At 39.8% G+C, this 104,032-nt stretch overlaps 2 protein-coding genes and 1 long non-coding RNA gene across 8 annotated transcripts; 2 read left to right on the forward strand and 1 right to left on the reverse strand.

The window, feature by feature from the left end:
• Positions 1-5,908: 5,908 nt before the first annotated feature.
• LOC122667401 (uncharacterized WD repeat-containing protein C2A9.03-like) lies at positions 5,909-39,489 on the reverse strand. Of its 5 annotated transcripts, none has more exons than XM_043863666.1 (10): positions 39,447-39,489; positions 15,179-15,319; positions 14,921-15,088; positions 14,655-14,741; positions 11,610-11,744; positions 11,347-11,457; positions 7,235-7,326; positions 7,040-7,145; positions 6,833-6,919; positions 5,909-6,663 (listed from the first exon to the last, which is right to left on the reverse strand). In XM_043863666.1, the coding sequence occupies exons 1-10, from the start codon at positions 39,483-39,485 to the stop codon at positions 6,250-6,252; spliced, it is 1,380 nt and encodes a 459-aa protein (XP_043719601.1). In that variant the 5' UTR covers positions 39,486-39,489; the 3' UTR covers positions 5,909-6,249. The 5 variants fall into 5 exon arrangements, with proteins under 5 accessions (XP_043719601.1, XP_043719603.1, XP_043719602.1 ...); XM_043863668.1 differs by lacking the exon at positions 39,447-39,489 and adding an exon at positions 27,543-27,546; XM_043863667.1 differs by lacking the exon at positions 39,447-39,489 and adding an exon at positions 16,262-16,343.
• LOC122667403 lies at positions 10,915-34,256 on the forward strand. Its single transcript, XR_006333794.1, has 2 exons — positions 10,915-11,045; positions 34,060-34,256. It is a non-coding gene; the product is annotated as an uncharacterized LOC122667403 (long non-coding RNA).
• A 4,311-nt stretch (positions 39,490-43,800) lies between the features above and the next one.
• On the forward strand, positions 43,801-99,220 carry LOC122669829 (fanconi-associated nuclease 1 homolog). 2 transcript variants are annotated; one of them, XM_043866689.1, is made up of 15 exons: positions 43,801-43,971; positions 44,063-44,261; positions 67,180-67,685; positions 67,779-67,883; positions 68,834-69,098; positions 69,191-69,253; positions 70,713-70,787; positions 70,902-71,023; positions 87,993-88,069; positions 88,175-88,262; positions 88,368-88,508; positions 88,585-88,811; positions 96,350-96,623; positions 96,713-96,946; positions 98,700-99,220. In XM_043866689.1, the coding sequence occupies exons 1-15, from the start codon at positions 43,879-43,881 to the stop codon at positions 99,135-99,137; spliced, it is 2,907 nt and encodes a 968-aa protein (XP_043722624.1). In that variant the 5' UTR covers positions 43,801-43,878; the 3' UTR covers positions 99,138-99,220. The 2 variants fall into 2 exon arrangements, with proteins under 2 accessions (XP_043722624.1, XP_043722626.1); XM_043866691.1 differs by having other exon boundaries at positions 87,999-88,069.
• Positions 99,221-104,032: the final 4,812 nt, after the last annotated feature.

The following is a 104,032-nucleotide window of genomic DNA, read 5'->3' on the forward strand; positions in this document are numbered from 1 at the left end:
AATGGAGAGTGTTCAAATTTAGGTTCAATTTTCTTTCTTCTTCTTTTCTCTTCTTTCCAAACCAAAGATCAATAGGGAAATTAATAACGGAATTTCAGGAACTAACAGACAGAACTGCTAACCGCAATCTAGTAACAACCAAGCTATGCAACATTAACTGCATGTACGCTACGATGAAAAGAAATAAAAACGTAAGAAAAGCAACCAGATACATCCTAGGGTTTCTGCAATGTTACCAAATTAAAATTTTTTTATTCCATTGAAACCTCTCAATTCACTAAGGATTACACAGAATTCGTTGGGATGTCGCTCTGTAATCTTTTCAAGTCTGCCCCAACTCTGACCCAGCACGAAAACAGATACTGCAATAATTTTAGAAAAATAAAAATACAAAACTTATTCTCTAAAACTCAAACCTAAAAATTCCATAAACCCTAGCTTTTCAAGAAGTCACAATAACAGAACATCAAATAGATTGCCTGTAACAAAACCTAATAAAAAACAAACATTGTCGAAAAGATGGTAAAACAAAATTTTAAAAAAAAATTTACAATATGCACATCAAAAAAAGAAATTCTACCTTCGCAATGAAGATCTCTAAACCAAAATCAGCGCAAAACCTTCTCTTTGAATCTCATCTTTTCTTCTTCACTCTCTGTATTTCTAATTTGCTGAGGGAAAAATATATAATTGGGTCGAAAAAGACGTCTCCTTTATCGGAAGAAAATGATGGCAAGGAGAGCGTGTCTATAAATAATGAGCAAACTAACAATGCGCTTTAACTGATACTACTAAAAGAAGCTAAAGAATTATGAACCGTTCGATTCAGATAATCATTGAGTTAAAGGTTTGAAAGTAATCAGATTCGACGGCTGAGATCCCTAAAGTGATACGGTACGAGCCGAGCAGCACTTTCTGGGGTTCAGGGGGTGCGGCGGTCATTTCACATTCTCCTGTATCAGGGTGCGGCCCACGTAAGAGCGGTTTGTCTGGTGCAACTGGGTGGCGTTCTTTCTCCCCTTTTTTTGTATTTATAATTTATTTTTAAGTTATTTTTAGTTTGTTTCTTTTATTGTTTCAATTTCCAAATCAATTTAGGTTATCTTATTAGTTAAAGATTGCGTTAAGCCTTTTCTTCTAACATAATTTTGTATGAGAGACTAGCATTCTACACGAATTTAATAAAGAAATTGCAGCTTTTCCTTGTCTCTTCATGTTTGAAGATTTCTTGTGTTTAATAGGAACCCCTTGTGTACAATCAAGGTAGACTGGTGTTTAATCCAATCGAAACTACCTTGCAGTGTGAAACCCGAGTGTTATTTTTTATTATTTTTATTATTCCATCTTCTTCTCTATCATTAACTAGTAAATATTCTTTTATTTTCCTGCAACTAGAACCCTATTTTCTAGAAGATCATACGTAACGGGTTTGTTTTTTAGATTAAACAAATCAGCTATTGTATTTGGTCGAAATTTGGATTGAATCTTAAGAACCCTAACTTAAGAACTCGATTTAAATCTCACTCAATCCTGACCAGCCGCTTGACTATTTTAGTATGTTCCAAAATACTCGACTGATACTTATTCCCGTCATCTCCCGCACCTCGGTGAATGGGATCCCATTCACCGTGGGTGGAAGAAAACTAGGTCTTAAAAACTATTCTCCTCTCAATATTCTAGGAAAGACATCTCTCTATGTACTTGCATGGTATAAAAGATAGTCCTTTGTTAGCAAGGCCGATAAGGTCACAAGATATGAGTCTAATGGAGTCCATATTGGACCAGTTATAAAAGTCTCTTGTGTTTGACAATGCTAAAGCACAACAAATTTCGAAGACAAATGTAATCCTAATTCCTACATATGCATTAACATGTATCTTCTTTTTGTAGTCCATGTCTTCGGCCCTGCTTTCACAGAATGGAAGTGGAAGTGACATTGTAAGTGAAGTAAAACTAGAATAAACAAAATAGAAAGTTTTTAAATTTATTCTCAAGAATAATTGTATAAGTTTTGTGGTCCATGTTATGGGGCCTGTTTAGTTAGAATGGAATCTGAAGGTTTCGTTGCCATTAAGCTCGATATGTCCAAGGCTTATGATAGACTTGAATGGTCCTTTGTTAAAGCCATTTTTTATTTTCTAGGGTTCAATGAGGATTGGGGGCATCTCATTTTTGCCCTTATTTCTAATACTATTTTTTCCATTAAGTTAGATGGGAGTCCCTTTAGTCTTTTTTCGGCTTCCAAGGGCATTCGACAAGGATGCCCCTTAAGCCCTTATCTTTTCATCTCGGCTATGGAGGTGCTGTCCCGTCTACTTCATGCTTATAGGGATCTAAATTTATTTCATGGTATTAAGATTGCTAGAAATGCGCCTGAAGTTTCTCATCTTCTTTTCGCAGATGATACTTTCATCTTTTGCAAGGCCACATTGGAGGACCTACTCACAATCAAGGCAGTCTTGGACCTCTTTTCCGACTTGTCTGACCAAGAAATTAACTATGCGAAGAGTGGTTTGTGGTTTAGTAAAAATGTTCCACCAGTTGATAGACGTGCACTTTGCTCTGTCATTGGTATTAAGGAAATGGGTACTCAATCCACTTATCTAGGTGTTAATCTTTTTCATTTCAGATCTAAATCCAAAGATCTACAACTGGTTGTGAATCGTGTTCAACGTCGCCTTGCCTCCTGGAAGTCTAACTTTCTCTCTTTTGCAAGATAGCGCGTTATGATTCAGTCGGTTCTCACATCTACTCCGGTCTACCTTATGTCATGCTTCCTTTTCCCTAAGAATATCTGCAGGGCCCTCGACTCGGTCTGCATCAAGTTTTGGACGGGAGGATCATCCTCAACCAGGACTAACTCTATGATTGCTTGGGACAAGATCTACCTTCCGATTAAGTTTGGGGGTTTGGGTATCCACAGAGCTTCTGTAACCAACTCTGATTCAATTCTCAAACTTGCTTGGCGACTCCTATCCTAGCCTAACTCTCTTTGGGGCCAGGGTGCTTAAAGCAAAGTACTTTCCCTCTCAATCTCTTTTCCATCATTCTATCAGGAGAAGGCGAGGTTCGTGGACCTGGAACAGTATTGCTCAGCTAATACCTGTACTCAAGGGCTTTTGTTTCCGAGTTATTGGTAATGGGAATGATTCCTTCTTCTGGGATGATCCTTGGATCCCTTCTTTACCCACCCGCTCGCTACCTCTCTCCCTGAACCCTAATAGGATGAATGACAGGGTAAGTCAGTACTGCTCAGGGTATTGATGGAACACGGATTTACTCTTCTCTTATATTCCTCTTGAAATTTTACCTAAGGTTACTGGTATCCCCTTATCAGATCATGCTGACAGTTGGTGGTGCACTTTAGCACAGAATGGCAGGTTTACCTCGCGACGGGCAGCCCGCGTCCTTTCTCTCAACACCTCTCCTTCCTCCGTTCAGGCTGGAACTATCCGATGGTGGAGGTTCTTTTGGAAATTGCCATTATACCCTAAGTATAAAATATTTTTCTGGAGAGTTTTACATGTCGGTATCCCTACAAGAGCTATTTTAGCTAAATGGAGCCGGATTGACCCAAGCTGTTTGTTGTGTGAACACTCTACAGAGTCGATTTGGCACATTCTGATCTCTTGCCATTGGGCGAAGCACATTTGGGCGGCGGGGTGCTTAGGCCTGCGAACTGAGCATCTCGCACACCCCTCTATTCAAGATTTATGCATTTTCTTTCTCTCTAATTGTAATCTTGATCTAACATCCCTTAACTGGTTCTTTTCTGTTTTCATAATTACCTGTTATTTCATCTGGGATGCTAGGAACAAAGTTGTTGGTGGCAAAGCGAAGGCCGATCCTCTTAGGACCATGTCCTTGATAAACCTTTGGATTTCAGATCTTAATCTTTATTCCCCTTTACTTGGTAACTACGAACCTACACGATCATGCACACCTCACACTTCACCACACACTTCACCCTCTATTTCTGGTTTGTATCGCCCTAACATCGAATTACCAACTTTGTTTTGTACAGGATGGTTCCACTCGAGAATAGATTCCTCGGCTTGGGCTTTTTGTGTGCTGATCCAAGGACGTCTGTTTGCTGCTCATGTGGATTTTTTGACGGCTTATAGCCCTTTGGAATCGGAGGCATCAGCTGTTTTTTTTGGCCTTCGGTTTGCTTATGTTTTGGGTATTAAGGTACATGAGGTTCGGGTTTCAACAAAGGAACTTCTTCACCATATCCCACAGCCATCCAAATGGCAATGGCCGTTGGCGATGGTGCCTTTGTTGATGGACGTTAATGCTTTTTTGGATGGTCATATTATATTGGAAAATTGTGATATTGATATTATGACATGGCTAACCCGCTTTGCTTGGAAAGCAGTTGAGCATCACCAGATCTTTTTGTATAATCAGGATGATGTACATGTTATGTTTATTACTTAGTTTAACGAATTTCTTATTTTCATCAAAAAAAAAAAAAAAAACCTACAATAAACAAAGGGAGAGGGATGGGTATGCTAGCGGCATACCATAAGCTAGCATCCTATATGTCTATCTCTCTCTTTTCCCCTTTGACATTATTCCCTTACCCCTTAAAGGAAAGAAGAGAGAGATAGACACAGGGTGCTAGCTTACGGTATACCACTACTACACAGCCTTTACCCATAAACAAAATAGTAAATATCATGTTCAGCAGCTGAAGCTGAAGGAAAAGCAATTACATTTAGGGATTAAAGATGCAGTAAGGAAAGACATCAAGTATAGAGAAGTCTGGGTAGACTTTGTTCATATGGAATTGTGGTTACAGTCTGATCAAACCAAGAACTGGTCCTAAACTATGTTTGTCTTATTACTATTAGATATTCAACAACTTTTTAAATCCTCTTTCTCGGTAATTATGAAGAAAGAAAGTAAATAGATTACAAGCAAGTCTTAGCTCATAGTTTTGTACATTGACTGGGTCTTCTAAGGTTTCTAGTAGGGAGATAAAGCCAATAAACAATGTTTTTTTTTTTAATGAAAAAGAAAGAAAAAAGTTAATTAAAATTAACCTTACATTAAATAACTTTTGATAATCAAACAAAAGGCAAAAAACATAAAATTACAACTTCTTAATTCACGTACTTGCTCACAACTAGATGTACCCTTTCTATTAATGTTCCTCGTTGTTTTTGTTCAAGTTAGTAAAATTTCATTCTCAGTAAAAAAAAAAATTAAAAAGGTTCATACCCAATCTTATCCTGACTAAATGAAATCGACCTAACAAATTCTCAATTCAACAACTCCTCAATCTTATCCCAACTAAACGGATCAACTACAAGGATCCCAGAAGAAACATAATATTAATAATAAAAAGTAAAAGAAAGGATCACACAACACTAACACAAATTCTAAGGCATCAAGCCTACTTAGCTACAAACCACATCTTACCTGCTCAACTCACAAATTCTCAATAAATGCCTGAGACAAAACCCTATTTTGGGAAGTAGTTTTCTGTGCAGGAGTGTGGCCTATGCCAGCACTCCCATGTATCTATCTCTCTCCTCCTTAAAACAAAAAGGAAGAGATGTCTTTTCACATGAGGAGAGATAGACTGATGGGAGTGTTGGCGTAGGCCACACTCCCGAACAGAGATCTTTTTCCCAAAATTTTAGGTCAAATGCTTTTTGCTCCAGCTGCACCCAGATACATGAAGGGTGGGCAAAATAACCACCCTACTTCCCTGAATGGCAGAAATACCAACCCCATGTGTCTGGGTGCAGCCTTCACTGCGGCACAGATAACATCAGCCCTATGTTTTATTATGTTTAAGGTAAGTTTCTTTTTTTAACCCCAAAAAAAAAAATTAAAAATCAACGCCCCTCCGTAATGTCGAAAAAATTAAGAACTTTTGGGACGAACTTGGAACTCATAAAACAAGAAATCATGATTTGTTTATTTGCGAACTTAAACTTCAGAATACTTTACAAGAAAGATGAGAATGAACAACAGATCGGTCAAAAGTAACTTATAATGGCAACAAAACTACGCAGCCCGTTTCCCATTACAAACAATTAAACAGATTGAAGTGATTATATCTAGCCTGGGTAAAGACTGCTGTCCTCCTGTACATGTGATAATTCTTGTGCAACTCTGATTCTCTCTACAGCCATCTTGACCGGCCAGATCAACCACATTATATCAAAAACCCCAGCTGTACCTTTGTCTTGAGAGAACTGCTAACACACAGAACAAGTCTTTGTAAAAGATGAATCACACATAGGAATCTAAATAACCATAAGAATGTCCTTTGCTGTACTGAAGCAAGCTCGCGTATGTCCTGTCCCACACTCCTATGAAAAGAGACTCATCATCTGGACTCAACGATACACCAGAGATCTCCCCAAAGAAATCAATCTCTTGCCGCTTTTTATAATCCACTTTTGTGCTATAGATATGGACAAAATCTGCAGGTTCGGCGACTGCCATGAACTCCCCATCCGAGGAGAAATGGATTGAGCGGACAGCACCCAGGTTTCCCTTGAGGATTGCCACAGGTGTTGATAGTTTTCTAAGATCCCATACTCGGCATGTCTTATCCTGATTCCCAGTGGCAAAGGTGTGGCCATCTGGGTGCCATGCCGAAGCAAATGAGTAATCTAGATGACCAGCCAATGTTGCCACCGTCTGCATCATCAAAAAGATTTTTTGAAACAAAAAAATCAAACATTGTGAGATACATCCATTGTTTTCCACTATATACCACATGTTCTAAACTTGGCCATCACAAAAGGTTGGGGGGGGAGGCACAAAAAAGAACAAAAATGGAATAAACGTACTATAAGAACCAATATACCTTCCCATTTTGTGAATCGACAAGCAATGCATCAAGGTGATCTCCCACAACTGTGATAAGCTTACGATCTGGACTCATAGATGTGTGCTGCAACAAGTTTACACCATAAAAATGAACTATTCTAGTGACATTTCAGAAATCGAAATGATTACCAAACTCCTACTACTGAAACCTACTAATAATAATTAAAATGGGTAAAGGACTAACATTCACTGGCCAAGGGAAGCGGAAGTGGTTCAAAAGCTGAAACTTCTCCATGTCAAATTCTCGTATCCCACAATCATTATTTGATGCCATGAAATGGACTATACCACTGCAAGCAATTTCTAAATCAGATTTTAACTTTCCAAAAAAGATATACCTATTATATAAATTTAGAGAAACGGGGAAAGGAGAAAACACCTCAAGCTATCATATATGTCGATAGCATTTGTGATTGCATTGTCATCATATGTTGTCCGTGTACAGAAGCTAACTCCCCTTCGATCTAAACGCTGCAGAATAAGATCAAAGAGAAGGCATGGTATCATGAAGACGAACTTCAAGGAAATAAATACATAATAAATAGATATTTACATATTCCAGCAAAAATACAAATGGGCATTGTGGGTCTCCATAGAGGAAAATATCAGGCAGAGTGGCACACTTTGTTAACCAAATGGATGCAGACACCTTTTAACAGATGCACACAAAGGTCAAACACAGTGGTATTCATTTTATTATTCTGTCTTCAGCGTCACGGACACCCAGCTGGTTCAGACCAAGTTTGGCCAGAAATTCTCATAGGTGTGGTGGAGAGCAACTAATTTTAGACAAAGCAGATAAATTCTTTCAAAAAATTGACAATTTTTCTGTCACATCTTAGTGCTTGTAAGGAATCATTCTCAGGTTCTTCCCTGTTATAGTATTTCCCATCATGAAGTGGAAAACAATAATGTATTAAAATCAAATAATACTAATATGTAAATGGTTACTCAATATATCTAATAGATCTCAAGTAAATGGTTAGTCAAGATCTATGGCCTCCATATGGTCAAATACAAAAACAACGCACACATGAATGCCAAAATGGGTTGAAAAATCTACTTATAAGGGCCAACTATTGATGCAGATAAGTCACCTAATGGGCTTATTTTATTGAAAATATGCTTTGGGTTGGGTAATGTAGGTGTTGGGCTATTGATCCCATGGGTTTACTTTCTAATTGGCTATTTTAATGGGCCTAAAATATGGGTAGAAAGTAGGAAAACGGGAGTTATTGCATTAGTTTAGTTAGAGTCATGTTTTGAGGCAGTTTCTTTCATTATTTTAGTTTCCTAGTCAGTTTATGTTACCTTCTCAGTTAAGGATTTGATTAGGCCTTTCCTTTTTGGTGTGTTTGAATATGTTTTTTTGTCTTCTATATAAGTTTGTAAGGGGCTACAACCTTGTACTCGAATATGATTAATGAATTTGTGATTGTTTGCTCTGCAACATAACTAAGGGATTCAGGGGTGAGAAACCATCACAGACAGGTATTCTGGTCCGGATCAAAGGGTGGGAAACCTGGGTTTATCTTCTAGATCTCTGCCAGAGACAGCGCGGATTTTCATATTACTCACAAACCACTCATCGGATCATTCCCTTATTTTGAGTTCCTATCCTCCCTAAAAATTACTGTTTCCTAGAGTTTGATGTTATTTTGAGAAGCTCGAGTCAGTAAGTACTGTCTAGTTGAGAACATAGTTATCAAGGCGTCGCCTACTGTTTCCTAGAGTTTGATGTTATTTTGAAAAGCTCGAGTCAGTAAGTACTGTCTAGTTGAGAACATAGTTATCAAGGCGTCGCCGTCCAGACGGAAATATGGGCACATAGCGGTGGGGCCCCTTATGTTATGTACGAAAGGCAACCGCCTAGGCGACCAAGGCAGTTGCTTTTTTTTTGTTAAATTTATTTTATGTACTTACTTTTTTATTCTATTTCGTAACTTATTATTGGAAAGTGTATATGGAGTATCTACACTGAGATACATTGGATCAATACTATAAAAACCGCATTTATTTATTTTTATTATTTTATTCTATTTACTAACTTTTCATTGGCTGGTGTACGTGTATTATCTACACTGAGATACATGTTAGTAAGGGTGTAAAAGACTTTTGCTTCTTTTTCAACTAAAGTCCATAACTGAAAACCCTCGACTTTTCTTCTTTGTTATTTGGGTTTGGGAGAAAAACCTGCGGTGAAGGAACAACTCCAAGCCTCCAAGATTCCGGCGTTGACTCCGACGAAGCTTCCTCCGACTACCACGTCACCAACAAGGTAAGTTACCTTCTACTCTTCTTCTTCGCTTCTTTTTTTTTTTTATTTTTTTATTTTATTATGCTGCTGCTGCTCCTCCAGCCTCCACCCCCACTCCCACCAGCGACATCTCCAGTCTCCATCCCCACCGGCTATTCCTACCTTAGGGCCCATTGCCTAGGCCTACTGATAATTGATTTTTTTTTTCTCTTTCTTCTCATCCGCCTCCTCCTTCTCTACAATTTTTTTTTTCCTTCTTCTTCCCCGTGACGCACTATGCCCTTTTCTTTCTTTTCTTTTTTATTTTTCCGCCCTCATTTCTTTTGTCTATAATAAATTGAATGATATATCCTCATCCTTAGACCATCAGCAGAATGTAGACCTATGAATACATATCATAGACATCATTGTGTTATTTTGTCGAAATCATGATATGATAGTGTGGCTTCTCCACCCCCACCAGTAATTCTTATGCTGCTATTCCTACCTTAGGCCTTGCTGCCTAGGCACTCATTTTGGCATCATAGAGGTAAGTATAATAATTTACCAACTCTTTATTCTTTATATTTAATAATTCATAATGTTGTTTCATATTTATATGCTATATTGCTATAATAATATGAAGAACTTAGTTTGTTAATTTGTTTTTTTTTATGAATATATTGCATTGGTTTGACTCTTTAATATTTATTTAGCAAAGAAGTAGAATTATATAATTTTTAATATGCCAATTGTGTCAACTAAAATGGTTACATAAAAAAAAGAATACTAGAACGCCTTGTGGCCATCCTATCGCCAAGGCGCTTAGGAAGGTCCTCAAATGCCGTGGTCGCCTTACCGCCTTGATAACTATGGTTGGGAAAAACCTTAGATAGAGTCATTAAGTACTGTGTCTAGTTTAGATCTAAATAATGAATCTAAGGAACTTCTATCAAGTCTAACCTAGACTTTATCTTGCTCTAGTCTAAACCTGACTTTAACTAGTTCTGGATAATCTAAATCGGATGATAATGGAACAAGTAGAAAGAATTGGTTTTATGGTGCAGAATTCTGTGTCCTAGAAACAGATCAAGTCTATGACCGTTTCCAATCAATTAAAGATATAATTGAGCATTAGAAATCTCATTATGTCAAAGAACCTGATATAACCGAGCATACTAAACTTTTAACCATGATGCAAACTTTGTTCAGTGAACATGAAAAACTGTTAACAAAGTATGGTTATGAGTTCATCATCAGTCTTGAAGACACTAGCGATGATGATAATGATGAGGAAGAACAACATGCAACCAGCCTAGTTAGTTCTGATGAATCAGAAGAAAACATTTCTATACAATCCTCTTCGGATTCTGATTCTGAGTTTGATGATCCTTAACCTTCAAGTTCTAGGAAAAGAAAAGTGGTCGGAAACCAAAATCACTTAGAAAAGGATGCTGAAACTTGTCCATATGGGACAGCAAAGGAAGGTACTGATCTATCACGTTTCTTTTATTAAATTATCCTTTGCATACTTGGCATGAAATTCTGCACAAATGATTTGTTTGTTTCTTTATTTATGGCCGTACTTGTTGAGAATTTCTGTATGTATGGTGACATATATGAGTTGGATACCTTTCCCAGCCTTCCTACCTTCAGTTAGGATAATTTTTTAGGTTTCCCAAACCTGTCCTACACCATGGTAGCAGGGTCAGAGTCAAATTTTAAATCCCGCACACCACATTTAGCAGATATTCCCCACCCCCACCCCCCCCCCTTTTAATAAAAAGGAAAGCTTTTTCTACACTATTTTCCTTCGCACTTCTCTTTCTATATTTTAAAAGTTTGATGGAATTTTATTAAACCCTACTCTATCACTACCACTTAGCTACACAAGGATATCGCACGGAGAAACATGAATTTTATACTTTAATATTTCTAATTTAAGCGGAAGTAGGTTCTTAAATTTTTTCAAACTTGTAACAGGTTGGACTAATCATTGGGTTAACTATATGATTGGAGTAGGATTATGCAAACCACTCTGAAGCCATGAATTTCCATCCCCAACTATGAAAACACACACACACACACACATATATATATATATGGATGGTATCCTCAGGATACAATTGAGGGATATCCTTTTGAATATTTTTAGCTCAACTAAATACATCAAAAAGTCATCAGTGTAATATGAACTGGTAACTTTTTGTGCCACTTTGCTGCCCACATATGTAGCTGTGCAAAAATAGACTCACCTTACAAGTAAGTTCTCCTTGGAAACCCCCCGCAACCAGAAAATTGTCCTTGACTGCAAGTGTGCTAATCTGGGTCTGTGTAAAACCTTCTAATAAACTCCCTGCATATTTCTAGATAAACAAAACAAAAGAAGTTCTCAGCAAGCTGCATTAAGCATGCCCACAAAAAGAGAGGGGGGGGGGGGGGAGTATGGAACCAGAACAAGAAGATAAGATCAAAAGGAAAACAGGAACACCACAACATGGAAGTGGAAGAGTCAAACCTCAGCTGGAGCCACATGTCCCGAAAAGTTGAGGACCTCTGATGAGTTGCAAGATAGTGAGGACCAGTGAATAACTGAATAGTTTGACATTAGATATACATCATGTTTCGAAGTGGCCCAAACCAAGTTCCGGAGCTGCAAATAAAAAGGGCATTGTTGATCTAAATAGTGAAATTCAAGTATATAATCTAATGCAGAAATTAACTTAAGAGAGCAGGGAAATTTAGCTAATGTGTAACCAAGAAGAAAAAGGAGAAACAATCAAGTACTAAAACATTCTCAAATGCATCCCCTATAAAAATCTATGATGTATGGACACCTATACAGGTGTTACATAGGCGTCGTGTGACATGGACACAGCAGCTCCCAAAATCCAGATACGTGGACAGGTTTCTGCAAATTTAATTGGTCAGTTGCACTTGACATGTATTTGAATATTTCCATATGGGTAATCCAAGTTCCTTCCCAAAAGTGAAAGGCACCCTTGCATAAGCAATTACGCACCGTTTAACATGTAGATTATGGAATAGTACTTCTATTATCTGGTGCCCCTCCCCCACCTCAAACATTTTTTTTTTGTACAGGTAAGCTTGATTGATGAGAACCCAGACGAGTTATCCCTTTTTAGGTCGCTTATGGGGCCACTCAAACAATTAAAACCAAGTACTAAGGCAATAATGGCAGTTTGGTATATAACCAGAAAGTTTAAGGAGTTTCTTGGCTGCAAGGACACAAAGGGGTTAGCATTTATAGTATGAGGCTACACTTGGAAAGGTATGTAAAGTATGGACAAAATAGACTAAAGGAAAATAAGAGGGGCAGTTTAGAGAAAACAAGAGAAAAGTAATTGCATCAAAGAGGGGAAGAATGAAGTGAGATTATCTTCTTCCTCCAAACTCGATCCAGAAAACCAGTGGGAAGAAGAACTGGTTCCAGGCTGGAAACTACTACTCGCAGAATCCAATCAATGCGAAGTTTTAGGGATATGTTACTAACCTAATGGCCTCTTGATTCTTCTCAATATCTATCCCAATCAGCAAGTAAAGAAGAGGAATTTAAAGTGTGAAACTGAACCTGGCGGTAAACAGAGAAACAACTCTTTGTGATGCTTTGGTTCTCACCACTGGATAGGGTTTAAGGGGTGAGGCTCTTAAGGGTTTGTTTGCCCAGAGGTGGGTTGCCTTTGACTCAAATCTCAGAGCGAAAGAGTGAGAAGAAGTAGAGATCGATAGCAACAGTTCAGGTTTCTGGTATCACTGGAACAGGGACACCGGGAAGGAAAGAATAAAAGAAGAAGAAATTGAAAAAGTGAGCATTAGATCGCACAGAACAGATGTGGGGGGGGGGGGGGGGAGGGGAGACACACGCACTGACCACCAAGGCTCTCATAAAATCAAATCATTCCATTCTTTTCAATCCGCCTAATGAATTGGGTACAAGCATATATATAAAAAGCAATTAAGAGTTTCCTAATAGAAATCTAAAAGAGAAATAGCATTAAAAAATCTATCTCCTTGATACCTAACCCAATCAAAATGGAATTAAACTCTAAAATCAAAAGGAATGAAACCCCTAACGAAAAGATTACAAGATAAATCCCAACTAATAAAAACCCTAATAAATTAATTAATTAAATATCCTACTGAACCCAAAAAATTGGATCCAATTCTCGATCTGGATTCTCAAACGGGTTTGAACCAACACATAAAAGCGCCCCTGCATCATTGAGCCTTGCCCATTTGTACGTGAGATAAGACTATAGCTTAGGTGAAAAGGTAAGTAGACAGTACAACTAAAGGCAAAGCACGCAAGTATATGTATTAAGGTGTATTTTGATTCATGTTAGTAAAGCAATTTAAATGAAACAATCAACAAAAAATTTAAGATAGAAAGGAAACATCCATGTAAGACCATGTTGAGCCAGATTAAAGGCAAAACGCAAAGCGGGGTCTAAACAAGGTCTACTTGTGTCCATGCAAGTGCCCGACAGAACACATGTGTGGACACATGAGAAATCTATAAGGGAATTGTCCGAAAGATATGTTTCCTATGCACCTGAAGAACTTAGAGTTGATGGCTTGTCCTCCCCAATTGAGGCATCAATTGGAGTTGGATTGAGTGACGATCAATATAAAATCAAATGTAGTATGCATGGTGATTGTGTACATGATCTTCTTGAAGGGGTTGCTCATGGGAAGATCCTGGATTTGGATGGTGACACAATGGAGGTATCCTAGCTTACTCATTTATTGAAGTGTCAATTTTATCTGATGGCAATTCTTATTATTCATTTATAGTTTCTTCAATCAAGAAGGCGGGCCTTGGTGCAACGGTAAGGTTGCTCCATTGTGACCAAATGGTAACAGGTTCAAGTCTGGAAACAGCCTCTCTGTGAAAGCAGGGGTAAGGCTATGTACATTCTGACCCTCCCCATACCCCACAGTGACGGGAGCCTCGTACACTGGGTACGCCCTTTATTTTTTTTAACACGACAACTGACATGAACATGACAGTAAAATAGGCAAAACATATTTTTTATGGCAAACAAAATGCTTACAACAGGTTCTGCTATCCAGATGTGTTCCAGCAAAGATCAACAAGCAGAAGAAATTATGCAAAGTTAATCTATATAGAATTAGAATAGAAGAAAATATAATACTAAATTAAGAAAGAAATATTAGGGAGTCTTTGCTTTTTTATGACAGATAGATTTCAAGTTGATAGGACCTGATGTGATGAACGATTGAATTATTCTTTCAATATAACTAATCACACAAAATATAGCATTCTCAAAAAAAGGGAGCATGCCACCCAAACACAGACAGTTCCAACAAAAACATAAGTTTGATAACCTTGACATTGGGGACCAGCAAGAGAAAAAATGCACTCATGCATGCACAAATAACTGAATTCATGTAAGATACAACCCCCCCCCCCCCCAAAAAAAATTAATGACAAGTACAAAGCTTTGTAATTTTGAAGGAAGACACACACACACACACACGGATGCATACATTCACAATATCACTTGAAAAGGCAACTAACCTGGAAATGTAGAATTGTGGGCTTCACCAGCCTTGTATTGTGCTGGAATTCATAGTAGTTTCCACCCTTCTCCATGGGTTTACATGCCTAAATAAACCAATATTATCAATATTTCCTTGTCCACCACTCAAAAGTATTGAGAGCAAAAAAAGTAAAAAAAAAATTTTTTTTTTGGGGCGGGGGGTGGATGAGGTAAAGGATGAAGAACAGTTGAAAATAAAATAAAATAAATTATGCAAAAATATCTTTCAAAGAGTAAAAAGAACCTTGTCTATAACTTCCCCAGATGAAGGGATGTTCTCATAATTCTTGTACTGTTCCAACCTTGTTTGCCTGTATTTCTCCCTTGTAATATTCAATCTGTTCCATGGTATTCCTTGAATATCGGTTCCTTTCCGTGCTTGCGCAGATGATATGTCAATTGCCTTTGTAAGCTACAAAATTCAAGATATCACCAAATCATAAAGGAGAGATACAAAAAAGTATGCCAATAAATACAACAAAAGAATAGAAAAGAAACCAACCATATCATAGTCATCAAGCTCTGCTTCTCCATCATCTCTACCATAGTACTCTTCATCCATCTCATCCACAACATCGGCCATCTCTCCCTCGTCAACCATGTAATCAAAATCCGCCCTTCGATAATATGACATGCTATGTATCTGTAATTAAGCAAGGAACTCATTAGGATAAAATTTTCAAGACTTTTTCAGAATTCCATTTGTCACAACGGTAAAAACAACAATCTTTATGTTATAAAAGCCCAAAAAAAACTCTTTGAAAAATTCAAAACGGTAAAACACTACGGGATGAGGAAACAATATTTATACAAATCCTTGATAAAAAGTGATGTACAATCTGCCCCCATTCAAATGCTAACCTTGGGAAGTTAATGGCTTACACCAAGAGTTGTACTATATATCCAGTGGCTAACAATATGCATATATATACCCTTTTCTTAAGTTTTTGAAACCATTCTGTATCTACTCCAGGGATACTAACAAGCTAAGCATCCGATAGTACAGTAAATGGAACGGAGAGTGTTCAAATCAATTTTCTTTCTTCTTCTTTTCTCTTCTTTCCAAACCAAAGATCAATGGGGAAATTAATAACGGAGTTTCTGGAACTAACAGACAGAACAGCTAACCGCAATCTAGTAACAACCAAGCTATGCAACATTAACTGCATGTACGCTACAATGAAAATAAATAAAAAGTAAGAAAAGCAACCAGATACATCCTAGGGTTTCTGCAACGTTAAAGATTAAAATTTTTTATTCCACTGAAACCTCTCGATTCACTAAGGTTTACACAGAATTCGTTGGGATGTCGCTCTGTAATCTTTTCATGTCTGCCCCAACTCTAACCCACCAGGAAAAAACAGATACTGCAATAATTTTAGGTAATAAAAAATAAAAAACTTATTCCCTAAAACTCAAACCCAAAAATTCCATAAACCCTAGCTTTTCAAGAAGTCACAATAACAGAACATCAAATAGATTGCCTGTAACAAAACCTAATAAAAAACAAACATTATCGAAAAGATGGTAAAACAAAATTTTTTTTTAAAAATTACAATATGCACATCAAAAAAAGAAATTCTACCTTCGAAATGAAGATTTCTAAAACCAAAATCAGGGCAAAACCTTCTCTTTGAATCTCTCCTTTTCTTCTTCACTCTCTCTATTTCTCTCTCTCTCTCTCTCTCTCTCTCTCGTCGAAAAAGACGTCTCCTTTATCCGAAGAAAATGATGGCATGAAGAGCGTGTTTATAAATAATGAGCAAACTAACAATGCGCTTTAACTGATACTACTAAAAGAAGCTAAAGAATTATGAACCGTTCGATTCAGATAATCATGGAGTTAAAGTTTTGAAAGTAATCAGATTCGACGGCTGAGATCCCTAAAGTGATACGGTATGAACCGAGCTCGGTACTTCAGAGTTCAGACAATAAAGAAAAAAAAAAGGCTCCCATGCATGGATCCAAATATGCAACAGAGACACGTGTCACGTGGTCATGGACCCTATTGTTAATGAGCAGTACCAAACCTGTAAGGATTAGGATTGGGGGAAATTTGTGGTGTGTCGAGGATATATCCCTACCGTCAGAAACGAACGGTTTAGATGGGACCCATAAATGTCCAATCAGTTCCACTTTGTGAATACCACGTGTGACTGGGAATCTAAGATTTATCAAGTTGCAAAAAGGTCCACCCAAAAAAATCCAAAAGGAAAAGAAAGAGACTGATGCAAATTATGAAAAGAGTGAGAAAAGATTGTGATAAGAAGAGAAGGTGGGGATTGTGATGGTGATGATGGCTATGTAATAAGCACTTCACTACCATAGCTAGTTAAAATGGGAATGGTGAAAAAAAATTCAGAAAAAGATCTCTACTGGATAGTGTTTTCTATGCCTTTTCATAGGGTCCCGTGAGATGACGTCTCTGCCTCCTGGGTAGATACCTAAATGTACTCACCCATTGGCCTAAACGCTTGTGTAGAGATAAATACTTGGTCATCTAGCTCTTGCAACAGTGCGGGAGCCAATGAGAATACGTACATGGGCACGGGATTTTTTTATTTCAAGACAGGTTGGATGGTAATTTTGCACACTCTGATGTCTAGGCGCAAAAACCATGCTACCAAGCAGCATTTTTTTTCCCATAATATATATATTATGAAACAAATCATGTCTTATTAATTAAATATTAATATTTAATGTGTAAATCATAAGGTTTTTACCATTACATTAATTCTTCTAGAAATAAAAGATTTAAGTTTCTTTTTTTTTCTCTTAATGTTGCAGTTGGAACAATTAGATCCAACCTTAGAGATTCATTCCAATTTAACTGATATTTTTAATACTCTACATTGATTATTTCAAGTTGAAGAGACATTATGGTTCCAAAAGTCTCAGTCATTACTATGTCACTCAGGGTAATTGTAATACTAAGTATTATTATACTATGACTATAGTTAATAATCGAATTTGTTCCACTTTATTTTATTTTTTTTGGGTGAAAGAATTTGTTCCATTTAGTGCATCAAAAATTTTGAGGGCCATATGGTTTTTTAGCCCAATCGTATTGCAAAAGTTTTTCTTACCAGTTCAGTTCTATTTTTCAAACCTCAAATCCCATTGGATCTATCTTTGATGGAGTGTCTCTTTCCTTCTATTATAAGTCAGTCTGGTAATGATGTCTTTGTTACATTACCATCTTTGGATAAGATCACAGATGTTGTTTTCAATATTGGATCATACGAGGCCCCTAGTCACAATGGTATGTGTCTCTACAGTTTTTTATCACAAATGGTGGGATATTATTCATCTTATGTATTTACTTTTGTTCATTATCTATTTATTTATCGATGTTTCACTCCTACTTAGCACCAATCATACCCTTTTGACTCTTATTCCCAAAAAAAGAAAAAGGAAAAGAAAATGCCATCTTGTCAGAGGATTTTCGACTCATTAGTTTTTGTGCGATTGCGTATAAAACTATTTCAAAACTCCTAAAAATTATTTATGGGGTTTCTTGGAAAACATCATTTCTCCCTTCCAGATTGCCTTCATTAAAGGGAGACAATTTTGTGACAACATGATTGCGGCGCATGAGATTTTCCATTATATGCATCGATGCAAAGAGAAACAGGAATGGATAGCTATTAAGTTCGACATGTCCAAGGCTTACAACAGATTAGAGTGGAGTTTCATTAGAGCCATTTTTTGAATTTTTAGGCTTTTCATCTCATTAGTGTGTGCAAGTACCGCAGTCCTCAGGATGACGGTTCCTCAGCCTTATAGCGATAAGGATTAGCCTTTGATGAATAACGATGTATCATTCTGATACATCATCATGGGGATTGGGATCACGCTTCATAAAAAATGGAGTCGCCGCCTAGGATTAGAGCCTAGGATCCAGTGGGTGTAACCCCATCCGAGATTAGCAGAAAAGGTTACGTGATTCCATACGGTCTGGTCAGAGATTCAAGATAATTAGTCAGGTTACGAGAGTGGGAAGGTGTTAGGCACCCATCTCACCCGGGTAAACCGGTCTTTCTACTAGACGCTTATTTTTGAATATTTTCCCTTAACAATATATCATATACTAACATGCAAGACTAAATTATGATGCACTAATCATGACAAAGAAAGAAAAATCATTTACTATGTATACTAAAACGAGTTACTTTAATTATCTACATTATGCCAAAATAACAAAAAGGAAAGAGACAAATACCTATCAAGAAATGAAAAAAATGAAATAAAATACCAAATACGAAATATGCAATGTCCCCTGGCTCAAGTGGAGACGGATGATCAGCTTGCCTCTCTCTTGTCGGACAGAGTAAGGACTATATGAGATGGGTATCGTTACTCAGACTTCGGACAGAGTAATGGTTGTATAAGGGATTCTCGTTATCTGAATGCAGACAAAATAACGGCTGTGAGAGGTGGTTTTCGTTATCCATATGAGAATGGAATAACGGTTTGATTGGAATGGGAGCACTAGTCACTCAAGTGGGGTAATCGACGGATCTACCCATAGCTTAAGAAAACTACTCGAAATCACTCAAAGTGGCTTAAAAGAAGGCAAAAAGGCTAAGAAAACGAATTGAGAAAGTCTCCCTCACCCTCTTTTTCTATCCAAATGGGGGAGGGGGACCCTCCTATTAATAGGGGAGCCCCACAAATCACGACGCCTTGGATGACGTCACTTTGGTGACGTCTGTCCTTTTCCACAGCTTCGTGGTGGGTTACCACGGCGCCGTGCTCTGGGCATGACATCACCAAACAATTTTGGGTTTTTCTGGGCCAGTTTGGGCCTATTAGGCTTTTTTCTGGGTTTTTTCCTCCCTTTTGACTCTCCATAAAATTTTCTATCAGGGGGCTCCGCCTCCCTACACCCTCGCAAGGGGCTGCCTGCCCCCTAGACCCCCACAGCCCGCCGTAGTTGAGGAAGGTGAGCAGTACCTCCTTCAGCATTTAGTAAAATGGTGTTATAAGTCATTTTTAGGGATGTCAGGGTGATTTGGCTCAAATGTAGGGGCAAGAATCCTTCTTGAGAGAGATACCGATGTCTGTTTGTGTCCAGTTGTCATCATTGCTCGGGGTGACAAAATTCAATGTCTACAGTGTGATTTGATTATTTATTTAATTTTATCAATTTCTTATTTCATCAAATTAAAAGATTGTGCTTTTAAGTTTTTTGAACCCTCGAGATGTATCAAACAAGGGTGTCCTTTGATTCCTATCTTCTTATTTTAGCAATGGAAGGACTTTCTCATTTAGTTGAAGTCTATAGGGACCTCAAATTATTTAAAGGCATTCAGATAGCTCGTGAGGCCCCATAAGTTATCCATTTGTTTTCTACAGATGATACATTATTTAATTTTCGAGCTTCTCTACAAGTTATTGACACTATTAAAGTTGTTTTAAATCTTTTTGAACCCTAACAAGACTATGCATTAATAATAATTGTGTTTTTCAGTAAAAATACACCATCTCCTTTGAGAAGACATATTTATAAATATCTTGGGATGACTAAGATCTCTCTGTCCTCCACATACCTTGGGGTTCCTCTTTTTCTTAAAAGGGTCAAAAAGAATAATTTATATGCCTTTGTTCCATAAAGTGCACAATAAACTCACAACTTGAAACTCTTCTCTCCTTTCTCAAGTTGGATGTACTATCTTAACTAAATTAGTGTTGGGTTCCATGTCCACTTATTTAATGTTATGTTTTCTTATTCCCAGTATTATTTGCTCTTCTCTTGACTCTATTGATGCAAAGTTTTAGAGGGGGATCCAAAAAAGAAAGGCAACTGACCTTGATATCCTGACTCAAATGCGTAAACTAAAATCCTATAGTTGTCTAAGATTTCGATCGAGTCACATCCATAACCAAGCCTTGCTTGTGCCTCTGGGATGGAGACTAATTACTCAACTTTCAACCCTCTAGGCACAACTTTTGAAAACAAAATATTTCCCTACTCCTATCTGTTCTCTCCATTCTTAGGAATATTCTATGTTGGAAGGTAGGTGTAGAAAATTCTATAGATATCTGGAAAGACCCTTGGGTTTCCAAATTGGTCTCACAAACTCATTGGTGTTGTAACAATTCCTAAGCCTTTGTTTTGTTCTGTAACAAATTTGATTGTTGGACGATCTTGAAATATCTCTTTAATTCAATCTTTGTTATTGTTGATGTTGCAAGCCTTATAAGGAGAGAGCATTCAATATTCAGCATCTAAGATAGAAAGACCGTTTAACCGGGCAAGGTGGGGTGCTAATATCTTCCCACACTTGTAACCTGACCCTTTACCCATTTTCTTACCAGACCATATGGAATCACGTAGCCCACTTCCGCTCACCCCGGATAGGGTTGCACCTATTGGGTCCTAGGCCCTAATCCTAGGTGGCAATTCCATTTTTTTTTATGAAGCATGATCCCAATCCCCCATGATGATATATCGAAATGATACGACATGATCCATCAAAGATCATTTGTCACCATAGGTTACGAATCCCTGAAGGGGATGCCTCCCAATGAACATTCTCCTCGGTGAAACCGAAATCAGGACTGCGGTACTTACAATACCCTTGGTTGAGATAACCATTATCCTTACAATGTGTTTAATATCCACGATTCATACCCTTTTCATAATATGATTCACAATGTGTTTAGTGCCAAAGTCAAAGTCTCACGTAGTGACAATGGCATTGAATACATTGATGTGTCCTTTCTACGGTACATTGATTCTCATGGCATTCTTTCTCAAGCTTCCTATGCTCGGACCTTGAACAAAATGACATCTCGGAGCGAGAAAAGTCACCACCTTCTTGATGGTACTAGGGCACTGATGTTTACAAATCATGTCCCTAAGTTTTTATTGGAAAAATGCGGTTCTTATTGCTGTTTTACTTATAAATCGGGTTCCTTCTAGTGTCCTCCACTTCAAAACTCTGATTAGCCAACTTTCGGATCCATCTCTTGCCTCTCACCTTCCCCCCAAGGTATTCGATTGTGTCTGTTTTGTGCACAACTCTTCCCCTTCTCGTTCCAAACTGGATCCTCGGGCAATTCGTTGCATCTTCTTAGGGTACGCCACCTCCCAAAAGGGGTACCGGTGCTATCATCCTCCCACTCGGAAGATGTTTGTTACCATGGATGTCATTTTTCATAAGACCAAACCCTATTATCAGTCATCTCTTCAGAGGGGGAACATCAATTGGAGGAAGAGATTCCTTCTAGTACCCCTCTTGTGATTGATATTGTTCGTCTTCATGGAGAGAGGCCTATTCCAAGTGGCAAGGACATCATCACCTATATGTGAAAGAGAGAAAAGTAGCCTACCCTACCTGGCCCTATTTTACCATCTCCATATATGCCTCTTGAGTTAGATCTGCCACGTAGTCTCTCTCCAGGTAACATTTCCTCTCCTTCTTCTGATGACCTTCCCATTACTGTTAGGAAAAGTGTCAGATCATGTAACTTATACCCTATTTTCAATTTTGCGTCCTACAAGTCATTATCACCTTTCTATTGTGCCTTTGTTTCCTCATTGTCCTTTGTATCTATTCCACTGGACTAGAAAGAGACTATCTTAGACCCAAAATGAAAAGATGCTATAGTAGAAGAAATGCATGCCTTGAAGAAGAATGATACTTGGGAGCTGGTCCCTTGTTCTGATAGGGAAAAAAAAAACTAGTAGAATGCAAATGAGTATTTACCATCAAACAAAAGGCAGATGGTACTATTGAAAGGTACAAGGCCCGATTGGTAGCCAAGGGATTTACACAGACTTATGGTATTGATTACCAAGATACCTTTGCTCCTGTTGCCAAAATGAACTCCATTCGAGCAATACTTTCTTATGCTACAAACCTTATATGGAACCTTCAGCGACTGGATGTCAAGAATGCCTTTCTAAATGGGGATTTGGAAGAAGAAGTCTACATGGACATCCTACCTGGTTTCAGTTCAGACTCCACAACTGGTAAAGTATGTAGACTCTAAAAATCTAGTTATGGCCTCAAAAAATCTCATCTGGTTTGGTTTGGTCATTTCCAGAAGGCTATGCTGAAGTTTGGGTACAGACAGAGCCAGGCTGGCCACACTTTGTTTGTCAAACACAAGGAAAAAAAAATCACTGCCCTTATTGTTTATGTAGATGATGTAATCATAACGGGCAATGATGGTGCAGAAATCTCCTTATTGAAGATTTAGTTGGCAGCAGAATTTGAAACTAAGGATCTTGGACAACTTAGATACTTCTTAGGAATTGAAATTGCCTGCTCTACAAAAGGCATTTTCATCTCCCAAAGGAAGTATATCCTAGACTTTGTAGGAAGATTGATTTACCTATCTCACACTAGACCAGATTTTGCCTATGTTGTGAGAATTGTTAGCCGATTTCTTCATGACCCAAAGGCTCCACATCTTGAAGTTGAATACCGGATTCTTTGGTATTTAAAGTCCTCTCCCGAGAAAGGTCTATTCTCTAATAATAGCAGCTTGAAGTTAGAATCATTTACTGATGCTAATTGGACAGGGTCCATAGATGATCGGCGTTCCACCTCTAAATACTATACCTTCTTAAGAAGAAATTTGGTCACATGGCGTAGCAAGAAACAATTAGCTGTATCCAGGTCAAGTGCAAAAGCTAAATACCGAGCCATGGCACAAAGTTTGTGAACTGCTCTGGTTAAAGATCATTCTCAAAGATTTGGGTGTTACTTTTGAAGACCCCATGAGACTACTATGACAACAAGGCTGCAATCAACATCGCCCATAATCCAGTTCGACATGATCGAACTAAACATATTGAGCTGGATCGCCATTTCATCAAGGAAAAGCTTCAAGAAAGTCTGATATGCATTCCTTTTGTCACTACTGAATATTAATTGACTAATGTTTTCACCAAGAGTTTAACTTCAAAATCATTTCATCCTGTCGTATTCAAGTTGGGCATTCAAAATATCTATGCACCAACTTGAGGGGGAATGTTAACAGATGACCCATTGACCCGTGACCCGGACCCAGATACATTAGAGTGTCTCGATTCATTATGCACATGTTAATTATTTGTAATGATCTATGATTATAAATAAAGCGGTGACCTCTATCTATTTGATAAGCCAAAATTATTTTTTTCTCTCGTCTTTTTCAACTGATTGTGTCTTCTTCTTTTTTTAAGAGTTAATTCTTTTTATTGAAGGTCCATTTTACAAACTTGGTGTCTTGAAAGATGATGGATTTGGCTAATCTGGATTTGGACCCCCCACATTGATTACTGGTGGACATTAATTTTAATGCATTTTCTCAGCTTCATTGGGGATTCCATATATGTAAGAGTTTGTTTGCAGTAGAACTGCAAAAACAGTATTTGTCTCACTAATGAACTTCCCTTCTACTATTATTATTTTAGCATCAGATGAACTCAGGTAAAAATTTTCTAAGCAACTGGTTGCAGAGGCTGGTCTCTTAACAAAGGACATGAACTGTTACCTGAAATTCCATAATTACCTTCTTATACGAACATGCTTTGACTTATTTGTTCATGATTTTGTGTGAACTGAATATTCTTTACAATATTGGATATTCTAAATTTAAATTAGTTCATCTTGTGAATAGAAGGTGCAGCCAGCAGCCATGAGCACTTGGTCTTCTTCACTCTGAACTTTGGGTCCTATCATCCAACTTTGTATTTCCATCACTCGATTTGCTGTACTGAAGCAAGCTCGCGTATGTCCTGTCCCACACTCCTATGAAAAGAGACTCATCATCTGGACTCAACGATACACCAGAGATCTCCCCAAAGAAATCAATCTCTTGCCGCTTTTTATAATCCACTTTTGTGCTATAGATATGGACAAAATCCGCAGGTTCAGCGACTGCCATGAACTCCCCATCCGAGGAGAAATGGATTGACCGGACAGCACCCAGGTTTCCCTTGAGGATTGCCACAGGTGTTGATAGTTTTCTAAGATCCCATACTCGGCATGTCTTGTCCTGATTCCCAGTGGCAAAGGTGCGGCCATCCGGGTGCCATGCTGAAGCAAATGAGTAATCTAGATGACCAGCCAATGTTGCCACCGTCTGCATCATCAAAAAGATTTTTTTTAAAAAAAAACAAAAAACCATTATGAGATACATCCATTGTTTTCCACTACACCATGTGTTTCAAACTTGGCCACCACATAAGGGGGGAGGGAAAAAAGGAACGAAAATGGAATGATCGTACTACTAGAACCAATATACCTACCTTCCCATTTTGTGAATCGACAAGCAAAGCATCAAGGTGATCTCCCACAACTGTGATAAGCTTACGATCTGGACTCATGGATGTGTGCTGCAACAAGTTTACACCATAAAAATGAACTATTCTAGTGACATTTCAGAAACCGAAACGATTATCAAACTCCTACTACTGAAACCCACTAATAATAATTAAAATGGGTGAAGGACTAACATTCACTGGCCAAGGGAAGCGGAAGTGGTTCAAAAGCTGAAACTTCTCCATGTCAAATTCTCGTATGCCACAATCATTATTTGATGCCATGAAATGGACTATACCACTGCAAACAATTTCTAAATCAGATTTTGACTTTTCAAAAAAGATATACCTATTATATAAATTTAGAGAAACGGGGAAAGGAGACAACACCTCAAGCTATCATATATGTCGATAGCATTTGTGATTGCATTGTTGTCATCAGATGTTGTCCGTGTACAGAAGCTAACTCCCCTTTGATCTAAACGCTGCAGAATAAGATCAAAGAGAAGACATGGTACCATGAAGACGAACTTCAAGGAAATAAATACATAACAAATAGGTATTGACATATTCCAGCAAAACTATAAATGGGCATTGTGGGTCCTCATAGAGAAAAATATCAGGCAGACACTTTGTTAACCAAATGGATGCGGACACCTTTTAACAGATGCACGCAAATGTCAAACACAGCGGTATTCATTTTATTATTCTGTCTTCAGCATCATGGTCACCCAGCTGGTTCAGGCCAAGGTCGCCCAGAAATTCCCACAGGTGCGGTGGAGAGAAACTAATTTTAGACAAAGCAGATAAATTCTTTCAAAAAAGTGACAATTTTTTCTGCCAAATCTTAGTGCGCTTGTAAGGAAACATTCCCAGGTTCTTCCCTGTTGATGTAGATAAGTCACCTAAGGCTTATTTTAGTGGAAATAAGCTTTGGGTTGGGACATATATGCATTGGGACTTTGATCCCATGGGTTTATTTTGTAATTGGCCAATTTAAGGAGCCTAAAATAAGGGTAGAAAGTAGTAAAACGGGATTTACTTTATTAGTTTAGTTAGAGTCCTATATTGAGTCTGTTTTCTTTATTATTTCACCTTCCTTAGTCAATTTAGGTTACCTTATTAGTTAATGATAGGGTTAGGCCTTTCATTTTTTAGTGTCCAAGTCTATTTTTGAGTAATCAATATAAGTTTGTACGGGAGGCCAGCATTGAACACTAATTTGATCAATGAAATATTGGCTTTAGCCTTTGCTGAAATCCTGAGATAGGTTGGGTGAGACGTCCAGACTGAGATAGCTATCCCCTCCATTGGTTCTTGATTCCAAATCCTAATTGAGTTTAAGTGCTACAAGCTGCTGGGATTTCTTTCAACTGATTGTCACATTGATTTCTTGAAGATTATTACATCAAGATCAGCGTTGCTTCAACAAGTTACAAATTTGTAATTTTTTTTTTTATTTGTTACTTCAACCAAGGAAATTGTTCCCTCATTTGACTTTCCATTGTTCTCTTGTTTCCCTTATTTTTAGTTCCCATTGTTCTCTTGGTTCCCTCATATGATTTTAGTTTCCATTGCTCTCTTTTTTGTTCTCTGGAAATTTTCTATTTGATCCTGCCTGGGATTAGACCTATTCAGGTTCTAGTCTTACATTACATGGTCACTAAGGATGAAGATTGGCGCCGCAACAGTAACTTCTAGACCCGCGTGAAGTGTAATGTAGTCTTAAATTGGTAGAAGACTAATTAGGAGAAAGTAAACCAGGATCTATTATAAACAGGTGGATCAACTAGGTCAAAAATAGGGTTTTGGTGAAATTAGGGTTAGGGTTTGATGTATGGGTTATGTCAAGTTAAGGTAGGGGAGTCTATCAATGCAAGTCCTGAGATGTATTGATGGCTGGAAGTGAGTAAACTTGAATGGGCAGCAAGTTAGGGTTAGGGTTTTGGGTGGTTTTGGAAAAGAGGAAAAGATGGATTTCTAGGGTTTGGCTGGACAGAAGTTAACCAAACTTGCATGGTTTTCTTAGGAGGGTACGAGGGATAATCGGTCAGATATGTAGACTGTTATGACGGTTGGTTTGGGCTGGGCGGAAATTAGGGTTTTGGGTTTTGATTTGAGATGAGGGGGAATTAGTGTTTAGAGTGAGAGGATGGAGCTAGGGGCAGAGGTGGTAATTCAGTTCTGGTTTGGTGTGGTTTTAAAGGGTGGATTGGTCTGTGCAGGTTTTAGGTTATGGGAAAATTAAGAAACAAAAGGGGGAAAACTAGGGTTGGGGTTGTAGAGGATTAGAAGAAGAATAATGGGAATGGGGAATGTTTCAAACTCACTGTAGTTGCTGAATTATCTTGGCAGAAGCTTGTTTGTAGGAGAAACTTGAATAAAAATTAGATCTTGAACTTGAACTTGAATAAAAATCAGATTTTGAACTTGAACTTGAAGGAGATCTTCAAAGAATTGAAAAAAAACTTCAAAAGAACCACTCGGGCTTCACACCGCAAGGTGTCAATTGGATCAAACACCAATCCCACCAATGAACCACCCGCGCTTTCCACCGCAAGGTGTCAACCGGATCAAACACCAATCCCACCAGCCTTGATTAAACACAAGACAAAAAACTTCAATGGAGAAGAAGAGCAGCAAAAGCTTTTCATTGATATCAAAATTCGTGTCCAATACTTGCCCCCCCCCCCAACCTTATAACCTTATATAAAAGACTTAAAAATAGACTCCTACACTAAAAGGGAAAAGCCTAACCCAATCCTTAATCTATTAGATAACTTAAATTGACTAAGAAACTGAAATAGACTCAAAACAGAGTCCTAATCCAGCCCAACTAAACACTTAAAAGAAAACTAATAAAATCACTTAAATTCAACCATTAGTTGAACTGGTACAATTTATGAACAAAAACACACCAAAATAAAACTAAGTATGGAACTAAAACAACTAATCCCGTGTGCAACCTAATTACCCATATTTTAGGCCCATAAAAGTTGCCTATTACATAGAAAACCCATGGGATCAAAGGCCCAACATGTATACAACCTAACCCTAGACTTATTCTTAATAAAACGAGCTTATTTTGGTGATGGATCTGCATCAAAGTGCAATGGCCAATTATGTAGCATGGTGATAGATGGCAATAGTTGCACTAATGTCATCTCTGAAGATGTTGTTCGTATGCTTGGACTACAAATAACCACATCCAAATCTCTATAAAGTTATCGGGTGAACAACACCAATCTCAGGATTACTGATAGGTGCTTGCTCACATACTCTATTGGTGAGTTTGTGGATACAGTCAATGTGACGTACTCCGTCTGAAGGTGTGTCATATTCTTCTTGATCAACAGTGCCTATTTGATAAGAATGCTCAACAATGTGAGCATGTGAATAAGTACTCTTTCAAGCACAGCAACAAAGAAATGAAGTTTCTCCCTGCTTCTTTATTTATACATCGTAATCCATCAATGGAAAACAGAATTGAATAGAAAATTGTTTGGATGCAGCCCAATGTGAGTGAGGTGTGATTGTGAATGTCTGTCTCCTCTTTCCCCTACTATTCTGAGTTCTTTCTCAGCTTTCTCCCTCTTCTCTAACCGACTCCCCACCACGTGGTAACTGCCACAAAGACCACCACTTGTATCCCCATACTGAGCACAACTAATGTATACACTTATGGTACATCTAATGCTTTTACCTAGTAGAGTTGGTATGATCAAGAAATCACTCAAGAATTTAGGACTTATTAGAGGAGACACAACGAGGGCAGGCCTTGGTGCAACGGTAAGGTTGCTACATTGTGACTAAGTGGTCACAGGTTCGAGTCTGGAAACAGCTTCTTAGCGAAAGCAGGGGTAATTGTGTACATTATGACCATCCCCAGACCCCGCAATAGCGGGAGCCTCATGCACTAGGTATGCCCTTTTTTTAGAGGAGACATAGACACATGCATCCACATGGCCCAGATGTCACTTCATTATGGCTAGATGACCAGTCTTATGTGTAGTTCTTTTTATTATTTTGCTGTACTTTTATTTGGGGCCAGACTATTATCTTATTTTGTTGTTCTGTTGTTATTATGTTGTAGTGGGCTCGGCCCAGCCTGGCAGACCCGCCCGAGCCCGCCCGACACATTTAGTAACCGGGTGGTCCCGGTGTGGGGTCCCAGCCCGTCGAGCGCCCGACCAGACCGACCGAAGCCCGACCTTCTAGCCCCGTCTAAGCCCAACCCATTAGGATGCCATAAGCGTTTGATTTTTGTTTCTGTTCTCAGGATTAAAACTTTAAACTTACAATTTTAAAGTACACAAAAATTTTATTGGTTAAGTTCTACATAGCTATGGAGAAGATCCATCTCTAGTAGGAAAAAATTTTGAGTTTGAAAATAATGCATGAGAAAGCAGCTAAGAATGCTCCTGGTTAAGCACAACTCATAAAATAAAATCTCTTTAAAAAACTACCACAGATGTTGATTCAGATTTCTTGATAAATGGAAAGGCTACCATAGTTGGATATTTTTAAAGAGGACAAGCCCACAGTTACATTAAATTCCATACAAAAACTCCATGAGCAATGAACTCTGGTGCTCTAAATCTAATTTCATGCATGGGTAGTGATCAAGGTTTAAAATCTCGTTTCGTTTCGGTGTTTCGGTCTGACCGAAATTTCCGAGATACCAAAATTTCCGAAACGAGATGACCGAAATTTTCAAAATATTGCATTTTTCCAATTCAATGTTGCATTTCATTTCGACTCGACCGAGATTGTTATACCCGCACCCCGGAATATAATTAATTATTAATTCTTCCTTTTGACGTGTAGATACCGTTGCCATGTATGCGGGTGACCTGTTCTCCATGATGGTCAAACCCAGTTACAGAAACATTGACCACAGTACGGGCTTGCCTGTGGAGGAAAGATTCCTCAACCGTCAGTGGGGGAAATTCGTTGACGGTGACTTTGTTGATTTTCCTCCAAGTACTAGTCCGGGAAGTGAAGAGTTCCAGAGAGAGAATCCTGGACCGTCGCCTCAATTGGACACTTCGTTCAGTGATGAGCTTGGCATTGCTGTGGCGAAGCTATTCGGGGTCATGAGGGACAAACCATGACGGCTAAAAAGTAAGTTCTAGCCCTTAATTTTATTTATTTACCCTTTCTTTTGATGTTCTCGAAGTACGGGTCAAGGGTTGAACCGTCCGAACTATTTTATTGAGAAAGGAATATTTCATTGTGGGTCCCACTTACCTTGGGAAGCAATGGACTTATACCCATCTCATGTGGACCCATCTCTAATTAGATCCTATTTCCTAAATAGAACCACGGGTCGACCCATTTAGCTCTTGACCCATTTAACTTAAAGGACCCAAGGCTCATTTTCTATAAATAAGACTGAAGGGGGAGAGAGCATTCATTTCTCTTTACTTCTCCCATCTAACCTAAATCGTGGAGGAGAGAAAGAGGAGTGAAAGAGGAAGGAGAAAAGGAGGAGGAAGGTGGAGAAGCTTGGTTGGAGGTTGAGACCCCACTTCTTGGAGCCATAAACATGGAGCTCTCCTATTCTTGGGGTAAGTAAGCCATTAAATCCTACACCTCTTCCTCTATTTTGGGTTTTAAAGTTAGGGGAAATGGGAGAGACTTGACCTAGGGTTCTCTTGGAACCCAAGGAATCGATGGAACCTCTAAGCCTAGGCTATGGTGGAGTTATTTCACTCTATTACAAGCTCTAAGCCTAAGCAATCTCTTTCCATTTGAGAAATCTAGGGTTTCTACCCTATTGTGCCTTGGATTAGGTTCTTCTTGGGTTTCCTCTTGAATCCCGCGGATTGAATGGACCTAATGAGGCCTTAGAGCCCTAATGGGCATAGGAAGGAGCTTCCTTGGTGTTCCTATGCTTTTAAATTACTTGGAAATGGAACCCTTGGAAGGAGGTCCCTTGGATTTTGGACCTGCAGGTGTGAGGTTTTACATGTGGCTTAAGACCTGCAAGAAACCACCCTGAGAAGGCCCCTGGAAAGCTAGGATTTATGTGCAGTTTCACTTCCTGAGACAAACCACTTGTGCAACCGCACTTGACTAAGACTGTTCTGAGCCCCTGGTTTTCCAGGATTTACCTGTGGTTTCAGGAATTGGGCATGAGACCACCCCTGAAACCACCCTACCTCTGAAACCTTATGCTTAAGTAATTTGTGAGAGACCTTTTAGGGATCCTTTCCCTTTGCTTGTTTAACCTTATTTTTACTCCTTGCTTCGGTTTAATATATCCATCTTGTGGCTTATTGCTTGATCGAGGCAACAACTTATAACCTTGGTGCTTGGCATATATAGTGAGTGGGATTGGTTCTTGTTTGGGCTTGCTATTATCTACATGTATCATACTAGTAGAATAATTATTAAGCATGCTTGTGCATTTTGCATATTTATAATGATGTTGTGGTTGCTTTTCATTTCTTATCGGGTCACGGTGTCGGTGAATGCCGGTGCCGAACCCCGAAATAACTATCTATATTACCTCACTTGATTGTCATATTAGATTGCACGATAGGGCTTGCATGTAGTATACCTGCGGTTAGGACTTTTATTCCCCTATGCTACGACCCTTGCCAACAGGGGTTTAGGTGTTGGATAACCAAAGCCCGGATTCTGTGGTGTGAGAGAGAGCCAGTCATGGTAGTGATGGTTATATTAGGGTCTGCCACTGGGATGTTTTGGTGGCATTGTCCGGCGTAGGCTCCCGGGTGGCAATTGAGGATTCATTGTGGTGATGAATGAAGTGACCCACAGTGCTTCCTGAATTGTCACAGTAGCATATGCCTTGACTTAGTTGTTTGATAGGTGGAAAATTAATTTAACATATGCATGCACCATGGACTATGTGAATTGTGTGTTTGTGCATCCCCATCCCCTCACTGGCTCAGTGGAGCTAACCCCCCCGTGTATACACTTTTTAGACTATGATGCAGATGGTGGTTACTTCGCGGGACTCGAGGTTCAGTCCGCAGGGTATGATGACATTGGTGCCAAGGAGCCGGACGCTGTGTTTGAGGAACATGGCGACGGGTGTCCTTGCGATGATTGTGCCTACGGGCCTTGAGGATATTTGGGACTTGGTCCCTTTTTTATTACTTTTGGGGCTTAGGCCCATGTATAAACATTTACTGTTATACCTTTTGATAGTTATTAGATGGTCATTGGAAATGTAATTAACTACTGTATTATCATATAGCCTTTGAACATCTTGTAACTATTTGATTTTATACGCTTCCGCAATACTACTGATCTTTGGAATGTATTATTCCCTTTTTCCGCATTCTGATATTATATTGTGCTAATATTGGTTATGACTATGCGTTAGGATATTGTGTCAGTGATCCGGGCAGCTTAGTAAGATGACACGCGTCGTCCTACTCACCCTTCATATTGTATTATATTCCTTGACAGGAATAGGGGCGTGACAGAGATACTCGAAATTCTCGAAATCTCAACTGAGACGAAACGAGTTTTTGTACTATGGTAGTGATTCTGAAAACAGCTTGCTACTCTAGTTCACATCGGGTTTTTTTTTTTGTTTTTCTTTCTTTCTTTCTGATGGAGAGATAACATTCCGATGAATCTGTGGCTGCACTGTTTAGAGCCCAGTTACGGCCCGATCATGACCGAGCCTGTCCAGGCCCGGCCCGATTATATAAACGGGCGGTCAAGGGTGCAGGCTTTAAGCACCGTGAGGCCCGGCTAAGCCCGACCGAGCTCGACCGGTTGACACCCCTATGTTGTAGTTATATGGGTAATTATTTTAGGAAATAATTGTTTAGAGATATAAGATGTAGTTATATGGGTAATTATTTTAGGACATAAATGTTTTTTCTTTTGCAGGTGTAATGATATGAGGCCCTTTGTACTCATTATGAAAAGACAATTAATGAATGAGAGTATTTGGAACTCGTGAGATTACTCACTTTTTTCTGCAGTATGAGTGACTGAAATTCTTGAAGTGAATCCAAGATGGTGTGAAGCCAACATAGTTGTCATGGCGTCTAGGCGACCTAAGGTGCTGGAGTGGGTCCAAAATCAAGGCGACACCAACAAGGTGACCAAGGAGTCCAAAGCGCCCGTCTAGGCGACCAAGGCACCTAGACACCTAGACGACGCCTTGACAACTATGGAAGCCAAGATACAAATCTATCTTCTTCTTCTTCTATCCATATCAAACTCTATATCTAAAGCAAACCATCCTCTTCGATCCCCCAAATACATTGTTGTTTGTATCATAATATTTCTCCCAACCTCCACTTTCATTTCTCAAGAGCCTTCCATTTGTTCTTTCAACTAATCAACCCATAAACCCCTATAAATCATACTTTTTTGGCTGGAATAGGACTATTGTAATGAAAGATGTGGTACAAAATCCCTTGACCCTCCTAAGCCAAATCTCCAAGAAACCTAATTTTCCTTTATTGCCTAGACTTGAATATTGCTAAATTTCTTACCAGTTCTTGTATCAGTCCCAAATTTTCCAAATTTTTTTCTCAACTTCAGGCCCCCCAAATACCTTGGATATTCTTCTACTGACAACAAGGAGGTCTTGAGGGCATAATCTTAGGAGTTAGGTAGTGACTTGGCACTTATTCACACCATTCTAACCCATGGGACAGCAAAGGCAGGTACTGATCTATCATGTTTCTTTTATTAAATTTTCTTTCACATACTTGGCATGAAATTCTGCACATCTGATTTGTATTTTCTTTCTTTATGGCTGCAGTTGTTGAGAAGTTCTGCCTGTATGCTGAGATATATGAGTTGGATACCCATCCAAGCCTTCCTACCTTCAGACTTCAGTTAGGATAACTTTCTAGGTTTCCCAAACTTGTACTACACCATGGTAGCAGGGTCAGAGTCAAGATTTTAAATCTCGTGCACCACATTTAGCAGATATTCCCCCCTTGATCAAAGTAAAGGTTTTTTACTTTACTTTCCTTCACACTTCTCTTTTATATTTTAAAAGTTTGACGGGATTTTATTAAACCCTACTCTATCACACTACCGCTTAGCTACACTAAGGATATGGGCTTGGAGCAACATGAATTTTATACTTTTAATATTTCTAATTTAAGTGGAAGTAGGTTCTCAAATTTTTTCAAACTTGTAACAGGTTGGGCTGGCATTGGGTTAATTATATGATTGGAGTATGATTATGCAAACCACCCTGAAGCCATGAATTTCCATCCCCAACTATGAAAACAAACATATACATGGATGGAATCTTCACGATACAATTGAGGAATAGCCCTTTGAATATTCTTGGCTCAACTAAATAAATCAAAAAGTCATCAGTGTAACATGAACTCGCAACTCTTTGTGCAACTTTGCTGCCCACATATGTAGCTGTGCAAAAAAAGACTCACCTTACAAGTAAGTTCTCCTTGGAAACCCCCTGCAACCAGAAAATTGTCCTTGACTGAAAGTGTGCTAATCTGGGTCTGTGTAAAACCTTCTAATAAACTCCCTGGATATTTCTAGATAAACAAAACAAAAGAAGTCCTCAGCAAGCTGCATTAAGCATGCCCAAGGTGATGGAACCAGAACAAGAAGATAAGACCAAAAGGAAAACAAAAACATCACAAAGTGGAAGTGGAGGAGTCAAACCTCAGTTGGAGCCACATGTCCCGAAAAGTTGAGGACCTCTGATGAGTTGCAAGATAGAGAGGACCAGTGAATAACTGAATAGTTTGACATTAGATATACATCATGTTTCGAAGTGGCCCAAACCAAGTTCCTGAGCTGCAAATAAAAAAGGCATTGTTGATCTAAATAATGAAATTCAAGTATATAATCTAATGCAGAAATTAACTTAAGAGAACAGGGAAATTTAGCTTATGTGCAACCAAGCAGAAAAAGGAGAAACAATCAGTACTAAAACATTCTCAAATGCTGCCCCTATAAAAATCTATGATGTATGGACACCCATACAGGTGTTACATAGGTGTCGTGTGACATAGACACAGCAGCCCCCAAAATCCAGATACATGGACAGGGTTCTGCAAATTTAATTGGTCAGTTGCACTTGACATGTATTTGAATATTTCCATGTGGGTAATCCAAGTTCCTTCCCAAAAGTAAAAGGCACCCTCACATACGCACCGTTTGATATGTAGATTATGGAAGAGTACTTTCAATTATCTTGAGCCCCTCCCCCACCCCCAACCTCTTTTTTTTTGTACAGGTAAGCTTGAGTGATGCGAACCCAGGTCAAGTTATCCCTTATAGGGTCGATTATGGGGCCACCCAAACAATTAAAACCAAGTACTAAGGCAATAATGGAAGTTTGGTAAATAACCAGAAAGTTTAAGGAGTTTCTTGGTTGCCAGGACACAAAGGGGATTAGCATTTATAGCATGAGGGTACACTTGGAAAGGTATGTAAAGTATGGACAAAGTAGAATAAAGAAAAATAAGAGGGGCAGTTTAGGGAAAACAAGAGAAGTAATTGCATCAAAGAGGGGAAGAATGATGTGAGGTTATCTAAGGTGTATTTTGATTCATGTTAGTAAAGCAATTCAAATGAAACAATCAACAAAAAATTTAGGGAAATTTACGAAACACCCCCTGAAAATGACCCCCTCATATTTAAAATATCACCCCCTCTACACTAACGGTGTTAGTCTGCTGTTAGTTATTGGTGTAAAAGGACTATTGTACCCTTGTACTAAATCATTAGAATTAAATTTACAATACTACCTTTTCCTATTCTTCTCATCTTGTGTTTCTTCGAACCCTAGCCGACGCCCGACGGTGATACCCCTGCCCCATTGCTCAACGCCATCTCTGTCTCCGTTCACAGTGGCAGCCACCGGGTGGCCAGGGGGTGATTGCAGGTCCAAACCCTCACCCTTCACGGCTTCACCCCTACCCTAACTGCTGCATCTGCCGCCCCTTCTTCTTCTCGGCTGTAGATTTTCGTTTGTTTGTTCATGGCAAAATTGGAGTTGAGGCGGATCCAGATGTAACGGCGAAGGCATTTTCTTTTGATCCTCCGTTTCTTTTCTTCTCGATTTCTTTTTGTTTCTCCTGAAATCTCTCTTCTCTAAGAATGATCCTCTCTCTGATTTTTCTCACTCTCTCTTCCTGATTTTTCTCTTCTGAAACCCCTCCCCCAAAATCTCTCTTTCAGTTCTGTTTCAATCCATCAAATTGAGATGGCAATTGGGTTAATTTCATCATTCAGGTCAACCAAGCCAAAAAAAACAAATCTTGATTTTACTGTTTAAAGTTTAGGACTTTAAAGATTCAATTTTGGTTCCTGTTCTGTTTGATGGGGATAGATTGTAGATTAGATTATAGAATGGCCAAGTTCAAATTTTAGAAAACAGAGTAAGAGCCTTTGTTCACTGATCTTATAGAACTACTACTACTACTGTTCACTCAGATCAGTTGCAGAGATTGTTTTATAAATTGGAATCACTTTGTTCCACTGTTTAGTAAACAAAAAAAAAAAAAGAGAGACTCTTTTCTTGTTCTGAATTCAAATGGGTCATTTGAATCTGTGAAAACAATTCAGAGAAGAAGAAGACACAAAGATCCAAACGTACAACAAAACTGACAGTTTTCTAAAAAATCTTCCTTCTTCAAAAGCAGGGCCTCGAAACCTCAGTTCTGCAAAAGTAAGAAGCCCTTTAATTAGGTTTAAGGTGCAACTATAATATTTAGAAAAGAAAAAAAAAAAAGTTGAACAACTGTTGAAGAACAGTGGAAAAGTTGTGATAGATTTAAACAAATCAAGCAAGCAAAACTAAGGATTTTGCTATGAGGCGGAAGGAAGAGTAGATGAGAGAGAAGGCCTTGAACTCATACACTATTTGGAACATGAATTGCAGAGGTGGGGATTGAATCAGGGTAGTTCAAACCCTAACTCCATCCGGTTTAGCAATTTGGGGAAGAAGGAGAGGGAATATTCCCTCTCCAATTCCTTATTTTAATTAAGAAAAAAAAAAAAAAAAGAGTACATGTTGGGTTTTAAGATCTAAGGGTAAAATAGTAATTATACTCTTCTCAAGGGTAGTTTAGGGTTTTCAAAAAATTTAACTAGCTGACTTCATCAGTTAACTAACGGTAGGGTCTAATTTGAGTATAGGGCTCTAATGCAGGGGTTGATCTGAGTATCGGCCCATTTTCAGGGGGTGTTTCATACATTTCCCAAAATTTTAAGATAGAAAGGAAACATCCATGTAAAACTATGTTGAGCTAGATTAAAGGCAAAACACAAAGCAGGGTTCAAACAAGGTCCACTTGTGTCCATGCAAGTGCCCAACATAACTCGTGTGTGGACACACGAGAAATCTATAAAGGAATTGTCCGAAAGATCTTAGCTAAAAAGTTAAATCTTTAAACACGACAACTGACATGGACATGACAGTAAAATAGGCAAAACATATTTTTTTATGGAAAACAAAATGCCTACAACAGGTTCTGCTATCCAGATACAGATAGATTTCAAGTTGATATGACCTGATTTGATGAGCGGGTGAATTATTATTTGAATATAACTACACACAGAATATAAGTTTCTCAAAAAAAAGGGAGCATGCCACCCAAACACAGACAGTTTCAACAAAAGCATAAGTTTGATAACCTTGACATTGAGGACCAGCAAGAGCAAAAGATGCACTCATGCATGTACAAATAACTGAATTCATGTAAGACACAACCTCCCCCCCCCCCCCCAAAAAAAAAGTACAAAGCTTTGTAACTTCGAAGGAAGAACACACACAGCCGCATGCATTCACACCTACACTTGTGACACTTGAAAAACAACTAACCTGGAAATGTAGAATTGTGGGCTTCACCCGCCTAGTATTGTGCTGGAATTCATAGTAGTTTCCACCCTTCTCCATAGGTTTACATGCCTAAATAAACCAATATTATCAATATTACCTTGTCCACCCCTTGAAAGTCTTAAGAGATAATTTTTTTGGGGGGAGGGGGGGTGAGTAGTAAAAGAAGAACAATCGAAAATAAAATAAAATAAATTCTGCAAAAATAACTTTCAAAGAGTCAAAAGAACCTTCTCTATGACTTCCCCAGATGAAGGGATGTTCTCATAATTCTTGTACTGTTCCAACCTTGTTTGCCTGTATTTCTCCCTTGTAATATTCAATCTGTTCCATGGTATTCCTTGAATATCTGTTCCTTTCCGTGCTTGGTCCGAAGATATATCAATTGCCTTTGTAAGCTGCAATTCAAGATATCAGCAAATCATCATAGAGAAATACAAAACAGCATTCCAATAAATACAACAAATCACCTTAATAAATCAGTAAAACACTACTAAGAATATAAACTGCCAAGAATAGGACAGAAAACCAACCATATCATAGTCATCAAGCACTGCTTCTCCATCATCTCTACCATAGTGCTCTTCATCCATCTCACCCACGACATTGGCCATCTCTCCCTCGTCAAGCAGGTATTCAAAACCCGCCCTTCAATAATAGGACATGCTATGTATCTGTAATTAAGCAAGGAACTCATTAGGATAAAATTCAAGCCTCTTTCAGAATTCCATTTGTCACAATGGTAAAAACAACAATCTTTAGGTTATAAAAGCTCACAAACTCTTTGAAAAATTCAAAACGATAAAACATGAAAGGATGAGGAAACAATATTAAAACAAATCCTCGATAAAAAGTGGTGTACAATCTCCCCACATTCAAATATAACCTTGGGAAGTTAACGGCTTAGACTAAGCGTTGTACTATATATCCAGCGGCTAACAATATACATATACATACCCTTTTCTTAAGTTTTGGAACCATTCTGTATCTGTTCCGGGGATTCTAACAAGCTAAGCATCCAAGAATACAGCAAAATGAGTGAAGAAGGTTCAAATTTAGGTTCAATTTTCTTTCTTCTTTTCTCTTCTTTCCAAACCAAAGATCAATTCAGGAAATTAATAGCGGAATTTCAGGAACTAACAGACAGAACTGCTAACCACACTCTAGTAACAACCAAGCTATGCAACATTAACTGCATGTACACTGCAATTAAAAAAATAAGAAGTTAGAAAATCAACCAGATACATCCTAGGGTTTCTGCAAAGTTACAAAATTAAATATTTTTATTCCATTGAAACCTCCCCAGTCACTAAGGTTTACACGGAATTTGTTCGGATGTCGCTCTGTAATCTTTTCAAGTCTGCCCCAACTCTGACCCAGCAGGAAAAAAAAGATAGCAATAATTTTACAAAAATCAACTCTGACCCATCAGGAAAAACAGATACTGCAATAATTTTATTTTACAAAAATAAAAAATAAAAACTTATTCTCTACTACTCAAACTCAAAAATTCCATAAACCTAGCTTTTCAAGAAGTCACAGTAACAAAACATCAATTAGATTGCCTGCAACAAAACTTAATAAAAAACAAACATTGTTGAAAAGATGATAGAACAAAAAAAAAATTTTAAAAATTAAAATATGCATAACGAAAGAACGAAAGAAAAATGAAATTTCTACCCTCGAGATGAAGATCTCTAAAATCAAAATCAGGGCCATACCTTTTCTTCTTCACTCTTTCTTTCTCTCTCTCTCTATAATTTGCTGAGAAAAAAAATATATAATTGATCTATTTCATACCATGGCGCACCCAGCATTTGTTGACTGATCGTCATCTTCGCAAGTCTTTCTTTATTAGCTGATACCAATAAATAAGCCAAAAAATTATAAACCGTTCAATTCAGATAATCATTGAGTTAAAGGTTTGAAAGTAATCACGTTCGACAGCTGAGATCCCTTAAGTGATACGGTCCGAACCGACCTCGGTACTTCAGACAATAGGGCTCGTTTGTTTGGAGAAGCCGCTGGAGTACCCATTCGGAGAGACCCTGCTGCGAACCTCTCTTGGTCTAACGACGGCACAGAGACAACTCTATTTGACTCGTCGAATTTGATAGGGAGAGAAGAATTTGATTTTGATTTCAACATTACCTCTACCAGTCAGAATAGAAGTGATTTCGTAGGTTCTTCAACAGTTCTAAGCCTTCAATTCAAACCCTCGTCCCAGTGCACGCCGGCCGCACGGGCACGGGCACGGGCACGGGCACGGGCAGATTTATATGTTGGCAGTGAACTCTTCTTTCAGATCAATCCCTCCTCCTTATTGGTCTTCTTCTTGTAGTTCTTCCCGACATGAAACCATTGTAGAGCTCCTCCATCTGTCTCTCTAAAATCACAATCTTCGAAATGTTCTTCTTCTTCTTCTCTTTCATAGCTACTCGCCAATGTTTGAAACACTTTCTACCATGACCACAACCATCGAAATGTTGTTGTTAACTTTCATTGTCACTCGTCAAGAAACACTTTTTACCATAATTGGCATCTGGGTGGTTGTTGTAGAGGACATCATCTTTAAAGTTTGAAGTCGAAGTCGAAATCAATGGCCGAAGAGGTGTTGGGACTTGAGAGAAGGGATGTGGAAACTCAGAGAGTTCAGATGGTGCGTCTATCAGTGGAAGATCGGGGTGTCGTCTAAGGAGAATCTGCACCAATTCGGCTCTCCAACCGTGGCGGGAGTTGGAGGATCCAGCCCCCCAAAACAAGGGGTGTTTGGGTCATTTTATAGGCGGCTTCCCTCCCCCCATATAATGATCGGAACGGAAGACCCTATAGTTCCGTTTGGTTGTAAGGGGAATTAAAAATAAGGACAGGGAAAATTTTTAAATCTTCAAAAAAAAAAATTGTAGTAATTAACCCATGTGATTGAATAAACTACTTAAATTTTTTACCAAATTTAATAATGATACATTTTACATGAATCGATGAGAAAATATTATAAAGAGGGTGGTATGCTGAAAATTCTCTATCTTCAACTAAAAAACGGCTGAACTTTTTATCTTGAGCTGTACATCAACCATGGATGCAAGTATGGCTAATGTATCGGCAAATTTATTGTTATCCCTTAATATGTAATTAAATGAGATTTTCTTGAAGTATTGAGCTAAGTTTACAGTGTACTACTGATATGATATCAATTTTTCCGTCTTTGGTTTTCCATCTTTCTTGTATTTGTCAAGTTATTAATGAATAATCATTGTATGCTCCTACTTTTCTTACACCGATGGATAGTGCAACTTATAGACCGATAACACGAATTAAAATCCTCTACAGTACCTGCGGGGCAACAGTGCATATCTGATGGCACAGTAAAGGCCATGTGTGCCATCTGACCTCTGCTGTGCCATCGGATGTGCACTGCCGCCCCACCGGTACTGCAGAGGATCCTGGTCCCCGATAACACATACATCGTATTCAACCATTTTGTTAATACAATTGAACATTAGTTTGAATGCGAAGAGGACAAGGGAGCCGTTAGGTGTTACCAATATAATTCTTGCCCCGTATTCTTTTTTATTGGATGCTCCGATCCATCAAATAGTAACTGCTATTTGTCAACTACCACCTCGAAAATCATAACGTTTGCATCTGGAAAGACATCCATGAGAAATCTTGTTTCGATGGTTGGGTGGGCCAATAAGTGACCAATGATTGCTCTTCCCTTGATTGATTTTTGGGTGATATATTTGATGTCGAATTCCAATAAGAACAATAACCACCTTTGAGTCTCTTGGTTAAGGTAGGTTTTTGAAACAAGTACTTGACCAGATTCATTATTGAAATGAGAATTATAGGTCAAGGACCACATAATGCCCTAACCATCTAGTGACCCATGTCAATACTATGCATGTCTTTTCTATAGCTGATTACTTAGTCTCATAATTCACAAACTTTTTACTCATTTAGTGTTTAGCTTGCTCCGTTCATCCATCCGAGTAAAGTACTGTGCCAAGTTTGCCCCATAGACGTTTAATTTCCATCATTGATAGACACAACAACAAGGATTTCCCCTTGAATTGGGAGTGCCAGTGTAGGCGGATTGGTTAGCTATTATTTTATTTTATCGAAAGCATTTTGACATTGTTCATTCTAATCTTTTGGATTTTTTTTTTTTTTTTTTTATTGTTCAAAGAGGATTTAAATCCTCTCCAATTCCCCAATGGTGCAGTGCGGTACAATTCGGGGTGGAGAGGTCGACATCTGGTAGCTCGGATGTTCAACGGTCTGACCTCATTGACTTCGTTTTGTTTTTTTTCTTCTCAAGCTCAACATAGTTGGATGTTTGAGCTGCCGGGTTTCAACATCTCCACCTTGAACTGCACCACACTGCACTTTTAGGGAATTAGATAATTTTTTATTTTTCGTTTAAAGATGGGGTTGCATATCACTATTGCTGGTTGAACTATGAAATAAGTGATGTATTGGATTCCTTTTACCATTTCCTCAGTCATTGCTAGCATCCATTTTGGATTGGATAAGACCTCTGTGACATTTTTGGGAATGGAAGAAGACTCTAGGGCAGTGGAAAAAGCAATACCTATAGGAGAAATGGAGTCATAAGAAACAAATTGGGCTATGGGATTAGTATAGGCTCTCTTCCCTTTTCTCATGGCAATGGAAAGATCTAATTCAGAAGAAGGGGAATTACCTGACTGAGGAGGATGAGACTGAGGATGTGGATCCAAAGAGGGGTTTTGGCTAGGTTGCTTGTACCATGGTTGGTTCCCTTTTCCCTTCAACAAGCATTTACCTATTGTGAATACACCATCTTCTTTGAATCTTATTCCCTTGTATTTTTATTTTTTTTCTGCTAGCATCACCATCACTAATTTAACATCCCAATCCCTCTGAAATATAGAAATCGAGAAATCGAAATAAACATAAAAAAAACTAAGAAGAGAAGAAGCAGAGAGATTGAGGATACCTTGCAGCTGCATCTGGGGAAGGTAAATCAACTCCCATCCTCTGTTGCAATTGCGGCTGTGGCAGCTTCCGAAAACCAATAGGGGCTCCGTGATCTGATCGCTCATCGTCCGAGTAAACCCGACCGGAATTTTCACTAGCAACAGTGGTAGGGTTAACCGTAACAACTGGCCCCATTGCTGCAGCTGTGATGATGGCTGGAACATGTCGCGGAGAAGTCAGGGAAACAAAACCCTCCTCTTGCTTGTGCAGAGCAACGACACTCAGCTGCGAGAAATGTTCCTCTAGCCCAACCTTTTGATCATGCAAGCGAACACCATCCTCAACATGAACCCGAATCGGAGGCAAATTAGATATAGAAGGTGAAGAAGTTGTTGAACCAAAAGATGAATTGGTTTCCATCATTGGAGAATCCGACAGCGATTGAACATCTTGCCCAGATTTATTAACCTGCTTGTTACTGCCACCCAGGGAATCAGATTGAGCCTCCCCATCACGGTGGGATGGTGATGGTGTTGATGGTGGCGGTGGTGGTGGTGGTGGGTATGTAAAAGAAGATGATGATTTGGGGAAGATGAGGGCATTTTGGTCTTTTCTAATTTTAGCAAATAGGTCAGGGCAATTAGGTCTTTTCAAATTTTAGAAAAGATAGAAGAAAGGGTAATTTGGTCATCTTTAATACCTGGTGTGGATTTAAATGGCATTAAGGGGGGTAAAACAGGGGTGGAACGTGGAATATTGAGGGGTGGTACGTGGACTTATCAGAAACTTAGGGGGGTACGAGGAATATTGGGTGCATTATAGGGGGTATGTGTACTTTACCCAATTATTTAAGGTAATGTGAAAGAAAAGATTGGGTGGGTAATTTGTTAAACTCAAAACCATTTTTAGGTAATAAAAGAAACAAAAAAATAATATAGCAATCCAACCGTTCTAACGAGTTGACTCAACTAGGTAACATTTTCAACTCTTGAAACGGGCCTTTATAAGATTTGGCGGGACGAGGTAAGAGGAAGGCTGAGATTTGAGAGCCTGAGAGAGAGAGAGAGAGAGAGAGAGAGCGAGGAACAGAGCAGAGGTGAGGAAGAGCTGGGAACTGTCAAGTACTTATTAGGGCAAAGCGATCATATCTATGCTGACCGGAAGAGAGAGCTTGGTCAGGCTGATCGGAAAGCGGAGGAGGTTCCTTCCCAATTGTCAATCTCTTTTCCCTTCGTATTCCGCTGTAACACCTCTCTCTCTCTTTCTTCCGTCTTCTATGTTTTTTGTGTTTGGTGGGCTTTCGTGTTTAATTCGTATCCACTTGTCATCTTCAGGGCTCTTCGAATCCGCAAGAGGAAAATGGCGAAGTCCCCTCTTGCTCGGGCAAAGGACCATCAAAGTATGAAATGGACATCCGTGGAAATGGTGAAGCTGGAAGAAGCGGTGGTATGGTTAGCGATTTGGGTTGGGTTAATTGTCCTGTTTGCGGAGATAAACTGCGTGCCACGGATTACAACATAAACTCTCATCTGGGTATGATTCTCTAGTAACTCTCATCTGGGTATGATTCTCTATTAAATCCCATTTGCGAATAAGTATAAACAGATAGTTTTGATTCAAGTGTCAAAGATTCTGGTACGGTTGTTCTTTTTTGTTTCTGTTCATTCCCTGATTAATAATTCTCAAATGGATTGGGCCAGCATTCATGGATTAAGTCATAAACTCTCATCTGGGTCTGATTGTCTTCTTTCTTATTTTTTCTTCAAGTTGATTCTATACTTTTGGATTCTTATTTGCGAATATGTAGAATCATGCACTGGGTACTCCCTTTTTCATTTGCGAATAGGTAGAATTAAATACTTCGTTTTGCGTGCCAAGACTTTGTATGGTGGTGTACCTTTAGAGATTCAGTCCATGATAAATAGCTCCCAAATGGGTTAGTCAGCAGTTTGGTACTTGAGCACCCTTCCCTACAATTATGACATGATCCTTGAACTTTTTCTCTTCTCCAGTGGGAGTGTGGAAGAAGGTTTTTATTGTCCTTTTTATTTTCCAGAAGAGGCAATGGGTTGATGAATTGATCGGATTATTTGTTTGTTTGTTTAATTTTTACAGAATCAGTTAATAGAATGGCCGCTATGAGATTTATTGTCTATTTCTCAATGCCTGCAGGCTTGGGGCCAACAACATAATTGCCTTAAAAATGTTTCTTAAAGGCAACTTACTTGGGACATTTTAACTGGGAAATTAAGAGAATGATGCCTTGCTTTCACAATCAGAGTTTTCTGATCAAATTATTGCTTCTGTCTTGCTTAACATGTTTATTTTACTCTTTGTGGGAAGACTGTGGTCTCTAAATTTCAGCTGCCTCCAAACTGGAGGAAATTTTGAGGAAATTCCATTGATACTTGATGCCTAATTTTACAGTAAAGAGAGTTTTGGATTAACTGTATGTATAACATGAGTAGTTTAACTTTTTGAAGTTTGGAAGTCATGAGCCATGCTCAGCATCTCTATTGGGATTCATCTATTCTACAGGAATTGCAAGTCATGCCCATGCAAAATCCCAACTTTTTAAGTAATTTTATGGTAACTACCAGCTGTTGATTTAGAAAATGGGAGGACGTTGACCTGACTTGTGGTGTAGGTTGGTTAAACATGCTTGGATAAAAATTTATATCATATGTGTGGCTTATTAGTTGAGCGGAAAGGTTTGGCAGTTGTGTTTGGGTTTTATGGACACCATATTCCGGCTTTCTGGGAACTCTTGAATCTGATTTAATTACACCTATCTTTTTACTGTTGCTTTGAGTATGGTATCACTCTTCATAGAATATCCTTCATGTGGTTTTGTGTGTCTAATAAAATTCTTTAATGAAGTCAACTTTTTGAAATGGATATATAGCTTATGAAGGGTTTGTTTTTATTTATGAATAGAATGGAAATGAGGAGTTTACATTAATAAACGGCAAAAGTTTCATTATGGTGTGCCTATATATTTAGTCAATAATTTCTTCTGTCTAAACATATCAATTCTAGGTTGTATATTTTCATCGAGTTCATTTCCATTTCTCTAGACATGAGGTGCAAAGGCCTCTTGGTACCTGAGGCCCGAGCAATATGAGGCGAATTGTTTTTTTTGTAAAAAAATTAAACACTTTGTAGCACACACACACACACACGTATGTATGTATGAGTTGTGTTAAAGGCACGGAATGTATTTGCACAGTCACCATCTTCTAATAAAGTATTTTCTATATATATATATATCAAATAATTCACATGATTTATTAAAAAAGTTGGTATCAAATTAGAGCCTAAATACGTACATAGTTGCTGAAAGGCTAAGGAAGAACCTAAATACCTTACATTCTTGGTTTAAAAATCAAAGGTGAAAGGACACTTGTTTTTGATAAATAAGAAAAAAATTATTAGTAAAAAAAAGTGATGCAAGGGACAAAATTATGTAGGCTGGTATCCAACAATTCTCTGTTAGAGAATATTTGGATTTCAGTCTGCTCACAGGACCACAGACATATATGTGTATGTAAAGATTTGAAAATGATTCAATGAAGACAGAAAACTTATTTATAGGAGATATGGCAGATAAATATTTCTGATTTATCAACAGAATTAAGGTCTCAGGTTAATTTGCAAATCTGGAATCAAATGAAAAATAGATAAAAGAACTGATAATAGGATGTTGAAGGCAATTGATAGATCAGGGAATTAATAACCTATATAGATATATAGAACTGCTCCTGACCTGCAATGATGTAAATCGGCACCTGTCACAGTCCATAGAAAAAAAAGGAAAAAAAACAACTTAGCTGGTGCCTAGGGAAGAAAACAGATTGATGGAAGGGAGAGAATATTAAGAAAGAGAGAGAAGGAGACGAGAATAAAGAGAAGAGATACTGGCTGTTTTGGGATTATGGACAATATCGTGAACAGTACTTGAACAGTAACGTGAAGGAAAAAGAAGAGAGAGAAGAGAAGGATAGGGGAAGAGCTAACAGCCAACACAATTTCAAAAATAAACTTCTATTCAACTGTGCAATCTGATGGGGGGGGGGTTACGTCCCTGTAGGAAAACTCAAAAGTAGTGTTTCAGTAAACTTCAAACAAATTCCAACTGAATTAAATAACCACTAACACTGACTAGATTGACATTAACTCTTTATAAACCCTACAATTTGTCATTGTGTCTCACAAGAAAAGTTAAAATAAAATAAAACCCCTGGAATTCAAATGAAGTACAAGAATTCCCCAAACTAAATAAAAAACTATCTAATTACCACCTATGGGCCTTATTGGGACTCAAACTTGAGCCAAGGAATGGATTTGAACCTTTTGGGGTTTAGTTTCAGATGTCTATTGTATCTGTCTGCACTCTAATGCCTCTGCATCAAAAAGGCCATCCCGGAAAAGGGAAAATTTCCAAGATACAACAACAACAACAACAACAACAACAAAAGGCCAGAGGCCAAAACACCAACAGGAGGTACATAATGGGGTAAGGACAAGGGAAAAAGTACAGAGCTGCTCAAACATAGCTAGCCAAAGCTAGAGTCAAGTAAAAATTGGTTATGCTTTGTTTGTTCAAGTAGAGCAACCCAACAACTAAAGCACATAAAAATGCAAGGCACCCAAAAGGTGCATGGAGTCGCCCTCAATGACATAGTATAAGGTGCACAGGGTGCGCCTCTTGCCTGGCGTGTGAGGTGCACACCCGAGTTGTGTGCTTTAAATGACACTGCTTGTAGTTACAAACATAACCCTGAATTGTTGATTACTTGGTACATCAAGCTTCTAGGTGTACTTCGGGTTGAAAAATTATCTATCTGCCAACATCCTTCCCCCCATAAAAACGAAAAATGAAATCAAAAGGGAAAAGTTGTAAACAATCTCCCTCTGATATCTAGGGTCAATTCTTCTCACAGCCATAGAACTGCGTCATTATGGGCTTTCTTTTCCTAGCTATTGTTCATATGGTATTGATGCAGGTAGGTATAGAGATAATTTGTTTTTCTTTTTTGTCTTTTGTCTTTTCTTTTTTTTGGGGGTGAATAAAGTGTCAATAATAAAGGAAAAAGAAGAAGAAGAAGAAGAGAAATCGAGAGGAAGAAGAGGAGAGGAGATGTGCAACTTGGGAGTTACTCGATATGTGTAATCTCCCTCTAAACTTCAATATATAATCACTTAAGGGTATAACAAGAAACACAAAAATAAAAGAAACAAAATAACTTGACCTATCTACCCTTCTCACATGTCTCGGTATTAGCTATAGACGCTAATATCGAGACACATACAAATCACGATAACACTCCCCCTCAAGCTGGAGCATATATGTTAATCATGCCCAGCTTGTTATAAATATAATCCACTCTTGTACTCCCCAAAGATTTTGTGAACACATCTGCAAGTTGTTCTCCTGTACGAACATGATCAGGAGAAATCAATCCTTGTTGTAGCTTCTCTCGAACAAAATGACAGTCAACTTCAATGTGTTTCGTCCTTTCATGAAACACCAGATTTGAAGCAATATGGACAGTAGCTTGATTGTCACACCACAGTTTCATTGGAGAACCATCAACAAAGCCTAGTTCAGCCATTAACTGTTTCACCCACATCAGCTCACAGGTAACATGTGCCATAGCCTTGTACTCTGACTCTGCACTGGAACGAGCAACTACTGTCTGCTTCTTGCTCTTCCAGGACGCCAAATTTCCACCAACAAACACACAATAACCTGTAGTAGACCTCCTATCAACCGGAGACCCTGCCCAATCAGCATCTGAAAAACCCTTTATCCGCCCATGACCATGATCACTCTAAAGAAGACCACGTCCAAGAGCCTTTTTAAGATATCGTAAAATATGCATAACAGCCTCCCAATGAGATGTCCGAGGAGCAGACAAGAATTGACTCACCACACTAACAAGAAAGGCTGTATCAGGCCTAGTCACTGTTAGGCAATTCAATTTTCCAACAAGCCTCCGATACTTCTTTGGATCAGGCAAGACATCCCTACCATCTGTAAGAAGCTTCAAATTGGGACCCATAGGTAATGTAGTCCTAGAATAGGTGATAATCCTACTAGGAGCCAATTGGAATCAAGCTTTGGTCAAGCCTGCTATTTAGGGCTGATTAGGAGCTGTTTTAGGGCAAAATTAGGGTTTAGGATGGGAATTTGGGAATGGGGTTTATAGGGTTTTAATCTGCAGGTTTAGAGGGTCATTATGGTATAAAAATATCTGGATTTGGTTAGGTTTCAAAATTCTGCAGATTTAGGGTTAGGGTTCCGGGTTTTTAAAATTAGGAAAATAGCCAAAACTGGGGTTTACAGTAGGATTCAGGGGCAGGGCTTAAGGTCGAGTGTTAGAGGGACTAGGGGGAAGGTTCGGCTGCAGCAGGGAAGTTTTCTGATGGCTGAATATGTCCCAGCAGAAAATTAGGGTTTTTTTAGGGTTTAAAGGATAAGAGGGATTTTAGGGTTTGGCTGGACAGAATGGGCAGCAAGTCTGGTCGAGTGGGGGAGATGGTATGGGAAGGCTGTGCTCTGATTTTGGTGTAAAACAGAGGTAGGATGATGGCTGGATAATGCCTAGATGATCTAGGGTTTTGGAAATTCAAATAGAAAAACAAGAGGGATCGAATGGGGGAGGGAAGTAAACTAAAAACAGAAATTTAAATCTCAACTTACTATAGGATTCCACCGGCAGCAAGTTAAGGGATGAAGGATGAAATCACCTTCGCTCCCAGCCGTCACGGCGTAAGGAGTCGCAGGATTCCACCCACCCTTCCACCTTGATGTACCCACAAGGATGCAAACACTCTTGAAGAGCAAGGAGCAGCAGCAGCAGTCAGCCTAGCAGCGGAAAACAGTCTTTTAATTCAAATTTCAATTGTGGGGGAGCCTCCCACGATCTCTTATATTTATAATAAGGCCATAGGCCAATTCCTACTACAAATTAAATGCCTCTCCTTCACAAAAACGTGGAAGGGAGAGGTTTAAGTCTAATTAATTACTTAAAATAGTATAATGACTTAACTACCCCTACTAACTTAAAAATAAAAGAATCTAACTTAGAACAATTAACTTAAGTGAAGATTCCATACTAGCCAATAGGATATAAGAACCTATTAGCCAATAGGAACATTTCACTTAAATTAGACCAATTGAACCAATTGGATGCAACCAATTTAAGCCGGTTCAATCTAAAAAACAGAAAAATAACTAAGTATGGAAAAATAGAAATCCTAGCCTACGGCTCCCTATTTAAACCCTAAGTTTAGGGTTTCTTCTTCTTCTTCTTCCTTCTTGAAGCTGCATCAACTCTCCCCGTCTTGAAAACATTCATCCCCGATGAATGGCTGGAGATCACAGAATGGTCTTCCCAATCAGGGTCGAGTTGCTTGAGTTCATCTTCAGCGGATGGTGCAATTTTGTATGCGGACAGCAGCTCTTTGGAGGATGAAGAAGATTGCAAATATGGCTGGACAGCAGCCTCTTGACGAATTACATGAACACCTTGTAAATCTTCATCATCAAAATAATGTTCATCATCGTCAGGGGGAAGTGCATGAATGTGAATGCCGCCTTGGTCTTCATCTTCACCTTGAACTTCTTCTTTTTCAGCCACGTTGAGAGGCTTCTTCTTATGTGGGCAGTCCCTAGCGATATGTCCCTTGTCTTGACAATAATAGCAAGTAAAGGGGTCATTTCGGCCCATAGGAGTCTTGCCCTTGTCATCCACACGTGGGGGAACAGCAGGACGAGAAGTGTTGCCTATAGAGGAGCCTTGTTTTGAGGTGCTAGTGTTGATGTAGGCCAGCTTGGAAGTAGAACCCGGCTGTTTACATGAAGTTAATAGCTCCTCTGCTTTCAAGGCCTTCTCAAAGCAATCTCGAACATCTATAACATCAACCACTCCAATTGCCCTGTTGATCTCACTTGATAGTCCCAATCTGAACCTGGAAAGCATTTGGATGCCCTCCTCCCTAATGCCAGTGCGAGAAGAAAGAGCATTGAATTGCCTCATGTACTCAGTTACAGTCATGGTCCCTTGGCGGAGGGAGTTGAATTTATCCTGCATTTGAGACCTGAAGTGCCTTGGTAAGTATTGCTTGCTCAGGTCATATTTCATGTCTTCCCAAGTGCGAGGTGCAGTACCATTGAAGTCCATCTCTCTTTCAGCAGTTCTCCACCACTCACGTGCAGCTCCGACAAGCTTAGCACGGATTAACTTCATTTTCCCTTCTTCAGATAGATCATACCAATCGAAATAGTCTTCTATTGCAGCAAGCCAATCATAAAACACTTGAGGGTCAGAATTACCATCGAATTCTTTCAGCTCAAGCTTCACCTTCTGGTTACCTGTATGTCGTCGATTAGTACCTTGGTCTCCAGTGAAGTAGGACCTCATATACTCTTCAAAAGTGGGCTGCCGACCTCTATCTCTATAGCCTCGGTGGTGATCTCTGTGTTCCCGAGAAGGCTCACGGGCATATCTAGGTCCGTCCCGACGATCTCTATAGTAGTCTCTATCATCCCTGTCATCTCGGTCAGTCCTAAATCTGTCCCTGTGACCTATATGTCCATCTCTATAACCCCTGTAGTCATCTCTAGGGCTCCCATCTCTGTCAGGCAGCCTTTGTATCACAGAATGGGGTTGGTACCTGTCCTCTTCTATGGGCAAGTTGCTGTCCCTATCAAGAGGGATTCTCTGTCCTTCCAAGTGTTGCAATCTAGTCATGATTGCATCATTTGTAGCCTTCTGATCTGCTGTAAACTTGCGGAACATCTCTAACATGGCTGCCATAGGGTCGGCTGGTTGTGGCAGCACCGGGTTGCCATGCTCGTCCATGGCTCTGATACCAAAATAATGTAGTCCTAGAATAGGTGATAATCCTACTAGGAGCCAATTGGAATCAAGCTTTGGTCAAGCCTGCTGTTTAGGGCTGATTAGGGGCTGTTTTAGGGCAAAATTAGGGTTTAGGATGGGAATTTGGGAATGGGGTTTATAGGGTTTTAATCTGCAGGTTTAGAGGGTCATTATGGTATAAAAATATCTGGATTTGGTTAGGTTTCAAAATTCTGCAGATTTAGGGTTAGGGTTCCGGGTTTTTAAAATTAGGAAAATAGCCAAAACTGGGGTTTACAGTAGGATTCAGGGGCAGGGCTTAAGGTCAAGTGTTAGAGGGACTAGGGGGAAGGTTCGGCTGCAGCAGGGAGGTTTTCTGATGGCTGAATATGTCCCAGCAGAAAATTAGGGTTTTTTTAGGGTTTAAAGGATAAGAGGGATTTTAGGGTTTGGCTGGACAGAGTGGGCAGCAAGTCTGGTCGAGTGGGGGAGATGTTATGGGAAGGCTGTGCTCTGATTTTGGTGTAAAACAGAGGTAGGATGATGGCTGGATAATGCCTAGATGATCTAGGGTTTTGGAAATTCAAATAGAAAAACAAGAGGGATCGAATGGGGGAGGGAAGTAAACTAAAAACAGAAATTTAAATCTCAACTTACTATAGGATTCCACCGGCAGCAAGTTAAGGGATGAAGGATGAAATCACCTTCGAAGAGAGACCCTCCCAGCCGTCACGGCGTAAGGAGTCGCAGGATTCCACCCACCCTTCCACCTTGATGTACCCACAAGGATGCAAACACTCTTGAAGAGCAAGGAGCAGCAGCAGCAGTCAAGCCTAGCAGCAGAAAACAGTCTTTTAATTCAAATTTCAATTGTGGGGGAGCCTCCCACGATCTCTTATATTTATAATAAGGCCATAGGCCAATTCCTACTACAAATTAAATGCCTCTCCTTCACAAAAACGTGGAAGGGAGAGGTTTAAGTCTAATTAATTACTTAAAATAGTATAATGACTTAACTACCCCTACTAACTTAAAAATAAAAGAATCTAACTTAGAACAATTAACTTAAGTGAAGATTCCATACTAGCCAATAGGATATAAGAACCTATTAGCCAATAGGAACATTTCATTTAAATTAGACCAATTGAACCAATTGGATACAACCAATTTAAGCCGGTTCAATCTAAAAAACAGAAAAATAACTAAGTATGGAAAAATAGAAATCCTAGCCTACGGCTCCCTATTTAAACCCTAAGTTTAGGGTTTCTTCTTCTTCTTCTTCCTTCTTGGAGCTGCATCAATAGGAGTATCTAGAGGTTTAGAACCCAACATTCCTGTCTCTGACAGAAGATCAAGAACCTATTTTCGTTGTGAGAGCGAAATTCCTTTCTTTGACTGAGCAACTTCCACACCCAAAAAATATTTCAACCTTCCTAGGTCCCTGGTCTGAAATTTCTGCTGCAAATGTGTCTTCAAACCTTCAATACCAGAAACATCATCTCCTGCGATGACTATATCATCAACATAAACCACAAGAAATAATTTTCCCGCATCAGAATGACGGAAAAATACAGAATGATCACTATTACACCGTGTCAGCCCAAATTCTAACACAACCTCAGTGAATCTACCGAACCAAACTCTAGGGGACTGTTTCAGCCCATACAGAGACTTCTTCAACTTACACACCAAACCAGACTCCCCCTGAGCAACAAACCCAGGAGGTTGCTCCATCTAAACCTCTTCATACAAATCGCCATGCAAGAACGCATTCTTGACATCGAGCTGATATAAGGCCCAATGGTAAGTGGCAACAAGAGATATCAAAATTTGATCAGAAGTAAGCTTCGCTACAGGAGAAAATGTATCCAAGTAGTCCACACCATATACTTGGGTATAGCCCTTTGCTACAAGGCGGGCCTTCAAGCGAGCCAAGGACCCATCAGGGTTCACTTTCACCACATACACCCATCGACAACCAATAACTGATTTACCTGAAGGTAAGGGAACAAGATCCCAAGTCTGATTTTCTTCTAATGCCAACAATTCCTCATTCATAGTAGCCTGCCAACCGGGACTAGACAATGCCTCTGCGACAGACTTAGGAACATGATGAGTTTCAACAGTGTAAAAACAAGAATGAAAGGTGGAAGACAAACCATCATAGGAAACAAAGTTATAAATGGGGTGTTGGGTACAAGCCCGAACGCCCTTACGATGAGCAATAGGAATATCAAGATCAGAAGGAGGTTCCAAAGGAGAAGGATCATTACCTATTGCAGGATCTGCCGGTAAAGAAGGAGATGGTGCAGAAGTCGATGTAGAGGGGGTCCAAGCACATACTTGCCGTTGGTGACGTTTAAACACAATAGGTTGAGGTGCCGGTAATGAGGCAGCCTGCGGAGCATGGTGAACAATAGAAACGGGAAGATCATCATCCAAGTCAGACAGAGTACAAGACGAACTGTCATACGGTGTAGACTCAAAGAAAGAGACATAAGTTGTAACAAAGTATTTCCGCAACTCAAAAGAATAACAACGATAACCCTTTTGGGTACGAGAATAACCAACAAACAGACACTTGAGATCCTTTGGATCCAACATGGAAACACCAAGACGATAATCACGAATAAAGCAAACACTATCAAACACACGTGGTGGCAAAACAAACAATGGCGCAGAAGGAAACAATAAAGAAAAGGGAATACCACCACGTAAAACAGAGGAAGCATGTGATTAATGAGGTAACATGAAGTTAAAACAGCATCTGTCCAAAAGGATTTAGCTACTTTCGTTTCAAATAAAAGAGAACGAGTAACCTCCATCAAATGTCTATTCTTCCTCTCAGCTACACCATTTTGTTTGGGGGTGTAAGCACAAGAGGACTGATGAATAATACCACGTTGAGTCATAAATTCAGCAAAAGGGGCAGAAAAATATTCCTTAGCGTTATCACTACAAAGAACACGCAAAGGATGCGGAAATTGATTATTTACCTCATTCACAAAAGCACAAAAGATAGAAAATAACTCAGAATGATTTTTCATTTCGTAGATCCAGGTAACCCTAGAATAATCATCAACAAAAGTTACAGAGTAACAAAAACCCCAAGTAGAAACGACAGGACACGGACCCCAGACATCTGAATGAACTAAAGCAAAAGGTTGGTTAGACCGTTTATTGACTCTAGGAGGATAACTCACACTGTAGAGTTTCCCAAACTAGCACGACTTACATTTTAAACTAGAAAGTGACCGAAAATGATTATCAAGAAGCTTCAAACTCTCCAACGAAGGATGACCCAAATGACAATGAATCTGGTGGGGTGACGCCACACTGGTACACACCATAGATGAAGTGTCCTCAAGTATATAAAGTCCCCCCGACTCACGACTTCTACCAATCATCCTCTTCGACGAAAGATCTTGAAATACACAAGAATTCGAAGAAAAGGTTATAGAACAATTATGGGTTTTGATAAACCGACTAACAAATAAAAGATTAAAAGGAAAACCAGGCACATAAAGAATAGAAGACAAAGACAGAGAAGGTGTAACATGAGCAGTACCAGTACCAGTACCAGTCACTTTAGCCAAGGAACCATTAGCTAAAGTGACACTCGAAGAAGATTTCTGAAAAGAAGAAAGTATACCTGAAACACCAGTCATATGTTCGGAGGCCCCTGAATCAATGATCCAGGGACGAGAAGAGGCAGTCGAAAAGCATGCACTGGCATTACCTGTCTGAACAAAGGTGGTAGTTGGAGGCTGGGCTGATTGAGAAATTTGGAACTGTGTAAAACGGGCATATTCATCATCAAACATCTTCATAGTTACCTTCAGGCTGGGGAGATACAGAGACTCAGTAGTAGCAGAGTTGGCAAACTATTGCTGATTTGGTTTGCCATGAAGTTTCCAACAGAAACATTGGATATGTCCTGGACGACCACAATGATGACAAGTTCTCACCAAACCACCAGAACTATTAGAATTACTTTGAGTACCCGAAGTAGGTGCTTTACTAGAACCAGGCCCACCACCGGTCCACCAGGACCACGACCACCACCAGAATTAACATTACCACCACTACCAGCCCCACTGTTGGGCCCACGGTTTGATGGAAAAGAAGTCAAAACCGAAGTGTCAACATCAGTAGTGTTCTCACGAGAAACACGAAGAACTCTGGAAAAAGTTTCAGACAAAGTGGCTATCTTGTTACCACCAAGAATTTGGGAACGAATGGAGTCAAACTCCTTCCCAAGTCCTCCTAAAAACCCCATAAAAGCAAGTTGCTCCCGCTGATTTTGCATTTGTTCCACATTAGAAGTGAGAAGAAGTAAAGAATTAAGCTCCTCATACATCCTCTTAAAATCAGCAAAATATTGGGTCAAAGTACGACCCTTTCTATCAACCCTGTAGAACTCTTGGGACAAGTCATAAATACGGGAAATGTTGTTTTGTCCAGAATACAAAACATTGAGATACTCCCACAACTCTTTCACTGTATCAATGTGTGTTACCAAATCCACGATTTGGTTCTCCATAGAATTCAGAATCTGTCCCAAGATTCGAGCATCAACTGTGTTCCACGAGGGATCATCCTCGGGCTTAGGTTTGAAGAGGTGATGCTGCTGAGCACGTCCAGTCAACACTAACTTAACAATCTTCTTCCATTGTAGAAAGTTTGTTATCCCCTCCAAGTCTCCAACTTCTTCTCAGTAATACGATTGGAGGAGGAAGAAATAATTTCTATAGTTAGTTTGTTACAGACTTCGAACCATCACCAGATTTGGGTACATCACCCATTATGTATTATTGGATTGATGAAGTGAAGAGAGAAACCCAAAGAGTGCTGAAAAAGGGGTAGAAATCGATTCTTCAAAAAACCCTGATAAAAGTCGACTTTGTTAGAGACCCTGACAAAGGTCGATTCCACAGAGAAGATAACCAGAATTTTTCGACCCAAAAATCCAGCCAATCCACATGATCTCAAAACCCTGCTAACAAATTGATTTTTCTTCCCCTAGAAAAATCGATCTAAAAACCCTATAAGTGTTGCCGATTTGCAATCCAACTCCTTCAAATACATCCACAAACAGAAAAAGAGACAGTTCTTAATTTATGCCATGAACTAGTCTCTAAACAGTCCCAAAATACAGCATAGGGTGCTGCACCCCTTCAAACAGAGAATAGGAGAAACCGCAAGCCCTTCAAATCCTCGAATACTCTTCAATCTTCAATTGTAGGCTATAGAAAGGAGAAGAAGAGACCCATGAAAGCTGTAGCAGTACCTAATGCTCTGATACCATGTCAATAATAAAGGAAAAAGAACAAGAAGAAAGAGAAAAGAAGAGGAGAGGAGATGTGCAATTTGGGAGTTACACGATATGTGTAATCTCCCTCTAAACTTTAATATATAATCACTCAAGGGTATAATAGGTAACATAAAAATAAAAGAAGCAAAATAACTTGACCTATCTGCCCTTCTCACATATCTCGGTATTAGCTATAGACGCTAATACCGAGACACATACAAATCACGATTCACGATAACATAAAGAATTCATTACCAAGAAGAAAGAGGATTACAAAAGACCCCAGAGAGGGGAAAGGAAAAAAAAATTCACAAATGCACAAACAGCCCGGACCTCAAACAGAGGAGGAAGGAGGCTGGAGAGAGGAAATGGGAAGGCCCCAGGACACAACAATATGCCTATTCCTTAGGATATCAGAACAAAAAAATTGGACATTCCTTGATATTTCGTTCCATCCAGATTTGATTGATAGCAGCACAAAAGGCTAGTTTTCCCACAGTGTCACAAATTGAAGAACCAGCAAAAGACATATCAACCCAAATTCACTCTCTTGCAAAAGGAAGGGTTCTCTGCCTACGGGGCCAGCATTTGTTGAGGATGCCTTGCCAAATTGAAAGGGAGAGGGGGCAGCCAAAGAAAAGGTGCTCCATGTCTTCAACAACGTTCTAACAAAGGCAGCACTGAGGAGAGACCTGAATCTGCCTATGATGAAGAAATGACTATGTTGGAAGGCAATTAGCGAACACTCTCAAGGCTGTAAAGCAATGTCGGGGGATGTGATGCTTGAACCAGAGAAGCTTCCACCACGGAGCTAGACGACCTCTGGCACGAATGGGTTTCCAAGCTGCTTTGGAGCTGAATAGGTCGGAGGTTGTAGGGGGCCCACAAGACACAGTCATCCCTCCCGGGGGGTCTTCTAGGAATGGAAGGCAGGGCATCCCACACCAAATTAAGAACTGGATGAAAGTGGGGGGGAGGGTCCCAATCATTATCAGAAATGATATTGGCTACCAAGGAGTGCCTGTTCAAACCACATTTGTAAATAGCTCTAGAAGAGACAATGAGGAGAAGAATTCCCATAGGGTGCCAGTGGTCCAACCAGAGAGATGTTGAGTTTTCATTACCGATCTGATTGCAGATGGCATCGAGAGCAATCAGTCTTAGAGCAAGGATTTTGCGCCAGACCCAGGAAGTGTCAAAAGGATCAAGTACAGTCCAAATTGAGTCATTGTGGAGAGGCCCTGAGTAAAGCCAATTGACCTAGATGCTTCAAGGTTTAGAGACAATCTTCCAGATGAGCTTGATGATAGCAACGGAGTTTACATCTTTGATTTTACGAAGCCCTAGACCACCCTCTTCTTTGGGAAGGCAGATAGAAGCCCAACTGGTGGGATGGAGGAATCACTTAACAGTTGAAGATGGCAGCCCAAAGATACCCGACCAGTAAATATGAGAAGCTTGCAAAACTGATTTGACTAGAACTAGCCGGCTTGCATAAGAGAGAAACTTTCGTTTCCAAAGTTGAAGCTTTTTCCTGATAAGATCCAACATGAGAGAGTAGTGATGAGCAGTAAGCGTTGCAGAAATCAGAGGTAGACCCAAGTATTTAACTGGGAATTGTCCAAGGGAAAATCCAGAATTATCAATTAGAGAAGCTTTTTCAATCTCAGTGACCTCAGCAAGGAAAAGCAAAGACTTAGTAGTGTTAATTCAATGCCCCGAAAGAATTTCAAAATGATGCAGGCAAGCCATAATATTCTCAATAGAGCAAATAGAGGCCTTAGAGAAGATCATGAGGTCGTCAGCGAATGCAAGATGAGAGAGCTTGAGGGCTTTGCACTTGGGGAGCGGAGAAATGCGATGCTGGTCAGTACTAATTTGAATGGACCTGGAGAGAACTTCCATAACCAAAGTAAAGATGTAAGGGGGGAGAGGACAACCTTGGCGAATTCCCAATGATGAGGAGAAGTAACCCGCTGGACTGCATTAATAAGCACTGAGAAGCTAGAGGTAGAGATACATTGGTGGATCCAATAAGCAAACACTAGAGGAAAACCCATCTTATCCAAGACCTTAGAAATGAAGTCCCATCTCAAAGAGTCAAAAGCCTGAATGTCAATCTTCATGAGGGCAGCAGAGAGGTGAGATTTTTTGTCAAAACCTCTAGTGATGTGTCTTTGTATTCATTGGAATTGATCTGAACTGTTAGAGGTTTTGACAGAAAATCTCTAGAAATACTGCATAAAGTTATGGAAGCAGGGGGAGGGGGTGAGATTTTCTGTCAAAACCTCTATTGATGCGTATTTCTATTCATTGGATCATCCAAACACATGAATTTTGATGGCTGATCCGCATCTTTTATCTTGTTAGAGTCATTGTTAGCAAGTAGGAGTAGAGTTTGAGTAGGTTTTGGTTTCTTGTTTGCAACTATTTAAATAGATGCTTGTAGTCCATCGTTGGACAGATTTGACATTTGGAATGAAGCTTGTTTTAAAGTTGTTGCCAAGAGCTGTGGTGTGCCAATTGTTAGATGTGTATAGAGTTGTAATAAGGGTAGTTCTGGTACTAGTCTTGTTACTAGTTACCTTATTATGTAATTCTGTATTTTCTTCTTTTTTACCTTTTACCTCCCTAGGGAGTGAGTTGTAATACTTTAATTTATGACTTTGAAGTAATATAGATGTGTGGAGATCTCTCTCACACACACAACCATTTACAACCGAAATATTACTCTTCCATTCTCTTGCTCTCTTCTTCTTCTCTTCCTCTCCACCATCTTCCTCCTCTTCTCTTACCTACATCCTTAAACTAAAATCCAACTTGGTATCAGAGCCAAAGGTTTGAGAGTCGTATCATCTCTATTTTCCTCATCTTTTTCCCTCTCTTTGAGATCCTAGAACTCAAGGGATTTCAAAGAAGAGGTTCCTATGTAAATCTTTTGCAAAAGAGGTATGAAGTAGGTTCTCTGTAACCTATTTAGGTGATTGAGGATGATTCTTGAGCTACTTTGGAGCTCCATTGAAGCTGTTTTGAAGTGAACCAAGCGCGATTAGGGCTTCCGCCACTCAAGAGTGAAGGCCATGTTTCTCTCATTCTCGGCATGTTTTGGAGCTTGGAATAGCTCAACGAGAATCGTATAAGGGTCCTCTATATGCTCCAAGTGTGCCTCCTTGATGAATGAAGGTACTTGTCCAAGCATAGCTCGATTTTGTGGATCTGCTCTTACGCCGATTTCCGCCCGATTGCGAGTTGAATCCATGGATCAGGTCCATTTCAGCATGGGTTTGGCTGTTGGACCAGCCTACTAGGATCGTATAAGGACCCTAGTTATAGTCTTCGTGTTCTCCTTTGATGGATGAGACTCCTCTTTGAGTTCTACTCAGTTTCGTGGTGTTGTTCTCTGCCCAGGTAAACCCGATAACGCTGCATTTTCCTTGTTCTTGCATTTAGGGTATCTTGGACCTCTTGTTTGATTGAAAAGTGATGATGAATATCTGCATTTGAAATATTGGGGCTTGTTTAAGCTGTTTTATCTCTTGAAGAGTGTGGGAGTGAAGCTTTGTTGTGCTGGAATCTTTGTCTTTAAGCTGGCAACTCTGTTTTTGTGTGTTGGGATAATTTCCTTGGGTTGAGTGTGCACTCCCCTTGCTGGTTGTTACCTGTTTATGGTCAAGTACTCTTTCCCATACACTATGGGTGATACATCTGCATCTGAACTTGGTTCGGCTACCTCACAGCCTCTTCCCACTGCACCTCAAGTTGAATATGAGAGTGTGCCTACACAGATCCCTTTGTAAAACTTGATGGCACCAATTATTTGGATTGGTCACACTCCGTGAGGCTGTCACTAAGAAGCAAACGGAAACTTGGGTAGATTACAGGTACCATTAAGGCTCCAAAGCCTAGTTCACCTGGCTTTGACCAATGGGAGGCCGACAATTCTACAGTCATGACATGGGCTGATCTTCTCTATGACACCTGAGATTGGGCGAAGGTTTATAAGAAAGGAGACTGCCAAGGCCTTCTGGGACAGTATTGCACAAACTTTTGATCGAGTGGGTGACTCTACCAAGGTTTACCAGCTTCACCAAAAGATTAACTCCATGAGGCAGGGTGATAGGACCATTTTTTAGTACTACAATGCCTTCCTTAGCCTTTTAGAAGAATATGACCACTACAGGGATCTCCACTTGAAGGACCTAGAGGATGAGGCCAAGGTATTTCAGACTCTTGAAAAAGAGCGTGTCTTTACCTTACTTGGTGGTCTGAACCCTGACTATGAGCCCATTAGGCTTCAGATCTTAGGCCGATCTCCCTTTCCATCTCTTAGTGAGGTCTGTAGTTACTTACAGAGTGAGGAGACTCAGCGTGTTGCTATGGAACCCGCTTCTGTATCTTCTATTGAGAGGTCAGCCCTCAACTCCAGTTCTTCCCGAGACACCCGTGGAGGTGGTAGAGGCCAAGGGCCTAACCGAGAGGTAGCCAATACAGTGGAGACAGTAGGTGCTAGTGGAGTTGGTCGTGACCGGTTTAAATGTGATCATTGTGGGAGAACTGGCCACACCAAGGATAGGTGTTGGTCTCTTCATGGCCGTCCTCCTGGCACACGTGGTCGTGGTGGCCGTAGAGGAGGAGCTCGAGCTCACTCTATGATGACTGAGGCAGATACTACACAGGATGACTCTGCCTTTATGGATACAGTGGTTCGCCGGGTCATATCACAGCTTAGCACATCTTCTACACCTTCTGTAGCCAGTTCCTCATCATCCTCCGCTTTACAGGTCTCTACTTCAGCCTCTACAGCCCAGTCTTGGGTCATTGATTCTGGTGCCACTGATCATATGACTGGTACGTCCCATAATTATGATTCCTATACCATTTGCTCTGGTAAGGATAAGGTTAGAATAGCTGATGGCTCCCTATCCTCCATATCTGGTAAGGGTAGCATTCCTGTCACTTCATCTATTTCTCTTACTTCAGTTGTTTATGTTCCTAACCTTCCAGTTAATCTTTTATCTGTGAGTCACTTGACAAAATCTTTGAATTGCTGCATCACCTTTTTCCCTTCTTAGTGTCTTTTTCAGGATTTGGTGACGAAGAGGATTATTGGTAGTGGACGTGAAGAGCAAGGCCTTTATCTTTTTGATCCTTTTGTATCTACAGCTCAGTCTTATGTGTGTGGCCGTAATGATAGTAGTTCTATGGCGGCTGTTTTGTTATGGCATCGTCGTCTTGGCCACCCTTCTTTTATTGTAATGAGGAAACAGTTGCCTCACTTATTTTCTTCTGTTGCTTCTTCTCATGTTTTTCAATGTGAATCATGTATGTTAGCCAAACATTGTCGTTCCTCTTATCCATATCATGGTAATAGAACTGCAGCCCCTTTTCACATTGTGCATACTGATGTTTGGGGACCTTCCCCTACTACTTCTTTATTTGGCTTTCGTTATTTCGTGTCATTTGTTGATGATTTTTCTCGTGCTACATGGACTGTTCTTCTGAAACATAAAAGTGATGTTTGTGATGCATTTCAACATTTTTATCAGATGATCCTTACCCAGTTTGAAACTCGGATCAAAATTGTTCGGTCTGATAAAGGGGGGGAATACATGTTTGGTGGCCTTCAAACCTTCTTTACTGTTCATGGCATTATCCATCAGCTTGCGTGTGTTGACACCCCCCCAACAAAATGGGGTTGCTGAAAGGAAAAATCGCCATCTATTGGAGGTCACCCGTAGTCTCTTGTTTGGCATGCATGTCCCCAAGACCTTCTGGTCTGCGGCTCTTCTTACGGCCTCCTGCCTCATCAATCGCATGCCTACTAAACTTCTTGACTACAAATCTCCCTTGTACATTCTATCTCCTACAGTCTCTGCTTTCTCTCTTCCTCCTAAAGTCTTTGGATGTGTTTGTTATGTGCATGTTAATAAATCACATCGCATTAAACTTGATCCCAAAGCTCTCAAGTGTCTCTTTCTTGGGTACTCCTCTACTACCAAAGGTTACAAGTGCTATCATCCCTCTTCTCGCAAGTGTTTCATCTCCAAAGATGTGACCTTCCTTGAGTCTGTCCCTTTCTTTGCACCCTCTCAGCATCCTCTTCAGGGGGAGAATTGTGGTAGTGAACAAGCTGCTGATCTCCTTCATTCCTCCCTACCTATCTCTCCCTTTATACTTGACATTGGTAAGCATAGGGCTGTGGGTGTAGATGTGAATACAGATCCGGATGTTGACAATGATACTGGTAAGGATAAGGATTACCATATTACCTACAAGAGAGGTGAAGGCTTACATAATGAAAGAAAGAAGACCTACCAAGAGTCCTCTTTGGATCCAGATCCACATCCTGAGCCTCCTCAATCAGGTGATATTCCTTCCCTTCCATCTGACTTAGACCTTCCCATTGCTGTTAGAAAAGGGAAAAGAGCCTGTACTAATCCTATAGCTCAGTTTGTTTCCTATGATGCTCTTTCTCCTACAGGTCTTGCCTTTGTTACTGCTCTCTCTACTGCTTCTATTCCCAGGAATGTTGTTGATGTTATGTCTGACCCAAAGTGGAGACAAGCCATGTCCGAGGAGATGATGGCCCTTGAAAAGAATGGTACTTGGCAATTGGTGGACCTTCCAAGGGGACGTGTCCCAGTTGGATGCAGATGAGTCTACACAATCAAGTATAAGTCAGATGGGACAGTTGAGAGATACAAAGTAAGGTTAGTAGCTAAGGGGTACAGTCAAGTTTATGGGATTGACTATCAGGAGACATTTGCTCCTATGGCTAAGCACAAGTCTATAAGAGTCCTATTATCCTTGGCTGCCAATAAAGATTGGCCACTATATCAGTTAGATGTGAAGAATGCCTTCCTTCATGGGGACTTGGAAGAGGAAGTGTACATGCAAACTCCACCAGGCTTCAAAATGCCTTCAGCTGAAGGGAAAGTGTGTCTCCTCAAAAAGGCTCTATATGGTCTCAAACAGTCACCAAAGGCATGGTTTGAGTGCTTCTGACAGGTTATTTTAAGGATGGGTATTCTCAGAGTCAAGTTGATCACACTTTCTTTACCAAGCGAGGAGATGGTACCATTACAGCCCCCATAGTGTATGTTGATGATATTGTAGTCACTGGAGATGATCTGGTTGAGATTAAAAGACTGAAAATCTACTTGGCTCAAAAGTTTGAAATCAAAGATCTAGGTCCCTTGAATTACTTCTCAGGCATTGAGGTATTAAGGACCAAGAGAGGAATCAACATATGTCAGCGGAAATTTGTTCTTGATTTGTTGACAGAGACAGGGATGTTAGGATGCAAACCGGCAAATTCTCCTATTGAACAGAATCACAAACTAGGAGAAGATTGTGGTCCTTCTCTTGTTGATGCGGGAAAATACCAAAGGCTTGTGGGGAAACTTATCTATCTTTCTATGACATGCCCAGATATCTCTTACGCAGTGGGAGTTGTGAGCCAATTCATGCATGCCCCTAAGAGTGGCCACTTGGATGCAGTGTATCACATTCTCAGATATTTGAAGTCTTCTCCAAGGAAAGGACTGTTGTATGTAAAACACAGTCACTTAAGAATGGAAGGTTTTACTGATGCCGATTGGGCTGGATCCATTACAAACAGGAGATCTACCTCAGGTTATTGTACCTTTGTAGGAGGTAACTTAGTTACATGGAGAAGCAAAAAGCAACATGTTGTGGCCAGATCTAGTGCAGAGGCAGAATTTAGAGCTATGGCTCATGGAGTGTGTGAGCTCATTTGGTTGAAGAGACTAGTTCAAGAATTGGGATTTGGCACTGAAGGGCCTATGAGGCTATACTGTGACAACAAGGCTGCCATCAGTATTGCTCACAATCCTGTCCAACATGACCGAACTAAGCACATTGAAGTTGATAGACACTTCATTAAGGAGAAGATAGACTTTGGCTGTATTTGTACTCCTTTTGTGAAGACCGGTGATCAGGTTGCAGACATCTTCACCAAGGCTCTCGCCTCTCCTCAGTTTAGTACTCTCCTAAGCAAGCTGGGAATGCATGATATATATTCTCCAGCTTGAGGGGGAGTGTTAGATGTGTATAGAGTTGTAATAAGGGTAGTTCTGGTTCTAGTCTTGTTACTAGTTACCTTATTATGTAATTCTGTATTTTCTTCTTTTTTACCTTTTACCTCCCTAGGGAGTGAGTTGTAATACTTTAATTTATGACTTTGAAGTAATATAGATGTGTGGAGATCTCTCTCACACACACAACCATTTACAACCGAAATATTACTCTTCCATTCTCTTGCTCTCTTCTTCTTCTCTTCCTCTCCACCATCTTCCTCCTCTTCTCTTACCTACATCCTTAAACTAAAATCCAACTCCAATCCCTCTTACCCCTTTGATCTTCTCTTTTTTGTTTTAGGTACCATCTATCTATACTCTCACTTTCTTCCTCTCCTTCTTTATTTCTTATTTTTTCTCCTTATTCTGGCGCTGTCTTCTTTCTCTGTTCTTGCAACGATCATTACTGGCAGTGATATATAGTACTTCAAGCTCCCTGGTTCCTGACCCTTTGAGCCTGAAATTTTGGTCAAAGGTAGCCTTCTCTATTCAGAGAACTGAGCCCGCAACCAAATCTGGTTTCAGTTCCACGCCAGGCTTGGTTGCAGAAACTATTATTCATTACTTGAGATTTGGAGTCATTGTTGATTGATCTTAAGAGGGATATGTGTTGAGAGCTTATGCTTAAAACCCTACCTTGAAAGGTGCTGAACAGAGGGAGTTCTATCGCCTGCAATTGAATCTGTTCTTCCACTGGCTGCTGGTTTGAAGGTAAAGACAATCTTCATCTTTGGGATTGTTTTAAAACCCTTAATTCCTAATTTCCTAAAATACCCCTCCTTATTCCTTTATCCTAGTTTGTCCATATTTTAGAAACCCTTCCAAGTTTATCCCCTTACAATAAATATTAATCTCCATTGTATCCTTTCCTATTGAGTTACCCAATAGCCCCTTTAAGATTCTGTTTTATTACAAGTTTGCCGCTTTCTCTTTGCAATCTTCGTTATATTTACAGAATCGTCATTTTCTTCCTACCTTTGGCTATTGTACATTTTGGTGGGCCCATAAGCAAGCCAAATAGGGTTTTTGAATCCTGGTTCCACGTCAGATATGGTGAGGAAACTATGAGCCGTCTTTAGGCTTCAGCGACCTTTTAATTTTGTTCACTCTATTTCATGGTGTTCAGTGAGTTCCATTAATTATAGATTGTAGGGACCTCTGTGGGTCACTGAGTCAACTAGTTATACAACAATGACAATCAAGGTTATGGGTTTGAAGGAATTTCAGTATGTATTGTTTATGTTGCCTGTATGAAGTAGTGAACTATCACGTCCTAAGAACTGCTTAGTGTCTGAAAATCGATGACAACAATCTGTATATAATATGTATTTTTTTTGGGTTCAATTGTATGTAACATGGTTGAAATTAAGAAATACTTAGTTTAAACAAGCGTGATCTGGCATGGTTAGAGACTTGGCAGATACAGGTTCACTGTGTTCATTTCTCTAGTAATCCATCCCTGGATTGTCATTTTGCTTTATCAACTCATCTTCCTTTTAGCATTAGGTATTTTCAAGTTGTATTAATAAAGCCTGTTTTCATGGACTGCCTTTACATTCTATGCTTCACTTGTATGCAGTGGATTCCCAACTTTTAGCCCCATATGTAGGGCCAGACTTTATATTAGCATCAATTATGGATTGGATTCAAATTTTTTGGATGATCCTCAATATCCTACAAAGAATCTCGTAGGAATATATAACGTCAATCCTTTAAAGCCAGTGATGTGTATTTCTATTCATTGGAATTGATCTGGACTGTCCTGTATCAGCCACATCAAAATTCATGTGTTTGGGTGATCCAATGAGTACAGTAAAGACTTTCCTTTTGGCAAGAAGTTAACCATGCGATTCTACTTGTCCTAATTGTATTAGTGAGGTGGTCATGCTTCAGAATGCCTTTTTGATATGAAGGTTTGGCCAACATATCAGCATCCAGATTGAGGACTATTTAGGCCATCTATGAGGACTCCCTGTAAGCATGGAGAAGGATCTATTATAGTTTGTCGAGGAGGCTGTTTCTCTTTTCGTTCGACACATACTTGATATTTGAACTTGGGTTTGCAACATTTCAACTTTATACTGCTGGCTTTGGCTACACCTTTCATTCCTTCCCCCCTCCCCCTTCTGTTTAATCATTTGTTTAGATGTTAATGGTTTGATAATTTGCAGATACATGTTTAGCCAGAGGAACCAAAAGAAAATTGACCCAGCGAACGCTTCTTGAGTCAAGGTTTTGCTCCCGATCAAAAGATAAAGTTCACTCTGATGACTCCAGTAATTTAGGTTCCAACTCAACACATAGGGATCTGGAGAACAGTCCTGCGTGTAACACCTCTTCTACTTTGCCTGAATTTGGTGCCACAGAAGCTGACAAGAGAAATCAATGCTTGTTGCCCTTGGATTTATCATTCAATAGAGAAACTTGTATAGAGGTTTTAGTAGAAAACCTCCCCAAGGAAGGCAGTTTTGACAAGGTGGATGAACCTCCACCCTTTTCCCATGATCTTGAGATGCATCAGCTTAACATGGTTAGCTTTAAAGATAACATCTCTGGGGCAACTCTTGAGACTTTTATTGTCGGCCGAAGATTCAGTGATGAAGTTGAGTTGAAGCAAGGAGCTAGCATTTCTCTTTCAAGGGATTCCAATAATCCTAAAGATCCCAATGCTATCAAGGTTAATTATGATTTTAACGTAGCAACATTGCTTTGAATTTATGCTTTTAATCTATTTTGATTCGAGTCATCTTGCAATTGTCCTTTTTATCAGGTTTTCTCCATGGATTCTGAATCTGGTAAAATGCTTGGGTTTCTTCCTCGAGAGTTGGCTCAATATCTTTCACCTCTGATTGAAAAGTACCGTGTGAACTTTGAGGTATGTGAATCTTTGAAAGATCATGGAGAATGATAGTTTCCACCAAAATGCTGGACATAGTTGTCACGGAGCCTAGGTGAACAAGGCGGTCGAAAGGGGGCCAAAATTAAGGCAACACCAGCAAGGTGCCTAGGTGGCACCTAGGTGTCGCCTAGGCAATCAAGGCGCCAATCCAGACAAAGCTGCTTGGATGCCTAGGCGTCGCCTGACAACTATGATACTGGATACTTTACCTAATTTTCATAATGGTTGCAAATGCGACTTATACTTCTATCCTGCGTATTTTTTACATGCTTATCATTTTTTTCTCTGATCTTCAAAATATTTAATTTGTAGCTTTTATTATTTTAGTATTTACTGGCAACAGTAGGTAATTATTCTCTGACTGCTATTAAATCTAGTAATAGAGGAAGCTGTCAATTCTATACATTTGTCAGTTGCTCAATTAGTATCGAGTTATTTGGTCAATGAGGTCATGACTAGAAGTGTTTTCTATACATTTGAAGAGTGGAAGTTTGGAACCCTTGGTGTTATAGGCTGGGTCCTGTGCTTGATACTCTTCTTTATTTAATGTGGAGCATATTTGATGTGGGGAAAACACTTGGGGGTTCCAACCTTACTTTTTTGAAGTTCTCCTTACTGTAACTCCTCTTATTTTGGCATCACAATGGTACTTTTGGCCTGTAATAATATTTGGAGTCAATATGCAAATTTGTGTGTGCATGTGTGGTTGGCCTATTCTGGATATGTCGCAAATTTTTAACATCTTTACCACCCTCCAAAAGGGGAAAAAGAGAAAAAAGAACAAAGAAAAAAGAAAAAAGAAAAAGAAAGTTTTTTGACACTCTTTAATTTGGAGTGCTTTCCTATTCTAATCTTTCAATGTAAATAGACTAATAAATATGTTGTATCTTGAGTTCTTCTGACGTCACATGTGGGATGTGTTTCAGGGATTTGTGATATCTCTTCCAAAACATTCTTTTGACGCCGTTCCAATTCAGATTGTTTGCCACGAGATTGTGTCGCGTGGTGAAAAAGAATCTAATGATTGTCAGTGTTTTGAGTCCTTATGGGAAAATGTTGTTCGTGTTGTTGAATATGCTAAAAAATTTCCCACTAGCATGACAAGATATCAGCAGAACTTTTGTATTATAATTCACGAGGTTTTAGACACTTATTCCCACCTCTTCTTGGATGAAGAAAAACTATTTCTAGGTATTATGAGTTCACAACATAATATGCTTGCTTTGTCATCATTTGACTTTCTTCAGCAGTTCTAACAAGTGGTATTTTTATTCTTTTGACAGAATCTTTTAGTTCACTTTCAGATGATAGTCAGAGGCTTCTTGTTCGACTTTATACACGAAAAGGTTGCTTCTTTTCCAGGCTACTTTTCATCATGTCAAGGAGTTCTTTCTCGGGGATAATGGGACATCGTAAAAATTTAGTAATGCCATTTTCTTTGCTGTGTTAGGATGGCAGGAATAGCTGAGCTTTATATATCTTATGCTTGAAAAGTATGATCAGTATGATCAAGTCCATTTCACTGGTGATGCTAGAAATTGTCTTCCTTTTGGTTGCTTTATATTAAAAGCAGATCCACTCCCTCATGCTAGCTACTTTGAGGTTGGCGATATGAATTCTGTTCTACTTTTTGTCACTTTATCTAGGCTCATATCTTCAATTAAATAATAGAAACTCATGTATTTTTTCATGAGCTTGATTCAAATACTTTTTTATTTTCTCTTTGCCCTTTTAACACCTTAAAATTGCATCATCACTCCTAGCATGTTCCTGCAAGTGTTTTTCTTATTCTATCCCTTTTAGTGTTTCTCTCAACCTTCCGAACATCTTCATCAAAACCATTCATTTTACTTTTTTCATTTCTTATTGTCCAGAATTCTGTTCTGTTGAGCACTGAAAGATATAAACTTTTCAATTTCAATTTTATTTATGCACTCATCACCTATCAATCTTGAAGCACCTCTCCACTTTCGTGGTCTAACTATGTGTGCAACATCCTCTTCAATCTTGATGTTTCATGGGTGTATTCCTTTTTGTTTATCAATGTTAACTACTCCTGGTTTTCTAAAAATTCTTTTTCTGTATATCCTGTTTCACTCTGGATTTTCCTGCAACCTTTTTATCATAGAAAGCGTCCATTTATTTTATTTTTGACACCACCGTGAACCTTCTAGTATTATAGTTATTGGCAACCAAATCTCTCTTCATTCTTTTCCAGTTTTCCATCTTTGGATATGGGCATCTAAAACATTTGATGCATGTTTTTTTTTTTAAGTTCATTCCTGGGACAATCTTACATTATCTTTACATGTTTCACTGTTCTGCCCTCCTTGTGAGTATTCAAGGAAAAAAGGGTGGGGGGTGAAGAAGAAAAATGAAGAACAATATGTGCCTGTTACATGATATAGTTTTAAAAGTGTCACCAAATGTTCTGTCAACTTTATTTATGTGCTTGCTATTGCAAGATTAAATGCCCTTGTGGATGCTAATTGGCATCTTTAAAGATGGAGAAACAAAAGTCTTAGAAATATATCATTTTGTTATGTTGCTCTGAAGGAAAGCAATTAAAAACCTTTTTCTGTGCTATGGAGAAGAACATAGGTTTTCTTTGACATTGTAGTCTGAAACTCAGAATATCTATATTATCCATTTTCAACTGGAGCTCATACAGATAAAAATATCCAAGTTTCATGACAAGTACTGTACTGCATGATTTGAAAAGTTTACCCTAGTTTTCTAGAACTATGCATCTCTACTTCTTAGCCGTAGACAGCTGAGGACAATATAAATTTTTTTTTTCTTCAGGGCCATGGTTTCGGATTTCTAATATTTCATATGCTGAAATATTGGATTGTCAAGAAGCAATCAAGGGACTCTGTGGTAATTTTTCTCTTTACCATATTTCTTACTCTCTCACATCGAACATGTAAATTGGGCCCTTTGGATGTTCATACTTTTTGGAACTCTGATAATTTGTAAGCTTTCCTGCAACAGCGGCAGGATATATTTATTCCTTGGAATCAACAAAGGAAATGAATTTTAGGGATATGAAGGAAGTTCTAGATGTGCTTGTTGTTTCAGAGCTACGGGAAATTTCAAGTCTGACACATCTGAAGGTATGCATGCTTTTTATTGTTCATATCCCATTTATATCATCTTTCTAATAATCTTATTAAATATTCTCCCTTGCCCCCTTAAATAGAAAAAAAAATCACAAAATATGATGTGCTTTACTATTTCTAAGTGATGTGAATTTTGAGTTCTCACACTTTTGCATATCTTGATCTTTCCTCATCTTGCTGATATTGTGTACGGTTTTGCTAGACATTCTCTCTCTCAACCCTCCTCTTTCATTTGATTTGTGTGTTTGTGTTATACGTAAAAGAATGATGTCCTTACTGTTTCTGAGCTTTAGGAAATTTTGGGGGCAAATTAGGTTTGGGTACGAGAAAAGGATCTTTTATATAATCAAAATTTATATCAGGCCCTAAAATGTTATAACTTGGAATGTGGAAAAAGAACATTTAGGTTGGGGTTGCAAAACCAGGGATGTGGCATTGACTATTATGTATTCTGGTTATTCCTGTATTGGCTCTATTTGTTAATTTGGAGCATCATGGATGGCCCCTACTAAATTTGGATGCTGCCGTAGTTTATGCTCCTATATCAAGCGATGACTTCTGATGACTGCACAGTAAGAGACCTCTGTGTGGACAGATACGGGCCAAACATTATTTTAATCTCTTTTATTAATTTTCTATTACACCATCCAAGTCTGACTGATGCGATCACGGGTCCTAAAAACCTGATTATGTATTGCTATGGGCACACCCAGGTGATAAATAACTCAAATGAAAGGGTTGATGACAATTCTGTAATTAATTTTAAAACTCAAGACTCACAAAAGAAAAGAAACAAGCTTGGGACTTAAATGGAAGTGAATGAGTAAGTGGGGGTATTCCTTGAAGATAGCAATTAGAAGGATAATGAATGAAATAAATAAGAACTAGGAATATTTATGTAAAGATGACGATAGGGCTTAGTTAATAACGTAGGAGAGTTACTTGAAGAGGTTGTCATCAACCTCTCGATGGAATAAAGGCTGGAGTAGAGGACTTGCTTGCGGCTGCTACAGCTCCTCAACCTAGACTTCAATCGATTGGAAATTTCAGAAGAAGCTTCCTTACTGCCTGAATTCTTACAAGGAACAAATGATAGGACCAAATCCAGGTAAATAAATAACTTTTCTTTCTCTGCAACTGAATCTGGTAGAAACCAGCGAACCAGGCCTGATCTTCATTTCGATTATCATGGTAGAAAGGACATAAGAGCTGAGATTAGAAGGTTCGGTTCACCTATGCCGTACTCCCACCCCAAATCTTAGGAAGAAAAAGGAAGGAATGAGGGAGATCGAATCTGTTATAGAGGGGGCTGTTGGTGACGCTAAAACAAGGCACCGAGAATAGCCAGGGTAAGTGAATAACAGTAAAGCAGGGAAGAAGGAAGAGAACGAAAAAGAGAGAAACGGAAAGAAGAAAGAAGATTAAGAATATCTGAGAAGGGGAAAGAGGTATAAGCAAGAATAGGAGGAGAAAGGAGAAAGGAGAGAACCAAGAGCACTGATCAGCTCCAGTAATAGGCCACACAGGGACGCTTTAACAAAACAGAACTCAATTCATTATTTCATTCCATTGTGTATCTGCTCTATCGTATTACAAGCATATATATAAAGAAAAATAAAGACTGCTAAAAATAGAAACTATTGACAAACTTTTGAATAACTAGGAAGCTAACTCAAGAAATAAACTAATAACTCAATCTAATCGCCTACATTGCTAACCCAAATAAAGCACAATAAAATAAAAGATTACAATATAACTCCAAATAAATGATAAAACCCAAATATCCTACTGGACTAAAACTAAATTTGGGTCAGGTTCTCGGTCTAGGCTTCCAATTGGGTTTGTACCTGTCACACCCCGAAACCACCCCCTGGGAGGATTCGACGGCTGACCCGAATACCTGATGTATTGGGGGACCACCAGGATCCAGATGCAGTAAATACACGTCACAAGCACAACACAATTTTAAGATAACACTTGTTACATTGATCAGAGCGCAGGGAAAATAAAGTGCTATAAGTTTTATACATAATATTTACACTGAAGGTTCCAACAGCTCGATGTTCCCGAGTTCACGACCATCGAGCCAACACACCACTAATCTAAAATATAAACAGTGGAAATTCTTCCACCAAAAAGGATAGTACTAAACAAAAGAAAATAAAAAGGTAACGCCACGTCCTTAGTTCCTGTTCTCCAAATAATCCTTTCCGCCACAAACGCATTCACCTGCAGATCATCTAAAAAGAGAAAATTTCACAGGGGTGAGCTCCATTGAGCCCAGCAAGTAAAGGATAGACCACACACACAAGCATGCATCCTAAATGCATGGGTTCAATTTTAATATTAAATCCACCTAACACACAAATGCCTAAGTCGGGTCTGTGCCACGACAACAACTCGGGAGACGTTCTCGGTTCCTTCTTAGCTGCCCCGAGACGTAACCTCAACTGTTGTAGGGAGCCCACAGTGGTTGTTGGTATGATATACCTTCCCATGGGTAGACCCCGATAATCATAGCCAGGACCCCATCCCGGTGTCCTTCACACTTCTCAGTGATAGGGAGCTATGATCACCCAACACATGAACCCCTGTTGGTAAGGGTTGTAGCACTAAGGAATGACATTCCTAGCCATATGCATTCTAAATGGCATAGTACGAGGTGTACAGTGCTCCCGCATCTCATACTACGGCACATCATACCTCTCGTTTCCAAGCCGACTACGGCATCTATTCTAACACAAAGATTCATATTGCATATCATTTCACATCACATCGTTCACGTCCATAAGTCATAAATAATGAAATCAATAAGTATCATAAGCAAAACAAGAATTTAAATATGCATATGATTCATTAACAAATAGTATTAAGAATGAATTAAATACTCCCAAAAGAAATCAAAGCATACCTCTACTTACCTTGTTATGCTTGCGTTTGCGAGATTGATATAGTCCTCGAGACGGTTGCCGATAGGTTTCGGTGACCAAATGATTATTCCCTATAATTATTAAGTCATACACAAGTATTAGGATATGCTTGAGTGTTGGTGGGATCTTAGGGTAGCCTTAGGGTTAGGTTGGAATAGGTTTAGAATCACATTTAGGTTTAACAGTAGTTACAAGAATTTAAAGGAAAGATGGGAGATTTTGTATGAAAATTTTGGATTACTTAGGGGCAGAATTGGGCAATGGTTTATTCTAATAAAATGAAGCCCTATGAATCTAGTTTCTAACAAAATTAGAATCAGAGCAAATGAAGTTCGGATGGTGGAGTTATACCATTTTTACTAAACATGGTCAATCTCCCAGAATAGAAGACAGAACATGTTACCTAACTTGAAATGGGATTTTAGCCCATTTATGTGGAGGCACAGTATTTGGGTCCAATCGGGGTAAAATGCCCCAAAAACCTGAACAGGACTCTTGGATGGATTCTGGTCTGAGTCCACCTCTGGGTCCACCTGAAAACAGAATAGGTGTGGACTCTTGTTATGGATTCTAGCCTGAGTCTATCTCTGGGTCCACATGAAAACATAATAGGTGTGGACTCTTGTTGTGGATTCTGGCCTGAGTCTATCTCTGGGTCCACCTGAAAACAGAATAGGTATGGACTCTTGTTGTGGATTCTAGCCTGAGTCCATCTCTGGGTCCACCTGAAAACAGAATAGGTATAGACTCTTATTGCGGTTTCTAGCCTGGGTCCACCACTGGGTCCACCTCTGGGTCCACCACTGTTGAACCCGAATTTCCTAAGGTTTGAGCTTCCCAACTTGATTTCACTTGGGTTATAAGCCATAAGGACTTGGGGAAAAGGATCATTAAGTCACCTAGGGTCATAATACCCTACTCCTAGCAAGGGATTTGTTGGGTTCAATGAATAAATCATCCAGAAAGACCCAAATCTAGGGTTTGCCATTAAAGTTCCGAGATTCAATGAGAGATTAAATAGAAGATCAAGAGTGGTCTTAGAGGTGAGCATCAAGCTCCCCATAGAGGTGAGTTAGCTCAATTTCCATAGATTCCTAAAGGAACTATCAAGGATTAATATTGGGTAATAGTTACTATAAATTCTGAATTTGAAAAACAGTTAAATCTTAAGTTTTAGTGAGACTTTGTTTAGTTAGATTTCATTAAAGAACTTAAGAATAGGGATGACTGATTTCAAGCTTGATCCTAAGGCAATTGGGTAAGAGAATAGGGTTGACAAATCAGCCATAGTCTCTTTAGAAAAATGGAAGAGAGAGTGGAGTCCTTACCTTCAAAATCAAAGATGGGATCTCAAGTTCTTCCTCCACTTCTTCTTCTTCTTCTTTTCCTTCTTCTCTTTTTCCTTCCAATATTGCAGAACTAATTCAATCGTTGAGTCTCTAGATTAGTTAGGAATAAATGCTAAATCTCATTGAATGACACCTCCACCTTGCATGGGGGCTAGGTGGCTTGTCCACCAACCACTACTTCCATTCTTAGCCACCTCCTACTTCACTATTTATTCAAGTAATACTATATTACCCATGTGCTACATGAATAAATAAATCATATATATATATATATATATATATATATATATATATATATATATATATATATATAGATATAAATATACACACTATATTATTATATTGTATATAACCTATATTAAATTAATATGATAATACTTCTTAGCTTTTAGTAACATTATTATAATATAATCCATTTAAATAACATATAATAATATATTACACAGAATTCTTGAAATTTCGTATCCGACCCACATCGGATACAAGGCCGGATCCAAGCCTGGGTGTGAATCCGATGTTCCCTGTTGTTCAGCCCACACCGGACTCAAGGCTGGACCCAAGACTCTGCTTGCATCCTTTCTTGCCTCCGATGCCTTATTTATGGCTTTTCGCTCATGAAATCCTAGGGCTCTTCTCTGGGGATCTTCTCCACTTACTCTAACACACTCTCGCTAAAAATATTTAAGTTTAAAATATCAAACACGGCTTATGCTTGTCAATTAGTGGAACTTACCACGATCCGTACATCTGTCGATGGGTCTTGCAACTACAGAGGGGAGGTATCCGTCATTTTACTGGTATCTGACACATTGCTGTAAATGTTCTTTCTTCATCATCTACCCGATCGAACACCCAACCAAAGTTCCATAATGTACTCGATGCCACGACTTCGGTTTCCGGATCTATAATCGAATTCGGGTTAGGATTCGGGTTTTGGACTTACAACCACAATTCAAATTAGCCAGGGTTTTTGGGCATGGGTGTAACAGTACCGGTCCATGGAAGTGCTACTGCATCAATTTCCCTGGTATTGAAAAAAAACTCGCCCTCGAGTTTTGTAGAATGCTAAGAATAAGAACATTTTAACGGGTGCTTGCAGCTCCTTGTCTAAAACTCGAATAAAATCCAAAATCTGAAGCTTCAATGCTGCATGTGTCTTAAAATGTGCAGGAAATAATAAGTTCAATATGTAGAACATAGTTGTCAAGGCGGATTGGTAGTCCAATGCATGCGGTCGCCACACCTTGATGACAAGGCAGATTTGGTAGTCCAAGGCATTTTTTGTTTTTGTTTTATTGATGATTCCTTTTCTAACATTTCTATTGATTTGTGTACATAGTGCACATAAGGTGCACTACATGGAATCATGTTAAAAATAAAGATAATAAAGGAGGGTAAGACAGTGAGTTGCTGAGAACGAACGATAAAACACTTGGGAGCCCTGCTTCTTCTAACCCTCTCCCTAGCCCCTTAGGATTGTTACTTGGTTACTCCTTGCGACTTGTCTAATGCCCTTAAAGTTCAATTTTGAATTGGGATTTTGGGGTTTTTTGTTGGTTGAAGTAACTTGATGCAGGTTCATCATAGATATTGGCTTATTTCTGTAGAAATAGGCCTAGGGTTGGGTTATATACATGTTGGGCCTTTGTTCCCAAGGGTTTTCTATGTATTAAGCCACTTTAATGAGCCTAAACTAGGGGTACATAGGTTGCATACGGGATTAGCCCAATACTTAGTTTATTTTTATGTTTTCTAATTGAACCGGTTCAAATTGGTTGCATTCAATTGGTTCAATTTAAGTGATCATGTGACTTGGTTAAGTGGTCATGTGACAACTTAAGTGGTCATGTGATGTAAGTTGGGCTGGATTAGGACTCTATAAGTCCAGCCATATTTTGAGTCTATTTCCTTTAGTATTTTAGTTTCCTTGTCAATTTAAATTACCTAATAGGTTAGGGGTAGGATTAGGCCATTCCTTTTTAGTGTCTAAGTCTATTTTTGAGTCTTCTATATAAGTTTGTAAGGGAGGCCAGCATTGTACACGAATTTGATTAATGAAAAAAGCTTTTGCTTGTTGGCTGCCATTGTTGCTGCTCCTGTGCTCCTTGTGAGTGTGCATCCTTGTGGTTCTATCAAGGTGGAAAGGGACTGGTGGAATCCGGTTGACTCCTTACGCTGTGACGGCTGGGAGGATCTTCTTCAAATTCGAAGGTGGCTTTATCCTTCACTGGGAGGATCTTCTTCAAATTCGAAGGTGGCTTTATCCTTCACAACTGTCAAAGCTTGCTGCCAGTGGAATCTCCAGTAAGTTTGACGCCAAAATTCTTCTTCTAATCCTCTAATCCTTTCCCCCAATTGATCCCCTTTATTTTTGGTTTGAATCCCATAAACCCTAACTCCATTAAAGCCCAAAATCTGCTACTCAATTCTGTCAAGAAGTGCAGAATTTCAAAACTCATCCAAACCCTAACCCTAAATCTGCAGAATTTTGAAACCTAATCAAATCCAGATATTTTTATACCATAATGACCCTCTAAACCCCATTCCCAAATTCCCATCCTAAACCTTAATTTTGCCCTAAAACAGCCCCTAATCAGCCCTAAACAGCAGGCTTAACCAGAGCTTGATTCTACCTGGCTCCTAGTAGGATTATTTCCTATTCTAGGACTACATCATAACTTGGGCCACAATTGGGCCTAGGGGATTTGGGGGCCTCTTCTTGCTCCGGTAGAGATCATCCCAAAACCCTCGGTTCCCTGAAATCGTCTCTCCCTAGCCCCTTAGAATTGTTACTTGGTTACTCCTCGCGACATGTCTAATGCCCTTAAAGTTCAATTGGGTTTTTTTCTGGGTGAAGTAACTTGGGCAGCAATTGGTTCTAGGGGATTTGGGGTGGACTTGGGCCTAAACACAATAGGAGTATGAGATTTGACGAGTAGGCTTGGGCTGGTCTTGGCTCACTCCAGCTCAGCATGTTTTGCGTGTGAAGAGGAGAAGAATATGCATCTTAAATGTACATGCCTAGAGTGGCTGGTGACGCCTAGGCAGGCGCCTAAGCTCCTAGCCACTGCCTTGGGCCACCTTGTTGCCATGACAACTATGATGTAGAACACCCATTGCCTTAATTGTCAAGGCGTCTCCTAGGAGATGCCTTGACGCCTTGTTGGTGTTGCCTTGATTTTTCCCTCCTCCAACACCTAGGTTCACCTAGAATCCACGACAACTATGCCCATCACTGCAGTAGAGTCTGATGTTGCTTCACCCAGAATTATCATCTCATCCCCCTTTACCGTTATTTGTTGTCCCAAATCAGAGTGGTCTTCCTCTTGTGTTGATCCTTTCGACTCTTCTTGTGGTTGCACAACTGGTGCCACCTCCTTTGACTTCAAGAATTCTTCGTCAACCAGCCCTTGTAGCACGAATGCTTGTCACATGTGATAAGGTTGTAGGTGCATAAATTTTTGTCACGGCTAACGAAACCCCTTTGTACTTCCAACCACTCTTGACCTACCTTAATGTTGCATTTGGAAGATTCAAATATCTCACACTAGGCACCATCACAGTATTGAGAAATAAAAACTTGACAAAGACATCATCTTCAAATTTAGTGATGATTTCATTGGTCGTTGATAACATATCCACCACAGACTGCTAGACGAAATTTTCACTCTGAGCATCTATGTGAATAAAATAGCAGTTTTTTTTTTGTGTTGGGCAAGTGAACTCTGGTCTTGAAAACACAGGTATCTATGTCCAGGTTCGGCTTTGATGCCAATTGATGTGACCACGAGTCCTAAACCCCTGATTATGTGTTGCTATGGGCCCACACAAGTGGTAAACAACTCAAATGAAAAGGTTGATGTCAATTCTGCAATTAATTTAAAACTCAAGACCAACAAAAGAAAAGATACAAGCTCGGGACTTAAATAGAAGTGAATGAGTAAGTGGGGGTATTTCTGGAAGATATCCATAAGAAGGTTAGTGGATGGAATAAATAAGAATTTGGGGCGAATTTTTTTTACCAATTCCAACAAATTTTCCTGTATTTATGTAAAGATGACAATAAGGCTTAGTTAATAAAGAAGGAGAGTTACTTGAAGAGGTTTTCTTTAACCTCTCGATGGAATAAAGGGCGCAATAGGGGACTTGCTTGCGGCTGCTACAGCTCGTCAACCTCAAATTCAATCAATGAGTAATTTCAGAAGAAGCTTCCTTACTCCTCGTACAAGGGACCTACAATAGGACTAAATCCACATAAATAAATAAATTCTCTTTCTGCTACTGGGTTTAGCGGAAACCAGCGAACCAGACCTGAACTTCACTTCGAATATCACAGCAGGGAAGGACTTAGGAGCTTAGATAAGAGGACTTGGGTCCCCTATACCAAAGGTACTCCCTCCCCAAATCTTAGGAAGAAAAGGGAAGGAATGAGGGAGATCGAATCTGAGGTGGCTGTTGGTGACGCTAGAACAAAGGAGGCACTGAGAATAGCCAGGGTAAGTGATGTAAAGCAGGGAAGAAGGAAGAGAAGTACAAGACACAAACAGAAAGAAGAGATTAAGAATACCTGAGAAAGGGAAAGAGGTGGAAGCAAGGAACCAAATGCACTGATCGGCTCTGGTAACAGGCCATGCAGGCACACTGTAAGTCTGTAACCAAACAAAACTCAATTCATTCCATTCTGTATCTTCTCTATCATAATACAAGCATAGTTGTCAAGGCGTCGCCTAGGCGTCCAGGCTCTTTCTTGGGTCCAAGGCAACAACATGCCTTGTTGACACTTCACGAGTTTATGTTTATTGCTTTGTGTTTTTTGAAGAATAAGCTTATATAATATCCTATGCTTTGTTTATTATATGTTGGTTTTCTCATATTAGACCATTACTATTTACTATCATAATTATATCATATTGCATTGATATGGCTTCTATGTTGCATATAAACATAAGGGAAAGAGAATGCCATCCGGTCGCGCAGCACACGCTGCCCCTGCGCCCTGACACAGGGGTGCACGAAATGACCGCCACGCCCCCTGGAACTCTGGAAATGACCAGGTGTGCGGTCATTACACGTGCCCCTGTGTCAGGGCGCAGGGGCAGCGTGTCTGGCACGACCGGGTGGCTTTCTTTCTCCCTAAACATAATTATGTAAAATTTTGATGCCTGGGTGGGCACCTTGTTGCCTAAGCATGCCTCTAACACCTTGGGTCGCCTAGTCACCCTTACAACTATGGTTACAAGCATATATAAAGAAAAATAAAGACTCCTAAAAATAGAAACTACTGGCATACTCTTGAATAACTAGGAAACTAATCACTCAATCTAATCCCCTACTTAGCTAACCCAACTAAAACACAACAAAAAAAAAAGATTTACGGGATAGCTCCAAATAAATTATAACCCCCTAAATTGGATTATTGGACAAAACTAAACTTGGACCCGGTTCTCGGTCTGGGCTTCCAATTGTGTTCGTACTGGTCCATAAAAGAGCTACTCCATCATTGACTTTGTAGAACAATGATGAATGACTGTATCAACTGCTTAGATTGTGAGCCATTGGCTTGTTGCAGTGGTTTCCTTCAACGCGCTACTCCATCATTGGCTTTGTAGAACAATGATGAATGACTGTATCTCCAGCTTAGATTGTGAGCCATTGGCTTGTTGCAGTGGCTTCCTTCAACCTTCTGATTGGTCCAAGTTGCAAATGAATGTTCATTTATGCCCTGGAACGGTGATTACATTTTCATTTGATCAGGAACGAACACTATTGTTTTTATTTTTCATTTTTAGCATTATTTATTTTAAGAAAGAATGGAACTACTTAATAGGTGGCAAACATGTCACTTGTTGTTTTCCTTTTTTGTTTGTATGTGATGTATTTAACTTTCTAGGGCACAACTTTGCTGATGTATCTGATTTGAATTTTCAATGACACCAGCTTGTGCGAAAGATCCCTTTGTAATTGTTTCTACTACAGTTATTTCGGGGATTTGTTAATCCGGCAGTACAGTGATAAATAGTGTCTTGAAGGGTGATGAATCTAGATGTTTTGATATTTGGAAATGTTTCTGGCTAGTTTATGAAGTTTATGTACTTACGTTTTCTGTAAACTCTTTTAATGGATGAACAAAGCAAGTACAATGTAAAAATAAGATGGTGATTGTCATTTTCAGTTACTTTGGACAAAGGCATCATGATAAAAGCTAAGTGTTGACTCCGCTCTTTAAAGACTGTCAGTCACCCATTTTGACTGGATGTCTAAAGCATAATAATGCTTCAGGATCTGCTTGGTGCCTTTTACCAATGGACCTTCAGCCCTCCTTGATGTAGGATCACTAGGATGAATAGGTGACAATTTATCCCACAATTATTGGGACAAAAGTAAGGGAAGATATAAGACAGCAAAGAAAAAAGTGGTAGATTAGTGGTGTCAACAAAGAGGATCACAATAAGTTAGGGCTTTTGATGTATGGTTACAATTGTGTACCAACAGAGAAAAAAAGATTTACGGTTAGGATTTAAGATCAAATGATGTTATCGTGGACTTGGTATTAGCGCAGAGAGCTAATACCGAGAACACAATGAGGAAGGGTATTCTAGTCTATTTAGTTATTAGGTTATGTCTGTTATTTTATTAGTGTGTTTACTGTTTTACCCTTTTAGTGTTTTACATAATGAAGGTTTAGAGGAGAGGGTCACATGTCGTGAAACTCTCTCTAATTTCTGCAGATTCTCTTCTCTCTTCTCTCTCGGTTTCTCTTCTTCTTCTTCCTTTTTCTTCATTAGTTTACATGGTATCAAAGCTGTAAGGACTGCTATAATTTTCGTGGCTCACTACTTCCCTTCTCTACAGCATTCGATTGAAGTTTTGAGTATTGGTTGAAGACTTGAAGCCCTTGCGGTTTCTTCTATCCTTTGTTTGAAGGGGTGCAGCACCTTATGCTGTTTTTTGGATTTGTTTAGAGACTAGTTCGTGGTATGAATTAAGAACTAGGTCTCTCTTTTTGTTTGAGGAATATTTGAAGGTGATTTTCATGAAGTAAAGATTCTGTTAGAGTTTTGGTTGAGGAGATCGATTGCTGCCTCCACTGTCTTTATCGGATTTTATCAGGGTTTTTATCTGAGGGACTCGATTGTTGTCTTTGTTGCTTCTATCGACTTCTATCAAGGTTCTTCAATCTCTATTGATTTCTGTCCCTGTTTTCAGCATTCTTTATTGTACTTCATCTTCACTTCATTAAGCATATCATGGGTGATGAATTGAAATCTGTTCAGGGTTCAAAGTCAGTAACAACTGAAATTTTTTCTTCCTCTTCCAATCGTATTACCGAGAAGAAGTTGGAAGGGGTTATCAATTTTTTGCAATGGAAGAAAATTGTTCGGCTAGTGTTAACTGGCTGTGATCAGCACAAACACCTATTCGATGCTAAACCTGAGAATGACTCGTCATGGGAAACAGTTGATGCTCGAATTTTGGGACAGCTGCTGAATTCTATGGATCATCAAATTGTAGACTTGGTGATACATATTGATACAGTGAAGGAGTTGTGGGAGTATCTTAATGTTTTGTATTCTGGACAAAACAACATTTCCCGCATTTATGACTTGTCTCAGGAGTTCTACAGAGTTGATAGGAAGGGTCGTTCTTTGACCCAGTACTTTGCTGATTTTAAGAGAATGTATGAAGAGCTTAATTCTTTACTTCCTATTACTGCCAATGTGGAACAGATGCAGAATCAGCGGGAACAACTTGCTGTTATGGGATTTTTGGGAGGCCTTGGGAAGGAATTTGACTCTGTTCGCTCCCAAATTCTTGGTGGTGACAAGGTTGCCACTTTGTCTGAAACTTTTTCCAGGGTTCTTCGCGTTTCTTGGGAGAACACTATTGATGGTGATACTTCAGCCCTAGCTTCTTTTCCATCCAACCGTATGCCCAATGGTGGGGCTGGTAATGGTGGTAATGTTAGTTCTAGTGGTGGTGGTGGTGGGGTTGGTTCTTCTAGTAAGGCACCTACCTTGGTAAGGCACCTACCTTGGGTACTCAGGGTACCTCTGATATTTCTGGTGGTTCAGTGCGCACTTGTCATCATTGTGGTCGTCCAGGATATATCCAACGTTTCTGTTGGAAACTTCATGGCAAATCAACTCAGCAACAGTTAGCCAATTCTGCTACAGCTGATGCTCTTATTTCTCCATAGCCTGAGGGTAAGACTGTGAAGATGTCTGATGATGAATATGCTCGTTATACACAGTTTCATATTTCTCAACCAGCCCAGCCTCCAACTGCGACCTTTGTTCAGACAGGTAATGCCACTGCATGCCTTTCGACTGTCTCTTCCCGTCCCTGGATCATTGATTCAGGGGCCTCCGAGCACATGACTGGCGTTTCAAGTATACTTTCTTCTTTTCAGCAATCCTCTTCGAGTGTCACTTTAGCTAATGGTTCCTTGGCTAAGGTGACTGGTTCTGGTACTGTCCATATTACACCTTCACTTTCTTTGTCTTCTGTTCTTTATGTTCCTGATTTTCCTTTTAATCTTTTCTTTGTTAGTCGGTTTATTAAAACCCACAACTGTTCTGTAACCTTTTCTTCTGACTCTTGTGTATTTTAGGATCTTTCGTCGAAGAGGATGATTGGTAGAGGTCGTGCATCAGGGGGACTTTACATACTTGAGGACACTTCATCTATGGCGTGTACCGGTGTGGCGTCACCCCATCAGATTCATTGTCGTTTGGGTCATCCTTGGTTAGAGAGTTTGAAGCTTCTTGATGGTCATTTTCAGTCAATTTCTAGTTTTAATTGTGAGTCGTGTCAGTTTGGGAAACTCCACCGTGCGAGTTATCCTCCAAGAGTCAATAAACAGTCTGACCAACCACTGTCTTTAATTCATTCAGATGTTTGGGGTCCATGTCCTGTTGTTTCTACTTTGGGATTTCGTTACTTTGTCACTTTTGTTGATGATTATTCCAGGGTTACCTGGATCTATTTAATGAAAAATCGTTCTGAGTTATTTTCTATATTCTGTGCATTTGTGACTGAAGTGAATAATCAGTTTTCACACTCTTTGCGTGTTCTTTGTAGTGATAATGCTAAAGAATATTTTTCTGCTCCTTTCACTGAATTTATGACTCAACGTGGTATTATTCATCAGTCCTCTTGTGCCTATACCCCCCCAGCAAAATGGTGTGGCTGAGAGAAAAAATGGACATTTGATGGAGGTTACTCGTCGTCTCTTGTTTGAGATGAAAGTGGCTAAATCCTTTTGGGCAGATGCTGTTTTAACCTCGTGTTATCTTATTAATCGTATGCCTTCTTCGGTTTTACGGGGTGGTATTCCTTTTTCTTTGTTGTTTCCTTCTGCGCCACTGTTTGTTTTGCCACCACGTGTGTTTGGTAGTATTTGCTTTATTCGTGATCATCGTCTGGGTGTTTCCAAGTTGGATCCCAGAGCTCTGAAGTGCATGTTTGTTGGTTATTCTCGCACTTAAAAAGGTTATCGTTGTTATTCTTTTGACTTGCGAAAATATTTTGTTACAGCTGATGTATCTTTCTTTGAGTCTACACCGTTTGTTCATTCTTCTAGTACTGTGTCTGACTTGGATGTTGATATTCCTGTTACTGTTGTTCGGTCTACTGTTCACCATGCTCCGCAGGCTGCCTCATTACCGGCACCTCAACCTAGTGTGTTTCAACGTCACCAATGGAAAGTATGTGCTTGGACCTCTGCTACATCGACTTCTACACCGTCTCCTACTTTGCCACCAGATCCTGTGATAGGTACTGATCCTCCACCTTTGGAACCTTCTTCTGACCTTGATGTTCCTATTGCTCGTCGTAAGGGGGTTAGGGCCTGTACCCAACACCCCATTTCTAACTTTGTTTCCTATGATGGTTTGTCTTCCGTTTTTCATTCTTGTTTACATACTGTTTAGAACCATCCTGTTCCTAAGTCTGTCGCAGAGGCATTGTCTAGTCTTGGTTGGAGGGCTGCTATGGGTGAGAAATTAGCGGCTTTGGAAGAAAATCAGACTTGGGATCTTATTCCCTTACCTTCGGGCAAGACTGCTATTGGTTGTCGCTGGGTGTATGTGGTGTAGGTGAACCCTGATGGGTCCTTGGCTAGCTTGAAAACCCGTCTGGTTGCTAAGGGTTATGCCCAAGTGTATGGTGTGGATTACTTGGATACATTTTCTCCTGTGGCCAAGCTTACGTCTGTTTGTATTCTGATATCTTTGGCTGCTACTTATCATTGGCCCTTATATCAGCTTGATGTCAAGAATGCATTCTTGCATGGTGATTTACATGCAGAAGTTTATATGGAGCAACCTCCTGGGTTTGTTGCTCAAGGGGAGTCTGACTTGGTGTGTAAATTGAAGAAATCTCTCTATGAGCTGAAACAGTCCCCTAGAGCTTGGTTCGGCAGGTTTACTGAAATTGTGTTAGAGTATGGGCTGACACGATGCGATAGTGATCATTTTGTATTTTTTCGCTGTTCTGGAGGTGGAAAATTGTTTCTTGTGGTCTATGTTGATGATATAGTCATCACAGGAGATGATTTTTCTAGAATTGATGGTTTGAAGGCACACTTGCAACAGAAGTTTCAGACCAAGGACATGGGTAAGCTGAAATATTTTTTGGGTGTGGAAGTTGCTCAATCAAAGAAAGGGATCTCCCTCTCACAGCGGAAATATGTTCTTGATCTTCTGTCAGAAATAGGAATGCTAGGCTCTAAACCTCTAGATACTCCTATGGATCCTAATTTAAAACTTGTTGCAGAGGATGGTGAAATTTTAGGTGATCCAGAAAAGTATCGGAGACTTGTTGGGAAATTGAACTATCTCACAGTGACTAGGCCTGATGTAGCTTTTCCGGTTAGTGTGGTGAGTCAGTTTTTGTCTGCTCCTCGGACATCTCATTGGGAGGCTGTTATGCATATTTTACGCTATCTCAAAAAGGCTCCTGGACGTGGTCTTCTCTACAGTGATCATGGTCATGGGCGGATAACAGGTTTTTTAGATGCTGACTGGGCAGGATCTCCGGTTGATAGACGATCTACTACAGTTCTGTGTATTTGGTGGTGGAAATTTGGTGTCCTGGAAGAGTAAGCAGGCGAGTTGTTGCCCGCTCGGTCACGAGTCGAGTCGGGGCTATGGCACATGTTACCTGTGAGTTGATGTGGGTAAAGCAATTAATGCCCGAACTTGGTTTTGTTGATAGTGCTCCAATGAAACTGTGGTGTGACAATCAAGCTGCTGTCCATATTGCTTCAAATCCGGTGTTTCATGAGAGGACGAAACACATTGAGGTTGACTGTCATTTCATTCGAGAGAAGTTACAACAAGGTTTAATTTCTCCTGGCCATGTCCGTACAGGAGAACAACTTGCAGACGTGTTCACAAAATCTTTGGGGAGTGCAAGAGTGAATTATATTTGTAACAAGCTGGGCATGATTGACATCTATGCTCCAGCTTGAGGGGGAGTGTTATCGTGGACTTGGTATTAGCGCAGAGAGCTAATACCGAGAACACAATGAGGAAGGGTATTCTAGTCTATTTAGTTATTAGGTTATGTCTTTTATTTTATTAGTGTGTTTACTGTTTTACCCTTTTAGTATTTTACATAATGAAGGTTTAGAGGAGAGGATCACATGTCGTGAAACTCTCTCTAATTTCTGCAGATTCTCTTCTCTCTTCTCTCTCGGTTTCTCTTCTTCTTCTTCCTTTTTCTTCATTAGTTTACAAATGAGATTTTATGATTCATAATAGAAAAGACTGGGAATTCAAAGGCAAATACATGCTGATTTGTAGAACAGTAGCACATATATTAGAAGAAGAAAAAGGAAGAAGAAAACAGATGAAAGAGAGGGAAGAAAATAGACATGGAGGAAAGAGTACAATCCAACTAGGGTTTCCAGGATGGATCTCCAAGCTTCTGCAGAATGTGACTTAGCTTTCTTCTCATATCCAAGGCGTAGATTCCATCTCGACTCCCATATGTATAGACTATTCTAACTTGGACCCCTGGGAAAGAAACCTAGTCAAAAATAAATTTTAGGAGTTAGGACCACTTAGAGCTGTTGTTCACCTTTTATTAAACTAGCCTATTGACTAATGACTAATCTATGCTTGTTGATAAAAGAAATTACCAGGACTACACTACACTTAGCTAATGACTAGAGAAAAATATCCAGAGGCCAAAATTGTAACATTAACTGTGTAGCCAAAATTGTTCCCATGTTTGCCCACATAAAGGCCTACTTGAAGCATGGGAGAAGAAAAAACTCTGTATTGTTTCACTCCTCATCACTTCTGTGTCCCAAGCTATTACACAACTGAAATCTGAATCACCCTTTGCCACTAGGCCACTCGAATCCTAGTCTTTGAAACTGTAGTCTTCTAACATTTGGGGCAAGCATTAGATGGTCATGTCCTTACTATCTCCAAATGAGTTACCCATTAATCTTTGCTCGTGTCACTAAAACCTACTAATGTTCAGGTTCACTTCATTCATGGTAGGACAGGTGTCCAAGTTGGTTTTGTCTGTAGAGCCATTGAATCTGCATTATATTATCTGGAGATTGTTTTTGAAATATGTTTGAGCTGTTATTACTCTTGCTTTGCAGTATACTGGTTGGTTTTTCCTCTGACGGATCTTCTAAAATATTTTATATTCTGTTTGCTAAAGCTTAAGGGAGGTGTCCGCTGTACAAAAAAGCAGGACTTTATTGCATGGATACTAGCTTCATATGAAGATGGAATGTGGTAGTGGGCTTTTGTTGTTTTTATATACTTTATTATTGCAGGCTTCTGGTATTTCACAATAAATTCTGACCTTCTCTTTCTTTGTTTCCTTATTTGGATATGAAGCCCTTTGTTACCGAGCTTGATTCTAGATCGGACAGGCACTTGTATTCGGATTACTTCAACTGCTGAGCTCCTCCTTTGGCGTGTTGAGGTACTTTTATGGTGTTTTCTACTTTGAATAGTATACCCTATGTTGGAATTGATTTATATATAATCTTACGGGTCTTCAATTTTAACTCCTGTTTACTTCATGCAGAGGCTTTTTTTCCTAAATGGACAGCAAGACCTGTCAGCCTTTCTGCTGGTTAATTTGGGGCTAGTCAAGTATCCATCTTATAAGTGTATTACTATGAATCAGATTTTTCCTGGTCGAAGTGACCTGCTTGAATATGAGGAGGTGTTAATTTGTTTCTCTGCAGAAGCTCAACTAAACTTTTGGATTCTTTACTGATTGTGGTACTTATCTGGTACAGGCAGTTGAAGTGGCACAAATAATGGATCAATCCCTTGATGAGAATAACATTGAGGTGGTGATGAGATGCATAGAAATATCTGAAGCCCACATATCCAGTTCTTCAGATGAAGTAGCTCAGTCATCTATTTCTGAATCTGTGGGGACATTTCTTTCACGTTACTCAGCTTTATGGATCTACTCAAAAGTGGTTACCTTGGGCATTTCCTTTCTTGAGTGTGACCACAAGTATGTCTTTATTTGGTTACCAATCATGATAGGGTAATTTTTTTGTTTGTACTATTGAAAAGCGTTGGAATCTGTCTCAGTATTTCCAAAATAGGAGTCTTTAGTTGGTGTTTGGAAACTATTAAAACATTGAAGTTGTTGAAAGCATAGAAACCATTTTGAAAATTATGGAGCATATCCATTAATTGATAGTCTAGGAAACAACAACAAAAGCATATCCAATAGATGGAAAGTTGGAAACCAAGGAATCATAGATATAGACCTGACAATATACCATTTACAATTATGCTTATGATTTTAAAATTTAACAAGATAAGAAAATAAAAAGAAGTTTAAAGCCAGGGACTGTAGTGTTGGAGACTTGCCTGTGATACCTTCTTTAAGAGGGACAAGCATCAACTGTTATGCTTGATTGCTGACAAGAGATTGTGGCATTCATTGATGAAAACCAAGAAACCTCAAAACTATATGTGGCAATAATATAATTTATATTACGGCAGTAATTTAAAAATCTAATAAGGTAAATTGGAAGAAAAATATAACAAAGCTTTGGACATATGTCTTTAATACAATACCTTGTTTAATTGGGCTGAGAATCAACAGTGTATTCTGGTTGCTGACAGCAGATTGGTGCATTATCTTGGTGATGAAGTTACTCTAGCTTGGTTGGACAAAGAACCACTTTGGAAGCCCAAACCAAGGATTGGTTTTAAACCAGTTTTCTGGTCTGGGAAGGGCTGATAGTTTTCTTAGGATGCAATATTTTATTTGATTGGGTAGATATGTGCAGGCTCGTGTGGTGGATGAAGGCGACCAGTTTGTGACTTTGGAGTGTATGGGGGGTAGTGCAGGCTCCTTTCTCATTTCTTTAGTGCATGGCTTTTGTGAGAGGATGGACCGAAGGGGCTTGTGGGAGAGGCTACAGGAGTTCTCCTAGGCTGTATCCACTCCTTGGGCGGTGGGGGGTGATTTTAATGCTGTTGTGGCACCGGTTGAGAAGGTGGGCGGGAGGCCAGCTTGCTCTCTCTCGCTGGAGGACTTCGGAGGTTTTGTTAATAGGGCGGCGCTTATAGGTGCAGGATATGTTGGGAACATGTACACCTGGTCTAAGAACCAGGATGGTGCTGGTAGGGTGATGGGTCGGCTGGACAGATTTTTGGTGAATGCAGAATGGGCTAATGTGTTTACCAGGTGCTCAGTGACACATTTTAGCAGGACTTGCTCTGACCATGCGCCTCTTGGCCTCTCCTTTGGGGTGGAAGGGCACTGTTTAAGTTAAAATAAAACCGCAAGCGTACGGGTCAATCGTAGCTACGCGTCGAACACGAGGAGATATACGCCACTCTATTTAACTAACTTAAAAGTAATGCAAAGTGAACCAAATTAAAGTGTTAAATTAAACTAATTAAACAAACGAAAATCAATGCATCCTAACTCATAAGCATCTAACAAAATTAAGGGATTAAATCGGCGTCCTAACACATGAGCATCTAACCTATCAAACTAAATCGAATTGAAAGGAATAAAAATGCAGCCACACATACTAACCACATAAAAAGAAATAAGGGAATAAAAATGCATCCATAAACCACAACCATATAAAATTAAAATAAAAGAAATAGAGGGGGAAGAAGAAGAAGATAGAGAGAGATAGAGGAGATGGAGAATGAGATTGAGAGTTTAGATAGTAAAACCTGGATGTGCTTGCATGAATGTAATTGAAAAGCTTGAATACTTGCATAAACTTACCATGGCCTCCTCTTCTAAATCTTCAAGTCTTGTCATCAACTGAAGAACTTAGACTAGAAGGCTTAAAACCTAAACTAGAATTAAGAAATTACAACCCAATTGAAGACTTAAATTGAAATTAAAGCATAAACTAAACCTATTATAACCATTAACTAAAAATCATAAAAGCAAACTAGAACTTAGAAAAGCCAAAAATCACAAATTAGAAGGAGAAGAAGAGAAGAAATTTCACTAAGTGAATGAGCAATTTTTACAAGAGAGGTAGGGGGTATTTATAGGTGGAAGAGAGGAGAAGAGAGAAGATGGAAGTGTAGGAGAAATATTCCCTAAGAAAAGAGAATATTCTCTTCTCTTTCCTCTTTTACAATGCCTTGAATCCTAAGAAAAAAGAAAAAAAAATAGAAAAAAGAAGAAGAGAAGATTGTTTATATAGACCTTCTATTTCTAGAAAAATAAACTTCCAATTCTAACAAGTGCTTCCTTTTCTTTGTAGATATCTTCTCCAAGCAATAAAATCAAAGCATCTTTGATTTTTAAACCTTCCATAGATGAGAAAATATAAATCTATCCCAAGTAGAATTCCAGAAGTGCCCTTGAGAAGTTGGAGGAGAGAGAGAGTAAGGGTGACGACTAGAATTCCTTTAAGAATAAATAAAATACCCATTCTGTCCTTCAAAAAACGTGGAGCATGGGGTGCTTATATAGGCCTCACCATTGTGTTCTTTGCGAAAAATCACCCAAAATAGACCCAAATTTTTTCAAATTCGGAGTTGGGGAGCCTAAGATATCTCAAGTTGAAGTTGGACTGTCCAGAGCCTTCCAAATGGAATCTTTCGGGTACAGTAAAGTAACTTCTGATAATTGCATTAAGGCCCCTGAAATCCGAACTTCCGCTTCACTTTGTCCCCATCCGATTGTTAATAATTATAAATAAACCCCTGTAGACCATTTTCGCGCGTCGTTACGAAAACGGCCATAACTTCTTCGTTTCAACTCGGAATCAAGTGCCGTTTGAACCGTTGCGAAGCTGACTCGATGGGCTACGCATCCATGCCATTAGCACCTCTAAATAGCTTAAAAACATTTTCTTGGCATAATCTCCTCCATTTTCACAAGAATTCACCTAAAATCTGAAAAGCACAAGAAAGCACCGAGTAACTCTGTCCAATGTGGTAAAATGTATGCTTTATGCCCTAAGATTTCACACATAAATGTGTTCATCAGGCACCGTCCTTCATCAGGGTTCAAGTTTCAACAGATGTGGCTCCGACACCCTGAGTTTCTTTCGCTTGTGAAAGAGCAGTGGGATAAGCCGGTGCAGGGTCTGCCTTGAATGTACTCTTCTTGAAGCTTAAAGGGCTTCGCTTTGCCCTCCGCAACTGGAACAGGGAGGTGTTTGGCAACATACATCAGCGTGTTAGGGATGCAGAGGATGCGGTGTGTAGGGCGGAAATTGAGTTTGACTCACGTGATGAGGAGGCGACCAGGGCAGCTCTGGGGAGGGCTGGGGATAATCTCCAGGAGGTGTTGTTGTAGGAGGAGATATTCTGGAGACAAAAGTCCAGGGTTCACTGGCTTAAGGAGGGGGACCGCAATATAAAGTTTTTCCACTCGATGGCCAATGTCAGGAGGAGAATTGCTTGTGTGGAGCGCATCAGAGGGGCAAATGGCGAGTGGATCTCGGATGTGGAGGGGGTGCAAGAAGAGGCCGTGCGACATTTTTCGGGAATGTTTACTACACAAGGCTGTGTGATGGATGAGGGGTTGTTATCGGTGATCCCTGAGGTGGTGTCCGAGGCTGATAATGCAACCCTGCTGGTGGTCCCATCCTTTGAGGAGGTTAGGGGTGCTGTCTTTGCTTTGTCGGTGGACAGTGCGCTTGGGCCTGATGGGTTCTTGGGCCATTTCTTCACACGACTTCTTTGGGAGGTGGTAAGGCGAGATGTGTGGGCTGCGGTGAAGGAGTTTTTGCGGGTGGGCCTCTCCTAGGAGCTACACTGCTGCCAACTTGGTCCTGATCCCTAAGAAGGACAATCCGGAGGTGATGGCTGATTTGAGACCTATTAGCCTATGCAACTTCTCCTACAAGATTATTGCGAATATCATGACCTCTAGGCTCGCGCGTCTACTGCCTACGCTGGCGGCGGAGGAGCAGGGTGCTTTTGTGCAGGAGAGATGCATTCATGATAACATTTCTCTAGTGTAAGAGGTTACGCACGAGTTGAACAGGAAGGCGAGGGGGGGAAATGTGATCCTTAAGTTAGACATGTCCAAGGCCTATGATCGGCTTGAATGGGGGTTTCTATGGAGTGTGCTCTTAAAGTTTGGGTTTTGTAGGGATTGGGTCAATCTGGTCAGGCGGACGGTCGAGAATTGCTGGTTCTCTGTAGTACTTGGGGGCAAGCAGTCAGGGTTCTTCAAATCTACCAGGGGGGTGCGGCAAGGGGACCCCCTGTCGCCTACGCTCTTCATTTTAGCAAAGGAGGTGCTTAGCAGGGGAATCAAGGAGTTATTTATGGAAGGTCATGCCTCCTACGTCAGGTTGCCGAGAGGGTGCCCGGGGATCTCTCACAGTCTTTTTGCTGATGACACCATCATCTTCTCCAGGGGTCTCAAGGGCTCTCTTAAGCAGATCATGGGGTTTCTCTCTAGGTATGAAGGTTTCTCTGGACAGTTGGTCAACAAACAGAAGAGCTGTTTTGTGGTTGGGCACAAGGCTACGCCTACCCATGCTAGGATGGTGGGGGCAGTTATAGGCTTTTCTCAGAAGGCACTCCCTGTCACTTATTTAAGAGCCCCGCTTCACTGTGGTAGGCTCAAGGTTTGCTTCTTTGATGTTCTTATTGATAAAATCAATAGTAAAGTGGCAGGTTGGAAGGGTAAGCTCCTCTCGGCGGGGGCAGGTTACCCGTGAAGCATGTTCTCTCTTCCGTCCCTATCCATGTCCTGGCCACGCTGGACCCTCCTAAAGCTGTGTTGCGAAGGCTGTATGGCATCTTTGCTGATTTTCTCTGGGGAACCTCGGAATGGGGGAAACGAAGGCACTGGGTCAGCTGGCAGAAAGTGTGCAGGCCGCAGGAGGAAGGGGGCCTTGGTGTTAGGTTGTTGGACGAGGTTGGGCTCTCTTTGAGGCTTAAGGGTCTCTGGCGTGTTCTGACGGAGCATTCTTTATGGAGCAGTTTTTTCAAGGCCAAGTTCTTCAAGGGCCTCCATGTGGTGCTGGTTGACCCTCATGGGGTGACTTCTAGGTCTTAGAGGAATGCGCTAGCGTTTAGGGGAATGATCTTGGAGAGATCTTAGTGGCTGGTTGGCTCTGGGAATGTCTCTTTTTGGTTGGATAACTGGTCTGGGGCGGGTCCTTTGATTGATGCAGTGGACAATGCCCTTCTGGTGGATGTTGACCAGCGGGTGAAAGATGCTGTTGAGGGGGATGGCTCTTGGAGACGACATCTTGGATCACATTGATGATGAGGCCATCCGGCAGGCTATTGTCCAAGGTAATGTTCACATCTCTGACAGGCCAGATGTTCTAGTGTGGGCACCGGCTAGTGATGGTCGCTTTTCTACCAAATCGGTCTGGAATGAGATCAGGACGGTGGGGCCAGTTGCTGCATATGCAAAGTGGATATGGAACCCCTAGCTCCCAACCAAGGTGGCTTTCTTCTCTTGGCAGCTGTTGAACGGCAAGATACCTACGGAAATTACCTTAATGTCAGTTGGGATTCCTTTGGCCTCTCGTTGTTATTGCTGTGGCTCCCCCCAAAGGGAAACTACTGATCACTGCCTAATAGGTGGTGTTACAGCGGCTAAGGTGTGGAGGTTCTTCTCTCGCCTATTTGACTTGGTGCCTCACCCAGGGCAGGATGTTAGGGGTCGGCTAGCGGTATGGCATGGGTTGGCGAGCTACAGGTGCATCAGTGATTACATGGTGGGGCTCTTGCCGGCTTTGATTGTGTGGGAGCTATGGAAAGAAAGAAACAACAGGAGGCATGGGGAGACTAGGCGTACTCCTGCGACTATCATTGATCGTGTTAGAAGGTGGGTGAAAGAGCTCCCAATCCCCTCACAAGTGGGCAAACGCGGATTTGCAAGGGATGGGCTGATTCAGCAGTGGTTCAAGTTAGTGGTTCCGCCGGCCAAGGCCTCTCGGCCTATCCCTGTTTTTTGGTGCCCCCCTTCTGTTGCTGTCAAGCTAAATGTTGATGGAGCCTGTCGGGGTAATCCAGGGGTCGGGGGAGGAGGGGGAGTCATCCGGAATAATGAGGGAGAAGTGCTGGCAGCTTTTTCTAACAGCTATGGGATGTGTACTATTGCTATTGCAGAGCTGAGGGCTCTGAGGGATGGCCTCCGCTTATGCCAAGATCGGGGATACGTGGATGTGCTTGTTTACTCGGACTCAGAGACCACTGTTACACAGATAAACCATAAGAAGTGTAACCTATGGCAGGGGTGGTACTGGTTTGATGAGATCCTCCAGCTGATGGTAGCGACTAGGGCGACGGTGACATTTGCTTTCAGAGAGAGCAACAGGGCCGCTGACTGGCTGGCCAAGCAAGCTTGTGCTTCACAATGGTCCTTTACCTTTCAGCCGGATAATTTGCCGCTAGGCGGCTTTCGATGTATAGTGAGGGAGGATAGAGAGGGCCTGCCGGTCCTTAGAGCTTAGGACATGGCATGTTCTTGTAAGCTGTATAGCTTTGGGTTGGGGTAAGGCGGGACGTCCCCCCCTGTGCTCTTTATTCTTTGTTGGCTTAATAAAATATAGGGGCTGGCCCGGGTCCCAGAGAAGTTCGGGTTTAAAAAAAAAAAAGAAAAAAAAAGAAAAAGATATGTAGGGGATTTTTGCTTGGAGTTATTTAGTGTCTATTTCAATTAGTTTCTTCTTTTAGTTGGTTTCCAATTTAGTTAGATTTCTATTTTTATGCAAGAGAGTCTTCTTTATATTCAATGTACTACGGTTGAGAGAACTAGATTTGAAGAATGAAAAGAAGAATTGAATTATTTGGGTTGCAGCCTGTGTGGCTGATTGTGAGATCTCCCTTCCTCTTCTTTTCTTCCCTTCCCTACGACTCCTCATCTACTGTTCTTCTTCTTCTTTCTATCCTCATCTGCTACTTCCCTTGTTCATGGTTTTATCACTGTTACTGGGTTTTCTCTCTGTTGGGTGGTAGTGCAGTACTACAAGTAAAGAGGGAGTTTGCTGAACAAGGGACATGGACCATTACCTGAAATTCCATAGTTAGCTTCTTATACGAACATGCTTTGACTTATTTGTTCATGATTTGGTGTGAACTGAATATTCTTTGCAATATTGGATTTTCTAAATTGAAATTGGTTCAGCTTGTGAATAGAAGGTGCAGTCATGAGCACTTGATCTTCTTCACTCTGAACTTTGGGTCCTATCATCCAATTTTGTATTTCTATCACTTGATTTGTTTTGTGTTAGATGACTACTTCAACAATATTTGAGTTTCTAAATTGAAATTGGTCCATCTTCCGAATAGAAGGTTTAGGGGGAGGAGGATAGACTACCAGTAACAGTTCTTTGTTCTTGGAGAACTTCCAGGGACACAGCCATTTTCTATTTTCATAATCCAGAAAGCATTTTCCTTTTCCATCGCTTTCTGGATTATGAAAATATGAGGATTATGCAAATATGAACTTTTTAGTTTCCTAACAGAAGATTTTGCTTCTTCTTTCGTTTCTTTTCATCATTTATTCCTATGACGAACGGAATCTGTAGGGTTTTCCTATCCCACCGCATCCGTTTGAAGAACTATATCTTTCAGGTATCAGGATGCAATAAGGCTCCTCAAGCAGTTGTTAAGTGCAATTACTTGTGATGGTAGAAGAGGATATTGGACCCTGAGGCTGTCAGTGGATTTAGAGCATGTAGGTTGTGTTTGTGAGAGCCTTTTGGTTGCTGAAGAAGGGTTACTAGATCCATGGGTTCGTGCTGGTTCAAAAATGGCACTGCAAAGGCGGGTGCTACGCTTGGGAAAACCACCAAGGCGCTGGAAAACTCCTAGCTTTGCTGACTCCGTCAAGAGAAAGATCAAAGAGGTGAGTTTTTCATTGCATCTTTCTGGATAAACAGGTTATGCTGGGGAGAACCTGCATGCTGGTGGGTCTTAAAACTTGAAATATAATAGGTACATATCCAGGGGAGGCCCTTGAATTGTGAAACAGGAATGAGAAATAGATATTATGGTGAAGATGGTGAGCAATGTGGTGTGGAGCAACTGGCCTTGCAGTATTATGCAGGGGATGGGGGTGGGTGGCAGGGTGTCCATGCAGAAAGTGGCATTTGGATGATGATCTTTGGGCTTCTTATGTGGGATGTCATCTTTGCCGATGTACCAGATGTCTTCCGTACCAGATTTCAGGTAGGGAAAATATGTAACCTTTTGCAGATGCCAGCTCTTTTCAAGTTGCTTTAATGACACTGGTAGTAGAACTTTGCAGGTATTTTTATTATGTGCTCAGGCTTGACTGTTCCTGGCTCATGTGTGTATAGGTGCATGTTTATTTATATTAACTGGACCTCCTTCAATTGTTTTTGGTGATATGAGGTTCTTCCTTTTCTTTTAAAAATCTTGAGAGGGAAAAAGCTGCTTGGAAAATTGTGTATAAATTTCACTTTTTTCCCCTCCTGTTTTATGGTTGGGTTGAGCTGTACAGTACTGTTTGAAAATGTCCTGCTTTTTGTTGTTGCATGACTAATATATGCTTTTGCATGTGGCAATGCTACACTACTTTTCAAGTACTCATCTTCAGTATATGCGCTGACTGAAGTGGATCATGGAAGCACATAAAATTATGATAACTGAACAACCTTGTATATATTAGCACCCGTTTGGTGTGTCGCTATGTGTTTTGCTGTTGGAAATGATTTCAAGTAAGAATTTCCTTTGAAATAAAACTGAATGAACAAAATTGATGAAATAATCTCAATAAATTGAAAGTCAGACTTTGGGCAAGTTGTGAATTTCTTCGAAGTAGTTGGCCGGGTGGATAGATGGTATATATCATCCTGGAAGCTAACTGTTCTAGGAACTGGATTACTGAGGGACACCATTTCGTTAGCATGAGTTTAATCTCTTTCTTGGTTTCGTAATAAATTAATTTAGAGTGGTAAGGTTGCTTTGGTTCCTAGATGATAAGTTTTCTTGTATATGATCAATTTTAGCTCTTCTAGGACCTGAGGTCACAGTAAGAACATCTTGTCCCATAGAATGAAATAGCTTAATAACCATTCCTTTTATACTCGAGAAAATGGAAACATGTTCATTACCATACATATCGACTGAGAAAATTATTTTCTCCGCCGGGCCCACCCGAGGAAACCTCCCTCTACCTCTGTAATATCAGCGACATGGCAGATCAGTTGGGCTCAAATTTTATGGACAGGTGGGGCCTGGGCTCCCCAACAGCCCTACCCATCAAGTTTCAAGCCAAATCGGAATTGAACACGTGTCAAGAGTACAGCATTCTAAATCTCCTGAAAAGTCAAGTTGTTGAAAATGGTTTAAAGTAAATTGGTGACTGAGAATAGAGGGGGAAAGATGCCAACACATTTTAGGGGGAAGGGGAGAATAATTGAGTTTTGCTTTGAAATGGGCACATGGCTAATCTGCAGTACACTAATCTATCTAAAACCTTCCATGTGGCACAATCAGGCAGTCCACATAGGGAGGCTCCCTCTTGGATGGGCCCTACAAAAAATGGCTTTCTGTATTGGGCTCTTATCCGATTATGTGATCATTTATTGCTTTATCCCTTACTGCTTGAGGAGACCATTTTTTGTTGTTGTATACTAGCAATGCTCTTTCTCTTTTCTCATCAATAAAGCTCTGTTAGTTATCATTAAATATTTTCTTTGCTATATAGATTGGATAAATACTCTGAATGTATTATTGCCTTCATGAGTTATACACAATTAATGCTTGCCGTGGGACTGACAAAAACGAAACAAATTTGTTTGTTATTGTTTGTGTATCCCCCTGATCTTGCTCAATTATTTACTTTACACACACATTCATTCTATTAGAACAAATAGAGTAATTTTATATTGATTTCATGAATTTGGTACATCTTCAGTACATCATTTCTTCACAGTTGATCACTCTTTTATTGCAGACGGCACCCTTAGATCTTGAGACTGATAACTTCTACATAGCAAGAAAGAACCTTATAGAATCTCATCTACAGAAAATTCAAGATGGTATGGCAGAGGAGATCCTGATAACTTCATGGGAGTCACACGTCGAAACAGCTTGCCGTGGTGTTAATTGGGAAAGGCATACTTTGTCTGAACTACGGGCTGCTGTTACATGCATCGGTGGACATTGTTTGGCCTCATTCTGTCGTCACTTGTCCCTAGATTATCGGAGCTGGTCAAGTGGGATGCCGGATTTACTGCTTTGGCGCTTCTGTGGAGAGTATACAGGTGAGGCCAAGCTTGTGGAAGTTAAAGGCCCCAGGGATAGACTCTCGGAACAGCAGAGAGCATGGCTGTTGCTCCTAATGGATTGTGGCTTCAATACAGAAGTATGCAAAGTGAGCCCTGATCCATGACCCTACAACATTTGGTTCCCCATTTATTGTATTTTACTGTTTAAACATTCATTATTAAGTTAGGGAAAAGTATCTCTGATCCAGCAGCGTATGAGACATGAATAAAAAACTCAAATGTATTTGGTTAGAATACGCTGTTGGTTCAGAGAACCCCTCCCTGCCCATAAAGTTGTAAGTTAATTGAAAGATTGAGTGGCCATAGGCCGTGACGATCAGAAGCAGCCGGTGGACATTGTGCCCGAATAACATAACATGCGTGCTAGCACCAATTTTGTACTACATGGATTATTTAGGGAAAATTATATCCTCTCCCCTGAACTTTGGCCTGATTAAATTCTCCCTCCTGTTTCAAAAAGTACACTTGCACCCGCCAAGGCTGATGGTGTTAGTCAGGTGTTTGTTGTAAAATGTAAAAGATCATTTTACCCTTAAACCAAAACATCCGAAATCAAAAGATGATTTTACCCTTTTGTTCATCTTCAACCCTAAAATTCCCAAATTCAAATATGAACTGTTGTGAGAGAGCTGTTCAAACCCATCAACTAAAAAGGAATCTCCTGCAACTCTCATCAATCTCCGGTGGAAATAAAGTTGCAACTCTCTGGCGAAGGTAAGTATTCCAATGCCTGATATGCTATCTGAAAAATATGGCACAATCTTTGTGAAATGAAACTGAAAATGTTCAGCTTGAGAAGAGAAATGGATTTGGGGTGTACTAATTCTGGGTTCTTGAGGGGTGGCCTCAAAATATTTATTTACAGAAGAAGTGACCAATTTAAATATCCATTTTTCAATAAATGGGGCAGCATAGCTAGATACATGTATTAAATCTGCCTTCTGCACTGACACAGAAGAATCTGATTCTGCAGTCCCTTGTCACATTACCATTCATGTTCATTGAAGACTTATTTGTGGAATTCTGGTTCCCTGCAGCAGCAGTTAGTTGAAAACTTATATGTAGAATCCTCTCTCTGATTGCATCCAACGTCTCACTGGTTCCTGCAATTACTGAATCCATAATTACCATTATAACAGTACTGGTAATAAGGAAATTTTAAAAAACAAAAAATACATGAGAACTCCATAAATGACAAAGAATGGAGTCAGAATGTTACCTCTAGATGGATATCTGTCATTCCTCTCTTCCCCAACTTGTTGCCTCAACTCTGGATGTGAAAGTGATGGTCTTCTTTAAGAAATAACATTGTCTGCCCTGTCCATTTCAGCTAAAGACGATGACAGATTCTAGTTTGTTGATTCAATCTTCACATTTTATTGACTTGGCATCCTTCACCTCAAATCTGAAGAAGAAGATGAAGTTGACGATGCAGGTCGTCGGTTAAAGGATGTTCGAAAGTCAGTCTTGGCTCTTCGTTGGTGGGGAAAACCATGAAAGTAAAAACGTAATCTTCCACCATCGAAGGGTATTTTGGGCATTAAATGAATTAGTCTTTTCTCACGTCACCACTTATATGAGACACACTAATGGATTGGGGTTGTTTGTAATATATTTTAAACTTTAGGGAAGATTTATGTAATTTTTGAAAACACAAAAAAAGGTGTAATTAGGCCATAGTTCAGGGGAGGGAGGTGTAATTTTCCCAAATAATTATTTATGGTAAATGGTTATCTGTCGGGAGTGCAACCTATGCCAACGCTTCCTATGTCTCTCTTTCCCCAAAACAAACGACAAAGATGCTTCTCCATACGAGAGAAGAGAGAAGAGAGAAGAGAGATAGAGACATGGGAGCGCTGGCGTAGACCACACTCTCACAAATAGTTCTTTTTCCCTTATAAAACCTCTTCATTGAGAGGGGTGTGTCAGTGTGGGTTTTGTGTAGGCTGATGGGTTTTAGCACACATCATGGCAGGATGCTTGCCACTTTGGTCGTAAATCATAATAGGGGGAGCAGGATGTGGCATTGAGGGAGTGAGCCTCTCTCAATGCCACATCTACTCGATTTAGAAAGAGCTTGCAATCTCCTTGGAGAACGTTTCCCTACTAATTTTGGGGATATCTCCAACGGATCAGGATCGTCTCCAGGGAGGTGTGCACCTAGAGTGTTGCTAGGGGGCGTCCAGCAGTTGAGCTGTGCTGCACACATCTCGACACATGCTTAGGGAAGTGTGCGGCACAGCCCAACGGCTGGCAGCACCCTGGGCGTGCTGACTTCCCTGAAGACGAGCTAAATTTATCTCTAACTATTTAAAAGTGACACTATGAAGTCTTACGATAATAGATTATGTAACCACATAAAGAATACTATTAAAATGGAGTGGACCTGAAATCCCAACTTCAATGGCGCAAGGTAGGGGTGGGTAGAGGGATTGCGAGTTGTCGGAGGGATAGGGGGAGAAACAATGCAACCAATATAATACTATTAAAATGGTATAATAGTATTATATTTCATGCAACAGTCAGTGTAATACTTATACAAGATTTTATTACATCCTTCTAGAGCCATGACTCTTAGGATAATTTTATTTAATCATTTGAAACCTCTCCATGAAATTTCACCCGAATTGGCACCTTTCGTGAAAATGATCGTTTTGCTCATGAATCATTCCTCAATATTCGAACCCCAATTTTGGCTTAAACTACCCAGATACCCTTATTTGGTTATATTAAGCTCCCACGTAAAATTCCATGGAAATTTTGTATCATTTAGAACTCGATCAGAATGAAACATCATTTCTACGAATTCCTCGATTTTCATCACTTTTTGGTAGAATCGGGTCATGGCCTCCATATGGATGGCAAGTACTCGCCGAGTGCTTCGCAGTTATTGTGACATGTCAAAATTGGCCTCATGGATTGAAAGATATTAGCACTTTAATCCAAGCCCTTAAAATGGAATCTAAAAAAATATAAAAATATAGATCGACATTCTCTATGAACTGTGGGGGGAGCATGGCCCCTGATTGAAAGATAATTAGCCATTAGTGATGGACTCCAATTTCTACAACTAATCAGATCAAGTACTATTTCTGCACTCCTTAGAACCATCTCCACAGTGAATACATTTAAAACTGATTGAGCCATTCACTAGACAAAGATGGAGTCTTTGGATGATTTTCCCTTGCACCCACAATCATCCACAATAATTCTGCAGGTTGTTTCTTCTTCCTGGTTCTCGCAGTGATGTCGCTGCTCCCATGGCTTCTGTGAGGTAAATCCAAGTTTTCCAGATCTGGCCAACAACGGTTGGAAAGACGATGTGAACACTTCTTTGCTGTTCCAAATACTAAAGCACAGCCCAAGACTCAGGTGGGTTTGAGAGAAAATGGTCCACACCAGGCCATGAATCGAGGTAGCCAGAGGAAGGAACGGCGATGAAAGTTCCGAGATTAAGACGGTTGTGGAGGATTGAATCGATGTCTCTGGGGAAAAGCTCGATTGTGAAGAATCGGCGGCGATAGAGTGATTCGGCGTCGGAAGGAGAGAGTTCGCATTTCTCGATTGGTGATGGAGACCCGGTGAGCGAAGACAGGGTGAACCAAGATAGATACAAGGGTTACGGAACTCTGCGTAACCGCATCTTTCTATGAATAGCTTTAATGAAACTCTAGTGATGGAGTCCCACCTGAGCCTCACATGTAAAATGATCATCCCACTTCTTGTTTTCAGGTGGTTTTGTTGGGCTGAACGCTCCAGCTCTCGCCACTACAGGACAGGAGCCAAATCCTTTATGCTCTGATACTTTCTCTCTGAACCATTCTTCCATTTTACATACCAGCTTCAATCCCATTACCATTCGCCTGCAATAAATTTTCACAGTTTTGCAACAATAATTAATTACTTCTTTTTTCCTTGATTCATGATAGAATTTTTCAAAAGGAGGGGATGGCATTATCATTATTCAAAACTTGGGGGAGAGAGGGGTGATATTTACCCAATAAAATACACCAAAGATTGATCCCTCATGTAACATACCTGGTAAATCATTGATCCAATAATCTAGCCTTCTATATTTTGTTTTAATTCATGTGTCTCAAGCCTTTGGAAATAGTTGTCTTCCATCTTTCTCTTGTCAAGCATTTACAAATGTTTTGATAAATTCCTGCTTTAAGAAAAGTACACAATGAAATATGTTGAATAAGAAGAACAACGATCTTTTAGCAAATTCATAGGCTAAATTACAGATAATCAAGTACCCACTATAGAATAGATTAGGATGAAAATTAATTGCCATATATAGCATGAATAGGCTGAAGTAATCCATTTGATATTACTTTTCGCCGGAAAATAGACTCATTGAATAACTAATAATGAAATATGATATTGCTATAAAAGACACTTATTGAATAACCAATAATGAAATGATCAATATTACTTAAAACTGTCATATAACTAAGAAGGGAATGTGTCTAGATAACAAAAACATGTAACTAAATTGGAATAGAATTTAACCAATCAATAGACAATATTCACCACTTTCGATAAAATAATTCCTAACTATAATCTACGTTTTGTTGATTTTGTAAAATGACAAATGCTTTTACACATATGATATAAATGGGTAGAACATTCTAACTTTATCAGACAGAGAAAATTATGGTTTAACACAAATAATATTAATGTTGAATTTCGAGAAAAAAAATATATGTCTACACAAGGAATCTCATGGGAAATAACTCTTCCTTGAAATCTATATCATTGACAAATAATCGATGCTGGAGAAGGAAGGGCACCCACAGAGGACTCCATCAAGATGGTTGATAAAAAATATTGCTGGTAGAGTAAAATTTGTTGAAACCGTATGCTATTTGTAATAACAAAGGAGATGATTAGTCAATACATTTAGTAATGAAATTGACAACATATTGACACATCACTGCAAATTCAGTGAAATATATTTCCCAAAGTGAAAAAAAAATTGATTCGTTATATATTG

This window comes from Telopea speciosissima, chromosome 7, assembly GCF_018873765.1.
Source record: "Telopea speciosissima isolate NSW1024214 ecotype Mountain lineage chromosome 7, Tspe_v1, whole genome shotgun sequence".
NCBI classification, from domain to species: Eukaryota; Viridiplantae; Streptophyta; class Magnoliopsida; order Proteales; family Proteaceae; genus Telopea; species Telopea speciosissima.

What these genes read in the sequence shown, in the direction of transcription:
- LOC122667401 (XM_043863666.1), bottom strand. Translation starts at nt 39,485, where the DNA reads ATGGCCCTGATTTTGATTTTAGAGATCTTCATCTCGAGG. An exon ending in TAGAGATCTTCATCTCGAGG is followed by an intron (nt 15,320 to 39,446) that starts GTAGAAATTTCA and finishes GCTTAATTACAG; the next exon opens with ATACATAGCATGTCATATTA. An exon ending in CCACAATTCTACATTTCCAG is followed by an intron (nt 11,745 to 14,654) that starts GTTAGTTGCCTT and finishes TTTTATTTGCAG; the next exon opens with CTCCGGAACTTGGTTTGGGC.
- LOC122669829 (XM_043866689.1), top strand. Translation starts at nt 43,879, where the DNA reads ATGCTGACCGGAAGAGAGAGCTTGGTCAGGCTGATCGGAAAGCGGAGG. An exon ending in TTTTCCCTTCGTATTCCGCT is followed by an intron (nt 43,972 to 44,062) that starts GTAACACCTCTC and finishes TGTCATCTTCAG; the next exon opens with GGCTCTTCGAATCCGCAAGA. An exon ending in TGAAGAAAAACTATTTCTAG is followed by an intron (nt 69,099 to 69,190) that starts GTATTATGAGTT and finishes TTCTTTTGACAG; the next exon opens with AATCTTTTAGTTCACTTTCA.